Source organism: Prosopis cineraria, unplaced genomic scaffold (genome assembly GCF_029017545.1).
Source record: "Prosopis cineraria cultivar Desert tree isolate PC_DT_omini unplaced genomic scaffold, ASM2901754v1 PC4, whole genome shotgun sequence".
In the NCBI taxonomy this organism is placed as follows: domain Eukaryota; kingdom Viridiplantae; phylum Streptophyta; class Magnoliopsida; order Fabales; family Fabaceae; genus Prosopis; species Prosopis cineraria.
The window spans coordinates 38,664,412-38,789,665 of NW_026555335.1; the positions used below are offsets into that span (position 1 = coordinate 38,664,412).

The following is a 125,254-nucleotide window of genomic DNA, read 5'->3' on the forward strand; positions in this document are numbered from 1 at the left end:
AATATTTAAAATACTTTATATTTTTTTAATAGAATGATAAAGATGGCATTAAACTATTTTTAAAATAAAAAATACTATATTAAAAATAAGTTTAGAATCTTAAATATTTTTAGACATATATAATTAAAGGTGAAATTATCCTTTGACATTGATATAAAGAAAAAATTGAAAACTTGGAGCTTACGGCATTCGATGCCCCTGGCTACCCCTTCATGGCATTCTTTACCTTGACATTTTTAGTTGACCAGAATTTTGATATCGTAATTGCTTCCCTATTTTTATTTATAAAATTTTTTTAATATATTTCATTAAAATTAAAAAAATAAAACTCATTAATTCTATTTAAAAATTTAATAATTTCTCAACTTTAACCATATTAAATATATATAATTTAATTTTTTTTAAGTATTTAGTGGAGATTAAATGAAAAAAATTTTAATAAAAATTTAATGAGATAATTTACAGACAAGATAAAAAAATTTTCTCCCTTTATTATATAGATAGGAGCAGAGCAGTAATTTGTATTTTGACATTTTCCTTTTTCGAATGGCAAGTACGACTTGTCAGCATCTTGAATCCTCACAGCTACTGCTTTAATGTTTACGTAAATTCATGCTTTCAAACAGTAACACTAATTAAAGAAACTCATTGTCCTCGTTGTTCGTTTATGCTTGGCAGTAGCCCCTACTCCTATTGCTATGCCCTTTGCATAATGATTGAGCAGTGGTTGGATTTAATTTGTGGTCATTATTTCAAAAGTGATTTATTATAAGGGCAGGGTTTTGTATTTTATTTCAACAATAAAACTCGGATCTTAACTACTTCTCATTGATATGCGTCAGGGTGAGTGAAGATAAGGTAGTTTGATCTGTCAAATTCTGATAAGGACTTGACGTAGAATTGGACGGCCAGGTAATATATGCATGATTTGCGTAATGACTTGCCTTTCTGATTTTTAATCCTCTACGTGTGTGTAGGGAGAGGATGGTTATTAAAATAAAAAAGGCACGGTGATAGTGTAGCTGGAGAGGGTGGTCAAATTGCAGATGGTCCCGGTCGCAGTGGAGAAACATATGAGCATGGCATGCATTGAATCTGCCATTAATGTCCCTTTTTTCTCTCCTGCAAGATACAGACCCCTTACACATTCTTTTTTACGCGTTTTGGTTCTATTCATAAGATACATAATTTTTTTTTTGTTTTGTTTATAAGATATACTATATGCCATAGATACATAATATGAATTCCCTTCTTTGGATTGATCAAATAAAATATGTTATTAAATTATGTATATTTAATAAAAATAAAATTAAAAAATAATTAATTTTTAAAAATAAAGAAATTGTTGAAAATTTTTTTTATTATGATGAAATATATTAGAAGTAATTTATAAATAAAATTAAAAGAAGTATCTTGTTAACTTCTGGAGTCAATTTCAATGCTCATTATATAGATGAGCACTGAAAGTTCATCACCTCTGAACTGTTTAGATCTAATCTTAATTTATAGCTTTTTACATTCATTTTTTTAAATTATTTTAATGAATACAGAATTTAAAATAAAAACAATATCTTAACCATCAGTTTTTCAAAAGACTAATTTTTTATTTTAAAAACAGAATTTTAAAAAGTGTAAATCTAGATTATGAAAATTAAATCTAAATGATCTGAGATGACGAGCTTTGTAGATGAGCACTGAAACTAGTTTCATTAACTTTCACACTATTTTCTACTCTATTTTGGCACCTAAACTTGCCTTTTATTTGCCAAGTAAATTCGTAATGCGCTTTCTGAGATCTGTGAATTACTGAAGGTTTTATCTTAGTAAGTTGCCATTTTCATTGTGATTCCTTTGTTAGGAGATTTGAGTAGAAATAGTTGTTGGCTTTTTAAAGATCAAGATTCACTTTATTTAATTAAAATTTAGAATTGATTCAAATGTCATGCATAACTCCAATCTCTGTTTATAAATTATAAATTTAAAAAGAAGTAATTATCATTTAATTTTGAATGGACTTGCCATTTGCTTGAATTATGATGTAACATAAAAAGTGCCACGTTTTAAGGATAAACCAAAAGTTGCCCACGTATACACATTAACCAGACCAATTAAGATACAAAGTCGAAAAGGTTCTTCCTCCAAAAGCTAACTTTTTTTTTGTTTTGATTTAATTTTAATTCAAAATCAAATTGAACTAAGTTCATGATTGCTCTTTGCATTACTCTTTACGTCTATGAATTTTTGGACACATTTTTTGGTCTAGCAAAATATTGGACTCAAGTTATCATATAGAGCGACTCATTTTGGTCATGAAGTCTTCTTTTTATTCAAAATAAAATTCAACTTACAGACTAACAAGTGCTTATTTGAGTGGTTAGGAGTTTAGACCAATTTAACCTGAGGTCTCATGTTCAAGTCCTAGAATATGTAGATGCGCAGCTAAGCACACAAAGTATATCTCACCCATGGTATATGCAAAACCACCATGTTAAGGGCCCAACCTATGCGGGGATTTGAATTAGCTTGGAATGGGGTGGGTGGGCAATAAACTTATAATACCTACACTCTTTAAGATATCGAGTGAAAAAAAAAAAAAAAACCTTACAGTCACGCAGCTTTTTTGTCTTGTAAAAGAAAATCAACATAGTTCTTACCCAAAAAAAAAAAAAATACAGTTATGCGGGTTCATATGACGGGTGAATTGGGATATGGCCCAAGGCCTACAATGAAAGAGACAAGTGAGGTCTGCTGATGATTGCATCCTAAGCCCAAATAACAACCACCCACACTTGTGTTGGATCTTCATATTGTTTGATTATTCTTTTGGAGTTTTTGTTAACGATAAAACAACAAAGGTGTTCGACCAAAAAATAAAAACAACGGCAAAGTAGGTTCACATAATTTTTTTCTTGGGCCAAGGACTCGAGTCTTTTTTTTTTTTTTAAATGGCAGTCATGAATGTGGTCGTTTTTCAAAAGACTAATTTTATAATGTTTTTTCCCCTAACAATTCACCCCTAATGTCACACTTCCTTGTAGAAAATGAAAACATACACCTACACCCGTATATAAATACGTAAATGCCAAGTTTGAATCCAAGATCTATTCCAAAAGAAAAAAGTAATGTTACTATTGAAACAACTAGCCATTGATAGTTGGCTAGATTTTTTGGGAAAATGATGATGAATTTCATAACTACTAAAAAGAAAAGGCTCTATATTGTGCAAGAGAGATGGAAGGAGGAACAATTAAAAGCCACCTCACTGATAAGATGAATTAGTTTTTTATAAGATGGTAAATTAAAATTTTGATTTTCTATTATGAAAAGTGTTCATTTATAATACTTGATTTGTGTTCAGAATATGATTGTTTTTAATAAAACTAACGGTGAACAATTGAAAAAAAAAAGAAGAAGAAGTCATTTTTTAGGTAGGGTTTCTCCAATTTATCTTTCACACAAAAGCATACGAAAGTTGCAAGTCTATAACAATAAACTACTGTTAATAACACCAATTTCTTTGCAGAAAAGTTCTTTTCGTTAAGTCTTTGTTTTTGACATGCATATCTATAACATCTAACTCTTAAGCCTTCTTATTGCGGATCAAGTTCTTTCTAGACATGATAAATTACTCTACCAAGTTTTTTTCAATTCTTCAGGTTTATCTTAATTACTAGTTCTTTATATTTAATTTTATCAATTTAGTCATTCACATATTTTTAAATAATCACGATACTCCTTTAAATTTTTAAATACAAGTTGACCCCCAAAATTTTGTTAAAAGAAAAAAAAGTTGACTCCCAAATTATTTTGATAAATAAAATATGTTGATGGTTAAGCATGTATATATAATTAAATATCAGGCCAAAACGTATATATAATTAAATGAGAATAAATTGATTCTCAAATTAGTTTATTTTTTACCAATCTAGTTCCTAACACTGCATTTTATTATTTTGTTATCTAAATTTTATAATTTTTTATAAATAATTATATTTTTTTCATTAATACTTCCAATTTAATATTTCACTATCTTATTTTAATGATGTTGCTTTCTTTTTAAATAATAAAAATTAAATTAATAATTGAAATAAATTTTAACAGCTAAATTAATGAAATTTTAACTTGAGACTCTCAATGAGTGACATAAATTTAAGAGATTAAAAATTTCATTAACCTTTTATTTTCAAAGAAAATTTTCTAATAAAAATGTTACGCGGTCCAACAAGCTTAACTGGGATCTCCATTTTTTTAATCTAACTCAATTTTTTTTTTTTTAAATAAGCTTCATCAACTCGTTTTAATCCCTCTATCAAGTAAATCGAATCACTTCGACGTCAATCTTGTATATTTGAATAATGTTTGATTAATTGATTAATGATTAACATTTGATCTGCTTTCTGAATCCTTCTCTGCAGACAGAGTTAATCAAGCACTTCACTTCAGCAAAGGAGCAATACAACTATCCCCTCGATCGTCCTCTCTTCCCAGATTCAAAGTCTAAAGTTCTGGAAACACCTCTTACCTCACAGATATAAAGCAGCCTCGCTGGGTATCTCCATTCGTTGTTTCCGATTCTGATATTTACCATTCGATGAGGCTTCTGCAGTTGGGCTTGTTGCTTTCCTTGGCATCTGGATTTGCCGCCATTATCATTTACATTACTGGAGTCTCTAATCCCTCTGTATGTATGTATATCTTATTTGACTCACTTGGCACTTCCCTTACTCTTCAACATCCATATCTTATTTGAGTAACTTGGCGCTCCTGCATGCATTTGAATCAAATAGGGTTTTACTTTTGTTCTTGAACAAGAAGGAATTCAAGAACTGGCAAGTAAAGGGTTTAATTGCCTGAGATCTAATTATAGCGTAATAATGGGCAGATGAGAGCTATCAGCTAACAGACAATGAGATAGAAGCGTTGCTATCTTTGCAGAACCGTTTCCAGCAGTGCGTGGTGAGTTTTGCTGTTCTATTGTTGAAATAAAATCTTGATTTTTTACTCACTGCTCTTCTTGTGCTGGAGTGTATTTAAAAGACGCTGCTTTGTTAGGTCTCTATGGTTAGTTGTTTGCACATTTTTTCTTGATGAGTCGTTTGAGCATTTCAGCAGTGCTGTCTGCTGCGAACATGATAGGGCCGTTGAGTTTACGCAACCCTTAAGAAACTAGGCTGTCTAATGTGCATATAGGATTGTGATTGAGTTCACTACTGGTTTAAATCCTTAAAAAAATTGGATCATGTTTACATTTTGGCAAGTTACTCAGCAAATGCCAGGAAAATTCAACATAAAGGATATCCAACGATTACTATAAACTAAAATTGTTACTTTTGGGTGGACAAATTTTTTACACTTTATCTTCAGGTTTGGCTGAATTTATGATCTTTAATTGTGGAAAATCAATCTTACAGACATGATGAAAATTATTCTCAATCATCTTTTCACATTGGGTTGGTGGCTATTTTTGTGTTTGATGCAGAGTGCAAATGGTCTAGGCCTCAAAGCTGTTCGGGGCAGAGATTATTGCCAAACCACAATAAACTTCCCTAGTGATACTATCCCAAAATGGGTATATTTTCCAGATCATTAGTCACCAAATTATTTTTCATGAAAGTAACTTGTTTCTGAGTTTCCTATATGGTTCTGCAAATTTGTTAACTATGACGTCCTGCTACTTGAGAACTATGTTTTCCGCCCGCCGAAGGAACAAACTGTGATATTTTATATATCATACGGGTTACAAATAGATAAAAATTTATAATTCTGTCGTGCATTATGGTGTTTCTTTTTGTCAATTGCTTGTCCTTTTTTATTTTTGTTGATTTACGAAGGTTTCTGTATGAACAGAGAGATCCCAAAACTGGTGAACTGGAAGCTTTATCCTTTGATTTCAATCTATGTGAAGCTGTGGCAACATGGGAACAGGTGAGCACCTTCATCTTTGTGTCTCATCATTTTGATTTCCTTCATCTACTGGTCTCCAACTTAAGATGAGTTTTTTGAATTATTTTCTGATTTGGTTTTATGGTGTACCCTATAAAGCATAGACAAACCTATTTAAAGTGTGTCAACACAGCTATGGCATACTAGCAACATTTGTATGGCTTTTGTTTTTTTTTAAATCATTTTTGGGCTCAAATACATGCGAGTGCTTGACTTGGCTGACGCCAAGAGTATGTTTGGTTGGAGGGGGCTTCCCCTTGTTTGGATGTGAAAATGTAGGGGAGGGGCTCCCTTCCCCTTGTTTGGCTATATTATAATGGAGGGGATCCCTCCCCTCCATTAAAAATCCTTCCACTCCCTTCCCCTCCCCTCCAACCAAACTTTAGTGCAAGTGAAAGGATTGCTACCAAAAGGAAGACAGTGAGATAGCTGAAACACCATCTTGATGATATAATGAAGGCTCTTTCCTTCTTTTTTTCCCTTTGTAAGCGAATCATGTGAACAAAACAGTTTGACATCAATTTTTTTTTTTTATCTTGACATCTTTTTTTTCCTATTTAAAATTTTTTGCATCAATATATCCATAACCATTAGGAATAACTTTCATTCTTGCTATCCCCTTTGCGTTATTGTTAATTTCTTTCTCATAGTTGTCCTTTAGTTGAGTAGTAAGGGAATTTTGTGCGTTTTCTTCACATTTAGTTGTAGTGTATCCCTGAATCATGGATTGACTTCTCAGGTGAGGAATAGCACCACAATACTCACCAAGGAATTCATTGATTCTTTGCCAAATGGATGGGAGGAATATGCATGGCAGAGGATAAACAAAGGAGCACTTCTGTAAGTCTGACTCTAAACCATGAGGATAGCAGCTTTACGAAATCAATCAATAAGTATGTTTATTCGTTTTGAGAAATGGGTAGTGGTTGTGTGCTGTATAGAGCTGGTCACAAGTTTCCAGAAAGGTCATTTTTAAAACCCCAAATATTGTGAAGTATTTTCCAATTCAGCAATGCATTAGTCTTCACTTTATATCCTGGAAAGACGCGGAAGATATTATTCTTGTGCTCTGAATCTATGATATCAGGCACTTAATTAATTTCCAGACCTTTTTTCAATATGTTCTTTTTAGAGGCAAACACAATATGGATTTTATTTACACAGGAAGCTAATGTTACAAAAGGAATAAAAAGGAAGCTGAGGCTTGCATTCTTCAGTTTTTAAGTTAACAATTACATCCTACTGCAAAGGATTTAAAACTTTTATTCTTTTGATTCTTGTTCGTATGTATTTCTGGATACTACATTAGATTCTTAGGGGTTGGTTGGTCCAATTTACCTAATTTTTGGGAAATTTAACTTCGCAGAAAATATACTTCTTAAGAAGTTAACTTCTCGGTAGCTAATTATTTGTTTCATTGTTCTTAATTCCTGGAAACTCCAAATTATTTTTAAATAAATGTAGTATTTTTTTAATGTTAAAGACTAAAATATCCTTTTTACTGAATTTTATTTCATAATTTCAAGGGTAAATTTGGAAATTTATAATAAATATTGGTGAAGTAGAACTTATATTCTATTCAGTAAGTTACTTCCCTTAGTTGCAAGGGAAGTTGGAAGCGCAACTTTTCAAGAAGTTGAGCCTTCTAGCGAACCAAGCAACGGTAATTTATTCACTTCTCAAAACGTCTAACTTCCCTTTATCACTTACTTCAAACCAAGCGGCCCCCTAATATTTGATGAGCTATTTTCTATATTTCACATTTAAAAATTACCTATACTCCTATAGTGATCAATCTGGTGGATATTGCTCAAATAGAAAGTAAGGTTAGCCTTATACTGTCTTTGGTACAGCAACCACTGTGAGAACAAGACCTTATGCATGGAGAAACTTTCACTGGTTCTCCCGGAGACACCACCATATTTCCCAAGGCAGTTTGGACGCTGTGCTGTCATTGGTAATTCAGGAGATCTCTTGAAGACAAAGTTTGGGAAGGAGATAGATGGCTATGAGGCTGTAATCAGAGAAAATGGTGCTCCAACACAGGTTACTGGCGCAATAGAATGTTACTGCTGTTCCTTTTCTTCTAGGTTCTGACCACCTCCCTTCAAATTCATGTATAACTGCAGAACTACACTGAATATGTGGGTAAAAAGAACACATTTCGTCTTCTTAACCGGGGATCTGCCAAAGCACTTGACAAAGTTGCAGAGTTAGATGGTAAACTCTCGAATATGAAATCCACTTTTTATAATTCCTTTTCTGATTGACTAGAACTCACTTCAAAGTGCTGGTTTTGCAGAACAAAGGAAGGAGGTTTTGATAGTAAAAACTACAATTCATGACATTATGAGCAAAATGATTCGGGTTTGTTTCCTTAGTTACATACCCACAAACATCTCACACCATTGGAGTCAATTGTCTAATCAAGTCTGTTTTTTTTTTTTTTTTGGCTTCTGTCTTCTGCAGGAAGTGCCCATAACAAATCCGGTATATCTTATGCTAGGCGCATCCTTTGGTTCAGCAGCAAAAGGAACAGGTCTTAAGGCTCTTGAATTTGCTCTCTCTATATGTGAATCAGTTGATATGTACGGCTTCACTGTGGATCCTGGATATAAAGAATGGTATTGAATTTTCCATTTGCAATTAGGATTTCTGGTTAAATGGCATGTTTATTTGATTATAGTTATCTGACTAAAAGCCTCACATTTTTCTTGTAGGACTCGATATTTCTCTGAATCTCGTAAAGGTCATACCCCATTGTATGGAAGAGCTTATTACCAGATGATGGAGTGTTTAGGAGTAAGTCTACTGCTTTTTTTTGTTAATTTTAGCTTCATGGTAGAGTACGTGAACCAGATTTTTCCTCTTGCTAAATGATGAGAATCATGTTTGATCCAAAAAGGGGGGGAAAAGATGAGAATCATGCATAATTTTTGAAGCTTCATACATAGATTGTCCAAGTGATAAAACAAGAAGGATGTTTATTCTCCATTGAATTTGTAGTATGAGTATAATCTTGTTGGCTTCTCTTTTTTGGAGGCATTATCTGATCATTTGTGTTTATATTGTCAAGCTTATCAGAATTCATTCTCCCATGCGTGCTGATCCAAATCGTGTTGTAAAATGGGTTCCAGATCATCACACTATTAGAGCAGCCAGGACTGCGTCAGAGAAATTGTTGAGGTAAACAATTAGTTTTCATTATGGCCATATTGTTTCTAATTTGTTTTTGTTGTTGAAAGGATGTTACCAGGGAGCTTGATGGGCTAATTATATTAGTAAGTGCAATTTTATCTTGTGGCTGTTTTCTCCAGATTCACAACTGCTAAGACAGCTGAAATTGTGATAAGTGAAGCATTTGTTTGTGGTCAAATAACATGATAGATGACTTTTGGTCTCTTTCCTGTTCCTGGTGTGAAATTTTGGCAAATCCCAGAATACGAACTTATTTGACCATAGTCATTTAGCCCTGCTAGTTTACCATTCTGCATAACTCCAGATAATCTGGCTAACTGTAAGTGCGAGGTATTGCTTACATGTTTGGAAAATGCATATTATATGGATGGTTAACGCTAATGCAAGCCTAGACTTGCCGCCACATGCACCCCAAAAGGATGTTTTGTGTTACTGATTATGGCGCAAACATTAATTAAGCTCCTCATAGGAAGGGAAATTAATTTCTTGTTGAGACTTGTTGGAGATTCTCAAATTTATGATTACCACAGGAGAGTTGGAGCAGGATCAGAAGATCCACTGGGTGCGTGTTCCATCATAAAGAAGCAAGTTAAAAGAAATCCAAGCGCAGTTTTAAAGCTCAGAAAAGCGGCACTTGACCAACTTAAGTATGTGAAGGGCACAACAATGTATCCTCTGGAGCATAGTCCCGGACATGGGTTGCTTTGCACTGTCCCAGATGATTGAGCTGTAAAGAAATTTGATTATTTTGACTCGTGCTTGTAGGAAATCATCTAACCAGTGGTTTTCCTTACAAATCTTCTGTTTTATTCATCTTTCGCCAAAAATTTTGTCAGTCTACTTGATAAAGTGAAGCATCTCCTCTTCCGCCTACTGGCAGGGCCGCCAATTTTTTGTTTGCTCATTCTTTGTTCTGTTTTAGACTTCTTAAAGGATAACAGGTGATCAATGAAGTCATATCACAAAGGCTAGGAGAAAAGCTAGCGATATCTGTAATGTTGAGTTTGAGTTTTAATTATTTGAATTTTTTCCCTCGTGTATGATTAACATTTCATCATTAACATTTTTTTGACAATGGTCCGAAAGTCAAAATGGTCACTCTATTGATGGTATTATCAATTCGCAGTTGGTCTGATTGTGATTGACTCACATGCACATATGCTGTAATGGAGTGTTTGAATTAAAAAAGATTCTTTTGGCAAAAAATAAAAATAAAAAGGATTTGAATTTAAACCAAATCTTTCATTCTATTTTAAATTATATTTTTTTTATAATTTTAAATTTTTCCTACATTTTAATTTTTTAAAATTCTAATAACTTTAAATATCTTGTTCTCTTTATGTTTTTAATATTGAGATCTCTAACTTGTATTTTTTCTTATTTCTTGTTAAAAAAAAATTAAAATTTTCATTTTTCATTTTTTATTTTCATTTTGATTCTCAATCCATTTTTTTTTTCCATTAAAATTTTTTTAAACTATCAAAATAAAAGATTTTGAATACATGAATTTTAAATATAAGATTTAAAATGTAATATTTCAAATCTAAAATTTAAATTCATCAATCCAAGTGTTAATTTGTTTTATTTATTTCTAAGCATATTTATTCGTAACTAGTCACATGAGCATTTGGATCTTATGCACATTTTTTTTTTATTAACTTTAAAATAGTCAAAATGCGCTGAAGGTGTACTTCTACTGTGGATCATCCATTTGTGTGAGATTTGGATTTTTTTATTATTTATTTATATTTTAAAATATAGGTTATGCAGAATATAGATTAGTATTGATCTTATAACTATCAATTTATAAAAAGAATATTTTAAATTTAAAATAAAATAAAATATGGACTGTTTAAATTTCATTTATATAAAAATTTGATGCTATTTCTTACATGATATAAAGTGTTAAGTGTTACTTATTTCTTTGAGCAATAAATAGCGTGGTACTTTTATATTCTTCTGATTTTATTTTTAAATTACTTTTAATATATTTTATCAATATTAAAGAAAACTTTAAAACTTATTAATTTTATCTTTAAAATTTAATAAGTTTTTAATTTTTTTATTAAATATATATAACATTCTTTTTTTAACATTTAATGGAGGGTAAAAAAAATAAATTTATGATAAAAATTTAATAACATAATTTATAAATAGGATTAAAATTTTTTTTCTCTCTTTATCCTATGTATATGATTAGAGGGAGTAACAAAGAACGTGTTATTTTGGTGCTAGACAGTAAGCCTTCTGTGGAGTTTGAGTAGACCAAAATTTAATGATACACTCACGCCTTGTTATTGCCCAAAATAATAGAATGTGACGCACTCTTTTGCTTTTTAATATAGTCGTACTACTAATTTTTTTAATAAACAAGTTTTTTTTAGTTTAAAAAATATGTAGTTTGAGATTTTTAACTTGAGTTCGCAATACCAAAAATGACACTCAATGATCTATAATTCGTAATATTAAAAATAAAAATGTTTAAAAATATTAAAAAAGCAACTACTTTCTTTAATATTGCAAAAAGATTTATTTGATTAGTTAACATTCAATCTAGTAAGAGTTGTGTTTTGAATTTTTTATTTGTTAATATATTTTTTATTTTTTAAATAGTAATACATTCAAAATATATCGCCATCCTTAAAAAACTTATAACTACATATATAGTATACATCAACCTATCAACATTTTCAAATAATGCCCATTCTTCTTCTAAATTCATAACGAAAATAAAATCTTAATACTCTACAATTTCAATGAATATGTTATTATACTCCTTCTAGTTCTAAATGAGTAACTTCAATTTTTTACTACCCACATTTATTATTTTCCCCCCAACATTCTTAGGATTAATTGAAGAGAGTAGCGGGTTAATTTTTTGGTTAAACACAAATATACTCCACTGACAGCATAGACTAGTTTCTCTTGAGATATTGACATAGGCATGGCAGATCCTTTTTAACTGTGTCACTACATGCACATGTATTAATAACAAGAGTATCTACAACTTACACTAAATTTGTTTAGTGGGTTAAATTTATTAACATGTAGGAGTATTTTGCATGGCATGCCTTGATGTCAACAGTATATATCATAGTGATTGCACTTAAGATATTCTTCGGAATGCTAAATATTTGATCGCACATATATGATGAAGGACAAGATCAGATCATGTCATACTTAAGTCAGAATATGAGCTTAATATGATCGTGGCGGTTGATATGAATGCTTCACTGCACACGTGTCCATCAGTAAACGAGTCAATAAGATCATACAATATCATCAAATGCCTCCATTAGCTATATATATATATATATATATATATATATATTTGAGAATCTTTGAATTTTTCCGGGGATTTAATCATCATGCATGCATCTGGAAGCCGATTGTGTTGCCTTATGCATCTTTCTTCTCAATCTGTTACAGGTTCTACTTAATCGTGTGTTGGTTGTCGTAGCTAGACTCGTAGTTGGGTATAACTTGCTTGCATATGTCTTATATGTGGTAATTAATCAGAGTATTATATATGTATGTGACGGGGTCTATGTACTAACTTTCTTTATGTAATATTCATATATATATATATATATATATATCCATATCCAGATATCCCAGAAAGTTCTAAAATGCTCAATTGGAGTCTCATTAACACAGCAAATTGTTCATCTTTTTTGTTGGCCAAACGCATTAAATTATTCTTGACTACACGTAACGTTTTAAGTTTCTAACACAAGTCGCCTAAGAATGAATTAGTCGTAAAGTTGTTACAATTCTGTACGATAGATGACTTGATTGTCATCACCAGACTCTCACAAACTGCGTTAGAGAAAGTTGTTGCTCTTGAAAGCACCTTCACGTCATATCTGATCTCTTCTTCTATGGAAATAAAGGACTGTTTTTACATTGAAAACAATAATCAAAACTTTTACCAAACAAACGAAAAACCAACCAAATCTCCCAAGCCACGATTGCGTTAAAAAGGGAAGTATGTAGGAGACAATAATATAATATCATGAATAAAGGATTCAAGGATTAGTATAAGTTCACTCACTTAACGAGTATCTTATATGGCATGTTAATACAATCATTTAATTTAAGTGAATGGTCATTAGAGTTCTGTCATATAATGCTTAAAAGGCACAAATCTCAAGGTAAGGAGTATTTTGATTGTTTTGAACTTATCTTGATAATTTTTAAATATTGATAAAATTTAATAATTATAATTGAGACACTCATTGAATAAGAGAAAACAACTTATCAAAATATGACATATTCTGTTTCTATTGTAAGAAAAATAGAATCTATCTTGTCATCTACAGAAAAAGTGCGAAAGCTTGAAAAGAAAATTAGTATATGAAAAGTAAAACTGATTCCAAAATCGAAGTCTGTATGAAACATACCGTAATGAAGAAGTAAAGGAACATGAAGAGCGGACATGTGGTAGTAAGAAGTAACTAGCTAGGCTGCAAATTCTGTGAAAAATAATGAAGGAAGAGAGAAGGGTGTAGCATGTAAGACAAGAGACAGTCCAGTAGCCAAAGAAGCTTGCCATTGTATACAATCAATCCAATCCCAAGGGCTTCATTCTCAAATATAGAAACCCCATACGGATTGAAATTATATCATGTAAAAGGCAAGCCATCCTTGGCTATCCAGACATGACTCTTCATCTACATACAACACCCTCTCTCTCTGAAGTTTTCTGCTGATGTTGATGAATTGAAGTGAATTCCAATGCCATGCTACCACCTTATTTATACCCACCACATCAAGCTCATTTAAAATATTATTATTTATTATTATTATTATATATTCCTTATCTCGTTCATTCTCTAATCTCTCTGGATCGATGGAGCTATTGATGAAGCATATGTTCCATTAATAAGTTCAAGGGACCAGAAATCGCTCCATCAGTATGTTGATGTTTCTGGTCCAGCTGCTCATCTTTTGTCGATCTCCAACCGCTGAATTTTGCAGAAGAGTCAACTGAGGGACTCAGCTTTAATTTCTTGTAAGCCCAACAACTTGCCACTGAATCGGTTCGTTTTGACTTTTAAGTTATTTAATTTTCCCCTTGTCTACTGGCTTGCTTATCCGCGTATATATCATCACCAAACAAACCCTCTCTTTCTCATATATCGTTTGGTACTTGTAATCCTAAACCTAACCCTAGCACGGTTTGAAATGAGCACAAAGTTAAAGAAGAAAAGGATAATTATGTCCACAATATAAAGTTCTTTCTTTAGTTTTATTCCCCCTCTTTATCAGGAAATTAGGAAAAATAAGAGCAAGAAAAAAAAGTTCATTTTTCGCTAGTTTTCTTCCCTAATTTTCTCTCATCGCTATTCTAATTCCAATATTTCAAACAAATTGAAGTATGAGTTTTTGCGATCAAATGGTTATGGATTATTTAGGCACACACTAATCATGTCACGTTATTATTTTCATATATGTCAGCATTAGTATATATTAGCTATATATGTTACTTTAACTAGTCCTCTCAGATCAAGAAAATTAGTCATTAAATTAATCCATCTTTCAAAAAATACCCATAATTAAATAAATTCTATGATTATCTCGATCTCTTAATCTCCCTCTACCATAATTACGCAACATACAATATTCATACCAAGGGTAAAAATATTACTTGCTTCATATATTTCACAAATAACTTATAAATAAGAATAAAAAGAGTATGTGTAAATTATAAAACTCAAAGTAATTTATAAGCTAGCTATTAACAAACCATTAGCAATATGTGACTCATTTTTTTTAAAAAAATAGAAAATTTAAGTAATTTAAGTCTCAAAGCTTATTAAGGCTAGGATATATTTTTGGAATTAAAGAACAATTGGATATATTTACAGATCGCCTGCTAATAAAGTTTTTACATTAACAATGAGATTTAAACCTGTAATCTTATTATAGGTTAAATCATCACTAGTTGGACCAATCATTGTTAATAGGTGACTCATCTTTTAGTTTATGTGTGCATGTGGTAATACAAATATATTATGTTCACTTTGTTTTTTGTTTTTTGTTTTTGGCCTGATAACTTTGGCTCGATTAACAACATTTTGGGTTTTCATAGATGCGAATTAATATAAATATAATATTCCTTGAATATGAATAAATGCATAAAGCTCAATTAGATTTGGGTGTGGCTTTGAGTTCCTCTAGTTGGGGTTGACTTGGGGAGTTGTGGTCACGTAGGCATACAATTTTCGCACTACATGCATCGTTATTCCAAGCTTCCTCGTTAAGTTATATCGTATATTTCCTGACTTCGAAGAATTTCACGTGATTCTCAACTTTACATCTTTTTAAGTAATCTATCTTACACACACAAACACACAGTCCCCTCCCCCCTTCCTTTTCTTCTCAGGAAGAAGAGGAAGACATGCCTAGGAATGTCTAATTAGCTAGTAAGAATATTGGATATGCCTCTACAGGCTATAGCTAGCTTGTCAATTACCCACACCTATGTATACGATCAATGTTTCAGGGATGGTTCATTAAAATTCAAACATGATAATAAATTAATACGTACAGTATATAGTGCATATTATTAATGAAGATTTACAAAAATATAGAAAAAATAATATTGCAAATTGTATTTAATAAATTTTATTAGTTGAAAAAATTTAATAAATTTTATTATTATATATAATTTTACTAAATAAACACCTTATAAATTGAGATAGAAGGAGTGCATGTTTTTATTTAAGAAATAGTCATTTTTGGAGATTTCAATTCTTCATTGTCTTCGGTGTGAATGATTGCATGTGTTTTGCTCTTCTGGAGAAATCATATTCATGATCTTCAATATATGCTTGATCACACATGGCATCGTTTCAATTATGTTGATTTCCTTCACAAGTGTGTTGTGCTTGTGCTAGGCGTTAGAATTGTCCACAATTAGCTTTCAATAAATCCTTTAACATGATCTTCTTCAAAGCATTGTTCATGGCTCATGGATTGTCACATTATATAATATTTATATCTCTGCACTGCCACTAGATTCCCTGACCTGTGCTTCAGAAATTTGCCTCCTTCATTTATTTTCCTATTTGTCTATACTGTACGTGTAATGTATTGTTTTTAAGTTTTAACCCCAGTGTAGCCATAATCGTCCATCAATTTCTCCAACTCCAATGACCTTCCATTATTGGTCCTTGTCACTGCATCAATTTATTTTTTATATTCCTCTGATTAATATTTTATTGGAATTGAAGAAAAAAACTTTAAAATTTATTATTTTAATTATATATATATTAATAATATAATTTCTCTTATCAACATTTAATGAAGGATAAAATGAAAAACTTGTTATTAAAATTTAAAAATATAACATATAAATATGATCCAAAAATCTCTTCTTTTCGTTTTATAAATAAAATCAGAAGGCGTATCTGCATATTCAAAAAAACAAAGTTAATTTTTAAAGGCAATGTTCTTTTATTTCTATCTTTTCCTTTAAAAATTTAACTAGCATATCCCCATCTCAAATAAATAAGTCAATTTTAATAGAGTTCTCGTAATCCAAAGTACGCGCCATCACTTCTTAGAGTTTGTAGATCAGTAATTGTCTTTTTTACCTCAAAATTAATAGCCTCGGTTTCACATGTTAAAGAAAAAACTATGCATTAAGTAATTTCGAAAGAATAAATTGTAATTTGGGACACATTTATATTAAAATTAACTTTAGCAACTTTGTTTTGTACTCCGTTTAATCCTATCTATAAGTCACTTTTAGTATATTTTACTGAAATTAAAAAAAACTTTAAACTTTATTAACTTTGCCTTAAAATTTAACAAATTTTACCTTTATCTTTAATAAATATTTTTAAATCTCATTACTATTATTAATAAGGGAAAAAATATAATGCAATTAATAAGGGTAAAAATATAAAGAGAAGCATTGAAAATTAATAAGTTACTTATAAATAGAATAAAATTTTTTTCTCTCTCTCTACCTTATAAATAGGACCAAAGAACTAATGGTGACTTATATTTCATATAGGAGTTGTATTTTTTTTCAATTATACTTCTATTTTTCTAATTTTAAAAGTCCATGGATACATTTATGATGAAAATCATTTAAGAGTGTATATACTAGAAAATCTAAAAGAAGTAGTTTTGACTGGTTAACTAGCATCCCCCTTCCCACTAGACATGATACATTTGGACCACATATTAGATGTTATCTAAGAACTGTCCAATATTAGGCTCCAAATCTTGATAGTTCTTAATGATGGCTACATATTTCATAACCATCTAATATAAGCTAATATAACCTTTTAGGACAATTTTAAGGTAAATGGTATATTTTTGCCTTTGAAGTATCATCTAAGAAACACCTTACACCTTAAATTATTGGTTATAGTAATTTTGCTTTTAAAATAATTAAAATGAAACATTTTTGTCTTTGTTATCAAATTTTTAACGTTGACTGTTAGAAAATGTTAATTGAAACTCTAATGTTGATTGTTAAGGATCTTTAATGGCAAGAGCAAAAATTCTTTGTTTTAATTACTTTAATGGTAAAATTGCTTGGATTAATAGTTTAGGATGTTAGGTGCTCTTTAAAAAAATATTTCAGGAGCAAAAATATAAATTTAGCCCCACACATATAAAGAAACAAAGGAAATATGATTTTCTTTGATTAGAGAGTTTTTATAATTAATTGGAGATATTAGGTGAACAAAATATTGTTTTAGACAAAGCATGTTATATAAGAAACACGTGAGAAGTCCTTATAACATGGCCTATGGGTATATCAAAATTAACTTCTTAATTGAACTAACATCTACTAACTCTTAGACCTAGTATATGTCATTTGTAACTATTTCCCTGTTCTAAAAATTTTTTTTTGTGCTTAATTTTTTAAAAGATTTTATATTTTTCTAGTTATATCCTCCTTAAATACAATTGAAATTTTAATGCACCATTTTTTTTTTAAAAAATAGTAAATGAAGTAGGGATATAGTTACAAAAATAATTACAAAAATTACTTAATGTCATACATTTCAAATCAATTTGTAGGGCTTATAGAACATGCCACATATCTTCATCATGGACTGGAGGGTATATATTCACTTTAAAGTAGGAGGATATACTCCCTTTAATCCTATTTATTAAGCAAAGGATAATTATTTTTTGGTCATATTTATAAACCATGTCATTAATTTTTTATCATTTTTTTTACTTTTTATTAAGTGTTGATGAGAGAAAGTGCTCCATCTATACCATTTTATATGACATTTTTGGAGGTAATTTCATGTTTTAGAATATAAGATGCTTCCATAAAAAATAAAGCTTGATTAAATGATGGCTATCCAAACATTGTTTTTCATTATTTCTCTACTTAAATATATTTCTTTTTCCTCTTATTAATAAAGAGAGTTTTTTAAATTTTGTAGAAAAATTAAAATTATAAATTATATTTAATAAATTTCATTAATATGTGTAAATCTATAAAAATAAAAAGTACCATATACAATGAAACGAATAAAATATGTTATTAATTTAAATGTGTATTTAACATAGACAAAAATTAAAAACATACTTTCCCTATTAAAAAATATAAGGTATTTTTAACTGAGTCTCACCCTTGATAAAGTAATTATTTATCTTTAAACTAATCCTATATTTTTATATTTACACATATTTAATAGGATATTTTATTTTAAAATAAACATAAAATTATGTATTTAATAAGGGCACTTTTAAAAAAAATTATACTTTAAAAGATTACAAATATCTAATATTCCTTCCGTTTAAAAATGTAAGATATTTTTAATCTTTTGAGGTGTAATCATTACCTTTTTTAAAAGTGCCTCTATTAATAATGACTTTATATTTATTATAGAGTGTTGAATAGGGATAAATATAAAAATATAGGGTTAGTTTGAAAGAAGATAACTACTTTATTGGAGGTGAGATTTAATTAAAAATGTCTTATATTTTTAAATAAAAAAATATTTTTTAATATCTAACTCTTTAAAAATATATTTTTTAATGAAGGAATATTATATTATTAAATTTTTAAATAAAATTAATAAATTTTAAAAGTTTTAAATGCTCAAATCAGAAGTTAGTTAAATGCATGAAAGCAGTGATGACCGGAAGATCTCTGAAAAATTGACACGTGTTCGACATTTAACAGAACGGAAACGACCCTGCCTAGAGAATAGACCCATAGGATTACAGGCTTCAAGGTTTAAGCTGCAATACACCGTGCGGCGGTGTGAGTGAGGAAAGTACCCTTAAAAGCTGACTCTCGTAATTCAGTGAGTAGTATTTATTTATAAGTCATTCCTAATTTAATACGAGTACCATCGACTCTCCCCCTAAAAAAAAAAAAAATCATGTTTTTTAAAATACTTTTAACATATTTTATTATAATTAAAAAAATTAAAATTTATTTAACTCTAAAAATTTACATTCTATAATTTTATAAAAAAATATAACTTTAAATTCATGTACTTTATTTTTTTATTGTTTTAAGGCATTCCAAAATTATTATACTTTATTTATGAAGGAACTTAAAATAATTAAAAATAAAAATATAGGAATCAAAAATATTAAAAAAATATAAAAATTTAAAATTATATTTTTTTAATTTTAATTATAAGTTATTTTTAATATATTTTATTAGAACTTAAAAACCTTAAACTTATTAACTATTCTACCCATAAAAATATATAGGTATTTTTTCAATGTAAGATATTAAAAAATATAAAATATTTTAAATTTTTTAAGATATAATTAATAATTTTTTTAAAATACTCTTAATTAGGTGTGTAGTTGATAAGGTTTTGTAGTTAAGACATTATATTAAATAGAAATAAATATAAAAAATTTATATTTTAAATATAATTAACTAATTTTATTAGAGTGTGATTCGATTAAAAATATTTCATAATATTAAACAAATAAATTATATCTAAAAATTTATTTCCTCTATCACAATTTATAAAACATTTTTTTTCCAAAACCTTATGTACCAATGCAAAACACCAAAAAATTCCTTTTCGCCTTGCCTTATAAATATGATGAGATAAAGTGTTAATGTTTCAATTTTATTTGTATTAAATATACTCATTTTAATAATATATTTTTTTACTAATTATTAATAGAATAAAAAAATCAATAATATATCTTATAAATAAAATTTGGGGATAAGAAGTGGCGGGAGTAATTCATTGGGACATGGCAAAATTGGCAATTGGCGATTGGCAAGAGCATGCGGGAGATGAGGATAGAGCAGCGCGTGGGATTCAGGAGTTTCACTAAAAGACAAAACTAGAGCAGGGTAGACTTGGGAACTCTCGCTCTCATACCTGTCACCGCGCTTGTAAAGTTTCTCATTATTAAAATGGTACGGTGAACGTCTGACGACCTTTTGGCCCAATTCCCAATTTCCAGTTTTCCACCTACTCTCATTTATTCGTCGTGTGTTTCACGGTCTCTATATTTACGCGGATGGACCCACATTATGGCTAAGGGGGTAATTACCCCCACAAGCCAAGAGAAAATTATGTAAGATGATCCTGACAAATTTTAGTTACCGCTTTAAAAAATTTTAATTGCTCCCACCATTTCAAACAAAAACAAAAAGAAGCACTTGTCCTGTTAAAAAATTTACTTATTTCAATTAAAATTTGATAACTTAAAATCTTATCTATGTACCACATCTTAAGTAGGAATAGTTTTAAAATAGAAGAGTAATAATTTAATAAAATATTTTATTTATACAAAATTTTATCACAAATTAATTGTCTTCTATAAAAAAAGAGGTACACAGATTTAATTTAATAAAAATAAAAAACATGAAACTAATAGACATAAAATATTTTATATAAAGATAATTTTTATTATAATTTTATGTTTTATGTACTCTCTCCTTTAAAAAAATATAAAAGACATTTTTAATCGAATCTCACCTTCCAATAAAGTAGTTATTTACTTTCAAACTAACCCTATCTTTTCATATTTATCTCTATTAAACACCCTACAATTAATATAAAGTTATTATTAATATTGATACTTTTGAAAAAAGATAATAATTATACCTCAAAAGACTAAAAATACCTTACATTTTTTAACATCCAACTCCTTAAAAAATGCCTTACATTTTTAAATGGAGGTAGTATTATTTTTAATATTTAATTTTATTAAATTATACCTTTAATATAATTTAATAAAATATTAATATTTATTTTAAGAAAAATTATGCCCTTGTTAACTTATCTTTGTGGGTTTGTCATTGGATTGAGATATGGTATGTAGCAACATTGGTAATAGAACTTTCACTTGAAATGGTCTTGTCTTGATTCAATTTGGATTAATTTGGGCTTTATTAGAGTCTTATAGCTCAACATAAAGTAGGTAATGATGAAATCAAATTATGGGGAGGGTGTGCAAATGCATCCCCCCTTTTGAAAAAAATCACAAGTAGGGTATGTAAATTTTATAACTTTATACCCTTTTTTGTTGATATTTTGCACCTTTTGAATTAAATAAAAAATAGTTAAACAAGTTGTTTTTCAACTATTTTTAATTTTTCTTGCTCCTTTAAGGTATCTCATACTTCTGTAACGTAGACTCTTTTCAACTTATGAAAAGCTAGGATCCCTTGATTTGAAAACTAAAACTTGGTAATCTCTTAAATGGGCTAATCTTTTGATTACCATGAGTTTGATTAGTTAATTGTGATTAGTATAGGATTCACCCCTCAATTCTCAATATTTCAGGGCCTAACTCATCGGATCTAGATTGAAGAAATCATATTGAGGCGTAGAATTTTGGTGTAAATCCTATTTGTATGCCTCTCTATCTTGTTTATGTGTATTAATGTTGGAATTGCCAACTAGGACTTATGTATCAATTTTTGCACTACTTGCATTATGAATATGAACATTTATATATTTTGTGCCCTGTGTTAGTGAGTTTTTAATCGTAATTCCTTGTATAGGGCTAAAATATGAAAGTAGGGAAATTGTGCATTTTAATTGGTTTGGAATGAAAATGGATAAATTATGCAAAGATTTTCCTGCCTCTTATGTTTTACAAAATTTGGGGTTGAGTGATGAAAATTTGTTATGTGCACGTTTGTATGAGTGTGGTATATTGTACTAGTCCTTTAAGCTTCATTGAGTGTAGTTGAGTGGTCGATATAGGCTTTTGGCACTTGTGTGCGAGTTTGAACATCATTATTGTGAGTTTTAGTAAAACAATAGTGAAAATGGGTTTAGGTGTCCAACTCTTTGATAAAAATGAGTTTGAATGTGAAACTTATGCCATTAGTTAGAGTTAGGAGAAATCTCCATGTAGACACTGAAGAGTGTGTTTGGATTAAAAAATTCACAACTGAGGTTAGGATTTAACTAAAGTTAGAAAAAAATAACATGATTTATGTTTGGATATTTTTTTTAAAGTCAATTAGATAAACTGAAATTTATTTGGATAATTTAATTTAAAATTCAGTTGAAATATTTAATGATAAAAATTAACATAAATTTTTTGTCAATATTTTTATTATTAATTAATAAGTAAAAAATATTAAACTTAAAATTATAATTAATAAAAAATCTTAAAATTTAAAAAGTTAGAATTAAATAATAAAATTCACCATAAAACGTAGATGTTCTAAAAAAAAAATTTTTCTTAGGGCAATGGCCTCTCTTCCCATCGGCACATGCACATGAATTTGATGTGAGTAATATTAAAGGCAAGGAAGAAGATGAAGAAGAAGCTTATTCAGCAAGGAGAAGAATGGATGACAGCGACCATACTCTTGAGGCCAGGACAATATTAACTCAAGAAAAAGGGACGACGGCTAGCAAGAATTAACACGAGTAACAAACACAATTGAGATCAGAATACGATAGCGACAGTGGCAACGATCTCATATTAGATTCTAGTAGAGCAAAGAATAAGAAGATGAAGATAATACAATGAAGGACTGAAGGAGGTTTATCTCAATCATACTCCCAATGCAAGAAGAAGGGACGACAGCAAGCAATAATCAATGCAAGCAACAAACACGATCGAGATCAAGTGGTAGATCTTATGTCAGATTTAGTAGAGCAAAGGAGAAGGAGGTGAAGATAATACAATGAAGCAAAGTAAGGATTTGGGTAAGGGAGACAGTGAAGAGATAGAAGCTTATAAAGTATTTAAAAATCATTGAATGCTTCCCAACATTTATCACTCACCCAACGCAGTATTAAAAAGCTAGAGCTAGCAGCTTTATTAAAAATGCTTGTTCAAGTGCCAACCTCAGTTGCTATTTTTTTAATCCAAACATGAGTAAATGGGATTTTAACATTTCAATCAAGGTTTAAATCATCACAACCTAAGTTAAGATGTTATCTAAACACACACAAAATCACCTCAATCGAACGTCGAATGGAGATTTAGGACGAGTTTAAAGTTCGCTCCCTGTGTTGTCAATTTGACAGCTAAATATTATCATTTTTGTGCAATGCGTCGCAGCACAATGATGCTTAGCGGCGACACATGTCCTATTTACTGCATAAATGATAAATTTGAGTTTAAAATTCAATATTTTACATTTCATTTGAATTCCAAGTTTCTGCAAAAGTTTTAAAGCTTTGATTTTGTAACACCCCCAACTCACCAAAGGCCTCTCCCCCTAAACTTTCGCCATACTAGACACACCTTCCTTAGGCCCCATATGGGATGACCCCTCCTAAGAAAGCGTCAGGAGACAGGGCTTCCCATAGTAGTATGTGGGATTATTCTCCTACAATAAATACCATAGGGAGAGCCTGTTCAGTGGTATCAGGTTTAGCCTTAACTTCCTTAAGTAGGAGAGGTTGGAGGATCAAACTTGGGGAGGATCTCCCTGCAATATTTATTACAAGAGAATAATACCACATACTACTGTGGAGATGCCCTATCTCTTGATACTCTCTTAGGAGGGGTCATCCCGTGTAGAGCTTAAGGAGAGTGTGTTCAGCATGATGAAAGTCCAGGGGAAGAGGCCTTGGTGAGCTAGGGCTGTTACAAATTTAAACTTAATGAAAGTGTGTGGGAGATTTATAGGGTTTTGGGTTATGCATACACTCATTCACTCATTTTTCACATCACAATTCACACATATTCTCTCTCACTTTTCTGAAATTTTTAGCATCACTTCATCCAAATTTTCTCTCATTTTTCTCTACTTTTTGACACCTTCCTAACCACAATCCTTTATCTAAAGCAAGTATTGAAGCCATAAAAGTCATCTCAAGGAGGATTTAAGCTTGGATTTAAGGAGGATTCACCATGAGAGCCTAGACTCACAAAGGTTTCTAAAAAAGATGAAGTCATATCTTGAGTTCTCCTAAACCTTTTTTCTTGGATTTAATTTCTTTGAATTCTTCTCTTCTCCTTTTTTAATTCTATAATTCATGCTCTTGATGATTGATTTTAGGTCTTAGATCAATCATTATGGCTGAAATTCATGTTTTAAAGAGGAGAGAATGTATATTTGATTCTTGAACTAGTTGTACACTTTAAGTTTTTACATTTATGCCTTAAGGTTTTGATGAATGAATACATGATTTATTTTCAATCTCTTATTGTGTTACTGTGCAATTTGCCTTAGTTTAAGTCTTAAGTTTTGGTTAATATCATAATCTTAGTTAGTTTAAGGTCTTAAACATGATCAAAGCAAAGAGTTAGAACTAGTTTTAAGGATGAAATCACATATTGGTGTATCTATCTTAGGTGATTTGTGCATTAGATTCAAAGTGATTATTAGATTCTAATCACTATCACCTAATCTTGATGGTCATTAAGATAACTTTACACACCAATTAAAGAAGACAATTTAATATAAAACTAGATGAGGAAGAACAAGGATGGAAATAGTAGAATTTAACCTTGGGAAGCTATTTTGATACTTAGTTGATTTCTACACATTTTTTATATTTGTTTCACATTAAAATCAAATATAAAAATCTAAATTCTCTTTTAAACTCTTTAATTCAATTCTAAAATTTTAATTTGTCATAATCATCGACTTGATTTGGTTTCAAAATGCTTGCTCCTTGAGGATAAAATTACTTAAGGTGCTTACACTACTACACCTTAGTTTTTTTTTAGTGCGTGTGTGTGTGAGGATAAAATTACCTAGGGTGCTTACACTACTACACCTTAGTTTTGTGTGTGTGTGTGTGTGTGTGTGTGTGTTTCCAATTATTTTGCATACTAATAATATACTAGCTCAAAACAATAATGGAGTAGCTTTTGCAAATCTACACAAACCATCCAAACAAACAAACAGAAAGTTTTGATACTGTAGCCAAATATCGACTTCTCAAAAGTCCATTTGCTCAACGGGATTCAATCAATATTTAGTCTATAAGATTAAACACTAATTATCAATTATAACTTTAATTAAAATCCCTTTTTCACCTAATTTTGGGTATCTATTACACCCAAAATCTCACTTTAACTCCATTAGCACTTTAAATACACTTTGTAAATTTTATTTAACACCTAAACACTTAGATAAGCATAAATTTCCACCCATATTGCTCCCAAACTCCTAAAATTCACTTAGGATTTGTTCAGACCCTAACCAAAAATTCCAAATTACTATAAAATCATCAAACCTATGTTTAAAAACTTGACTTAACTCTCCAAGGCCCTAACTAAGCTAATGTGTTTCGTCAAAATGTAAGAAGAGATGAAAATCAACACCAACACTACCTAAATCTATAAAAAATTCACACAAGGAGAGGAGGGAGTGAAGAGGAACTTACCTAAGTGAGTAGCAACTCAAAATGCCTTTGAATCACTCCCAAAATGAAGCCTTAGTAGACATCAAGCCTTTCACCATCACCCTTTCATGTTTCCTCTTTCCCTCTCTTATGTTTCCTCGCATGAGTGCAATCTAATATGTTTAAATTGTTGCACATTTGCCACAATGGATGGTAAAATAGGCTTCAACTAAAATTTGAGCCTCGTGTGATGATCAATCTGTATGAACTCCAAGTTAGCCCCTTCCAAAGCTGTCTAATGACCCAAAAACCTTATTAGTCATCTGAAAGCAACATTAACTCATTAATCTTTCAATTTTACCAATTTATTCCTTTTTAAACACAAAAATTTAAAGTTAGAATTTGAGGATGTTATATTAAACATGGTGGCCTCTAGTTTAATATTATATTATTGTATTTTTCTTTATATTATCGTTGGTTTTACTGATCTTCTTTGCCTTTTTGTTTCTTCACCCTTCACCAACAGTTTGCCATTAACTGCCATTCTAGTGCCCTCTTTCTTAATCTTGAATCCTGAGATGTTGATCTTCTTACTACCAGTGAAAAACACTAAATAAAAAAACAACTCAACAAACTAAATAGAAGCCAACCTTGATAGAACCTATGAGTTGGGGTGATGCGATGCAGTCACCCTTGATGGAGGAATGGAGATCATTCATTCAACAGAGGAGACTAACTCTCTTAGGAATGTTGTACCATTTGCCTTCTTCCTCTTTTTGGATAGGCCATACTCTTGATAATCATTTTATTAGCTTTATTGATCCTTGATTGAATCAAATGAGAGAAACATGTAATTTCATTTCTTACTTCTCATGTATCTTGTCCCATTTTGTTCAAAAAAGGGATATCAGTTTGGCATTTAGATCGTTAAAAAAGATAGCCAAAAACTAAATGAAGTCAAGGCCTAAATGGATCAAATTAAGCATTGGATTTTGAACAAAATAATCCTATGGCCCATGCTGCATGGGGGATGTAAGGGACAATAGGGATGGATATATGCTACTGCATGTTACTTTATAGAGAGAGTGAGAGGGAGGGAGGGGATGGAGGAAGAAGAAGCTAAGAGAAGAGAGAGAATCAAGAGTGTCAAACTTAGCTTGTCATGTAGGTTTTTATTAGTCAAAGAAATTAATTTAACAGTTAATGTTGGTATAAGTTAACTATGGGGTAAAATTGCACTGTTTTTTTAAAGATGGAGGATAACATTACTCTAAAAAAAAGTTTAAAATACCAAACACACTTGAAAAAAAAGTTTTGGGGCAAATTTGCCCTTTAACCCATTCTTTTTTTTTAATCACTAGTCTTATCATTTTATTTTTCTCACTTAGGATAATTCTAAATGGGGTGGTGATATTTGGCTATACTAGTTTATTCTATTAAAAAAAAAATGAACATAAACTTAGTCTACCCTATTTTAATTCTGAGTCACTTTCATCATTTTTTGTTAAAACTAAGAAAAAGTTTAAAACTTATTAATTCTATCTAAAAATTTAAAAAATTATACTTTATCCATATTAAATACATCCTTACAAAATACTATACTTTACTACATCAACATTTAAAAGGAGTATAAATGAAAAAAATTATAATAAATAATGAACATGATGTCTTATAAAAATGACCACAAAAAACCATCATCCAAATAGAAATTTTTTAGATATATTGACCAGGTACACCATCTCATCTATAATTTATTCAATTAAAACATAACACTTCATTTAATTTTAATCCTAGCTATCATCTCACCTATCATTTTACTTTATTTATATTATTTTATTTTTTAAAAAGTAATGGTTCTACAATCCAATTTGAATAAATTATTGGGGCTTTAGCAAATTTAGCTAATATTATATAGCTAAATAAAACTAATAACCCACTTTTTTTAAAATTAAGATAATGGCCGTTTCCTAATTTACTTTTGATATAAAAAATAAAATTACCCTTAAACATCATAATACCTTGATTCTCCTTTTTTATATTGGTTTCGCTTTCATCCACTTGAAGACATGGAGATGACATTGCACTCTTAATCATGATGGTGAAGAAACTGATAGTAGACAATGGAACAGCTCATGTCAATGGATAAACAGAGTTAGACATTTAGCCAGGAAACCACAAGAATGCGAAGTGAGGCAAACTCAAAGCTATAGATTCAGGTTGAAAAATCACAAATACAAGGTGAGGAAGTCTGAAATTGCAGCTTTTACATAAAGCCACACTAAAGCTGTTGATTTAGGGTGAGCAAGTTCGGTCAAACTCTGTTATAAAAACTAGAGTTCAATCGAGGGTTTCTTGAGATTTTGTTTAATCTGTTTTGAAAAAATAATTATGTATTTTTCATATCATTGATCTGCGATACTACATCATTAATATATGACTGTATATCAATTATAAATAAATTTATATCTAATTATCTGGTTATGTTGATCTATAATAGTATATCAGTGATATACTATTATATATCACTAATATATAAACCATATCAGTGAAAACTTACTAATTTATTTATCATTAATATATAGTTGTACATCAAAGATATAGTATTGCAAATCAGTAATGGAGTTTCTTTTTCAATATCTAATGTCCTTTTTGTTATATCTAGGAAAAACAAAGAGGGAGAGAGAGGGAAAGATCTGTGATAAAGATGGTAATTCGAAAAAATTAGATCAAATATTATGATAAAGAAAAGCACTGTACAAGAAATAAATATGATGATCTACCAAGAAAATCAAATCGAAAAATTTGATGAAGAAAATATTTAGAGATAATAAATCAAAGAGAAAACACGTATAATACGATTTTTTAAGATAAAAATAAAAGATCCAATCAGCTAAAAAATTTTTAAATCAAATATATTATGTTTTAATAATACATTTATTTTGAGGAAAAAAAGGAAAACACATCTAATTAATTTTATAAATAGACCATATTCTAAAATATTTAAAACCTCATCCATAATTTATGAGAGTTGTATTTTTTAAAGCTATTGAGCTAATTTTCTCTAAATTATTTTGATCAATTTTGTTCATAGAAACTCTCATCCTTGTTTCTTGTTCCACTGAATCCTTTTTTCTTGCCCTGCTTTTAGTTTTATCAATGAAGCTTTGCCACTGAATGCACTCGCCGTCGATTAGTTTAGGAACTCATAGTTGGTGTCGCCTTCGACAGCGCACGTCACCTGTATAGTCAAACAATTTCGATCTCTTCCTCTCCTCTCTTCTTCCTTTAATCATGGGTTTTCTCTTATTAAACCTAAATTTTGCGTAACTTCCTTCGTGGATAATTCCCAACATGTTGTCACTAATTTATACTTCGATTTTTTTTTTGAAGAGTTAGTATTCTTCTAGAATTTGGAGGCGGTTGAAGAATTGAAGGAGGTTGGGATCATTTGTGGTTGTGGTAATATTGGATGAGGAATCATTGTCACTATAGAAATTATGAGGGTAAATCTGAAGATGTTGAAATTGCAAGGTGGAGAAGGATTCTGTGATTGCTGATAAGCTACTGATAAAGAGGAGAGGGTTGACGAAAAAAGATTAAAATAATTCATCCAAATTGAACTTCAATTTTTTCCAAATAAATAAAATAAATGCCAAGCAAGTGCAGGTAAAAATCTTATGAGATGTCATATTTTGATTAATTAGACTATAAATGAAATGATACAACTAGTCTATCTAAAAATTTCTTAATCCAAATATCTTATAAATAAACATGGAAGGAGTAGTTTTTTTTGTTTTTGTTTTCATGTTGTACTACTTGCATGGTTATTAACTCAAGGCTCAAGTTAGTGTTTTCGTCTACTTTTGAAACTTTGGAATCCCTTACCCTTGTCATTTTATAGGACATTTTTTTTTCAAAAAAATAGAATATAAAAAATATAAGATATTTTCAATTATTCAAGATATAATTAATAATTTTTTCAAATATGTCACTAATTAGAAAATGTAACTAATAAGATTTTTAATTGTGATACTCTATTAAATAAGGATAAACATAAAATATTATACATTCTAATTAAACATGTAAAGAATGTGTAATTAAACATAAAAAGTTTCTTATATTGTGGTTTGGATGAGGTACCCCAACCGTTAATAATTATGAGGCCTTTTTAATTCATTTACACCCTTATTTAATATGGTGTCTCAATTAAAAAATCTTATTAATTGCACCTCTTAATCAAGGATATTTTGAAAAAAATAATCTCATTAATTACATTTTAAAAGATCCAAAATACCTTATATTTTTAATATCTTATCTAAAAAAACCCTCCAACCCATAGTATATGACATTTTTTTAGAAGCTCCACTTAGTTCAAAATATAGAAATTGGATAATTTTTAGAATCATTTACTCTTGTTTCATTTATTACTCTTTTTGAAAATTGATGCATTGGACTTTCAATTATCATGATCAAAACACTTATATATGATATTTAATGAGGGTATAATGGAAAAGGTATGATTTTTTAAGAAATTAAGATTTAAACTAATATTTTTTTAGAATCATGAATTAGCCACTAGTATCTTATATTATACTCCCTCCATCCCAATTTACAAGACACTTTTAGACAAGACTACATGTATCAATAAATTTCATTAAATACATTTTACAACTTTATTTTTTCAATTTAGAGATATAAACATCCAAAAATATCTTCTAATTAATATTTCATTTACTCTCCTAATCCTATCTATAAGTTATTTTTAACATATTTTATCAAAATAAAAAAATTCTAAAACTTATTAACTCTATTTTAAAATTTAATAAATTCTCAAGTTTGCTTTTGTTAAATATACATACTTTAATAATATATTTTTTCTTTTCAATATTTAATGGAGGATAAAGGAGAAATTTGTGCTAAAAACTTAATGAGATTACTTAAAAATAAGACATAAAATCTTCTCTTTCTGCCTTATAAATAAAACTAAGGGAGTATGAAAGAATATTAAATATAAAAAATATAATATAAAAGATAATATTAAAGAAATATCATTAATAAAATTTATTTTTATTAAAATATTTTATATTTTAAGACATTAATGTTTTTTAAAAAAATCATATAAATTGAGATGGAGGGGATAATTCAAAGCAATTTCTTTATAAATTTTCGAACAAGAGGCGCAAGCCATGAGCGATTAAGTGGTACTCCGATATTCATTTTTTAAAAGAAAAAACAAGTTGTTGTACTTTTTTTAAAAGGAAATAAACTCAACTAGACCAAAAAAAAAAAAAAAAAGCATGAGTTTCGTGTGAGTTGGGTAACTGTCGGCGTCAATTGATTATTTTGATATCTCAGTTCTCAAGGCCAATTCTCATTCTCCAGTTGTTTCTAAACAAATTATGGCCACCACAAATTTATTTGAAAACATTGACTCCGTCAACGCAATTATACAGGAGGAGTATAAGTAATAATTTCAATTCTAAGAAGTTTATTTTATTGTTTGTCAACGAAGACATTGAATCAGTGAGCTTTTTTTACGTAAAATATCGTTAAGAGAGTGATGAGGACGTCATATTACTATAGTTTCTCATACTTGTAGCAGGTGACATTATTATAAATCTCACCTGTTTCTCTGAGTTTTTCTATTGATTCGCAAGTCAAGACGTTAGGTTTTGCCAGTACATGCCATGCCTGATCTTTGTCGATTTTTATTTTCAGCAATGAAAAGTCTACTTACCATTGGTTTGAAAATAAAAAAAATATAATTTTTTTATTTATTATATATCCCTTCATTTTAAATTATAAGTCACTTGCGAATAAAATTTTACATATCAATAAATTTCATTAAATAAACGTAATAATTTTATTTTTTAAAACAAAAGTAAAAATATTCAAAAACACCTTTCGTTTAATATAATAAAAGGAGAAACGGATGAAAATTATATAAAGAGAGAAAATATAATATTAAAATAAATTTATTCAATAAAATTTTAATTCTCTTAAAATTTTTTATATTTTGAGATATTAAATTTTTTCTAAAAGTGTTTTATAAATTGAGACGGAGATAGTATTTATTGTGTTACTCTTATCATTAGTTGATATTTTTTTCATTTTAAGCATAATGGTGATGAATATTAAGAATTTTTCATAACAAAAAATTTACATGAATCAGATATGATTATTGATTATTCACAATTTAGATATTACTAACTAACAAGATGATCATATTAACAGCATGATTCAAACTACTTTATATTATGATTAAACAAACTCATGTCCTTATAAATAATTAGACGCATGAACTAACCTACTTTGATAAATATTTAAGAGAAATAATACATGATAAATTAACGTTTGAATTTACATTAGAAGATGTGTTTATATTTAATATCTTTAATATTTTGAATTTATATTAGAAAATGTGTTTACATTTAATATCTTTAATAGGAGAATATTTGTGAGCAACTAAAAAATAATAATTATTTACGTTTGTATATCATTTTTTATGAATATGTCATTTTAAAATTTTGAAACAATATTAGTTATTAAAACTAATTAAAAATATTAAAATTAAAAATAAAAACATTGATAATATTTTTTAATCTAAAAGCAAAAACTTTAGGTAGCAAATAAAAAAATAGAAAGAATTATTTTAAAGTCCCACTCAATACAATTAATTACTCTAAATTTATTAACAACTTAGTTTAAGTATGAATGAAACTTATATGTAATTTTTTTTTTGGGTTAAGAATAAAAAATATTCTTGAATTATACACAATAATTCATAAATAACCTTAAACTCAACTAAAAATTAATTTTATCTCTTAACCTTAAAGTTTTACTTCTCTTATGTCCCTAAAGTTAATTTTCCTTTAATGTGGTCTGCTCCATTTGTTTTAATTTTTTACACCCCACCCATCCTTCTTTCATCCGCCTCTCTCCTCTCTCTCCCTCTCTCTCTTTGAAGCTCTCAACTATGGCTTCCATTGTAATAGGAGTGAGATTGACATTCCTCCCTCTATCCCTCCAATGCTACCCCTCTCACATTCGACCCATTCTAAAGCCTCCTTATCTTGTCCATCTCTTCGTCCACCACCTCCATCTCATCGTACTTGGTTGTTCTTGCACATTTCGTCTACTACCCTCACCTCATCATACTTGGCTTGATGATGCTATTGCAAAAGCTACTTCCTCCACCATGCACAGGCTCTCAACATCAACTACATAGTGCCAATGAGCATGGGAGTAGTGAAGGTGGTGTTGTTGGTGTTGCCAAAGTTGAAGGGGAAGTTGAACAGAATAGCACCAAGGGAGTCAACACTAAACATATTGATGTTGGAGCCAGCGGTGAACGTGGAGAAGAAGGAGGAGATGGAAGAAGACGTGAAAAGGGAGTCACTCACTCACCGTGTTGCTCGCAACAAAGTGAAGCATAGGACGTGGGAATGTTGGTGCATTGTGCTTGTGCCGGCCAGACATGTTCAAGGGGACAGAGCTTTTAGAGAAAGAATGACAGGTTCAAGAATGTATACTTAGAGATTAAAAATCGATCCAAGGATGTGATTATCAGTGGGGCTGAGAATGTGAGTAGCGTGGAGGCTAAATCAATGCTATCCTGCAACCTAGCAATAAAGGAGGGCGGAGGCAACGACGACGCCTTACGAGCTCTGAGGAGAGAGAGAGCGAAAATGTGAAGCTGCCAAAGGGAGAGAGATGGGAGAAAGGGAAAGAAAGTGGAGGAGAGAGAATTTTTTTTTTGTATTATAAAAATATTGGTGGGATTCATTATATAATATTTTATAATAAAAAATTTGAAAAAAATTAAATGTAAGTCCTATTAACGAAAAAATGAATGGAAAAACTAGGAGAGCAATGGAGTGAAGAATTGTTGAGATTGAGAAATATAAATGATATATAATTAATTTTAAAATTATTTGGGTATGCTCATGGACACTTTAATCTATAACCTTTCTTTCTTTCTTTTTTTTTAAGAAAAAAATGTTATACTTGTGAAGTTGCACCCCTAGAAACCTCATTGAGTCATCATACTTAAATTGCCAACTTGCCGCTGGCGCTAACCATAAATCGTGTGGCGGGAATCAAAACTGACAGACAAAGAAGTTGAGACCACGCTCCAAACAGGCGCGTGTCACTCCGAATCTAGACGTTCTCCGTCCGCTACTCTTTTTCTGTTTGTACCCAAAATCAGCACACAACACACCCACACCACGTCCCCTCTCTCTCCTTCTCTCTCTCTCATCTCTCATCGTCTGAGCTCTGAAGTCTGAACAACTACGGACGCTCTGAAAGACTAAACCCTAGTACGCTTCTCTTTCATACCTTCCCCCCCTTTCCCTACTGCAATTTCGCAGAGCTGCGAGCCTCCGCCATGAAAGAATCGGAGAACGATATTCTCAACGGGTCCATTCAGCTCCTTTCTTCTCTTCTGGATGAGATTCCCACTGTTGTTAACTTTAAGGGTAAATGGTCTCTAATTAGAGCCAAACTCTTCGATCTCCAGACTCAGCTGACGGATTTCTCCTCTGAGTTCCCTAATTACCCGTCCAATTCTCTATCGCTCGAGCTACTTCAGTTCATTGCGCACACCCTAAACGAGGCCGTTTCACTTGCCAAAGAATGCCAGTCCCCCAACTTATCCCAGGGAAAGCTCAAAACTCAGAGCGACATTGATTCGGTCCTCGCTAAGCTGGATCGCCATGTGAAAGACTGCGAGATTCTGTTCAGGAGTGGGGTTTTGCAAGACGGTGTCATTTCCAGCGCGTCTAAAAGAGAGGCCGTACGGTCTGAATCCAGGAACTTGATTACTCGTCTGCAAATCGGTTCTGCTGAGTCCAGGAATTCAGCGATGGACTCCTTGTTGGGTTTACTCGAAGAGGATGACAAGAATGTGATGATAGCTGTGGCGCAGGGTGTGGTTCCGGTGCTTGTCCGCTTACTGGATTCTGCCTCTCCCGAGATGAAGGAGAAGACTGTTGCTGCTATCTCCAGAGTCTCCATGGTGGATAGTAGCAAACATGTTTTGATTGCCGAGGGTTTGTTGCTTTTAAATCAATTGGTTCGAGTTCTCGATTCGGGGAGTGGATTTGCCAAACAGAAATCTTGCATAGCCCTCCAGGCTCTAAGTTTCTCCAAAGAGAATGCTAGGGCAATCGGGTCTAGAGGTGGAATCTCGTCACTATTGGAGATTTGTCAAGCCGGCACGCCTGGTTCCCAAGCTTCGGCGGCAGGGGTTTTGAGAAATCTTTCTGTCTTTCCTGAAATTAGAGACAATTTTATCGAAGAAAACACCATTGTTGTTCTATTGGGGCTTGCCTCATCCGGAACTGCCTTAGCGCAAGAAAATGCAATTGGTTGCTTGTCCAACTTAATTTCTGAAGACGAAAGTTTAAAACTTTTGTTTGCAAAGGAAGGAGGAATCGAGTGCTTGAAGAATTTTTGGGACTCAGCTCCGGCAGTTCGGAGTCTTGAAGTCGCAGCGGAGTTGTTGAGTCGCCTGGCCTCTAGTTCACCGATTGCTGAAGTTCTTGTATCTGATGGGTTTATACTCCGAGTTGTGGGTGTGTTGAATTGCGGAATTCTAGGGGTGAGAACTGCGGCTGCTCGAGCTGTTTATGCTTTGGGGATGTACAACACTAAATCGAGGAAAGATATGGGTGAATGTGGCTGTATGACCCCATTGATCAAGATGCTGGATGGCAAAGCTGTGGAAGAGAAAGAAGCAGCTGCAAAAGCGTTGTCAGTACTCATGTTGTATGCGGGCAATAGAAAAATTTTCCGAAAGGATGAGAGGGGTATAGCTAGTGCTGTTCAACTGTTGGATCCTTCAATACAGAATTTGGATAAAAAATATCCTGTTGCAGTGCTGACCTCGCTTGTACATTCAAAGAAATGTAGGAAACATATGGTGGCGGCCGGTGCTTGTGTATATATGCAAAAACTTGTTGAGATGGATGTTGAAGGTGCTAAGAAACTCTTGGATAGCCTTGGTAGTGGTAAGATATGGGGAGTTTTTGCAAGACCCTAAAGGTGAACAGATTCTTGAAATTCCTAACGATGGTATAGGAAAAAGAATTGATTCATTGATTATGTATGTATGATAGTTGTGTTCAGTTCTTTTTCCCCTTTCTTTGTGTTTAGAATTTGGGTTTATTTGTCTTGTAGAGGCAAGTTCCGTTTCGTTAGAATGATTTCTGAGGCCTCTGTTTGAAAATATGGTGTTCAATGTGAACTAACAGAACTCTAGTTCATTTTAAATGCACTCATAAGTGATAAATATTGCCGTCTATTTTACCTGTTCATATTACACTTCAATGTGGCGAGTCTGAGGAGTGAAGTTGTTTATTGGTAATTGAGATGCATTGATTTCAGGAGAGGGATAATTGATTGCCAGCCATTTCTTGCAATCTAGTTGAAAGTGCCTTTACCTCACATTATGCGATAGTAATTACATTCAGAGAAGACCCGGGGGAGATGGCATAGTTCTATGGTAATCAGTTGCCAGTGAGCACTTTGTGTTAATATTAATGCTTGGGGGCCAAAAAGAAAGGAAGAAACATTTGAGATAATGATTTGTTGAGACTTGCCTTATGATCAACTTACAAATCGTTGATCCATATGGCCAAATTGCTTGAAATTCTGCGCTACTTGTGCTTCCGAGTGTTATCTGTTTTCCTGGGGCTGTTAAGTGACAGCTTCGTTTCTGGATTTTACAATCTGAATCCTAGACATTTCCTCTCTTAGCACATGCACACCTGTAGAGCCTTGATACAATGACTTCTTTAGCGATTTGATTTCCTCTTTTAGCATTGACTTCCAATTCCGAGCTCAATTTCTTGACTAAAGGTAACTACGGCTTCGTTCCTGCTTGTGTTTTTTAGATTATTTATTTAGATTAGATTATTAGAACGGCACGGCAGTGAGGACATTTCCTGGATGCCTTTTGGTGGAGGTCCACGTAAGTTAGCTGTCAGTAACATGTGCAGTTGTTCTTGACCATGTGCACATGGTCCTAGTCCTGGTCCTGGGTTTCCCAAAATTACAATCCTGTTTGCTGTTGCCTTAACAAGTGAGGACCGACCCCTCTTCCCTTAAATACGTCAATACTTGTCTAGATCTATAGACTTCTGTGCTGGTGCTCTAGAGTTTAGCCTGTAAAGAAGTTTCCGTGGAAATCATCTTTATAATATGAATGCATGAGCAGAACTTGCTTTCTTTATTTGTAATGATCTTGATAGAATTTGGTATATGTGACAGCTGTTGCTGGTGAGTCTGTAAACTTCGTGGACCGTTTCTTGATATATCGTTATTTCTGAAATGAAGAATGAATTCTAGTTTTCGTATGGGCCAACTATGATGTTTGTGTTTGTTTGAGGTCGTCAAAGTTGCCTATGCAGCATTCACATTAGAGAGACATCAGATGTCAGAGGTTTTGCGGTGATCTTTTCTTAGATATTGCGTTCCATCATTACCACAAAAACAAAGCAAGAAAATCCGTAGTCTATAAATTGCGAAAGCATGCTGAATTCTCTTTACAGATGTTCACGAACTTTCCACGTTGCATGGACGGCTCGAGTTGTTATTGAACCCAAGTAAAGTTTTCCCATGGAGCCCCCCTCTATTTATTGGGTTAGTTCACGGGATTACAGTTGATTTTAGGCCCAATTATTTCCCTCACTAGAATGACGCTTTTCATTTTTTGGGGCCAACACAAGTTGCCATTTTTAAATGTTTTATATGTCAGGCACATGCCGGGAAAGAAAAAGAATAACCATGTTCTGAACAGTCAAGGCGGCGTCTCCACTTGAAAACACTCATTCCCATGCTTGACTGTGCTGAAAGTTAAGTGCTACGTTTTGGTCTGCGCATTGTGATACATCATCACGATTATGGAAATTTGGATTATGTGAGTAGTCTAAATTCACGCGCAACACTTGAAATTTATTAATGGATATCTCTCTTCAAAAATTTAAAACAATTCCCATCATTAGAAAATCCATCATGTACTTTGTCCTTTTAAAAAATTTGAGATTTAAAATTTTTTGAATATAATATGATAAAATTTCTAGCATTCATTTGATTAAATTGATAGTTATTATCATGCCGTGTGAATATTTATTGAGTGAGTGGTATGTGCCGTTCACTCTATCCATATCCCAACAGCAGTGTTAAATTACTAGACTTTTGACCATAACAGGAGCAAATAGCCCAAACTAAAACTAAACAAGAATCTGTCTTGGGCAGTTAAGGTCCATCTTGTCCCTATACAACAACTTGCTTAAACCCACAGGAAGGCCATTGCATACCCTTTAAATCCTTCCAAACGCATTCCCACAAATATTATCTCCTGAAAAGTTCAAATATGCCTGCTCAGAATTAATACAATTTTCCTAATTTTTCATAATATTAGACCATAATTTACATAAAGTTTACGAATTCAATTCATTTACAATCAAAGGGCATTTTTGTCTTCCAATTATTCTTAGAGAAGCTTCTCGTTTCATATGAAGGAATTTATTTGTCAACACCACTAATATTGTGAAATAGTTATAAATAATTATTAATATTAAAATTAGTAATATATAAATATATAACAATCTTTCACAAGTTAACTGTTGTTAAGTTTGAACAGCATAACACAATTATAAAATATATATAAAAATATGTTTAAATTTTAAATTTTTATAAACAGTGTCAAGAAGTAAGAAATTATATAAATAGCGATTGATATTTGATGCCTTATGCACCTTAGGCTCGTAAAACATTTTATCATTATGTTAAGCAAGCCAAGGATCACATGTGCAATTGTACTTTATGGGCTGAAGGGACCTCATGCATATTGGATAGCCATATTGTGTTATTCTGACTCAGAGATTGTTATGTGGCCCAAAGAAAAGTAAAAAAAAAAAATCTGGGATTAGTACTAGTTTTGCTTATTTTGTAATTTTTTTAAAATAAGCATTTACAAATAAGAATTAATATTTTTAATTCGTTAGATGAGAATAAGTTTATTTTGAAAATATTTTTATTTTTATTTTACATAAAAAAAGATAAGATTCAATTTTTTCTTATTCTGGTAACATAAAATTTCCACTACATTAGTATCCATCAATATATATATATATATATATATCTTAAATTAGACACTAGCAGTTCAAGTATAGGGTAAGGAAACGGGGTGCGTTGGGTGTTGACGAGTCATTGGAAAGCTGTTATAGTTGAACGACGATGTCGTTTAGGCTCTGTTGTCTTGTCTGACATAGGATGTATTGAATCCGCCAATGACTCTTGTTCTCTCTCTTTCTGTTTCTCTCTCTCTATCATCAAATTGGAGGTAACCCTTTCAGTTTCGACTTCGAGCCGCTTTGCCACTCCGTTACCTGTAAGTCTTCTGTCTCATTGTGTTTTAACTGTCCTTTCTTTTTTACCCTAAGCTTTAAATTCTTTGCGCTTCTAACTTTCTAGGTCTAATCTGCTTCTGACCGTAGCTCTACTATAAGTTTCGATCGATCATGCTTATTTACTTGGTTTAGTTACTTTTTGATTCTTTACTAGAACACTCAATCCCAAATCCACACTGCAAAGTTATAATTCCACTTTCCCGTGGCGTTTGGTTAGTGAATATTCCAAGTTTTTAATGTTCTAAAAATTTGGCATGAATGTATAAACATTGTTTTTCTTTTTCACTTTTTCCTACTCAAATACCATGTAATTGTTTTAAGTGGAATTTTGGAACCGGGAAAATTATTTGATGTGATCATGGGTGGAGGTTATAGAAGTACTGTCAACTAGAGGAAGGCTTGCTTTAGAGTTTGAATTCAAGATTTCCATTGGACCTTTCAATCAATGACAATCGTGTGATCTCGAGTTCGAGAAAAAAAAATCCTCATACTCCACAGTATATTTTCCTATAGGGGAAGTATATAATCATGCCTTTGCTTCGCTTATGCATGGTGCTGATGAGAGTTCAGGATCTAAAATTCTCTAGATATCTTTTTCTGACATAATGTGAAGATCAAACATGAAAAGTCTGATTTTTCAACTTTCAACCAAAAGCTTGTATAGTTATGTGTGAAATGCTCCACTTAGCCTGTGAATGTATTGATGTGTGTATATCAATACAAATTGCTAGAATCAAAACCCAAAAAGTTATGACATTTTTTCCAACTATGTTGTAGTGAAATGTTTTAACCTTTAGAAAACTCAACTCAAAACTAGAATCAGAACATTTAGAAAAATGTAGTGAAATGTTTTAACATCTCTGGTCTTTTAGCTGTGTCTTTCTTACGCGTGGAGAGTTATTTTACATGACATCTGGTTTCTTGTATAATAACATTATTTGGGGGGGGGGGGTTCTCTTGTCTACTTTTGAGTTTATATTTATACTGGTGTTGTCTGCTCTATTTGTTGGTTAGTTTGGAGTCATAATCAATGATGGCAGTCTTTAGATTGTCAAGGGACATTTACTCGGAACAGTATCCCCAGGACTAACTTTTGCACAGGAGTTCGCTTGAAAATTGGTACGGTGGTGTAGTATGATTCCCCTTTTTCATGGATAGCAGTGCTTAACATCATGAGGACTGAATGGCTGATAAGTCTCTTTCATTGTGGTGAATTGGTCTTACAGGGAACTGCTTGTTTTTTTCTCCATTGCCCTGGAGTTGGTTATTAGAGGAGTGATGTTTCTAACTTCTGCTAGTGTGTTTTCTATCAAAAGGAAAAAGGAAAACTATCAATGTTGTGTTAAATTCTTCCCTCTAATACAGTCTTTTTGGTCAAGGATGTGTATTACAAGTGGAAGGGAAATAAAATTCTTTAGTGCATTATGCATTAAAAGATGTTGTGTGTGTATTTATATCTGGTTGAAAAGGATTTGGAGGATATTAAGTTGGGGAAGGTGGCCTTTTTGGGAATAAGTCAGGCATGAATTTAATGAAATATGCTATATCAATGCGAGCTGAAACTTTGAGTTTCAAATATTCGGCAAAATAGATCTAGATTCGGTATGTCTTTCCAGTCATGTAGATAGTTAACTACTGCATTTATTCTTTCAGCTGTAACTTGTGGATTTAGAGAATTTTGAGACTTCTTGACATCAACTTTCACCATTTGCTGCTGAATCATCTGGATTGAGATGGATGACGGCTGTCAACATGAAAATGGTAGGCACAAGGTGGACTATTACAGAGGAGCACATTCCCCGGTAAATATAAGGCATAAATTTAGTTCTCCCCTCCTCAAAAGCATGCTCTACTTTTTTTTTTTTTAAATGTATTCTATTTGGATGCGCAGTGGAATTTGGCTCCTCAACATCAAGCAAAGGAACCAAATGCCTTAGTTATGAATAAGAAAATTATGTCCATCATAGCTGAAAGGGAAGCTGCTATTCGAGAACGAAATGCAGCGTTATCTGAAAAGAATGAAGCCTTGGCTGCTCGCGATGAAGCCCTTCGGCAGAGGGATGAAGCACTCGTTCAGAGGGATAGTGCCATAATGGAACGAGATAATGCCCTTGCTGCCCTTCAAATCCGGGATAATGCTGTCAACTTCCAATTGGGTGGTGGAATTCAACGTGGATCAAAGCGAATGCACCATTCCTCAAACCATCTTGTTGAAATGGCAGAAGCAGCATACAGCACAAAGGATACTACCATAACTGAGGCCTTCCCTGTGACTGTAATAAATTCTGAAGCTGTTAAATCTCATCAGGCCAAGAGAAAAAAGGAAGACAAGGAAATTTCTTCTAAGGTGTTGAAGAGCAAAGGAAAGAAAATGGGTGAGGATTTAAATAGGTCAGCTTCTTCTGAAGGAACTAAAATTAAATCCGAGTGGGACAGACAGGATGTTGGCTTGAATTTGGTTACATTTGATGAAACTACCATGCCACCCCCAGTTTGCACATGCACTGGAGTACCACGGCAGTGCTACAAATGGGGAAATGGCGGATGGCAGTCATCCTGTTGTACCACCTCCTTGTCAATGTATCCGTTGCCACAGCTTCCAAACAAGCGCCATTCTCGAATTGGTGGCCGAAAGATGAGTGGAAGTGTCTTTACAAGACTGCTCAGTAAGGTAGCTGCAGAAGGCCGAGATTTATCTATGCCATTGGATCTCAAGGACTACTGGGCAAGACATGGAACAAATCGCTACATCACGATCAAGTAGCATGCAGGCATGCATATGGCTTGGGCCACCCTCTGACTGGACATTATGTCAGCTTATGCCTGGGTGATGGTGAGCATGATATGCTTAAATTTTGTTAAAGGAAAGGGATTTTTTGCTGAAGGCTAGTCCGTTACTTATTTTAAGTAGTTGGTATTGGCTAGAGCCAACTTCTAATTTATGAATGGGATAGCTATGAAGTATCTTTGTACATGTGCAGTCTAGATGTCCAGACCAAGGATGGCTGCTTGTTTGCAGTCTTTACCTGTCCAGTATGAATATGAATCCCTTGTGAGACAATTCTTCACTCCCCCACCTTTTTTAGTTGTTGACAAATCTATATTCTCTTTTCTGAATACGATTAAGGGATCGAGTGTTAGTGGTAGGTTGGAAGAGAACATAATTTTGAAGTTTCCCTTGAAGCACCTGTCCTGTAACACTCTTTAATCTTTACAGTCATGAGGTGCTCATCACAATAGGAATGGATGTAGGCTGGATGTTATTAGTAAAGGGTACGGGAACAAAGAGAGACTCTGGGAGAAACGTTTTGATAAAGAAGGATGAGAACAAGGCATAGGTCATTCTGTATTGTACATGCTCAGTCTCTTCATTTCGTTCACGTGCTTCCGTTGTTACTCAGACATAACTTCATGTGCTGTTTGGTCCATTTATTTAGTTCTCGATGGTTTTGAAACTTAGTTGTGTTTGAATATAATAAATGCTACTTATATATCTTAAACAAAATAATAGTGATTTTTTTTAGAAATGTATACCTCAACTTTAAAATTAAATAAGCAAAATTTCTAGTACTAAAAAATTTACGTTGACATTAAAGTACGAAGAGTCGTTAACAACTTAAGAATAGAGTATTCCATTGGGTTTCTTGTAAGTGCATGGGGCGACACTATATCATGAAAATAATGAAAGGGATTCAGGGGGTGAAATCACTCTTAACCTTTCAGATTTAACAGCACATTTTGGCATGCTGTGAAAGTTCCTTGGGACGAATTTCATATCTATGACGAATGGCGTAGCCTTAATTTCAGACGAAGTAGATGAGGTATGAGGAAAACATAAAGGTCCCGTTGGTTATTGGAATGAAATGGATTAAATTGTTAAAATAAAAATAAAAAATAGTGAATTAGAGAGAGATGATTTAGTTTATGAAATTGAGAATAATGATTTATGAGATTTTTAAAAGGTATGATGATTTCTACATTTAAAGTATATATTAATGAGTTTTATCATATTTATTATGAGAAAAAAGGATAATTTAATTCATTTTTATATTTATTTTTTAATTCATTTCATTATATATTTTTTTGTAATCACACGGGACCAAAGTGCCTAATGGTACCATGATCGTTTTCCCTCCAACGGAACTCCGTCTAGCCTGAACCATTTTTATTTACATTGGCGCATGAAGAAAAAAGAGAATGAAAAGGGTATCCCCAGAACCAAAAAACAAAACAGAGAATAAAGCCCCGATCCATCCATTCAAGTTTCAAAATTCGAATACTTGAAGAATATGCACGAAGCCCACATGCTATTTTGGTTTGAAGAAGCTTTTGTTTATATATTGCATTTTGTAGCCTATCCCTCTGTTCCTATATTTCTAGTTTCAATGATTTTTTGTTTTATTTGGGGGATCTTCATTGAACTTGAAATTTCCCCAACTTAGTGGAGTTAATTACCGGAACATTTGTATTTCATATCTATATCATAGTGACTTTGTTTTCTCACCTGAGAAGAATTCTATTGGTCCTCAAATAGATATGCTTGCAAACTACCATTCTAATTTCTCTCTTCCTCAATTCCCCTGTAGGACTCCAGACGGGACTATCATACGTGACTTCATAAAAGATTGATAATGTGCAGTGCATATAAATGAAATACAATAGACCCTGCAGGCAATCTTCTTGTTTTTTCTTCCCCCCTTCTAACTTGGAGGCTGGAGCAACACTATCAAGTTTCAAGGTCATGGAGATTAAGTTACCAGAAACTGTACAGCAGTGGGATTCAATCCTTCTTAATATACAAATCTAGGGATCTCCATCGTACATTATACATAAAATACTTTGAGATAGAATAAAATACCAAAAATGAGAGCAAGAAAGAAAAATGAATGAAGAAAACTACCGCTTTGCCCAATGAGATTCATCAAAGCCTCAATCCTCATTCTAGAATGCCAAAAGCTATGGAAATTGATTATTTGCTACGAAATAATAAGTTCATTGACGGGCCTATTGATGATGGCTTGAAGGCTCGCACAAATTTCCATGATGACGCCACCTGGGAGTCTGCTTTATTAGTTTTCCTCCCTTTGTGAGGTCTTGTAGCACTAGGAGCGTGATTTCTAGATCCTGATAGTTTTGAATTGAAAATTGCTGAGCCAAAGGAAGCACCAGTCGCACCAAAGGAAACAGGTCCTTTATGAGATGAATCTAATGTATAACCAACAGCTCCATCCTGATGTGGAGGTGGAAATTTCTCACTCTTGCTTTTTGCATTTGCATGGGTCACGGCTCTCCACTTCTGAAAATAGAGAAACACGAAATGCTGCTTAATGGAGAAAATAGATTCAATGAGAAGAACCGTCCAGTTTAACAGTTTCTCTGAGCCAAGTTTTCATAAAATGTTCGCGTAGTCCAAGTAAATAAAGTAAATAGGAAAGCTGGACCTCAGCCATAAAAGAATACAAAAGCTTGAACCAAGTGTTGAAGAAAAAGGCAGTCAAAATTGTATTTCAACTTAAATAAGTAATTTGAGGTCAAATGAGAGGGAAATAGACAAACATAACAATGAAAAGAATAATTCACATACATCTATGTTTGTTTGCAGTTCCGCATTGGCATCTGGAGCTGGAATGGCCCGGCCTCGATCACGTGCTCTGACTCTTCGAGCACCATCAACAGCATTAGCTTTCCCACATTGAGCTTTTCGCCTGAGAAAAATATAAATCCATCACCCGTCATCTATGAGCACCAAATAATCATCAGCCCAGAAGTTATCAAATGCAAAAATGAGAGAACCTTCTTGCTTCTTCATCTCTCAGTTTTACATCCAATTCTTTGCTGGGAGGATACTTCGGTAAACTTGATGGTTCACAAGCATAAGGCTCAGTCGCAAAGAACTGCAGAGAGAAAATACAAGTGAATAATTTACATCTTATATGTTTAATGCCAAAGTGACAGCTTACTTCACTACGCAGAGCAGCTGAGGCAGTGCCACGATCATCTGGATCTATTGCAAGAAGAGTTTCAATTAGAGGCAAAGAAGAAGGCGGGAAATCCTTGAAGGTTTCTGAAAGGCAACGTTTGTAAGGCTGCTGTGGCTTAAAGAGTATGGCATTTGGCAATCTATGCTTCTTCCAATATTCTTCAGATGGAGAGCCACATAATTTAAATATTTTGTGCAGTTGTTCAACCTAGCCCACAAAAATTCGAAAGTCAGTCAAATGCCATCCTGGGATGTACATTTGGAGGAATCTAATATTGGATTGCAAATAAAATTATTTCAAAGGTGACAATCGACAAAGGAAACTGAACTGCAAATCTCAATTACTAAACTTTTTATTGGTAATGGCAACCATCTCATTATCAGAGGGTACAATTACCAAAGACAAAAGCGTACTTAATATATACAATGCAACTTCCAATGATTGAAATAAGTTCCGCTGTTGCTTCTTATTCTTTTCTTTCTGCCTTTAACCCTGTTTCTGTCTTGCAGTTAATGGATATTTCCAGTCCATCAAGATGAATGTTTAGTGACATGAAAAGTGAACTAATCAGGAAGGTGACACGGCCCAACAAAAGCAGCTTGCCCCACATATTTTGGCTAGCAACTAAGAGAACTTTGATGCTAGAATTGCAATGCAAACCATTGCCGGCAAAGAAGGCATTGATGAGTATTATATTGTTAGTAAAGAACAAAATGTCTAAAATTGCTGCAGCAAGACTGGGACTTGATCTTTAAGAATAAATGGAAAGTGTTTATAATTAGTAGCTTCGAAGTTTAAACCTCTGTCCGGCCTGGCATGATTGGCTTCCCTGCAAGCAGCTCTGCCAAGATGCAGCCAGCACTCCAAAGGTCAACACCAACACCATAGAGTGTAGCCCCAAGAAGAAGCTCAGGAGGCCGGTACCATAGAGTGACAACTCTACTTGTCATGGGCTGTTTTTTCTCAGGATCATAAAAAGTAGCCAAGCCAAAATCTGCTATTTTAAGGATTCCGTCATTATTAATGAGCAAATTGGAACCCTTGATATCGCGGTGCAGAACACCTTGACTGTGGCAATGCTCAAGGCCAGAGAGTAACTGCTTCATATAGCATTTGACCTGCCATAGAAATATACTGAGAAACAAATCAGCTTTCAGTAAGATATTTTCTGACATTATTTTTAAATGAATGACAATTCCTTCTAGTTTTATCAATTCTTAGAAGGCGTTGCTCTTTTAAGATAAGTCCTAAATGAATTATCAAGTGTAAAGACTTCATGAACCGAATAATGGGCTACCAATCTTAAGCATTTACATAAAAACCGCAGGCACGGTATAATCACCCTCCATATATAATGTACAATCTTTGTTTCCCCTTTGAATTAGGGGTAGATAAAACAAATTGATTCCCGCGTAGCAACCAAATAATCTATTGGGTATTCTCAGCATGAGCAAAATATTAAGTGCTCATTGCGTTGGAACAAGAGATGTATCGTGCATTACCCAAGCAAAGAACATTCTTTCCTTCTTTCTTTTTGGTGTGTGAGCACCCGGTATCCAGTAAAGAACGTTCTTTGGCTATGATTGTTCGCATCTTAATAGATGAAGCCAAACAACAACTACAAAAAAATAAATATATTTTATTTTTCATTAACAGGGAAAAATAGTGAAAATCTCAAAATATGGCTAGCTTGCACAGGGCAAGAGAAGTTGAGACAAAACGAAAGTTTTCGATCTCGTTTATATTGATCTCGCTACTTTAAAAATAATATACTTTGTTAAGTGCTGTTCGTTTTCATATCAGGAAACAATACCACCTAAAGGTATCTAAACTAGTTTTGAAAGGGAAAATGGAAGTTGTTTGTGTACATATTTAGCAACTAACAAAACAAAATCATAACATCAACCTTGTCTCAATCAAAACAAAGCTGGAGAGTGCATAGGGAATCATAGCTAATATATATAGTTGAACTTAGCGCCGCGGCCAGCTGTTAACAGAGAATACTCTCCAGTTTAAAAATTGCCGTACCTGAGGCTCGGTAAACTTAACACCTTGACGAGCTGCGAGTCCAGCAAGATCGTGTTCCATATACTCGAATACCAAGTATAGACTGCATGACATTCTTGAAGTAACCAAACCTTCAAGTTTTAAGACATTGGGGTGATCAAGCCGCCTCAACAGAATAATTTCTCTTGCCATGAACTTCACACTCTCTGGCTCCATATTATCAAACCTAACTTTCTTTAGTGCCACTATCCTTCCAGTAAGAAGGTCTCTAGCTTTATATACATTGCTATAAGTCCCTTGCCCAATCTGAACAACCAAGACAAACACACTAGCTCTGATTCAATAAATCCAATTGGTATAAAACGAATATGGAATTAAGCTTCGTAGCAGTAAGCACCTTAGCAAGCTTCTCGAACGAGTTGGCGCGACGAGGAGACCAATCTCGGATTGCGTCACCAGCCACATCCATCAACCACGACGGCCAACCATGTTCGGTTTTAGCGTACGGATCAAGCCTAGGCTTACGTCTCTCCGGAGCCGGAACAGTCGCTGGGAAATCGCCTGTATGCCGAGTCCCCCGTATCTCCTTCTCCCTCGCCGGCCCTTCCTTCCTAACCACAACGGCATTACCTCCGTCAGTGACAGAATGTCGTTGACTACCGCGACGACGGCGATTCTGAGGTCCGGAATCCGACCATCGGCCTCGGCGATCCGCCGGTGTTCCAAGCACGCAACCCATTCGTCAGCTGTGGGTGCTCTCAGAGTACCGAAAACACATCGGAGTCGAGAAATGAGCGGTGTTACGGTTACTGAAACACCAAAGAAGTGGCCGGCGATTTCCAGAGAGAGAGAGAAAATGACCGGAAATGAGGGAAGAGATAACCGTGTTGAGAAGGGAGAGTTGGTGTTGGAGATGCAGTAGAGGAGGGACTGGAGGAGGGGAAGAAGGAAGAAAAAGGGTCATAAGTTTGGGACAAATAACGGAAATGCCACTGCGAGAGCTTGGTGTCAGGGAAATGGGGGCTGGAGCGCCAAGTCCAAAACGACACAAGAAGATGAGGTCATCGCGTTGAGAAACCGTAAAGGGTTGAACTTGAAGCTGGCCGTACCCGTAATGATAAAAGTAAAGCGAAATGCCTTTCGTCCAAAAGAAGTTGTTCACTTTTTAATTCTCAGAATTGACTTTCTTAGTAGCCACAGACCACTCATCATCATGCCCTTATTTTGAATTCATGCCTCTTTCAATTTCTTTAGACTTTTTCTTCAAATTCCACCCGCATGGTTTGTACTCTGTGTGCTTTCTTACAATTTTTTTAAAATAAATATATTTCCCCCAACATTTTATCATATTTCAAATTTTGTTAAGCGAGAATGACGACGCAAAGAAATTAATGTCAAATGATCGTCTGAAAACCATTCAAACCCTTGTACTTGTCTCTCGGGCGTCCTTATTTTACATAAACCCCCTTACAAAGTCATTAATTATCATTCTCCTTTTATTAAAATTTTGAAATTAATACATATTTCTTCCGGTCTGTTACAGGTACTTTTTCAAAATATTTTTTAATTCTTAATATAACACATACTATTAAGTATTAATTACATTTTTTTTAATATTACTTCTATTTAAATTCATTAACTATAAAAAATGTAATGTAAATTAAAAAAATATTTAAAGTGGGATAAAATTGAAAGTTCATTATATTTTTAAATAAAATTAATAATTTACTCCCTCCGTTAAAAAATATAAGATATTTTTGAAAGAGTTAAATGTTAAAAAATGTAAGGCATTTTTAGTTTTTTAAAATATAATCATTGCTTTTTTAAAAAAAATGCTCCTATTGATATTGATTTTATATTTATTATAATATGTTTAATAAAGATAAATATGAAAAGATAAAATTATTTAAAAAGTAGGTAATTATTTTATTGAGGGTGAGATTCGACTAAAAATATTTTATATTTTTAAATAGAAGGAGTAACCACTTTTTTTTTATTCTGGTGAGAAGTTAAATGTGCCTTATGATAAAAATCAAAGTGAATGGACAATAGTAAAAATAATAATTGATCATAAGCCCTCCTAATGCCACTAATGAAGGAAGAAATGCTTTTTAAAAAACAGACATTCCTTCCAATCATATTTATAAGTTATAATTAATATGTTTCATCGAAATCAATAAAAATTTTAAAATTTATTAATTCTCGTTAATATTTGTATAAGTTTTCAACTTTTCTTTTATGAAATATACATATTTTTTCACACTAACATTTAATTAAGATAAAAAGGAAAAAATTATAATAAACAATTAATAATGCTATTTCTTGAAAATAGTATCAAATTACTTCCTTCGTTTTAAATTATAAAGTACTTTTAGATAAAATTTTACATATTAATAAACTTTATTAAATACACTTAACAACCTTATCTTTTCAAAAGAAAAATATATAAACTTTTCAGAATACCCATAATTTAATATATTAAAAAGAAAAGTGATAAAAATTAATTATTGAGAGAGAAAGAGTAATATTAGATTTGGTTCATTTAATAAAATTTTAATCTACTTAAAGTGCCTTATATTTTAGGATAAAAAAACTTCTTTAAAAATATTTTATAATTTAAGACTCATGTAGTATAAAACAACAAAAAGCTTATGTGCTCTCATTATTACTCTTTTTCCTATGAGAACAAGGGCATTATCTTTTCTAATTTTCTCGTGTGATTTGATACCAAATGGAGCCTAATTTAATAATGAATCTCAACAGCATAGTTTGCCAAGGAAGCACATCATGAATCCCAGAGAGTGGAAATCTTCTGAAACATGATGGGAAAAAACAGGGCTTTGCCACAGAAGACACGAGCCTGCATGATTCAAGTACTAAAAATAATCCAAGTGATGAAAGTCACTTAAATTTGTAAATTTATGAATGAGAAAATTAATTTTTAAGTCTTCAAGTAAAAAACAAACTAGTAAATGCCTCACCTACCATGCCCATCGTCATAATGAATTAAGGGCTTCCACTCATTGACTAACAAGAAGAGAGATGATGGGTGGCAACGGCGATTAGTTATTGACAATTGACGAAACATCTCACAATTTCTGAAGAACTAGTACTGCATTTTGTTATCAGCATTTCAATTTACTCAAGTTGAAGTACATGAACTAACTGTACACGCAGAATCAAAGTTATTTTAATTTAATGAGTTATAGGAAAAATATTTTATGTTGTGTTTAAATTTGGATTTAAATTAAATCTTTTTTCCGGACACATAAAAAGCTATACATTTGAATTTGATCAATCTAAATTTAAATCCATATTTTATTATTTTTTTATACCTTCAAATTCCTTTCGCATCATAATTATTTGAAATTTTAATTACTTCAATTCTTTATTCTTTTCGTTAATATTAGCACTTTTATCACTCAAACATCTTCTTTCTTCTCTCATTCTAACACCTCGCCAATTGAATGATAAATTTTAAATTCATCAATCCAAAACGTTACCATAAATTTTTTACTTCCCATGAATGCTCATTCCTCTCATTTTGTTGAAGGTGAATGGTGGATTTTATATCATAAAAAGCATGAAATAATTGATTTTTAATCTGTAAAACACATAAAAAGAGGATGTTGGTGGAGTCCATATGTCAGCCATTTGAGTAAAAAAGTCCATGTGCGAGTCTATTATTATATTTTCCATGGCCTACTTACTTTTAATTAGCAGAATGAGATTAGTTATCTTGAGAAGGAGTTTATGCATAAATCACTTTAATCACTATTTGGCATCTCAATCTAAAATATTCTTCTGGTAGAACGTCCCATTGCAATGATCCCTTTGGCAATTAATAATTGATCCATATTGATCATAAGATGACAAAAACAATGAGATTATGTTGCAAATTTGCTAAAATTCATCACAAATCCAATGACTTCAAATTTACTTAAGTTGCGTTTCAATTAATGTAATGAGATTTGAATTTTGGTCAGATTTTTTATCTGGATGCACAAAAACTTGTAAAATTAGATTTGATCTAAATTTAGATCCATGCTTCATTATAATTCTTTTATAATTTTAAATTTTTTCTATATTAATCTAATTATTTAAAATTTTGGTCACTTCAATTCTCTTTCTCTCCTTTCACTGCTCACGTCGTCTCTCATTCTTGTCTATGGTGTTAAAAATGAGAAGAAAGCTTATTACTCCTCCGATTTTAAATTATAAAATATTTTTAAATAAAATTTTGCATATTAATAATCCTCATTAAATACATTTAACAATCTTATTTTTTAAAAATAAAAATATAAATTTTTAAAAATACTCTTCATTTAATAACCTTAAATCCACACCTAATTAGTATTAAATAGAGAGAGAGTGTGCAATATTGGAATAAATATATTTAATAATATTTTAATTTTTTTAAGTGTCTTATATTTTAAGATGACAAATCTTTTTCAAATGTGTCTTATGATTTAGAATAGAGTAAGGATTTCTAAGCAATTAATCTAAACATGAAGTTAGATTTTGTCTCGTGCCTGCTGTTCCCCGCAAACGAGAGAATATTTGGAAGGCAAAAGAATTGTCAAACGTAACTGGCTAGACGTGGGCGAGAAATCTAAATTAATATCCCTACCAAGAGTGCGACTTATAATTATGTGGTCTAATAAAAGAAGAAGACTATTAAAGATTTGTAGAATTTTCTCCTGCATTTATTGCCATCATCACCATTTCTTCCTCAACAAACGCATAGATTGATCAATTGATGGTTGAGTTATTGATCAAAGAATAAGAAAAATGGGAAAAGACAAAGCGATCGAGTCTAATTAAAGTGGTCCACTCAGTTTTGAATTTTGATAATGTTGATCAATCAGGGGGTTTCTTCATTTTCAATCTAGCTACCTAGCTAACGCCAGAGCGTGACTTGGCATTAACAATGAATCAGTGTGGCTCTGAAAGTTCTATAGAAAAGCAAATTAAATCCAAGTGAGAAAAGGAAAATTGAATAAACTAGTATGAAAATGAAGAGCAGGGGATGAATATAATTAGATGAAATGCACAAAGTCGATGATGAGGAAAGGCTAATTAGATGGCGTGATTGGAAAGGAAATAGAAGGACTTAGCCTAAATGTCAAAGAGGTATTCAACGGTGGCATTGATTTTTCCAACATTTGCTTCACTCAAATTATTGCACAACGCAGTCTAGTCAATACGCCAGGGCTCAATCTCAATCCGGTTTTGTTTAATTGGTCCAAGAATTGTACCACTTGTATTGTTTTTTTTTTTTAATAAATAGACCAATCACATCTCCTTCGTTCATATTGGATAACTTCAGATTATAGTAGGTGATATAATTAATAATTTATGTTCACAAACTCAGATTCCCACATCCCAATGTAATAGAGGATTCAAATCTTAGACCTTACGTTCGTAGTCCCATCAGAAGAACTTGCCATTAGTAGTGGGTATGGGTATCTAGATATAGGCATTTATATCCACACATCTTTATATCATATAAAATATAAAATTTTCAGCTTGCGTCAAATGTCTACCCATAGAAGAATGAATCATACTGTTAATAGTTTATGAATACTATTTTATTTATTGAGAGAGAATGACACTTAAATTTTTAATAATTTTTTTTAAAATAAATTATAAATATTGATTCAGATAATTATAAATTTAAAATTTTTAAGTTTTTTATAAATAATTTAAAAGTTTTAATTACAGATAAGGAATTTAAATTTTTAATATAACTTGGAACCTATATTTAATATTTTTATTTATAATTGTTTAAATAAATATCTGACCTAACTATTATTAAATCAATCAATTTTTTGTACATCTAACTGTCATTCTTTTTATTATTAATTACTAATCAATTAGAATTGGTGAGGAATTAAAATTAATACACTTACTGGAAGGCTGCTTGCTTTCTGCCAATTATTAAATGCTTATCTCTTTCAGTCTGGGAACGTACATTTTTATATTGGCAAATTTTTTTCCTTGTGGCTTTTGTCCTGGATCTCAGAATTAAAATTGCACGGTCATGTTGGGTTTGTCCCGTGACCCACCTCCATTAAACCCAGGTTGGTGTCGTCCCAATTACGCCAAATAAGAACGTAAATGCCACAAAGATTTAGCTTTTCACCATTCTTGTGTAGGGTAGGTAATTAGTGCCAAGGTTGAATAGTTAGTAAAAAATAATAATTTATGATTAAATTTAAAAAATAATATTTTTTTGATATTTGGACTGATTTAAATAGGCCTAATATGGTTGAATTCGAGCTTGGTCTAAATATTTAAATAAAAAAATAACATTTTAAAAAATATATCAAATATTAATTATTTCTTTAAATTTGAGTTATTTTATACTAAGATATTATATATTTGAATATATTATTGTAGATTTTTTTAAAAAAATTAAAATATTCATATTGTCATATTTTTATTATTTTAATACATAAAATATCTCAAAATAATTTTTAAAATGTTTTTCAATTTTAATTTTTAAATTTTAAAACCCACATTTAAAAAGGGTCTGACTATTCTATATTATTTTAATATTTAAAAAATATATTTTATATTTTTTTAAATTAAAAATAATTAATTTTAAAGTAAAAATTAAATTAAAAATAAAAAAAATTGATAATTCAAATATTCGAGCTTACTTCAAATAAGCTTGAAGTTGATAGTGGTTTAATCTTAATTTGGCTATTTGGACATTTTCATAGCCCAAATAAGCCTAATTCAAAGATATCCAACTTATTTGAATCACTGACTATATTCTTATTTACTTAAAAAGCTTAGATTATTATCATTTATATCACACTTATTTGGTATGAAAAGTATCTCTTAAGAGAAGATAATCCTTTAAATAGAGTTCATATTTCTTAAAGGATTAGACTGACGATTGCTGACCGTGAAAGTACATTGAAGAAAAAAATGTAAAAGCATTGCAAGCAAGAAGGAGGAATCACGTGTTTTTAAAATTAATTTTTTTCAAATACAAGATCACCAAAAAAGCCATACATAAAAACAACAAATCAAGTCATGTTATGGTGCATAAAGGTTTTGTACTCTAGAAGTGGAGCATAAAAAATTCTTATTATAAATTATCATTTGAAGTTTGGTAAGAATCACCATTAAATCTACATAAACACAAAAGGAAAAAAAAAATGGATATAAGAACCAAAACCCTTAAATACTAAAAACATTCAACCCTCGAATACCGTATTTTCTCTCACATAAAAGTTGGTTCAATAAAATATGGATATCTATTTTAAAATGTATTGGAAATTGAAATGATCAATGTATTGATTCAAAAATTAATAATAAAAAAATATAGTCAGACCATGATTAAATTAATTACAAATAAAATATTTTATTAAATAAATTAAGATATTGATTTAATAGTTTACTAATTTAATTGAATAAGTTAACCCTAATTTTCATATTATGTTATTTTACTCCTTTGGTGCCTATTTGTGAACTCAAGATCAACAGGAATTGTTTTAGATCTATCTCACTTTGGGAGAATTATAATCAGATTTTAAATAATAAATTAATTATTTTTTCAGTTTATTTATAAGCCAAATTTTTATATTTACATATTAAACTTTATTATTTACAACTTGCCAACACTTATAAGTAATTAGTTTTTTTTTTATCTTGGACCTATATGTAATTCTCTTTTTATCTGTTATCTATAAAATTGGATACGTTTAACACCCAAATATACCATAGAAACTTAAATGGACGTCAAAGTTGCAGCTGGAGTTGTGGCATGAACAAAGGGTCAAACATTTGAGACAGACACAGGTCCCCGGAGGATATCAATGGGTGACACCAAATAATGGCGCCCTTACTCCACAGGCCACTGGTCCACTTTAAATGTTGTCATTTGACAGATTGCAGTTAAAAATATCATAAGATTTGACTACTTAATTTTATATATTTAGTATATTTTTATTTAATTAAATAAACACTTTAATTATATAAGATTAAATATATGATTTTTTTATTTAGTGATATTGTTATTAACCTTTTTGGGGCATACTAATTGCAATGAAGCTAATATCAATAGTCTTTAATTCACCTTTTCCTTGGGGTTTGAATAGTTTGAAGGGAAAAAAAAACTTATATGTTTAACTTTATATATTTAAAATATCTGTTTTCAACTAAATAAATAAATGTGTATCTTTTTTAGATCATTTAGTCTTTAACAGATTATTTTTATTAATATTACTAACATATTAAAATTCACATGTTTTGATTTAATTGTATGAAAATATATTAAGTATTAATGTTAGACAAATAATTATTGTTATTAACAAATTTAATTTGCATGTCATATGTAAATGAGAAGTTAAGTAATTTTTTTATAAAATTAAAGTTTAGGTGAATTTTAATTACTTAGATTCTATACATAATTTATAGTTATATATATGGGAGAAATTATTGTATAGACCTGATACACTGCACCATTCATTCTTTGTCCAATAAAAATATATCATGTTAGATCATTATAGATATAAATTAATTTTGCTATTGATGATGATAGGGAGAGAACAGATAATAAATTAAATAAGCATTATATTCAAAAAAAAAATTTATTAAAATTAATTAATTATAAGATTTTATTTGATTAAATTGGTATAATTTTATTGGACAAAGTATATGGTGTGATATATTTGGTCCATTCAAGAATTTCACACACGCACACACGCACGCACGGGATTTTTCAATTCAATGCAAAGATCAATTATGACGCACATAGATTAAAAAGACCATTGTCAAAAAGACATAAAAGGAAATGATTAATGTTTAAATATCAATTACTGGGAAAAATATGGAGAATTTTGGCTTTAAAATTTGGAAGTGTTAAAAGATCAAGATATGCTAGGCGACTTTGGAGACAAAGCAAGGAGATTGAAGATTGATTGACCACAAATTAAAAGGAAATAACAATCATGCAGCCCTTGCGAAAACTACTTCTAACTCGATAAACAAGTAATATTATTCATAAGCAACATAACTGACCTTTATTTGAACTGAACAAGGCAAGCAAAGCTTAAATACAATCAAAAGATATCAAGACCCAGGTGGTCTTGTCTCCTTGGCAAAATCACCCCCTAGTGCTACATGAGATATCTAAATGAAAAGTCCCATGAAATCATAAAGTTGTCTGAAATCTCATGTCATTTATTAAAGTTGTCAATTACTACTGAATCGTTATCAACTATTATTGCTTAGTTGTCAACTGAACAACTCCATGAATAACTATCTAGCATTGATTAACGAGTTCAATAAAGAATACAAGACTTGAGTGTAATTTTATGGAACTTTTTTGTATTTAAATTCCTTATGTGGGATGTAAAAGTGATTTTCCCAGTCTCCTTTCTTATGCAAGTTGAGCAGCACATTCATGAATAACAGACTCAAAACAAATACCCCCTCCGTTTCAAATTATAAAGCACTTTTGAATAAAATCTCACATACTAATGAACCTCATTAAATACACTTAACAAACTTATTTTTTCAAAACAAAAATATAAACTTTTAAAAATACCCATCATTTAATACATTAACAAGAGAAGGGATAAAAATTATTTATAGAGAGAAAAAGGTAAAATTGAAAATGATACATTTAATGAAATGTTAACTTATTCAAAATGTTTTATATTTTAAAATGAAAAAATTTTATTAAAAGTGTTTTATAATTTGGGGCGGAGAAAGTAATAAGAAAACATTTGTAAATAAGGAAATGATAAGATGCGAAGAGAGATTAAAGAAAAGGCAAGGGGTGGTGCATAATCCAGAGATGTTGGCTGAATTATGGGTGAGCCTCGCACTCAGTCTCATGTCCAAACCATCTCATACTGGCTGCTGCCTCTGCCGATAGAATCGCCCAGCCCACGAGGCCTCCCTCTTTATCATCTTCGTCCCCACATACAATGCTTCCTATGTATCACTCACCTCCAACATCTATTATTATTGTTGTCGTTCAATTCAAACTTAGATCATTATCATTGAACTATAAATTACCTCACCCTATATCTATTCCCTTTTCTTTGTTTTCCAAGCTCATGCTTGATGCTTCTTAACACCACCCTTGCGTACCTGGCAAAACCTCAATCCCCTTCACTTCATCATCACCAAAATTTCCGAAACTCATCATTTGCTTGAATTGAAATACCTTCTTTTATATAAAATAATAGTAGAGAGAATTTCAATATACGACCATTGTAATAATTTTATATAAAATCAGTTCCCAAAAATTTCTGAAATCACATTGTAGGACCAAAGGATTAAAATAAAATTATTTTTTGTGGGAAAAAGACTAAAATGCCTTTCAATTAATTTTTTTTAAAACCAAAATATTTATCCCCAGTCATTGGAACTCTAGCAGCCACACTACCGTTAGCAACCACCGGGGATAAATACCTAAAAGTAGTTAAGGGCAGATTTGAACCCAAAATCCCTTGATTAGTTAAACTTGATGTTTAAAAATTGCCAACACCACAGACAATGTCGGATGCATGGGAGCATGGGAAGATGTTTTGTTTGTACAAAAATTTTTCCATTTTTTTTTTACTTCTGAATAGTCCTATTTCTTTTAAAACAAATACAACACCATATCGAATTACCATGCATCCGTTGCATCTCCTCCTTAAATCCTGTGCTATTGCATTCCTCCCTTGGCCCATTTCTTCACTCGAGTTCATCCACAGCAAAGGCAGGGAATACGATATTGTTCCTTCTCAGTGAAATTTCCCATTCCTTTCTCCTGCTTAAATCAAGTAAAAACAGAAGGAAACAGGCGTCATGTATTGTACTCTTGTTACTATTGCTTCCAACTGACTATTACGTTGATATGATACTTCAACACATGTTCCACGATATTAGCCATGTGCTGCAAGAATTGAATCTATTACCCACCAGAAGGCCAGCAAAGAGGGGGCAAAAAGGGTATTATCTCAAATTTCTACTCATCTTTGGTCATTGCATGTTCCTCTTAAAACGGGCGAGACAATTACACTTGACTCATCAAGCGAAAGTTTGTCTATGATCCAAAACTACACTCTCAGACTCAGATAATGGCATTGGACCTCATTAATGCATTATCAACACAATTCTAAACGTGAAAAATATGTGAAGCAGAAACATTCCCCATGTGTATTTCATTTTCTACATGAAGCGACATGAATATGTCAGGTCCCAAGATCTCCAAGGAAATCAATTTTAGTCATAGGTTAGAACTATAAGATAAGCTCTACCAGATTAAATGACTATATTCCATTAATTCTTTGAATCTATATCGTGTTAGCCTCTTATGGCTAAATATCATCATAAACTTTGACACGACAAAAAAGCTTTAGGTAATATTTTACACATTAGCTAAGAGCAAAGCCTTTCAAGAGCCAAGTTTTCATCGCCACCAACAGCTTCCAAAGCACTCCTCGCCTGAGCTTCAGGGAATCCCATCTCTGCGAGCTTCTTTACCTGTACCAGTGAAAAATGGAAAATTCATTTATCTAAGCAACAAAAATGAACTTCGCTCACCCCAAAGAAAAAAGAAAACGATCTTCACAAGGGCAGAGTGAATCTCATGCATTGATGAGATCAATTGTTACAAGCTCAACAATGTACATCCACCCTCCAATGGCATGAGATCATATGCAAAAACTCAGTACCTTATCCTCAATCCCAAGAGATGATGCCTTGGCAAAAGCTTCAGTCCAGTACCGGGCGGTGCCAACAAATGTCTGGTACTCTTTCAGATACTGCATTGTCCATAGAAATAAATTGATTCAGAATGACATGTGAGCAGAAGAAAAAGAAGCAATCATAACAGAAGGAAATCTAGCCCTGAAAATTAAGTATGGAACGCTTAAGATGTTGAATTTAATAGTTCCAATCACAGACAGTACCATACAATAGATAAAAAGTAAAAGCCTTGTCATTAACAATACAGACACTGAGCCAAACCTGTTGTGCTACAACAGCATCTTGAGGATCATCAGGTTGAGGAGCAGAGAGAAGTGCTTGCACAGAAAGCAGTGCTGTTTTCAGTGTCAGTGCAGGGCTCCACTGGTCCTTCAAGATGTCCAGGCAAATAGCTCCACTCTGACTGCTGATGTTAGGATGCCTTCAACAGGTGACATAGCACAATATAGAATATAAGCATTATACGAATGACCATATGCTTTGCCAGTGGCAGGGCATTATCAGCCACTCTGTTTATAGATGCTATGAAATTGAAAAAATTTCTACAATAGATGGCCAGTCAATCATGAAAATAAGCCTCCCTCTTCAGAAACATCTAATGTACTATATGCCTAATTCTATGAGGCAAACACTAAAAGTTCTACGCCCAGTGCTAAAACTTTATTGCCATTCAAAACACACAGTATTTGATTTATCCGTTCTCAGTACAATCATTTCATCACAAAAGATTTATTTCAACCATACACTGTATCGTGAAAGTACCAAACTTGATGCGATGAACCATGCTAAATGACAGTGACCAGATTGGAATGAAGACCACGTAATATTGGAGAGGGGGGTGGGAGTGTGAGATTCACCAGTAACATTACTTAACTTTTCAAAAAGGTTCAGCATATGATTCTTCGCTGGCTGTTTTTGGTCAATTTTACAGTAAAATCAATAATCAATAACAGAAGAAGAGGGACGGATGGAATTCTAGCCTGACGCATGTTATTAAATAAGTTAACCACCACCAAATGACAAAACAATGGCCTCCGAAGATATCATAATTAGAAGGAAAAAAAAATCCATTTTATTTCACATATTTGCTTCCACAAGCCAAAATGAATGTGCGGTCAAAAATAGCATAACATTGGCACCTGAAGATATCATAATTGAATTTGAATCCAAACCTTCTTTCCTTTTTTCACATTCATTATCCAACATCAAAGCCAGGGTAAGTATCAATGTCCAAAACAACGATTTTACAGGACTCCATAAAACAACGCACACTTATTCCGCTACATATTTAGAAAGCCTAGCACACGTCTCAATAAATCGCACATCAAACTTTACCACTACGCATAACATGAATGAAACTCAAAAAAGACAGAGGCACATAAAAAAAATCCTACCAGACTTTCGTTGCAAACTGCATTTTAGGGGGCTCGAAGGGGTATCCATCTGCGATCAATGAATAGGGCAAGCAAGTTAACAAAATTTCCTTCACAGGTTACACAAAAGAGCGACAGACTAACCAATAAGGGGTAATCACGCCATGCACGATTGATAACCCTACCCTTTAATTACATATATAATTGGCAACATCGGGTCAAAATTCATAACATACCGGGTATGGTAATGTCAATCTGGAAAATGCCTCCCTCGTAAGGAGTTCCCAGAGGGCCAGGAATGGTTCCAATCAAGCAAGCAAGGTTGTCGGCTTTGACATTAACCCTGATGCCGGAACCTTCAACATCCTTGCCGCATTCCACGAGCTCCTTCTGAACGCGAGCAAAGTCGATCATCTTCAATCTGAGGGAGGAATCAGAAAAGAGAAACCCTAGAGAGTGAGACGAAGAAACAGGTTTGAGAGCGAGGATAGAAAAGAAGAGAACAATACACACACACACACACACACACACACACACACACCCCCGAACAAAACACACCACCGACTGGTTACTTCAATCGAGAGGAAGCAGAAAGAAAGAGGAATAAAGGTTGTTGCTTTTTCACTTTCCTTCGTCCTCTCTCACTCGCCCTCCGTCTGCAGTCACACCCCCACTAAGCAGTGGAAGCCAGTAAGGAGAGGAAAAAAAAAAAGAGAGAGAAAAATAATTTCTTTTCCTTTTTCTCGAGGTGTATCTTATGAATGAGGCGGACATTAAGTTTGGAATAATGATGGTTGACGCATCTTAATTATGAGACGTAGTCACATAGATTCATCAATTAAATTTTGAATAATGATACATCTTATGAGACCTAGATTCATGAATGAATTCGTCTATTAATATCTTGACATTTAAATCCTTCATTATTTATTTACTCGGAACATAATCTTTATTCTTTGAGTATAGATTTTTTTTAATAATTTAGATTTAGATAATCCTGAAACGGCAGGTTGGCAGCAATGGCAGCTTTTTGTCTTTTTCCCCTGCCAGAGAAAATGTGGCGGCTTATGATCGGCACCTTGTTATACGGCAGGTTTTGAAACGCTATTGTTATATTTTAAAAAATATCATTTTTTTTAAAAGGAAAATGTTTTTTTTGGACAAATTAAAACGAAAATGTTAAACCGATAAAAAAAAATGTTTTGATAAATGCACATTTATTTTTTAAAAATTAACTATGAAAATATTCACTATGAAGTTCATGAGTTAAAATGAGCTCATTAAAGTTTTGGTTAAAAAAGGGGGCTCTCATTAAAGCAGGGGCATGTGAACTTTCTGTATTTTATGACAATTAATTAAGTGCATGTTATATTCATTCAACTGGGGATAGATTATTTGTACTGGGATTAAAATTTTAATATATCAATTTAAAATGAATGTGCGGTCAAAAGTAGGGGTTAAAATGTATTGTATATGTATAGAGATAGAGATTCAGTCGACTTATATAGACAAAAATATGCTCCGTCGTCACATACAACTCATGTTTAATGTTCCTCACATGAACCAGTGAGACTCCAATGAGAATGATTAACAGGATGATAGTAAGAAAATACGGCCAATTATTTCATTCCTAATTAAAAAAAAACCGTATGCTTGAATTTCTTTCATGGTCATGAGGCGGAAAATAACAAAATTTGATGCACTGTACCCCTGTCCATCAGTTAATATACTTGTTTTAAAAAACTTGAAAAAATGATGAAAATAATTTCACCGTCGTCCCTTGTGCTAGCAGCACATTTCAAGTTTGAAAGTCTTATGGGTATGAAGCGCAAAACTGTTATGGCCCATAAAGCCCGTGACCCAAGGAAAAGGTATTATGATTCTGTTCCTTTATGGTAGACTGATAAAGATAGTGGGAGCTAGCGAGATGAAGAACACTGAACTGGTAGATTTGCCTTCAAAGATATTGCACACAGATGGGACATTAATATATATAAACGAAGAAAGGGAAGTGACTGGCACACTGATTTTCTCTTTAGAAACCTTTAAATCCACTTGTTTCTTCATGATCTGATACATAGTTTGAAGACAGCTCTGTACAGCCATTGGAGCTAGAACAAGACCGCGATGTTGAAGCATGAAGGTTCTGGTTTTGTAGCATCATGAAATCAAAGAATCTTGGTTGATCTGCCATGTCTTGTCTAGTATTACTATTATCCTGCACGTGACTCCTCGTCCTCCTTGTATCACCATTATTTGTTGTTTTCTTGAGGAAGATCCGACACAGAACCCAGTCTCCTACCTCCTCGGACTTGGAAGAAGAAGCAGTGACAAGACGGTATTCGTGCATGATCCAATCAGTTTTAGAGCCGCTTGGGGAATTGCCTTCGTAAAAAACTAGGGCTTTTCTGATCCCGACGATGTCGTTGTTTCTTGATGAAGACGTGATTTTCTTGTCGGATCCTGTTGCCTTCCAATATCCAGATATGGTTGTTCGGTTCATGCGATTCCCATTTCTATATTTGGCTCCCTTTGGGCTGAAAAAGTACCTCTCTTCTTCATCAGAGTTACCTAATCAAACCCACGTTTAATTGTACTCCATTAGCTTGCATTAATTACTTCCTCTTCTCAATTACTAGCAAATTAAAAGAATAATAATGCAACTTCAATGATAATGCTTATCAGCTGGAAATGACTATTATTTTAATGACGTCTCCACATATCAACTCAGTCACTTCGTTTATTTCATTTCTCATAAGCTAGTGGTGACTAAAACCTCCTAAACAGATGGGAAAATTTCAATGCGTTTCTCTTGATCCAACATAATTTTAGTAAACCTCCAAAACTCTAAAATTTCACTGCACATTTAAGATACTGAAATGAAATTAAAGATCTAGTTCAAATGACTTCATTGTTTTTGGTGAAGCTATACACATGAACTCATGCAAAGAAAATGAACAACTGTTATATGAAAAATAAAAAATTAGAGTAGGTAGAATTTGTAATCTTTATTAACAACATAACAATATTGTATGAATTTGCAACTTTCATTTCATCTATATTAATTTTTCATTTTCCGTACATCACGCATCTAGTTTTATCAAGGACAATAAAGTTATTTGAATTATTTCTTTAATTTTATTTTAATCCCCCAAATATGTAGTGAAATTTAAAAATTTTGAAAGGTTGTTTGAAATTATAAATGTTGGGTTAAGGGGGTGTTGACTGAAATTTTTCCTAAAAAGATTGACCTAGCAGGTTAGCTATATTTAATCATGCACATTCTCCTCTCAGTTCAGACACACATACACACACATCAGATTCACTAAACAAGAGATTGTATAAATGAGATGTTGATCGATTATCCTAAAAGCAAGAATGTAAAAAACTTCTTTTCATCCACCTCCACAGTTCCCACCCTTGAAATATAACTTAATTAACAATCTTGTCCATACTCATAATGATCAAAATATCAAGCAGTATTATAGCAACAACATTTTTCAGGTAAGGTATATATAGAATATTTATGGATCATAGCGGTAGAGAAGTCAGACAATAAGATAGCATTTATTGAGTATATATAGCATAGGGAGGGATTGAAGTGAAAGGAGTTCATTTGGTGAGAGGAAATGAAAGAAGTGGAGAAGAAATGAATAGAGACCTGGCAAATCCCAAGGATCGAAGTTGCAGAGATTGAGGTCAGGAATGATGGAAGCAGGCAAGGGAAGGGAAAAGATCTTGCATTTCAAGTACTGAAACACCAGCTCATGATCCGTAGGCTGGAAACGAAAACCAGGAGGCAATCTGCTCACTCCATTTCTAACAAAATTCATCTTTTCCATTATTATTTCTCGAAAAGAAGCAACAGTGATGGTCGCTTTAATCTGGACTCTCCACTACTCTTCACCACTATCTCACTACGCTGAGAAGATGTATTTATAGCCCATGCCCGAGAAAAAGATAGCTTTGCCCTTGAAGTAATGGTTAAAGGCTACTAAATTTTAATGTTGGCCAATTCAGTATACCCAACTGATGATCTTTCATTTGCTTCGCCTTTCTTATGCCTTCACTTTTTTATGTTGTATATATATGTGTATGTATGTATATGTATATATATAATCAATTCACAGTCAGAACTTATGTCTAGCTACATATTTATAGTTTTCTTTTTCTATTTTAATTAATTGTGTATTCATAATAATCTCATACTACCTCCGTTAAAAACTGTAAGGCATTTTTAATCGAATCTCACTCTCTAATAAAGTAATTACCTACTTTCAAACTAGCTCTATCTTTCTATATTTACCCCTATTAAATACCCTATAATAAATATAAAATTATTTATCAATAAGGACACTTTAAAAAAAAAAGTAATGATTACACCTCGAAAGAATAAAAATATTTTATATTTTTAAATATCTAATTCTTCAAAAAATACTTTATATTTTTAAACGGAGGAGTATATCATTTGCATTTTGTAGTATATCATCCAAGATCCTATTGGCCCACTGTCATTGATATGTACTCCCTTCGGCCTTATTTATAAGTTATTTCTATCAACATCATCAATACTAATATAATAAAAGTATAAATAATAAAATTTTATAAAATTACAAACTTAACCCTCAAAAAGTAAATAAATTATATAATATTATTTTTTTATTTTTCTCTCTCTTACTTTTTAAGGATAATTTAGATATTTCATTTGAAAGAAAACATTACTATCAATTCAATGACTTATAAAGTAAACCACTTCACTTTTTTTAGAAGGTAACCTCTAAAGTAGACCGGAGAGAGTATTCTATAAACCCTATTGGCTGCGTGCGCTAACTTACGGCATTCCGTGACAATATAAAGTATTGGTTATTAATTAATGATTCTAAAAGTTTGGTTGAAACTTAAATTTTTTTTTAAAAAATTATATCTTTTTAATTATATTTTTATTAAATATTCTATATACTCACCCGTCCATATATATAAAGTATTTTTAATTAAATTATACATATTAATAAAAGTTTGTTATTTTAGCTGAAACCCATTAAATCACAATAATTTTTTAATTTTTCCTTGATAATGTCAATTAATATCATGATGATGATGGGTAAAATATGTAATTAATACCTCTTCTCTTTTTTTTAAATATAAGGAAAAAATTGCTTAATTATTTAAAAATATTATGACACCTATTATATTTAAAAATAAAATAAATTTTTAAAAATATTTCACATATACGACGGAGAGAGTAAGTTCATTAATAACTACAATTAAAATTTCAACACGTTATTTTTTCAAAAAAAAATGATAAATGAAGTAACAGTATAATTAGAAAATTAATTATAAAAGTTATTCAATATTTTATATTTTAAATCAAGTAAAATTTTTAAAAAATATTTTATATTATGATTCAGAGGAAGTACTTATATGTCCCACAATATATCACCGTTATTCACGCATGGTAATTAACAAAAATTAAGAAAAGCATTCAAAGGTTTCTCGAACGTTGAATCGAAATTATAGTTTAAAAATATATGCCCATAGCCAGGTTTAGGAGCTTCCGACATTCTTTTCGACTTTGTTCAGTGTTCTGATTTCATATGGGATTCTAGTTTCCGACAAACCATTGTTTCATTAGCAGATGTCTACTCTCTACATTAGAAGGTTCACATTTAAATCTTCATGTCATTGTTTTACGAAAAGAAAGTAAGAAACATAGATTTTTTTTTTTTAAAACGAGGTTATTATATTGTAGTCTCTCGAAGCTTAATCAAGAGGGAAATATGACCAAGCATAAGATTATTAATTAAATCTTGCTTTTCTTTTCTTTACTTTCCCCCTTTTTTTTGGAGCATATATATAGGTTTTCAAGGGAAACAATTAATTCAAAGTAAGTCTAAAAATACTAAATTTCAAAAATTTATAAGTTTGATTCTCAATTTTACAATATCGTTGTGATATATATATATATAACTTACTTCCTCTATTTAAAAATATAAAGTATTTTTTGAGAAATTGAATGTTAAAAAATGTAAGACATTTTTAGCTTTTTGAAGTGTTATATTATTTTTTTTCAAAAGTGCCCCTATTGATATTGATTTTATATTTATTATAGGGTGTTTAATAGAAATAAATATGAAAATATAGGGTTAATTTAAAAGTTTTTATTGGAGATGAGATTTAATTAAAAATACCTTATATTTTTGAACGGACGGAGTATATTCTAAATTTTAATAGGAAAAATAAGTTTCTTTATTTTTCAATCATATTAAAATTTAAAAAATAAATTATAAATTTATCACAATGAAATTATAAAATTAAGAGCGAAATTTATAAATTCATAGAGTTTGGCACTTTGTGACTTAATTTAAATTAATTAATCCTTTGAGACCTATATGTCATTTTTCTTTTTGTTTTTTTTAAATTTCTGCCTAGCTAGTTGGTTGATGCAAATCTATATGAAATCATTTTTGAAAGTGTGCTTGAAACTTATTTTTGCAAAACAAATAAATTTATTGGTCCTAGTTAAGAAAGAGATATAATAAGTTTAACCTTGATTTTCCCCCAAAAAAAAACTTTATATAAATAACTTCCGATCCAGATAAAGTTACACACTATCACATGATAGGAAACTTTTTCTTAGATTGCCTAAAAAGGAATAAAAAAAAAACTTTTTCTCATCCTATATATGAAACGAAATAGTGTGTGCGTATTACTTGGTTGATTCTGATTAATTTCAATGCCAAAATATAATCATCAACTTTCTCGTTATTTTTTTGAGCTCTAAAATATGCATTCATACCTTAGTACCTTACACACAAATTCGTTGTATCATTCAATATTCACCCAACTGGTTGTGGAATCGAATCATCTATTTGTGCAATGTAGAAAACAATACATTGACATCATTCATAGTGCAAATAAGAGAAAGAGTTAACATTTCATATGGAATTCAAACTAATAAGTGATGTACGAATATTGTTGTTACTCAAACCACTTCAGACCGACCGCGATGTTTATCAAAAAAGAATTTCTTCGACAAAGAGGCACCTGTAATTAATGACAATTAATGAGAGAACCAATATACTCCTTCCGTCCAAATTATAAGATATTTTTAAACAAAATCTTGCATACTAATAAATCTCATTAAATATACTTAACAACTTTTTTTTTTCAAAACAAAAATATAAATTTTTAAAAATATCAATCATTTAATATATTGAAAAGAGAAGGAATGAAAATTAATTATAGAGAGAGAAAGGGTAATATTAAAATTGATACATTCAATAAAATTTTAATCTATTTAAAATATTTTATATCTTTGGATAGAGAAACTTTTTAAAAAGTACTATATAATTTGAGATGAAAGTAGTATATATATTATGTTTAATAATTTTTTTTTCTATAGGAGAAGAAGAGATTCCCTTGAGATAGAGTTAATTACGCTTAATTACGAAAATATTGCATGCAAAAGCTATGCAATACATTGTGACGTCCAGATGCATGAGAGATGAGTCAGCCTTTAGTATTTTCATGTGGGTTCACTAAAGTTTCCATCGGTACGTATAACTAACCCATTAGTCATGTCCTTTCATTTTCCTTTTGTAGTCTTATTCTAGATTTGCCGTTTTTAAAAGCTTCGATCTCAGTGGATTACCATTTTGATATGACTATATTGTAATCTCAAACTTTTTTCCTTTTTTTTTTTTTTTTTGCAAATCAGTTTCTTGAACTTATTAGTGGGTAGATGACTCATACGGCCGCAACTTTAGGTCTGTACATGTGTCTTTAAAGATACTAATGCTTTTTGTTATTAGTTTTCTTAATTAACCGTAGTTTGATGCGGGTTCATGGGCTAAGTTTTTTCTTTTATATCTGTCTTTAAAGCTTGGGATGAATTGAAGTGTATCGGGAAAAAAAAAAAATTTAAAGTCAAAGTGCTTCAGCTTTATTGGTCAATTGTAATATTAAAGATGAGTACAGAGAGCACTCAACTACATGATAGATATTTTCTTGAAAAATAATTCCTCTTAAACTTTAAAAATTCACTTTAAATCAAGAATACTGAAGTAAAATTAAAATAGAGAGTAAAATTATCTCATTATCCCTTATCTATTACTTTTATTCTCAGACCTCACTCCTTGCCACATTGCACTCTGAAGACGACACTCCAACTCTCACTAAAAAAAATTGACTTTCGGCGGTGACTCAAAAATCCAAAAGTCGCCGCTAAAAACTTTTAGCGATGACTTTCCGCCGTTAAAAGTTTTTAGCGGCAATAAATGTCACCGCCAAAACTTTTTTTTAAGAAATAATAATTTATTTTATGTCACATCACTCTGCCACGTATGCATTAAGTAATACCACGTCACCTACCATATGTGCAATAGATTATGCCACGTCACTTGCCATCTTGTGCCACGTTACATTCCATGTATTCAACAGATAATGCCATATCACCTAGCCATCTCATGCCACATGACACGTGCACTTCCTCAAGCCATCTCATGTGCCACATCACCATCTTGCGCCACATCACCTACCACGTGTATGCCCCATCAAGCTATCTCATGTGCCACGCCACCAGCTCATGCCACATCATCTGTCACGCGTGTGCCTTTTCAAACAACCTCACGTGCCACATCACCACCATGTGTCACATCACATATTTATTGTGAAATATAACAAAGCAAAGATTTGAACCCTTGACCTCTCCCTCCTCCAAGCCTTAAGTCTCTCTTCTTTGCCAGTTGAACTAAAATGTACCTACAGTTATTATATGCAAAATTAAATATATATTATGTAACTGCATACACATATATCAAATAATATATGATTAAAAAGATATCCATATATTATATTTTATTTTCAATTATTAATATGAAAAAATGATTTATATGAATATTTAAATTATAATTTTAATAAAATATTATTTTTTACCAATAAATATTATTTTTTTAGGAAAATGAACTTAAAATAAATAATTTTTAAATATTAAAATAATATTCTTATATACATTGTAATGAATTTTTAAATTATATTTTTATTTTTTAAATAAAAATTATTAAGTATATAATTTATTTATGTTAAATATCTTTTACTTTTTTCTTCTCCATATTTTTCTCAAAAATTGATAAACTAAATGATTAAATTTTTATCCTCTCTCAAAATGACTAAATATTTCCCCCTCTTTTAATAAAAATATATTTTATAGATAATTTTTCAATATCTTAAAAAATTATTTTAATAAAAAATTAATTTTAACCACATAAATTTTGTTAATAGTCATTTTGAATAATTTTGAAAATGAATACTAATAACTTTTGCAATATATAGTAATTACAAGAATCTCTGTGTAATCAATCTAGTTAATATCTAATCATCTTCAATTTTATAGAAAGGTAGATTTGAGTAGTTATTCATATTATTCTTAATAATAATTAGTTATAAAATATTATTATAACAATGAAAACCTAAATATACTATGAAGAATTACATGAAATCTTTGTCTAAAAGTCATTAGAGCTCGGTAGAAGAAGTAAATACCATATATATATATATATATATATATATCAAGCTAAGCATAAAGTGCACAATATGTTAAGTAATCTATAATATCATTAGCATCTCACGATGTTTGTACAACTTTAACTTCTTAATGCCATTTATGTATTTGATTATAAGTAATAATTTATGTATAATTTAACCTAATTATAATTGAAGTAATAACCTATTAAGATTTAAATTTATCATATTAAAATACTAGCTTAATAACATAATTGTTAAAAAAAAATATGAGTTATATATGTCTAAAAAATGATTATGAATAATATAAAATTAAAAAAATTTAATAATTAAACTTAACACACTTTAACTATTATTTTTTTATTTCACGTTCCTATATATAATTTATTTCTAATTCTATATATAAAATAAGAAATTTAATTTCATAAATATATTTTGTCGCTGTTAAAAATATAGTTTTGGTGACAACTTTTAATGGCGATAAATTATCGCAGCCAAAAGTTTTAGTCACCACTAAAAGTTTATCATTAAAAGTTATATTTTTTGTAGAGATCTCGAAGAAGAATGATCAAAGACGAGGGTCTCTTTTGCAAAACCTTGATCTTCACTCTCTTCGCCATCGCTCCCCCAACCTTCATCAACCTCCAATTCCTCCAAGCTCCATACGTCATGCACCACCTTTCAGGATGGGGTCCCAATCTTCCTCCTCCATTGACATGGTTTTGGAGACGCCCACGATTATCGGAACTCCTGGGTTGGATTTGATAACCAATGCAATTCATGGAAAATTTGCCACTGTTTTTGCCAAGGCTATTATTACCAATTTATGATTCGAAAGGTGTTTCTGATATGGGCATGTGTGCCTTTATCATCCCTTTAAGAGATATGGAGACCCACAAGACACTTATTGGGATTGAGATTAATGATTGTGGTCTTAAAATTGGATTGAACGGTGTGGATAATGGAGCATTTACCTGGGAATAATATTCTGAATAGGTTTGGAGATGTCTCTCGTGATGGGATTATACATGCTTTTGATTATTTATTTTTGCCACTGTCTTGCATTCTACTTAGGAACTGAAGTTTCAAGAAATTATCTTGGGGGGTCATGAGAAAAATCTCCTCAATGACCAGTTATAATTATGAATAACTGTATATATAAAAAAATGAATAACATTAATATGAATAATGAATGACTCGTTTCATCATGATTACAACACTTGAAATAAAATTAAAATTTATTAATGGCATAAAACAACTCCTATAGGTCAATAAATAATTTGATATCAGGAAATGAATAACTTATTTTAAGTATCATGATTACAACACGTAATAAAAATAAAATTCAGTGATGACACAAACAATTTCTGAAGGTCAATGAATAATTTTATATACAAAAATGAACAACTTTAGTATGGACAATAGATAACTCATTTTTCTATGATTACAATATTTTAAATAAAATCAAGATTTAATAATAGCACAAATAATTCTTGTAAGTTAATGAATAACTTCATATAGAGAAATAAAGAACTTTAATAGAGAGATTCAGAGGAGATGAGATATAATGAGATAATTTTATTTTGTATTCTAATTTCACTTCAGCACCCTTAGTTTGAAGCAAATTTTCAGAATTTAATGGGCCTTCTTTTTTAGTAAGTGTAGTCAAGGGATCTTAAATAAAAATTTTCTCATTTTCTTCTTTATAAAAGTCAAAATATATAAATTATTCGCTTCAGCCATTTCTTATGTTTGATAAAATCATTCATTTCTCGTTGTATTAATTTTTAAAATTTTGTTAAAATATAGTGTATAATTTAACTTTGGCTCTTGACCCATCAAAATTGTCAACTTATATTTTGTAGAGTAGATTGGAATAACTTTTCTCAGAGCTGGTTTAAATTACTTGTTACTTACTGTTGTTTCGGAAAGTGTCATGTAACTGTCAGAATTTGATGTACGTACGGAAAAAATCATTTGATTTATTTTCTGTATTATAAATTTATCTTTTCAACTACACATAAATAAGCCTTTTTCTAAATTGAATTAATCAAATTTATTTAGTGTAATATTAAGAATCAAACCAGATTGTAAGTTAAAATTTAATGTCAATTCAAAATATTTTTAGTCTTATATTAACTAAAATCACAATTCAAAAAGTAAATTGAAATATACTTTTTTGTAATATATTTCATATTAAATATCATTTTACCTTAATGATATATTTTAAGCAAAAGAGTAGTTATCAGCTGTAATTCAACAACCTAATTAGAAAACGTTATGTTAACATATGATTACCTAAAATATACAAATTTAGGAGAAAAAATAATCATGATGTTCAGGGAAAAAATAATCACAAAAAAGGATTTATAGATGAAATTCGTTACACTAAATCAAAGATACGTCCAACCATAGAAAAATTACTGAACTTAGTAATATATTTAATACTACCTCCATTCTAAATTATAGGGTACTTTTAAAGTAGTTTCTTCATCTTAAAATATAAGATACTTTAGATAAATTAAGGTTTCATTAAATACAATAATTTTAATATTACTCTTTCTCTCTCTGTAATTAATTTTCATCTTTTCTCTTTTCAATATATTTAATGATGTGTATTTTTAAAAGTTTATATTTTCTTTGAAAAGATAAGATTATTAAATGTATTTAATGAGGTTTATTGATATGTGAGATTTTATTTAAAAATATTTTATAAATTAAGATGGAAGGAGTATTACCAATGGTTAAAAAAATTATAGCATAAGTTCTGTTTCTGTTTCTTCAGATAAAAGGAACGACACTTTCCTTCACAAGGAAGAGTTGCTTTACACGGCTTCCTCTCACTTTTTCCCCTACAAAAAATAAAACAGATCAGATTTTGAAAGATGCACTAGTGCCTATATAAAAAACTGAAAAAGAAAAATAAAGCATATAACGTAGGTAAGGTATAAATATAATGCCTTAATCTGCATGGTTCAATCTTTTGCTTAAAATAAAAAACCAAGACTCCAAATAATTTTCTTAGTCGCAGCCCTTTAAACAAGAGGCTCTGTCCTGCAGTTTTATCCACATGCTTGAATCTCTCTTTTACGAAATAATAATTCCTCTAAAGAAAACATTGACAACAGTACGTATTGTTTTATCTTCTTTCTATAGTTGTCAGTGATTAAATATTATATTATTTCAAAGTTTGATGAATGCTTTGAGGCGAAGTGATCTTCGTGCTTTGTTTACCCTGGCCCTCCCAAAAGAGACACAATGGGGCTGCCGAGTTATGCTTAACGAATAAGAAACTTTCTCATTGACCAACAAATATCTTACTAAAAGGACTTGGCTTTAAATCATTTTTTTAATATGCATGTTAAAGCCAAACGATGAGGGATTTATATAAATGGTCTATTGTTTTTCGGCAAATAATGGTTGCTCAAAACAAGTGATCATACGTGCAATATAATTGATTTTGATATAATCACAATAACTATTGTCATTTCTAGTCATGTTATCTCGAGGCCAAGTACTTCATATATATTCAAGATCTTCTTTAATACGCACATGGGACCTAGATTGTTTCATCAACTGTTACTTTCTGGTGTGTTGAGTTTAGTACTGCAGGACATTATGCCAGAATAAAATTAACAACGTGATAGTATTTTATATTTCGCTTTCAATCCGTTAAACCGAAGTTGGTGTTTAATTTGTTTTTAATGAAGTCAGTTTCATTTGATTTCAATGTACTTAAGACCAAAGCAGTCATTGGATTGATCATTACACCGGTTCGACAGTTCACTCTCGCTGATTCATTTGATTTCAAGAGTTAATAGTTAAAATTATAATCAATTTGTAGATAGGTCAATCTTGAGTGGAAGCATTTTCATTAAACTAGTCAAAGGTTCAACGATTCATCTATTCAACGAGTCAAGGTGACTCAATTTTTGATACAATGTTCAATTTAAAATGATTTGTATTATCTTAAAATGAATTATTTGGATCATTGTTACGTTAATGACTTTTTTCCTTCGTTTAATTAACGTGCCTTTGACCAATTTATCCTATGTTATTTTATAATTTTCATAAAATTTTTCTTTTTTAGCTGTTAATTATTTTTGTAATTTCATACCTGTTGACTCAATTTTCGATCAAGGGGCCAGAGTGTTGCATCCCCTAGGGTGTGTGTCAAGTGTGTCAAAGGAACAAGTTCTCAAAAATGTAAGTTGTGATCAGATGGTTAAACAAGTTTCAAGGTCTTTTATCACAACTTTCTTGGAGAATCAAGTAACATATGAGAATAGTGAAGTGGTGTTTTGTAATGAGTGTGAAGCTCAATAGCATTACTAACAATGTTTTCAAAATCAGACCAAATTTTGAACTAGAAAGAGTATCAAATTATGATTTTTATGGTTCAACTAGTTAGATTGACTGTTAAACCAGTGACATCAAAGTTAAATAAAAAATAATATTTATATACACATGTATATATAAATAAAATATTAATTTATCAAAAAAAATACCATAATATATCAAGTAAGATCACAAATACACATTACATAGTACGTTCAAGTTGCCCAAATAATGACATCACAAATCAAAAATATATATATAAAAATATCAACAAACCAACATGTCACCACAAATTTCACAACATTATAAGCTTTAATTTTCATGGCTTCTCAAATATTGATGGGTCTTAGTTAATTCAAGCATGTGCAAGCTTAAAGGCGTCAACATTTTCACTAAAGCTATCAACATCTTCTTAAGAAAATGATTGTAAATCAAGTCCAAAAATGCCTTTACCCTCTACCACATTACCTCTTTGCTCCTTATCTTCAAAGTAAATGTATATAATCAAATTAATGAGAATTATAAGAGAAAAGTGATTAAAAAAATAAGTGATAACCTATAATAAAGTTTAAAACACCAAATCTTCCCCATCCTCTTGAGGAATGATAGCTTTTGGTAGTGCTATGTTATCATAAATTAAATGAGATTTTCTTCTATCTCATCAACATTAAGTAGAGAACAATCACATTCTTTCATTACCCGATAATCAATCTTATTAATATTTTTATAGTCAACAAGGTCTAATGCTTTCTTCTCATTGGCAATTCTAATAAAAACATATGACAGTAACTTATTTTTTTATAACTGTAAATTAAAGCATAGTTTTGAATAATTTACCCATTTCTTAGTCGGAAATTGTAATGAAAAGCATAGATAAGATCATTCAATATTTTATGCTTCAACCTATTTCTTTTCTTCGAGTGTATTTTTTTAAAAACACTCCAATTTCTTTTACAATATGAGGAAGATGCAGTTTGTCCTAATATTTACAAGTCTTTAACATTTGGATAACTACTCCCAAAATATCTCCACCATTCATCTATCATAATAAAGATCTATCATAATAAAGATTAAGTTATTATAAGATATTTTAAAGATGAAATTACAAAACAGTAAATATCAAAGATATATCAAAGATAAAAGTATAAAGTTTTATTGGGTTGCATTGTTTTTGCAGATTCAATGGACAATGGATGACTAAAGCTTCCACTCCTTTCTTAGTATCATCACTAATACAAAAAAAGACTTTTTACAGCAGTTATAAAGGCATTATTATTCTAAGGGATGTATAATGTCCCTAACTTTCTACATCAGTTATGTAACCAATGTAAAAACCTTCTTTTTTCTACATCGGTTCATATATCCAATGTAGAAAATGTAGTTAAAAAAAGAAGAATCAAGCTACTTTCTACATCAGGACTACCTTAGAACAAATGTAGAAAGTTACCTTTCAACATCAGTTGTTTAGCGTACCTAATGTAGATTTCTACATCGGTTATTACCATAACTAATGTAAAAAGTATGTAGGATTACACTTTCTCTATTGGTTATGGTAATAATCGATGTAGAAAATATACATTTTTTTTAAAATACTGCATTTATTTTTTTTGAATTAACCTATCTCTGTACATAAAAGTTGCCACAGCCAAACTAGATAGCACAATTTATTACAATTTCCATTTTCCAATATAAAATTAAATTAATAAATAATAATTATCTATCAACTATCTAAAAACTATCAAATTATTCAAAACTAACAATTGCTTAAATTGTATAAAGTTATCAAAGTTGTCAACAAAAGTTTTCAAAACTTATCTACAACTAACAAAATTATTAAATTTGTATGAAACTTCCTATAAAACTCACAAATTCTCCCTAAAATAAGTGCCCAACATATGCGGATGCCTTTAATTTCAATTTCAGGAAATGAATTTGAATTATGGAACATTTGAAACATAAGTTGTCAAAGAGGCTTATTAACTAATCTCAAATAACATAACAAAATAAAACTTTTATAAATATATTTACCTCTTTTGTAAATTCAATCATCCCTAATATGATAATGTTGAGCATATGTCTCATCATATATAGGCCGCACATGTTCATCTTCACCGGTTGTCTATAACTTTGTATAAGAACAAATAATAAGAAATTAGTAAGAAATTCTAATAATTGAACATATTCATAAAGTATAACATCATCTTTGGCTCGACCCACATGAGATCCTTAAGCTCATGTTTGTGCTTTTTATAATATCCTGATTTTCTAATCTTGTGATTAGTTGTTAATTAGGAATAAATTGGTAATTGTGAAGTGATTAAGGTTTTGAGTGATAATGTGATGATTTGACTTATTGAGATGTTAAATGAATAGATACTGGTGAAAGGATTTCATTTTGGGTCAAAACAAGTGCGCGTGGTGAGAATTCTTCTCACTATACCATGCGTCACGGATAGTGCTACATGCACCATAGCACATGGATCAGAAATGATCTCATAAGTCATGAAATTTGGGTGAGTTTTAGGGGAAAAAGTTAAAAAAATGCAAAAAGCAGAAGAGGAGAAAGGCACTTTTATCAGTAACTTATTAGGTAAGTTACGTATAACTCTTACCTTCCATTCTACCTAAATTTCTCTAAATATGAATTATAGAGAAATTAAATCAATGAAATTTAAGGGGTCTGATTCTTGCTCAATAGTAATAAAAAGGTTTTTGGGAGTTAAATTAGACTTTACAACTGGTTTAAAGCTAAACGATAGAGCTTTGAATTCATAGGCTCAGTTTGGCCCTAGTTTAGTGAGAATTTAGGATAAAAATTATGTTTAAGTGAAATAAGACTTGTTAAGGTAATATAAAATGATAATCGAGTAATAATAGACTTAGAACAGATGAAAGGAAAAGAATAGATGGTTAAATGTAGCTATAAATAGTAGTTATGTACTTTTGGTCAAATTAGACCAAATGACTAAATTGTGTCAATTGTGTGTAGATTGGTATATTACACGTGTGAGTCGAGAAAGAAAGTTTGTGACGTGCTATAGTAGTAATTAAAATCTACAGGTAACCTTTATAGTGACAAAAAGGTTGAGATAACCAAATAACTTTTCCCGTTTGACTATTTAGTGTAACTGTGTGTGAGTATGTTATCTATTGTATAAAATTATTTTAAGTTAAGCTTGTTTTATAATACCGTGTGAATGTTTCATGAAAATGGCTTTTGATCAAATAGATAAGTGAAAATATGTGATTTTCTATTTTACATATATGCGCGCTATGTGTTACGGACACGTATATAAATGGGAATTTGTCATTGATTTAAAAAGCATGATCATAGGGGTGGAAATTTACCCATATAGAGTGTAATGATAAGATCATATAGCATATTTTCTTTAATGCCTGACGAGGTATAGTGTTGGAGAATTATACCTCCTCAGTGCCTTTTGAGATGCGGTGTTAGAGATGATATCCTTAGTGCCTATTGAGGTACAGTGTTAGAGATTTGGACTCCTTAGTGTCTGTGTAATATGGTGTTGAGTCAACGACACCCCATTAAGGGAAACCATAATCTGAAAGTGAGATAAAACACCTTTGGTTAGGTGATTCTATTATTGAAGGTGAGCTCAAGACCAATGAAAGTGTATATTAGTCTAAGGCAAGCCTATGGATTTGAGTTGGGGTGATTTGGAGGTTCAGATGGTAGAAATCATGCTTATGTTAGAAAAGTGGTGAAAAATGGTGGAATATGCTATACTAATAAGATTTGAATTGAGATGTGTTATATACTATGTTAAAAGATATATTATGTTTTACTTTTATATAGTTGCATGTGATAGTCAATACTAGTGATTTATTCTATTACTAATATTTTTATCTCATCCTCATGGTTACTTTTTTACAGGACAAAGCAGTGATCTGGGCAAGGAAAAAGAGTTTGGATTGGAATAGCAGTGCCGTGGCTATGAAAGCTTTGAGTTTATGTAATGAACCGAATCTTTAGTGGACAATATGTAAATAAGTTGTTATAGTTTATTGCATGCATGTTTGAGTTATATTTTGTAGGAGAGGTAGTGATTTTGTAAAATCTTAGCTCATATGTATATATATGTGGTTAAACAATTAACTAGGCTAAGATTGTAGTAGTATATATGTGGTGAATAGGTGAAAGTGATGAAATTGTAGTGAAAATGGCCAAAGGGTCAGTTTATGTCAAGTTGTGCCAAATTTATAAGATATAAAAATTGGCCATTGAGGGGTCAAATTTCAGTATATGTAAATATATGTGATATATTATGATTAATCAGGTGTAATAGATTCTTTTAGACTTAGTTAAAGACCTTGTGTGGTCTAATGAGATAATATGACACATATGAGCGCTTGGGTACGTGAAATTTTTTAAAAAAGTGACTTTTTACACCTAAGTATCTAAATTTCAATTGGATTATTAGATCGGGTCCAAACCTATCTCATTATTTAGTTTATGAAAAAATCAATGTGTGGGCTTTTGAATCATTACGATCGGACGTCATATGTAAAAAAAGTGCTCACCAAAAGTTCATCATTTTTACTATAAAATAATAGTAAAAAATTCAAACATATGCGCCGTGGTGCGTGACATAAAGGAGATCAGGGTGTGTGGTTCTGTATTACATGCCACGATGCATGGCCTTTAATTTGACCTGATTTTGTAATTTTTAATGCATGTAATAGTTTATATGAATGCATGTGACTTACTTTCATTATGTAATTCTCTAATGTGTTGTGATTTTAATGATTTTGCAAAATGAGTCTTAGGCCTAAGCTTTTTAAACAAAGTGTTTGATTATTGTTTGGTGTAATTAGTGTGGTGATTTAGTTTCTTCTCTTATATCGAGCGGATATGAGGGAGGATTACACTTTTACAAGACCACATTTTGATATATTTTTATTGCTTTATGATCAAGATCACCAAGTTAGTAACTAATATATTTAAAGAAAATTAAATTGAATAATTTTGCACAAGTATACTTATAATCTATCATCTTGTTCATTTCCTTCCCAAGTTTGAAATGGAGGGAGCAAAGAAGACGACATTCTTACTTTTCATTGAAAGAACAAACAATTGCTAATGTCCCCTGTAAAATATGATATGAGTGAAAGTAAATCCACATTGAAAAAAAACTATTAATTGTAAAGTGATCGTTACGAGTAGACATATGGAACCATAAAAATGTCCTTCTTGACTTCACATATTTGTTTGTTGGAAGTATTCGGCTCTTAACTCTAGAGTATTTCCTTTTTCTATTATGTGATACGGGCAAAGGAATTAGAACTTATCACCTTTGCCCGATATGATACACAAATGATGAAGGTATCAATAACAATGCAATCATGTCAGTTTACTAAACTTGATGATTAAGTTAATTATATAAAGAAAAGCATACTCACATTATAAATAGTTTAATGTGTGGTGTGGTAAGCTGACTATCTGACAGAAGCCAAAGCAAATCTTTTCATTTAATTGCCTCTATCTTGTCTTTCTTAACCACAACATTTGAATCCATTTTTAAATCTTTGAATTTGAATAATGAATCATATGTTGTTAAGATCATTTGTTGGTGCGGAGCTTACGAGGGTTCTAGAAGTTTTGGAAGATTCGATGAGGGAAGCTACTATATAATAAAAAGGCAAGAAATAGTTAATTAAAAACAAATGTTAGAAAAGCTGCCACATAATGAAAATGCATGAAATTCCATACCTTTGTTTGAACCATATTCATAATTCTCTTTAGCCATCGTATAAAATTGCCAACAGCTTCAACCATAGTCTTTACCTCTTAGTGGGGAATGAGACTAATGCGTTTAGCACTTTTAGATCTTCAATTACCACTCTTACTTGATTATCTTGAATTTGTTTATGGTGGATGGGTGACCCCAAGTTGTAAACACTGCCACGAGTGACTAAGCATCTATCAAAATCTTCTAGAAACATCTCACAAGGTTCACCAATGTTGTCACCAGAAGGACCCTCTGACACACATTTAAGAACATTACTCCCTTTTGTGCTATAAAATCTAGGAAATGTATGAACTAGTTTAGTAGTTGTCTTCTATGGTGAGCTCATCATGCTCATCATCTCCTCCTTTATTTACACCTTTATTTCTAAAAGCTAAGGTGTTAATGAAGCTTCAAACTCATCCTTAGTCTGCTGCCTCATAATACATATCACCGTATCAAGCTCTTGTTTAGTCACTATACCTCTTGATAAGTCAGGGTGTACATGTGCTCTAAACTAGTCTCTTATATGCACACCATGTCCAATGCCCCTCACACGATTCAAATGCTTTGGTTTGCCTATTGCAACTGCCAAGATATTATTTCTACCCTTAGAATAAAGCTTCCCTGGGTTTATTGCTCCTTAAGAGCATCTTATAACATAAAAATAACAATCATAATGAATAATATAGACAGTTGTATATAAATTTAAAGGGATGAGAAATAATAATATTAGCCTTTTCTTTTCTTTTGTTGCTCTACCATCAATATATCATTAACCCTAAAAGGTGTAGGGGTATTGATTTTTTTGAAGCAATTTCTTGCCTTTTAGCTCATTTTTCTTGTTAACAAATTAAATTTTATATTTTATAGTTGAAGTAAATCTAAATAAAAGTTAAATCAATTAGAAATCAACAGACCAAAGCTTTTTCAAAAGCTTAAATCCTGATAAATTCTTTCCAAATATCTTCATTGAAGAACTGGTATGTATTGAGAGAATTGGGACGAGCCTCACCCTCTGGCACCTCGATATGGATATATTTCCTAGTAAGATCAGTCTTGAAATTTCTCCAACATGTTTCACAGTATGAAATCAACTTGCGTCGATAATCTTTACTAGAAGGAACATTATACATGAGCTACAATTAAAACATAAGATAATAATCAGTAATTTAACAATAATACATAACTACATAAATTTATGATTTAATTTACCTGAACACTTTCCTAAATTTGGTCCTTTACACGTTCTGGCATATCAGGCTAGTCCTCAAACACAATAGGGGGCTTGGTATGCAATAGGAGGCTAAGAAAACTAATAAACTTGGCCTTGTGTGGCCTTATCAGATTCCATCTCTGATTAAATTCGATTGGTAACCTACACTTAGCATTCCTACTTAATGTCAAATCTCTCAATCGTATACCACATCTACCCCTCCTCACAGACTGGCTTTGATTTGGCTCCTCACTAGGGTTACTCTGACTTAGCTCTTTATTAAGAGTAATATCACTAATGGGTTAGCCTGTAGTGGGCTAGCTTTGAGTGTTGTCACCATGTCTACTCTAATTCTTCATGTCCCTATTAATTCATATAAATGAAATTAATTAGAAAAAAATCAAAGATAAGATAATTAGAAAGAAGATCTCATAATATAAATTTAATTGAACTTACAAAACATATTTTTATTTAAAAATAAAATTCATATAAGGATATTCTCTCATATCCCTTCATGGTAATCACTTCTTGTGGCATATTCTTCATTTATTACATTCAAAATTGATAGCCTTGATATAAAGATAGGGGTTTCAAAATATCAAAGTTTGATTCATGATTATCATCCTATCAATCATTCTTTTTCGTTCGAGTACTATTGACTAATTTTTATTTGTCGAATCTGTGATATAGAAAACTAGTTTAGCTTGGTCTACTATAATAAATGGCTCATCCTCATAAGTTAGTTTTTTAAGATCAATCATTATCAATCCTAACTTATCATCACGAATACAATTGATGTTAACTCACTTGCATTTGAAAATAGAAACTCTAAAATTTGTATAATCAACCTTCTAAATCTCTTCAATAACCCTGAAATAAAACATGGCTGCTCGTTTAGGTTTATTATCTTTTGAGTTAGAGAAGTGAACATCTTTAGCCACTATCATAACCCCACTATTTTATATTGTACTCTTTTCTTCCAAGCACTTTGTATAAAAGGAATATCCATTAATATTATATGCATTTCAACATATAACATCAAAGTTAGGACCTTCTACCAACTATTTAACTGTATAAAAAATATTACTTTCATTCAAAACTTTTTATTTGAACTAAACTACAAAAGTCCTATTGTGATCTTTCAACAACATTTGTTCAATCATTCTCATTCGATAATTTTTTACCTTTAGAAGTTCTTTATGAGAAGATATATAATCTTTAACTTCATTAATATTATTTAAGATATATAAATATACTTCTTGCAATTCATTATGACTTATGCTCTTTACTGATACTCATTGTGTGCCTTAAACTAATCACTCTTCTCATGACAAAATTTAGAAAGTCCAATTGATTTTGTACTTGACAAGTAATCAGAACAAAACACCATAGCTTCTTCAGCAACATATTTTTCAACTATTGATACTTCAAGTTGATATGGATTTTTAACATACTCTTTTAATATTTTCATGTATTTTTCAACCAGGTACATCCATCCTAAATAAACAGGGACATATAATTTTATCTCCCTCATTAGATGCATTATTAAGTGAACCATAATGTCAAAAAATGTAAGAAGAAAGTGCATCTCAAGTTGGCATAATATAGTATAAGCTTCTTGTTCTAACTCTTTTAGTTTATGGGATCAACAACTTTATTGTATATAGCATTGAAAAAGAAATAAAGTTTAGTTATTGTAATTCTTAAATCTTTTTTCAATATGTCTCAAATAGCTAAAGATAATAGCTATTGCATTAAGACATAATAATCATGAAACTTTAAGCCTACCAATTTTAACTCTTTCACATATACAAGCTTTCTAATATTTGAAGAATGCATTAAAGGAAGTTTGATTCCATGTAAACACTTACAAAAAACTTATTTTCTCATACTTGCACAATGTATGAGAGGCTGAGAGACAATAAGTCCACTTATTTTCTGGTCTCGAGTGTAAGTCCTCTTGTATTCCTATTCTTTCAAATTTAATCTTACATTCACACCGTCCTTGGGCTTACTTGGTATGTTCAGAAATTTTTCAAAAATACTACCATATATGTTTTTCTCTACATACATAATATCAATATAGTGACGCATTTCATATATATTAACATTTTTTTTCATATGTTTTTTACACCAATATTCTTTTAAGTCTTATCGAAGACAATATTAATGTGTTTCACTCATTCATACACTTTGATTCCCAGTCAAAGCATCCAGAGCATGATTATGCTCTCAGTGACCATGAAAATTTTTCTTTAATTTATGATCAAGATGATCTTGTCTAAAAAACCTCTAATGGTTAAGGTAGATTGTCTTCCTTCCATGTTAAAGTTGATGGTAGTTTGTACTTTCTTCACAAATTAGACAAACTTTATGGCCTTTCATACTATAGCTAGATAAATTCTCATATGAAAAAAAATATTTATAGTACAAAAGATTATAACATATAACTTCAAATTCTCCTTCTAATTTGCATCAAACACTTCCACATCTTCCTCTCATAACACTTTCAAGTCTTCAATTAGAGGTCTTAGATAAATATCAATGCCATTTTTAGGTTGTTTTAGTCCTAAAATCAACATAAATAGCATATTGTACTTTTGTTTCATACATAGTCGACGTTATAAGTTGTAAATCACCAAAAGAATAAGCCATGTACTATGTATACTATTAAGACTACTATAAGGATTCATTCCATTATGATCTAGTTTGACTTGGTTCAATGTGTTCGATTTTGATTGTTTTGATCATAATTAACACAAGATCCTTCCTAAATTGACATTTTGTTGTAGACACAAGAGCTTTTAGAATTAAACAAATTCAAATTAACTTGGGTGACAAAATTTAACACCTTTAAGTATATTGTTGAAAATTCTATTCATAACTTTTATATATAAAGCAAATCTGACTATAAAAAATTTGTCATTGATACTTCTCAAAAAATTAGTTTTTACAACTTAAAAATATTAATAGAAGAGAAAAAACAATATACAATACTTATTATATCATTATTATTATTTGAAAGTATTTAAATATCTTTATTGTTTTTCTTTTTTGTGAACGTATGTATTATTATTTTAAAATAAAAACACTAATATCATTTGACATTTATATTATCATTATTATTTAAGTCGATACCAACCACCAAGGCTGGGTTGCCCGGTGAAATGTCACCATTTAGTGGGCCTTTCAGCCCAATAAAGAAAGAGGCTGTATTGGTTTGGGTCAGAGTTCTCTGTATCTCTAATGTGCTTAGGGTTTTGACTTAACTTCCCTTGTCTGAGTAGCGTTCGAGGGTTTTATCATTCAACTGGTGGAAGAGTGAACTCCAATCGACAATCTTCATGGATAATTCATCTCTTGGTTCTGCTGAATTGCAGCAATTTATCGCTGTAAGTCTTCGATTCCTTTTTCATCTTTCGTACCGTGCTATTTAATTTCTATGAAACTTGATGCAGCTGAATCAAAGAAAGAGCAGAGTGAATGTCGAGATTTTTTTTTTTTTATGGATTTGTTTCCTAGGGGAGTCGTAATTACTGTTATTTGTGGTAGATTTGATTCGGTGGACTTTTTCCATTCTTGCGAACCTCTCCTTTTATTTTGTTCTTTTTGGGTCTCTTGCTCCTTTGAGCGAATTACTTGTGTGGTGTCCCAGTATACTGGATTCATCGTATACAAATTCACACGCATACCACAAGAATGTTGTTGTAGTTCCACGAATTTTCTAGTTATTTGACCATGCCGAGCAGGGATGTCTAATGCGGGCAAAGTTATTTGGTTTTCGGGATCTATGTTATCTTATTTTTATGGATTGTTGATCGCCACAATAGCTCCTCGGTTGAGCGTGGAAGTCTTGAACTCAGTCGTTTGCATACTAAATGATAAATAGGAAAGTGGGGCTGCGCAGTAGGTATATCGGGGATAATTGTAATAACAAGGTGTGAAGTGAGAACTGTATAGAAAGGCAACATGGTGGCCCTGTAAATTTAGGCTCTCCTTTTGGGTCAAAACCTGTACTGTACCTTGCCTGCATGTTCAGTTATTTAACCTGTCGTGTTTATGCTAGTTTTATGGTTTTATACTTTCAACCATGAAAAGGAAAACTTTAAGTTAGTGAAAGTAAAATTACATGTAGTAATGTAATTTCTACTAGGATAAGGCTTGTTGTTGCTTTAAAAGAACCGAAAACTAGATGCAACAAAAATGAATTGTGGTAGGGAACATCTTTTGTAAATTAGATAGTGTAAGTTGTAGCCTGTACTGCTACTCTTTGAGCCATCTTCCTGAGTAACGTTTTGCAGTTTCAACTATCCTTCCTTTAACCGTTATTAATACAAACTAGAATGTAGTTTTCATGTCTTCTACAGGATCTGAGATAAGCTGCACTATTCATGACTTTTAAATAGTACTGTTTGATATATTGATGAATTGATATGATTTATTGTTCCACCTTATCATAGGCATTAGGCATTGCCTCCTTTTCTTGGCATTCCTTTCTTACTGTGAAAATGCGAGATGTTTCTCCGTAATCTTTCTGTATAAGAAATGAGAAAATTTATCCAGGCGTGATTGAAAAGTAATATGGTATATTCCATACGTTAACTTTGTTCTCCAATGCAGCAAGAGAAGGAAAGAGCGATGGTTAATGAAATGGTGGCTAAGCTGACTAGTGCTTGCTGGGATAAATGCATCACGGGCACCCCTGGAAGCAAGTTCAGTTCAAGTGAATCTTCTTGTCTCACAAATTGCGCACAGCGTTACATGGACTTGAGCATTCTTATCATGAAACGGTTTCAGAACATGCAATGAAGATCATTGGCCACTGATGTGCGTTCTCAATCTGATTCTCCAATTTTCGATGCCTATTATGTTTGATCATCAATGTTACTGTTTACCAAATTTTGGAATTAATTTCTGTTTTGTTGAGATTATTGCCTCAGGAATCAGGATATTCGTTTCTGGTATGTCTGAAGCTTTTGAAAACAGCCCTTCTTTAATATGATGGGTAACTAATAGGCTTGAAAGCAACTTAGCTGCATGTTCTTTAGTATATCTGAAAGTCTTAAAGATCATCAATGCTTCTATTTTGTTGGCCTGATTCATTCACAGAAGAGTCTATCTGTCATGTACTTGCAACTCATCATGGTTGTCAACTTGTCGCCACTCCTCGCGAGTCTTCCTAGGCTGGAGTGAGTTTCTCTGATTTGGTGCCCACTTGGGCCTTCATTTTGTTGTCTTCGATCTCGCCCAACCCACCTGCTGTCCGGCCAGGTTGGGCTGGGGCAGAGGGGTAGTGCCCAGTTGATTCTGAAATGGCAAATAAATATTACCTAAAAACTAATATATTTAATTACCTTCATTCTTATATTGTCCTTAAAAATATTATTATGATAAAATTCTTAAATAAAATTAAAGTATTTGAATCATGAAAAATCTTGATAATAATAATTATAAAATTATTTATTGTATGAGATATATAATAAAAAATAATCCCATAAAGCAGTTGATATTTTCTTAAGATAAGTTGGGCTGGCATTATGCCTGGGGTCTGGCCTGGCTTCTACAGGCCCAATTCAAGCTCAAATGGATCAAGTACAAAATTGAATTTTGTGTTTAGATTAATGGGTTAGGTGAATTTTGTTTGCATCTGGTTAGCTTGCTTGTGAATTGTGATTCTGCGGGAGTTCATGTTGACAACCGAGGAAGAAGAAGAACAAATTGATGGAGGGATATACTAGTTATTTTCATATTATTTTCATTTCAAATTATCATTCTTTTCCTTATATCATGCCAAACCAACTTCAACTTATTTCAATTTATTCTATTTCTCGTACTCGTATTGACAATCAAACGAGTTCTTAAATGTTAGCTTCTATCATTTTTTTTAATCTTAAAATTAAATAGATTGAACATGAAAATTATAAATTATTATAAAGGTGTGATTTGATATGTTTTAACATTTCATGAGGAAAAGCGGTGGGGCCTTTTTTGTGGAGCTATTTACGGCACAAAGTCAGTTTTCTTCCCCATTACCTGCATATATCCTCCTATTGGAGGTAATATACATCTCCCAATGAGAATTTAAATTTTAATTTATTACATTGTAAAGAAATGGCTTATTCTACTAAACGTACGACAGTAAATTCAGGTAAACATTGCTATTTATTCATATTGGTATTAATAAAAAATCAGTGCCAGCTATGAAAATTAATAATTTCTTAAAGAAGATATAGACAAAACTATTTCTACCACTATTTGCACGAGCCAACGTATGATCTTACTCCTAAAAATAAAAAAAGGGAAAAGAAACGAAAACGAAAAAAGAAAAAGAAAAGGAAAGGAAAAGGAAGAATGACGGTACCGTATCAATTTGGAACTATCACTTTCTGCAATTCCTTCTTTTCTTCCTTTATTGTACACACATTCTACTTTGAACGACTTAAGAGATCACCACTCATTAAATTCACAAAGCATCATATATTATCAACAAAGCATGATCCAATCACGTTTCAGATTTCACCAAAGGACAACTTTAATTTACCTTTATTCTTTATGGCATCACCTTATGCAGCCGCCTTTATTGAGATCCCACCTATGCTATTATAGATTCAAATTCACATGGTAATCGATGATATGCATGAGACCTTTTTCGAGATAATAAGAGGCATTAAGGCCTTCGCTTATGGCACCGTCTTTCATCATGAATTGCGGAGCCATTAATTATCTTATGGTTCTATAACCTTGCTAGATCAAGGACTGACCGAGCATCAGTGTGTTTCCGTGTTTGACAAATATATGTATGATATGTTTCATCAAGTCTAAAGGCAACCTTTTTATCGTGGAAATCTCCACTCTCCTTTCTGATTTCTGGCATTATGAAATTAATGTTTCACTTGACGACTACCTTGTCTCTATTTTCAGTTTTTCACTGCTTGTAATTTAATTTTTAGTGTGTGTGTGTGTGTGTATGTTAAGTTGTTTTTTCTAAAAAAAAAAACGACAAATAAATTAATAAAAAAGCAAAAACAAATATATTACTAGAAAAATAAAACTGACAAATAAATGTAGTTTTATATATATGAAGGGAAAATGTGTACTTTGATTTAATACGTAGAGTAGGGTGTGTAAGATCCATATATCTATCCATATTCCTTGGTATGATGTATTAATAATAATAAGGCACAATTTTGTCTATATAATGTATAATTAAGTTTGACATTTTATTTTATATAGATTTACATTGATTTTTTTATTTTTAAAAAAATATGAAGAGGATACAAAAGCAAAAATATTTCAATTAAAATTAACTTAATTATTGAATTTAAATAATAAACAAATAGATAAAATATAATGACTCATGTAACATTGGGTAAATTAGGTATAGTTTTATGTGGAAGGAAGGAGGCCTCTCAATCCTCTACAAGCACGCAAAGAAAGAGCCTTAGATATAGGCAAGAGAGGTTGGAAATTAAGAAATTGGGTAAGAAGAGAGGAACCTGGCCAAATCCTAAATCAAGGGAAGGAACCTTTTAATCAAAAAATGGCTAGGAGGGAGAAGAAATAAAAGAAATGTTAGTGCATAAAAGATATATCAAAGAAATCATAAGAGCACCATAAAAACAAAATCAAAGAGATTTGTAAGCACCCTTATCAACACTAATTCTTAGGGTGGACATCTAAAAATAATGAAGAAAAGGAGAAGAAGAAAAAAAATTTCAAAGAGAAAAGAGATATGTCACACACTCTCATTCCAGTTAGACTCACTCTTACACTTTTCTTTTGAGTTAACAAGCCTCATAACATATAAGAAATGTGGTATCAAAGCATTTTTCAACTCCAAGGCTTATCAAAATGGCATCAGAAGATCCCCTCATCCCTAATTGCTATGAATAGCTAAGATTTGGTGTTGAATATTTCGGTAGATGATATTGTTGTGTAAAGGCGTTATTTTATGTACCAAATAATCGAAATCTATTTCAAGACTTCATGCCTCTTTCATCATTGTTAAGGGGTTACTTATGTTCTGTTTATTTTTATTTATAAAATTTTATTTTAAAAAATAAATGATATCAGAGCATGGTCCAACAAATAAGAGAAAGTGACAGAGTTAGGTTAAACAAAAAAGATATAAATGGTATAACCCATCAACTCAAATTCCATTTATACACAAACTCTTGAAGTTTTAAATCTAATGAGATCTCTCTTTATATGATACTTTTTAAGGCTTCACAAGCTATAACATCCTAATTTTTAAATTATAAATTAATTATAAAAATTAAAGTTTTGATTGAGGATATAAAATTAGGATCGATATTATTTTGAGGTTTGTTTGGAAGAAATATGGATACTTAAGGATTTGTTTGGAAATTACCTGCCAAGTGGGATGAATTATGTATCTTTATATGTTATGTTCGAAATAAATCTTGTTCAAAAGTATGATGTTATTCGTTTGTGTTTTTGTTTAGTTTTGTTTGGAAATATGCATGATATGTTGAGATTTGTTTGGAAGATATTGTGTTGTTGGGAATTTTGTCTAGAATTATTTTTCTATAATATGGTAAGCCTTCATTAGATCTAATGAGTGGCTATTAGCTTGGACAAACCCATCTTTGGTTAGATGATTTGGTTCTAAGCATAGTGTTAAGAGGGATATAAGGTATTGTCATAATAAATACAATTTGTTTGGCTTTTGTTTGGATAATTGTTGTTTGAAATCATTATTGTATACCTCATTTAGCAATCGCATAGTTGGTTATATTATATGTTTTGTTGCATATTAGTTTTGATTATTGAAACCTTTATGTCTCATTTCCTATGGTTAATATTTTTATAAGAAAGAGTTCAACTAAAGAAGCACTGGAAGCATAGCTTGGTGTGAGTAGACACCATTAATCCTTGTTGGCCTCCTTTGTGTAATTGCCAACTTTAGAGCATTTGTTACATGAGTGGTATCAAAGTCTTATTTAACATATAAGAAAAAGTTGAAAACATGTTTATAGAATTAATAGTAGATATAGGTAGCATTTGTGAGTTTCATTTACAATGGAATGGAGGAGAGTAGGATGGTTAAAAGTTAGATACTATTATTTGGGAGAAATTTTTAAAAGAAGGTGGAATAGTTTAGGATAGCCTTCTAAGCCATTCTTAGCCATCCTAAACCTCTTTTTTTTTTTTTTTTAATCTCTCAATTTGAGGGGTTGAGGAAGGAACGGTCTAATATAAATAATATTATTACAAAATTATCCCTCATTTTTCTCACTCCTTCTCACTCTTCCACTTCCTTCTATCCTAAAATTGATAAAAATAATTATATCCAATTCAAATATATTAATTTTACAATTATTCTTAAATAATAATTAAATAAAATCATGTATTTCTCTATTAAAATTTCCAAATAATCAAATATTCCTTTTCGTTCCACCCTGTCCTTCTCCACTTGATTCCATTCCATTAATGATCATTTCTTTTTGTTCTATCATATGCTCTCAAATATATAACGCTCAATGAGTGGCACCAGGGTAGAATATAATATAACATACAGAGATAAATGAAAAGCTTGTTTGTATAATTAGTAATTGACTCACACATGATAATAAATTATTGGAAAACAAAAATATATCTATTTTGTGTTTTCTTTCAATGTCTTTTTATTATTTAGAAGTATAATTTTTAAGATCATATAACATTATTAACCATGAAGATAAATATAAAACAAAATAAAAAAATGACTTATCACTTTTGAATATATGGATGCAAATTGTTGGATATTGCTTTATACAATATAAAATCTAAAATATTTTAACTTGTATTTAAATAAGTTAATTTAAAATTTAGGATTACTTGAAGAATGTGGCTTAGCGCTGTTGATGCTCGGATTATTACAACATCTCTTTCGTTTGTAAGATAAAATTTAAAATTTATGCTCTTGCATTTCAGATAAATAATTAAAATATCTTGAATATTAATTATGACATGTGTGTTATATATAGTTATATAAGATATATTGATGTATTATTTATAATTATAGTATGTCTAATATTGGGGTATTGTTATTGATAATATCAAAAATCTATGGTTAAATATATCTTTAAAGATTTTAAAAACAAAATCAAAGAAATATAGATGAGATTTGGGTGATACCTCCAACATGTTACCATATATTCAGAATTAAGCTAAAGGATTGATAAATATCCTCATTGCCTACTTGATCATAGAATGTCTTAAACACAATATTGAGCTTAATTTTAAAATTACCATGTTGTGGATCTCTCCTAGGTTTAGTGGTATCTAGCTTGCTATAGTTTATTAGATTCCACAAAAAATATTTTTGAATTGTTGCCATTTGAATTTTGTTATGAATGCTAAAAATATAAATGAGGTGGAGGGATACGTGGCTAATGAGCTGGTAGATAATGAGATGGAGCAAGCTGACAAAAATGAATAGACAAATTTGATTATGGGATCACAAGTACCATTATCACAGGACCAAGGACATTCTATTGCAATAGTGGAGCAGAGTGTAATGGAGCAAGCCATAAGGCATATACAGTAACCGAATTCATAAACCTCTACTAAGATTTAGGGATGATTGAAGGTTATATGTATAAGGGAACACGTGGGTTTAGGCTAGAGAATTTTGTGGTCTTATCCTTCTTGTTGTAATATTCTTGCCTTCCTTGTGCTTGTAATTCTTCCCCTCTTTCTATTATAGTTCTTGATACAAGACCCCCCTTCAGCTATTATTCATAAAAATAAAAGTCCTTGTAACTTAAGTTCTTAGCATTTATCTATGATTCATTATCTTTGACTCCTGATATTTCAGCGACCATTTCAAATTTCAATATTAAAGATGACAAGGGAAGAATGAAAGGCCCGAAGTTCATGAGAATTTTGGAATCAATCCTCCAATATCATCTGTATGTAGTGGCCATTAGCATTGAACAACTACGTACTTTGTATTTCGTTCCCCTTACATTAGAATTCTCAATATGTGGATACAAATTTAAGATAGTTCCATTTATTTTGTATGAAAACCCCTTTGGCAAAGCAAAAGTCTCAAGTTGATGCTTTTTATACCTTTCAAATGTTGATGGAGATTGTTTAGCAATTTTTGCATATTCCTTGGACATTGTTTTTGTCAAAACCATTTGAATTCCAATGTTAGTGATAATATGTGTGGGGAAAAAAAAGAAAATAAAAGGAGTCCCTATTGAGAGTGCAAAAGGAGATTAATCATGAACAATAATAGTGGAAGAGAAGTTGCCAAGGAATTTTTGAATTAGGTTTGGAATTTTTAAGTTTATTTTTTTTTTCTTGCTACAAATAATTTTTGAATTTATTGATGGAAGTTTATTATATTCAAATTCTTGTTTAGTATAATGGATTGTGTTATTTCGTGTTTGTTAACATGACAAACACATAGATCTTCATATGGGTCAATCAAAGTCTTAACATAACTCATAATTTTTCAACCCATAAGCCTTAGAGTAAGAAGCTACGATTGTCTTGTAATCTCTTGTCTATGTTTTCTCGTCTTGACAGTGTTTTAATTATTCATTTACATTTGCAGACTAAATCAGTATCTTGATATTGTGGACCTAGTAACAGCAATAAGTAGAAAATGAAACTTAACCTTATCCACAAACTTATTAACCTTGATAAAAAAAATAGGATAAGCTGTAAAAATTAACAAAGTATTTTTTTCCTTGAAGAAAATATATACATAACTAATTCCACCATCACGGGCTCTAAAGCCTGACTTTGGATGTCATTCATTTAAGGAATACCATTGTGTGGATGAAGGAGTGACACGACAAAATGAAAGCCAACCTAATCTCATCTTACCCAAAAAAAATAAAAGCAAAAGTAAGAAAAGAAAACTAAGCATGATTGCAAATACGACAATGTAGGAGAAAGAAAAAGAGAAAACCATGGAAACGAGAAAAATGCAAAATGTACAAGTTCAAACTATCATTTTCCACAAATTCTACTTTTCTTCCTTTCATGTACACACATTCTACTTTGAACGACATAAGTGATCACCTCACATTAAATTCACAAAGTAACTATGATTAATAAAGCATGATTCAATCATGCTTCATATTTCACCAAAAGACAAAACATTCCTTCCCTATCAACCCCAACTTAATCTATCTTTCACATACCTTTTCTTTTTCTCTCGCCCGTTAACTCTTTATTCTTTTCGTTTTGTTAAAAAAAAAAACTCTTTATTCTTTTAATTTACATCAAGGAAATTGTATAGCTCTATAGAGCCACCTCTGTTGAGATCCTACCTTTAATTTACCACTAGTGATCCCATTTGATTCCCCAACTTAAGGACATATGTCTCACCTTCGCTTTGAGTGCCAAAGTTATGAACCATCTTATCCTTTTTCCTACCTAAATCCTGGGACTTATTAGACAATGCACTATCCACGACAAGTATCCCTTTATTACATGGGTTGTCTCGTCCATCATACTGGTATCTATAATTCTCGTATGTAGAATATAGATAAAACAAAAGGGATTGTCGTTCACATGCCAGTGAACCAAACATGGACATCTAAAAGTGATAGTTCCAATAACATCATATCACTATATACAACAAACTACATGAGATTTTACTTCAAATATAGAATATTGCACTCTAAGAATTACTCCTCCCCCCTCGTCCACTTTATTGATCACCTTTTAGAAGGGTGAAGCGGTCCACTTAATAAGTCATTAGATTGATAGTGATATTTTATTTCAAATGAAATATCTAAACTACCCTTAAAAAGTAAGAGAAATAGAGAAATAGAAAAAATAATACTATATAGTTAATTTACTTTTTGAGGGTTATATTTATAATTTTATTAAATTTTATTCTTTGCACTTTTGATGTATTGGTATTGATGAGATTGGTAGAAATGACTTATAAATAAGACTAAAGAGAGTGTTTAGTAAAAAGTCACATTTAAGATATCATGAAAAAGGATGGTGAGTTGAATGAGCATTTAAACTTAGTTTATGCTGACGAGATATGTATGGAAAACAGCGAGGCCACAAACATTCAAAAAGAAAGGTGAAGATTATTAGTGCAATAGAGGTAGGAGTTTTGATCACCGCTCTCCAAATAGATATCTCCTTTGAATCCATGATCCTTTTGATGTAGAACCATCAAAAGCCAGGCATATATAAGCAAAGAAGATTCTCATAGAAGACAAACATGTAGAAAAATCAGTAATTTTGCTGCAGTCAAGAGACAAAAGAAAACCAAGACTTATCACCATCATGACTATATCTATTATCACCACAACAATTTAATAATAGTGACATGCATGTCCTTGTGGTTGTACGACAATAATTAATACCATATAAAATAGACCACTCCTAACCTTAGTCCCACAGCAAACTCTATCATTTATGCACTCTCCGTCATAATACTTCAATAGTTTGCAAGCATTTTACCTTAACATCCCAATATATCATCAAGTAGAAACTCAAATTGCCTATGCATTTTGTCTTCAAAAGTAACTATACATTTGAACTTAATTTATATTAAAACTTTGAATGTCTTATTTGTTTAATGGTTCAGGGCAATATTCTTTTTTAGGGGGGCAAATAACTCAACTTTCTAAATGAAAATAACATCATATTATCATAGCAGCAATTTGAGGCAATATTCTTTTAATAATGTCACTTTTGAAATTGAGGGAACATTATATTTTGGAAAAATGGCTTACCAATCCAATATATTGACCCACCCAAGGGCAATGATGATCAAATCACTCCACACAGTTATTACAGACTAAATAATGAGAGCAATGGGGAGGTCTATATAACTGGCAAGTATCATAATATTTAGCCGTCACTGGTCTACCATTAACAATGACATCCTTTGTCCAGGGCAAACGTCATCTTGGAGATTGTCTGTTGTTGATCTTGTCATTAAAATTAGAATTATTTGGTTCGGGAGGATAAGCATCACGGGGTACTATGCCGTGATCCCTTCTTGAGGTCAACAATAGGACAGTCAAAACCTGGGAACAGATTTTAAGACACGAGAGAATGAGAATACGGTTGTAAATTACCTATAATGAAAAATTATGGTCAACTTTTAAAATCAATCTACCGAAGCATCATTTTCTTTTTACTTGGTATAAAAAATGAAGAAAAAAAGTTATAAACAATGAAAATCAATGGTGTTTAATGGATGAATTAGAGCTACACATTCGCAATGATGCCTTTTAAAAAAATAATCTTAATAGAAAATTCAAAGCCTAGGTTTAAATTACTTTGAGACTTTATATATATATATATATCCATATATCAAAACCCTCCAATTTTTTTGCACCTTAAAGTGAACCTTTCTTCTCCAATTCCTAAGTCAATTCTGGGTTTTGTTTCTTCGCCTAGTACTTGGTTGGCAGCATGATTTTTAAAAGAGCATTGACAAAGTTCATAGACATAGTTCAGAATCTTAGTAGTATCATGGTGCAATTTCTAACATTATTTAAATAAACCATTATACCTCTAAAATTTTTTGTTGATGAAAGTAACAGAAACATTACCGTATTCCCAATCTAAATATGGAATGCCTTTTAGCCATTCACTTGCATAATTGTTTTAAAACTTCACTTATGATCCCACCACTGAAGAAAGAAAGAAAAAAAACAATAATTGCAAAAGTGGCCATACTCCAATATCATGTGTATGTATCTAACAACATAGTTGTTGACATGATCATGGGAATACTTCTCCTTCCTACTTTTAACATAGCTAACCCAACTCATGCAACTATATACACGAAGGATAACAACAGTCAATTATATGTAAGAAGTCATGGAATGCCTCTAATAGAATATAATATTGTAGGATGATAGCATTTATTGAGCATGTTAAAAGAAGTTAGGTGTTATTGTTGGATAGGGAGGCGCGGCAAAAGATTAAAATTTTTAAAGTCCTTATCTTGATATAGACCGAACAAACTCATTTAAATCAAGGTAAATAGAAGAGTTACTTTTTAATTTTTCAAATTTAGTGCACGTTCTCTTCAATAGTTTAGATCTCAGGAGCTAACAACGTAGATCTGCTCCCTCCACTGGTATCCACATGAATAGCTCTCTAACTCAAATAGCGTGCTAGTGCTCCCAGCATTCATTCTTCTTTGAACGTTATTTTTTCTTTCTATAGAGTGTTTCGTGGCTCTCAAAGTATTTTTGTCGTTAGAACTTTTCTAACTCTCTCCTTTTCCATAAAGGACATCCCTATTTATATATATAGTATATGGATCGGGGTTTTTATCTTCCATTATAGAGCCCACAAAAATTTAATTAAATTTATCTCATAAATTTAGTTCATGATATCATATCTAATTTAAATTTATCTTATAAATTTAAATTATAAAACTGACATCATATTTTTTCATATCATGTTAGTTATTAAATTTAATCTATCATATAAAATTAAATTTAAAACTAATGTAATATAATATAATATAATATAATATTATATATATACAAATATATATACACACACACATATATTTCAAATATATATATAATTATATTTTAAATTTTATATAAATATATATAAATATTTATCAAATAAATATTCAAATATATATATATATATAATTCATTTATCTTATATTACATTCATTGAATTTAGACATATTTCAAATTCAATGAACTTAGACACTATAGCTCGAGTTGGGCTATTCTTATGTGTGACCATATAGGCTCATATGAAATTAGTAGTAGACCAATTACGCTATTAGCTCATAAGTTACAAGTGACATCTAGCAAAACATTACAACTACCCAATTCACATGGGGATCAATGATCCGATATAACCTATTATGCAACCGTATCACATCCCTTTTATCATGCGATATTTCAGTCAAGTGTGAGACATGGAATTATCATTCTCCTTTACCTAACCGTTACTTTCTCAATCGCTAAGTGGACTAACTATAGCAATGAAAAAACCCTTTTTATTATAGTATAGCCATACATTTTCTCAGTTTTACTTATCGAGGGGCTCAGTAATGTCTCTTACTTAATGTGAGGATAAATTCTATCTTGATCACTCATGTTCCTTTGCATGAATATCACTAAACTCAATCATAACCTTTATAATCACCCAGTCAAAGGTGACTTTTGACTAAGTCAAAGTTCAGTGGTCATCATATAGGAAGCCATGATGATCTCGAGTCAAAGGGCTTAGTGATATAGTTGCATATGAAATAAGCTTATGATTTGTATCATACAACTTTCTCATAGTAGGTCAGTCTAGCACCCTATATTCTTTCAAGTGCTTATGACTTTGATTTGTATCTCTATAATTAATCAACATCATACTAGTTTTGTTTCATCCATAATCCCTCATAGATAATCGACTAGGGACATTTAGGACAATTACTATAGTTTGTTTAAAGATACAGTTATCTAGTGAACATGCAATTGATATAATAACAAAAGAGAAATTCATTAAATAACAACATACATAGTACAATGATTAGCCCTAAAACACAATTTTCAACAGTTATCATAACTAAATCAGGTTAGGTCACAGGTAACTTACAAATATTATGAGAACAATAACTATGACCATTACAACACTCTCGTTTGGTGAGAAAAATCATCTAACAATTTTCTAACTATGAAAGCGTAGAATACATCAACAAGAGCAACAATAAGAAATATAGTTAGGAATATAGATTTAGCATTGGTTCCAAATATTAACCTTCCATGAAGTAAAAAAACCTGAAAATAGAAAAAACAACATGGATTCAAAATGGAAACTAGGAAGATCACAAGTGTAATAGACTAGTTCTTAAAAATGCACAACAATTTGATACAAGTATAAAATAAATTAGAATGAATAAAGGCAAACTGAAACAACACTTATCTTATAACGATACTATTTGTAAATAGTGTCCATTAGTCAATATATCTTGCATAAATGGAATGAATGACAAAATTATCTTGTAGATTTGTAAGCAAATTGATGAAATTTAACTACATTGGTTGATAACAAGTATTAAAATAATATCAAATAAATAATATTATGTGGTATGGGTAAATAATATATCATCCACCTATATTTCTTTCCTATATCAAATGGCTATATTTGGTCTAACTATAATGATCTTACCATCTCTATACCTACATTTTTAAATCCACATGTACTAAATCCATATAGTACACTTTTGCACTAATTTACTTTCAAAGTTCAAACATCAGAATGCTTGATTTTCAATAGTAAAATATAAGGTTAATATACATTTTTACCTTTATACTTTCTTTTCAGGACTGCTAGGCACCCTACACTAATAAGTAAAGCATTTTTTTCCCTTAAACCATTTTCCAAAGGAGAAAAAATATCCTTTTGTTAGTGATCTATTAATGGAAGGGATTTTTGCTTGTCTGGAAAATGGTTCAAGGAGAAAAATATCCCACTTATTAGTACAAGGTGCCTAGCATGTAAGGTCCCCTTTACAAATTCATGATTAACTTTAAAACTAAGGTAATCATAGAATTAACCCAATTAGATTACAAGTTTATAAAATTTCAACAAAAGGGATCCCAAAAGTTTTCAAACTTAAAGAACACTTAAATATCATTTGATAAAATAAGATAGGAGTAAAATATGAATATAGAAGTATGTGATATAGATTTGTAACAAAACATTTGTACAATAGTTGAAAACAATATAATAGGGTGAAGGACAGGGAGGTGCATTGTGTCTTGTTCCGTGGCACACCTCTCTCTATGCCATGTACCGAAGTGCATTGCATAGTTATGACAATATTGATGTTGTCAAATAACAGTATCTTGGAGTGAACTTTTGACGCACTCTATTTCTCTATTCGACATCCAGTTAAAGAGGTTTAGGTGTCTAAAAAAGATTTTTTCAAGCTCTAGCTAATGGCACTAGTTTCACATTCAAATCATTCTTCAAACAAAAATTGAACACCCATTTTCTAACTAATTTCTTTTACAATCAAAATGCAATTTAGGTGTCTAATTTTCAATCCAAATTCTAAAACCATAAACTTAACCCTATACCGCACTCAATAAACTATAGGACACCTATGCAATACACCACCACACATACATATGCATAATTATAATACTTTCAATGCTCAATCCTTTAATAACAAAAAACAAGCAGGGGTGAGTCTTAATCACATTAGACAATATATAGTTCATGTAACACCCTCAAATTTACAAACCGATTTTTCGTAAATTATTAATTCAACAAATATTTTTTTTTACTTTCTTTTTTTTTCATTGAACTCTTATCATGATAGAAAAATTTCTACCATGGTACATCTAAGACGACATACCACAGCAAATTATTAAAACCATTATCATGGTAAAAAAGTTTCTTACCATGATACGTCCAAGACATAACACAAGTCTTAAAATATCCAAAAAGGCAATTAGAACCATGAGGGACAGACAGGATCCTCATGGCATGATATTTAAATCAGGTCATGAATCAAGAGGGACAAACATAATCCTCTTGGTCAAATAAATACTTTTAATAAAAAGGATTAAAGTTTACATGCTTCACAAAGAAGATATGTCCTAAGTTGGCACAAGATACATTGTATAATCCGAATTAAGAGGCAACGTAAAAGATGGTGTCTCATACACCATAATTACACCTCTGGTGCTTTCTCGGCCGGACTCGTTCCTGTAAAAATATTAACCACGGGGAATGAGACTTAAAAGTCCCAGTAACCAAAAATTAATATGTAATGATGCATGCGGATGTAACTAATCATGCGATTGCTAAGTGGGCACACAAAACATTTAACCAAACAATATTTTCAAACAAACCGAACAAGTATTTAATTACATGACTGCACCTTATATCCTCCTTTCACCATGCTCGGACGCCAAATCACCCGGCCAAAGGTGAGTTGGACCAAGCGACACGCCACTCATTGGGTCCAATGAGGGCTTACCACGTGGTAATAATTAACCGAACAGAAATTCCCATTAACACTATACATTAAAATACCCTAACAAGTCATGCATCATTCATATATCCAAACAGGAATATATCCGAACAATAATATCTCATCATGATAAATAAAAATAAATTTTTGACCCACTTGGCAATAATTTCAAACAAGTATATAACAGTATTTATTTTTAATAATTCATAGTTTTTCCAAACAACAAGTCAACACATAACCATTCACAAACACATTCATCACAACACATTAATAATGGTTACCTTGTGTCTTTAATAACAAGTTCCCCTTCACAACTCCTTTTTCACCACTATCTTTGTCAATATAATCTACATAATTATTTCACAATACTATATATTAATTTTATATTAAAATAAATAACTTTAATTTAAAGAATTAGAAAGTCTTAGATCTATAATCCATATTAATACTAATTTAAGATTTATGCCTCATTTAACTTCCCAAATTCTTTTTCTAAAATTCTCGTACCCTAATAAACTATTTTTTTATCCTCAAATCACTTCTAGTATCACAATTTCATCCTTCTATATTCTAAAAATTCGTCCAAAAATAAATTAAAAATTTTAAAATTATCCTGAAACCTCAAATCACCTTTCTATAACCTCAAAAATACCTATTCATACTTAAATAAATATTTAATAATCAGAGGTTTATCCCTACATCTCAGATTCCACATAAATTCAACCATATAGATCTAGATTTTAACTCAAAAATTCTTAAACATGAGTTTTAACCTCAAGAAAATATTCTATAATATTTATTATATCCCTAAGAGTTTTAACCTATATTTTTAATCCATCATATCATCAGATTAACTATCCTATAAAAAAAATCCTAATCAGAATATTTACTCTATCCTACAAAATAATCATATCATTAAAATGCTAATATTATTTAGAAAATAACTATAAAATTAATTCTGTAATTAAATAAATTTTTTAAATGCTAATCTAAACAGGAAAGTTAGAACATACCTGAAGAAAAAGAAAATAATCCCCCTTTGCAAGAAGACGCCGAGCAACGTGAGAGGAAGAGAGAAAAATAATATAAAAATGGGATTGTGGGTCCCAAAATTATATTAAAAAAAATTATAGGTTTGAATTTAATTATTCAAACCTTTGGGCCATTACTTGCAATTTTCACAAATTGCATCTTGGGCCCTTAGTTGCAATTTTTACAAATTATAATAAATAATTCTTTATGCTTCCTCCACAATGCACCTCCTCTTTTTATACATGAGGAGGTGTCTTTCATTCCCACATCTAACCGATGTGGGACTAAACCCCCTCCCTCCCTTTTTTTTTTACTTTCTTTTCTTTTTTTTTTTAAACTCTCACACACACATAATTTTTTTTAAATCTTAAAATTATATCTTAACAAAATATTTCTTATATAATTTTAAACTTAAGTTTTTAAATTCATAATTAAATGCCTACCCATATTATTAAAATAACCTCAAATAATATAAATTCCTATTATTATCATCATTTAAAAAAAAAACTTAAATTTCATAATTTTTTTTAATCTAAAATTTAGGATGTTACAGTTCATCATCAATTACAAATATACTCCTTACTCACTTGCACTAGTATTTTACCCCTTCCTAATATTTCATTTAATGCTCATACAACTTAAGTTCCCAAATACATAATTTAGCTCAAGATTTACATAGTGCAAGTAAATGAAAATATGAAACTCCTAGTTGGCAATATCATAATAAGTTATACACAATTTTTAAAATAAATGAGGCTGACAAATTGAAATGGATATCCTAAGCTTTGGGTTATTTTTCTTGATGAGCTAGTTCTTGTAATATGTAAGAGAGAAAGGTAAGTACAATTACTCAATAACTAAGATACATTTGTCTATACCAATGCATATCAACTAATTTCAAAATACATGTGGTATAGCAATTCCATAATCATGTTAAATTTTCCATTTGCAAGTTCATTTTCATAATTACAACAGTGATCACTGATGAATCATAGATTTTATATATTTTATCCTACCTTTTCCATGCATTTTAATGATGATTTTGGGCTAATTTGGATTTATTAGATATTATTTAGATTATTAGACAATTTTGGAGAATAATATATTTTTGAATTAATTATAGGAATTTTGGGCTTAAATTGTGAAAATTTTATTTTTCAATTTTTAACATGATTTAATTTTTTTGATCTTTAATTGAGCTTAATTTGAAGTATCATATATTAGTTGAGTTTTTGACCATTTTGTAAAAAAATTATAATTGCCATAAAAAATTAATTTAGAAATATTTTATAAGACAAGGGATTTATTTAGGACATAATATAAACTAATGATGCATTTGATTTTTTTTAGAATTTAGAGATAAAATTAATGAAATTCAATGGCAAAGATTGAATCTTAATAATTAAAAGAGCATCCAAGGGTAAGGAAAGAGTTATCGAGTCCATTAAAGGTACGATGGGTATTTCTAACTAAGGATAATTAGAGAACTTTTATACTTTTTTTTATCTTTTTTTTATTGGTTCTTTTTTAATTTAATGATTGGAATTTTTCTTAAACTATCTTTCCTCTCTTCTAGCCATTAGATCTTTTGTCCTAAAACCCTCTCTTCCTCTCACTAATTTTATACAGCCACTGGAATTGAGAAAAGAAGAAGCTCTCTATTATTTTTTCTTTTGTGTCGCTGCGGCGTCTCCCATCTCCAACGTCTCTTTTCCTCCACTTCCAATCATCTACTCTTCCACTCCATTCATGCCACCTCATCTCTTCTTCCACTCTTCCACCAATTAATCACTCCATTATTTCCATTCTTTATTTTCAATCCACGACCACACACCTCATCTTCATCCAAATTTAATCATTTTCCATTCACACCACCTTATCTCTCCTACTCCCAAACTATTCACTTATTTATTAAACTCCAATTATCCATTAATCATCTCATGGTCGTGATTTGTGGCTTAAAGTTTGGAAGGAGAGCTTCATCCATGGGAGTTTGAGCTAGCTTGGAAGACAACTTAGGATGAACATGGAGGAAGCTAGAGCCTAAGATTTACACTTCAAGACCATTAGGGAGTGATTTTTTATTTATCTTTTTAATTCAAGAGCTTAGGATTATTTAGTTTTAAATGATTTTAAGTTATAATACTTGAGTACAATCTAGTTTTAGGCTATAAATATTTTTGAATCTTGGATTATATTGATATTTGGATTGATTTGTATTGAATAATTTTTTTGAAATTTATGTTTATTACCCTTTATTTGCCAATTAAATTAATGAATGAGTTTTAATTATTGGTTTAATTGTTAATGTGGTGTTTGTTGCAAATTTAGGTTGTTCCTTTTACCTCTTGATTGTTCAAATAAGTTGATAATTTGTCTAATTGTTCAATTAGATAATTAAACATATTTTCTAGATTTATTGTTGAATTAAACATCATTGGTTTTAATGGATTTAATTTATCTAATTCATAGTTATAGCATTTCATTCACTATGAGTGCTTTAGTAGATTAAGTGTTAGACTTTATGCTTATAGATTTCCTTTGCTTTAATTAGGTAATTGAATTTATTAATTCCACTCCCCTATCATTTCCCTTTGGTTTAACTAAACTGGGCTAGGAAAGTTAACTCCATCTGAAATCCTAAGTCATTCCCTTTTCCACATTTGAATTAAACTTTTCTTAATTTTTAGTTAATTAGTGCTTTTTGTCTTTTAATTAATTCCTTTAGTTTACATTTCACTTTTCTTGAAACAAAACCCCTCAATCATAATTTAGAACTCATGCATTGCATAATAGAATTTAGGTGTTAGATATTAACATTAGCATTCATTTAGGTAGTTTAAGTTGCATAAATTACATTTTCTCATTTGCTTTTTAGTATAAAAATCTAGCATTTAGTTTTAGATCTTTTTTGCATTAGTTCTAAATACCTAAAAAACTTAAGATAACCCCTAAATTGCTCCTTGAAAAGAATGACCTAGGGTTAGCCTATACTATATTAAGTCAATTTTAGTTTAGTTGAGTACCGACACAACTAAAGCTAATCATCAATCATATAATATCATAAGATTTTATCACAAGGGTCACAATATAAACAATCATGTGCCCTTTGTCACATCCTTAATTTTAAATTTTAAATCTTTAAGTGTTAAAAATGGTAAATTGATAAATTTGGGTGATTGTTAGATAAATGATGTGTTCAGACCTACTAATAGATTTATTAGACCTTTAGATAGCCCCTAAGGGAGAATAGAATAGTATTCAGGCCAAATGGGTTAGTCTTATTGAGGGAGGATAACATTTTGATTCTAGTCTCACTGTGATATCTGTTGCAAAAGATGTACAAAAATCTAATTAAATCATATGCTTATATGTGTGAAAATCAGAGATGGAAAGAAGAGGGAACGTAATGGGAGACGGTGATAGGATATCTCTTTGTTAAGGCATCACTTTTGAACCGTATTGGAAGAAATGTAAACTAGTTTAAAACTTGGGTAAGCTTTCTAATTGTCCTCCCTCTCCCTTATGTAAAATTTTAGTGAGTTTGGTTATTTATGGGTGTTGATTTTACCCTTTCTTGAGATATAACCGAACCCACTAGCTTAGATGGAGCCTTGAAGAGTTAAATTAAGTTATAAACCTAAGTTTAAGGGTTTTACAGTGATTTAGAGTTTTGAGCTAGGGTTTAGACAAACCCTAAGTGAAAATTTAGCTAATGTGGGTAATCCAAAATTAGCCTAAAAGGTTACTAATTAGAGTTATAAATTAATTATTAGTGTTTAATCATGTAGATTAAATATTAATTGGGCTTTATTGAGCTAGCAAAATCTAAAGAAGTTGATAAATTACTATAATAACCCTATTTGTGATAAAAGGGTTAAGGTAACCGAATAATCTAGGTTTTTTACTTGTGTATTTGAATGATTATGAGTTTTGTGAAAGTATATATGTATATAATATATTATGAAAGACTAGTAATTTATGTATGAATATTTGGCATTTTGAAACATATTTATACTTACTTGTAGATCATTGTGAAATCAGATGTAAGTTTGAAATGTTAGAAGTTATTATATGATTATTCCTAATAAGTTCAATATAAATAAGTGGTATTGTATGAGTATGATCATCATAAGAGGGGGGAGTTCACCCCAGTGTTGTAGGGATATATTTTTTGAAATTTATGTGGTATATTAGCATCATTGAGGTCTCGGTATTCAATCTTTCTTATTTAAAAGTCTTAGTATTATCTTAGTGATAGATTGGGCATACAAGACCCCGAATATTCAAGAAAAAGGAGAATTTATGGTCTGAAAATAGGCAAAGGCATCTTTGGCCGAGGATACCTCCCATGATTGGTAAGCTTAACCAGTCCAGGCACATGGACTTGGTACTATTATGTTGCTAGTCTATAGATTCAATCGAAGGAAATAAGGAGGATATAAGGCGAAGAGTATTGATCATGCATTATATGAATGAGATTTGATCATATGTATATTATGTATCCAGTAAACTATTTTATGCTGCCACTTCACACACTTATATGCTAATCTAGTACACTTGTGAATATATTAGACTATTTGGTTACTAATACATCGTATCACCCTTATGGTTATATATTTACAAGTGAAGGCTTTAAAAGGGACAAAGAGAAGAAAGACATTATCGAGAATTGAAAATCTTGTAATAGTATAGCTCTATATTCTTTTAGTAAATTGTGTAACTTAAAAAATATATATATATATATATATGTATGCCAACTTTAGGAAATATATTATTTTGGTACACTTGCAAGTTGAGATGATGTTATTTAATGTATTTTGGCCTAAGATATTGTAATTATATTGAAAATTATTGTGAGAGGCTAAAATACTAGTGCAAATGTTGTTATTGAGGTAAATAAATGTGTATGGATAGTTGTTGGTGTTGGAAATTGTGCCCTAAGGCCAATCATTGTGCTATGAATATTATTATTTAATGAATTTCTCTCTTGTTATCATATTACTTGCATGTTCATTCACTATAATAATTGTATCCTTAGATAAACTATAGTAATTATCTTAAATGTCCTTAGTCCATCATCTATGAGGGATCATAGATGAAACAAGACTAGTATAACTTTAATTAATTATAGACATATGAATCAAAGTTATAAGCACTTGAAAGGATATAAGGTGCTGAATCAACCTACTATGAAAAAGCTGCATGGTACAAACCATAAACTTATCTCATATATAACCATGTCACTAAGCTCTTTGACCTGAGATTATCATAAATTCTTATATGTTGATCATTAAACTTTGACCTAGTAGAAAGTCACCTTTAATTCAGTGATCATAAAAGCTATTATTGAGTTTAATGATATTCATGTAGAGGAATATGAGTAGTCAAGATGCAATTTGTCCCTTAATTAATTGAGAGATATTACTAGGCCCTTCGATAGGTAAGACTAAGAAAATATATAGCCATAATATAATTGAAAGGGTTTTTCTATGGCTATAGTCAATTCACTTAGAGATCAAAAAAGTAATTGTCAAGTAAAAAAGAATGACAATTTTATGTCTTACACTTAACCAAAATATCACATGACAAAAAGGATGTGATATGATTATATGATAGGTTACATCGAATCATTAATCTCTATATGAATTGGGTAGTCTCAATGTCTTGTTAGAAACTACTTGTGACTTGTGAGCTAGTAGCATTATTGGCCTACTGCCAACTTCATATGGGCCTACAGGGTTGCGTACAAGAATAGCCTAACTTGAGCTCTAATGTCTAAGTTCGTTAAATTTGAAATATGTTTGATTTTAATGAATGTAATGCTTTATCTAGGGTGAACAAATTATATATACATGTATATGTATATGTATTTGAATATTTATCTGATAAATATATATATATATATATATACACATTTATATACATGAAATATAAAATTTAAGATATAATATATTATATATATATATATATATTTCAATATATATATATATATATTTGTGTGTGTATGTACCTATATTTGATATATATTATATTATATTATATTGTGTTAGTTTTAAATAAATTTAATAACTAATATGATATGAGAGGATATCATATCAGTTCTATAATTTAAATTTATGAGATAAATTTAAATAAGATATAATATGATAAATTTAATTTATGAGATAAATTAAATTTTATTCTGTTGGCTTAAGATTTGATTTTTGAAACAATTGTGATTTTTTTTTGAAAATTCACAAGGAAAGATAAAAATCCTAATCTATATAGCATATAAAAGGACAAGCTTCCTAAGTAAGAGAGTCTCTTGATGGCAAAACTTTTTTTTGGAGTCATGAACATACCCTAGAGAAAAGAAAATAAAACTAAGGCCACAATATTAGATCTTCCAAGGCTTATACACAGACAAATGGATGTTAGTTACTAAGAGTGCTAGTACATTGTTCATGTTGAAAAGCTATTCGAGTGGATACCGATAAAGGGGGTCGATTTGTGTTGTCAGCTCCTGAGGTCCAAATTCTTGAGGAAAGCTTGAGAAGTTTGATGTTTAAAAGGTATTTATTTTGTCCACCTTAACTTAAATGAATTCGATCGGTTCACAATTGCGATTGAGTTTTCTAGATTTTGATTTTAATCTTTCTACCATGTGCCCCAATTTAACAGTTGGATAGTTGTGTTGAATTATGTCTCAGCCCTTTTGATTTATGTGTAAATGGGATTATTATGGCTAAAATGTGCTTGAGATATATGTATATGTAATTGCTTGTTTAGTTATGTATATTGTAGTCTATTTAAGTTAGTTCAACTAGTCTCAGGTCTATTGCTTTTGGTTTGAGAGTTTGGACTCCCTTAGGTGTGTTTTAAAAGGAAAAAGGGTCATTTTGCATAAGGGTATCCCACTTTTAAATTGTAAAAATTTTTATTGTGAAACTAGTGCGAATAGATAGGTAACTTAAAAGGCTTCATGTGGACAGTTAAATAACTCAAGTTGGACGTCGAATGGTGAAATGACACTCTCCAGAAGTTGGTCTCGGAGTGCTGTCTTGATAATAGTTTGCTAGTAATAGGTTATCATAATAGTAGTAGTGTGTTGTGTTTTAATAATATCAAGATAGATACTACAATTTGTTATCCGTTTCATGTGTTCCGAGACTAGTATTCCTTAAGTTATGTGTTTGTATTGTGTTTGTTGCATTTATATGTAAAAGTTGACATCATATGTATTCATTACACTTTAGCTTACCTTTATATAGTTATATAAACTGTATGCTTACTCTCTTTATGGTTACTTCCTTTCTTAGGAAGGGAGAATATGGCAAGAAGATAATCCACTAAGATTGCTACCGGTGGTATTTCATCCAACACAAATGTAGTGCCTAAGATTAATAAGCTGCCACTAGAAAACCACATTCTAGTTGGACAGAACCTATAGTAACCTAAGAATGACCTAAAGGGTAATGATGCTCTATTGCTTAAGATGAGGGATTTAATGAGAGAAATCTGCAACATTGTGAGGGAATAGGGTGCACTGAGGAATGAGAGAGCAAGAGGTGACAGTAAGACTATTAAGAATGAAGAAGAAATGATTGAAGAAGAGGAAGCCTAAGAAGAAAGTACACCTAAGCAATCGAGGGCTTTAGGTTGTAGTGGCTCTCAAAATTTCATAGACTGAGCTTGGAAGAGTTTTTCCTAATTCAATTTGCCTACCTTTGATAGGAGTATAAAGGAAGGTGAAGCAGAGGAATGGATTGAATGTATTGAGACCATATTTGAGATAGTTCTTTGTTTATAGAATAGAAGGTCACATTGGTTCCAATAATTCATCTAATAATGATTAATGGCTATTAAACACTCCCAACAACCTCTACAAATACTTATTGGTATTTATTACCTACAATTACCAAAACTCATAAAGTTATAAATGCTAGGTTCAAATAACCTAAATAACTCCCATTAATTCTATTCAAATCAATGGGTTTGGACCTATATCCCTATAAGTCCAAAAATTCACTTTTCTAGCAAACCCTAACTCTCAACTTCTAAAAAAATGGAAGAGGAAGGGAGTAGAGGAATTAGGAGACTTACCTTGAATTTTTACACATTTCAAATTGCTCATAATCCTTTAAATTTGCAATGCCTTAGGAAAGCTTTCATGTTCCTCTTCATTCTTCTTTATTCCTCTTCTGTTTTTCAAACTGTAAAACGATCTTATGTTAGAAGATGATCATGCATCGTGGTACCTACTACACGCGCCGTGACGTGCAATACAAAGAGCTCCACTTCTTGTTATGGCAACTTATACACCATAGCATATGATACAAAGGTACTTACCCTTGTTTTCCTCTCTTATTGAGGTTCGAGAGTCCCAATCCTACGGTTGAAATCACAACTCAAATCATTCATTGGGACCCTTTGACCACATATCATATTAATTACTTTATTAACTTTGTTTAACTTAACTAATCAGGGTTAATTTTTCAAGATGTTACACAGTACTCCTTGAAGGAAAGTACAAGTAGAAAAATGTACTTTAGCCTCCTAAAATATAGAAATGACAATGAGATCTCACAAAATGTTATAATTCTTCACAAGTCCCTAGGGACCTTTTAGACATTAATATTTTTTTGTAAAATAACTAAAATACCCTAAGTTTAAAAATTAAAAATAAATATCCATGGCTGCTTTAGTTTAAGAAATGGCTACTAGCTACTTTTCTTTTAGTAATGATTAAAATAGAATAAGAAGTTACAACTTTTCTAGTGAAATTTTTTGATTAACTGAAATTCAATTCTCATTGAAGGAAAATATAAGGGTAAAAATGCACTTTAACCTTAATATATATATATATATATATATGTAAAGATAGCAATAATTAAATATAGCACATCACAGAGAAAGGGATCAATCATGGTTTCGAGATTAAGGTGCCTAGAAAGTAAAGTACAAGCTACTCATTAGTTAGCTAACAAAACAGCACCTTTTTGTCAAATAATGCTAAATTCAAAACAGCCAATAGTTTATAGAAATGGAAAACCTTAAAATATTTTAGCCATGAACAAAACTAACGAAACAAAGAAGAAAAACCAATCCCCCTGTGCCAATAGAGAAACAAATAGTATCACATAATTAATGAGAAATAGGAGGATAGAGATCCTAAAGTAATCATGAATGTAGCATAAACATTGCAACAAATTAAAGACCAACCTTTCTTCTCTAGTATCGCATTCAAATACTCCATCTGCTTATCTAAGGAAGCCAACCATACCACTCAGTACCTAAGATAATCCTAGATTGATCTCAAGAAGCATAAATTCTAGGTCAATATCTAAAAATTGACTAGAAGAGAGAGAGAGAGAGAGAGAGGCATAAATAACAAAAAACTTGGTCATAAGGCATGAAATGCATATCTTACATTATTGCCCTTCCAGATGTGAGTTCTGGTAAGTGAAGAAGCATGCGTATCTCTAATATCGATAGAGTTGGAAATCAGCGATGGCGGAGACTGTACTGAGTGCATTGTTTGTGGGTAAAGAATGCAAGAAGAATATAAAATGGAAAAGACAAGACAAAATGAAAAAGAGAATAAAAAAATCAAAAAAGGGGAAAGTCAAGAAAAAGGTGGCTTTTCTATCTATTCTTTTTGAGAAAAAAATAATTTGTTAAATTTTTAATCGCATAAGGGAGTTTGACCTTTTTCAACTTGGGTTGGAGTTAGGACTTTTGTTGCAAGTATAACCAAACCAGTGATATTTGGTTGTAACTTGGGAAGTTGTTAAAGGGAGGCCCCACCATTGATGTGGCAACTCCTACTATTCTAGTTAATTTGGATTTTGAGCTTCCCCATAAACATATAATTTCAAATTCAGTCGTATTATATTGAATAAATTAAAAAGGTCCTTTCTGTGAACTATTGAATTGTGAAATACTATTTGATTAATAGTTTGAATTTTCATTGGTCTCTTATGTACTTTGACATTTGAGGCAGGCATTTAGATAATTTAATATTTTTTAAAAATGTGTAAATACATAGTTTACATATTAAGGATCATCTTTGACTTGATTTTAGATATTCTAACTAAACATATTCAAGAAGAAATCCTTAATTGCATAATTCTTACATATAATATAGTTCTTATTACAAAGTGAAGAGAAGATATTAACTCTAAACTTAAATTTGGATAAAGACTTTAGAGTTAAGAGTGATTCGCCTCTGAGCAGGAGTGAGATGGAATATATATACATTGCAATTTTTATAAAAAGAGAGTATAACAGATAATCTTAAGCCTTATAAAGAGGGGCAAAGAAAGACCAAAAAATAGTTATGGAAGTTAGCGAGCAAGATTTCTTAGTTAATAATACTCCTAAAAGCTTGGTTGATGATAGAGCATAATGGCATCATGCAATCCATGTAACCGACCCCACTTAATAGGATAAAAATTTTCATTGTTGTTGTTGTTTGTTAGCTAGTAGTGATTTAGAAGTGAGATAGAGAGGTTATAGCATACCATAAGTAAAAAGTTTTAAATATTTAGAAGCAATATTATTCAAAACGATGGTGAAATTGATAGGGATGTTGCATATTAAACACAGGTTGACTGGTTCAAATAGATAAATGCTACAAGAGCTATTTGTAATTAGAAGATATTTAACAAGTTTAAAAGGAAGTTTTATCAAACTATTATAATACCCATTGGTAATGAATGTTGGGTTTTAAAGGGAAAACAAAAGCATGAAGTTGGAATGACAAAGAGGAGGGCATTGTGATGAACATGTGGACGCACACAAAAATATAAAATTTATAATGAGCATATATAGAAAAAAGTTAGTGTAATATCTATCCAGGAAAAGGTGATAGAAAACTATTAGTTATAGTTTGAATATGTATAAAGAAGGTTTTTAGAGACACTAGTATGGAGAGTAGAATAAATCATTTAAAAAGGGGCAGAGGTATACCAAAGGAAATATTTAGGAAAGTTGTTAAACAAGACATTTAAATTTTAAACAATATATTTTGATGTCTCTGTTGAGTTATCTAACATATTTTTGTGAAATTTATTTTTAACCCTTAATAATATAACAAAAAACATAGTTGTTGAAACCTAAATTGAAGTGTTAATAACAAATTAAGAGTTGTTAATATAGGAAACTAAGTTGTTAGTTTTAGCTATTCAATAACGAGTGTGCTCTCTATCCTAATAATTTTAGCTTGGTAATTAACAACTTTAATTAAATATTAACAACGTTAATCAGTACAACTTCCATTTAGTCATGCAATACTTCCTCTTGTCTAAATTTTAAGACACTGTTCAACTATATTTCAAATATAAATAAAAGTAGTTATTTCATTACTTTCATTCAAAAAAAAATACTTATAACCTTTTATATCAGTAACATGTCACATCCCCTAAAAAGAGCTTGTGGACTCTATCCCTAACTGACCTAGGGAAAAAATATTATTAGGTGCGTGTGTGCTTGTGACATGCTTGTGTAGTTATGTGTGGCATGGGTGTGTGGTTGTATGTATGTGGACCCCCTTCCCTATGAGGAAGGGTGGGTTAGGATAGTTTAAAAAAACAAGGTTAGAAATATATTTTTTTCTTTTTTGCCCTTACAACTTCACACATGAAAATACTAGTGCATAAATTGTTATTTACAAGGAATTTTTAATAGCAATTTAAAGGCAAATGCTATAGAAAATAGAGGTGATGGTGGCATTTTTATAATATTGTACGTGTCTGCAGGGCTTTTAACAATGGGTAAATAATTGACCGCTATTAAAAAGACTTACATAATCGGTGTATGTTTAACCAATGTTAAAAGTTTTTTTTAAATTAAAAAAAAATATCATCACTTTCCACATTGGATGTCAAGTCACCTGATGTTGTAAGTTTTTTAAACTAAAAAATAAAAATAATATGGCACCCAATGTTGAAAGTGTATTAATTAAAAAATAAAAATTCTTGGTTTTAAAATCAAGTGCCAAGGCACTCAATGTTGGAAAGCATTTAAATTAAAAAAAAAAAACCCTGTGTGCCTCTTTGTATCCTCCTACACTTTCTTTATCTTCTTTGTCTTCTCACTCCCAACTCCCCTCCCCCGCAGTTACATGCTATCTACCATTCCTCACCTCTCAACCTATCGCCTTCCTAACTCCTTACCTATAGTCCCCCACCACTAGGGCCCTTCCCAAGCTGCTCCTCACCTTCCATCCCCTACCCCTTGGTCCCCTTCCCACTTCGCCACCCCTCCCCTCCCCTTCTGCCCCTCACTCGATCAGCCCTTCCCACCCCCTCGCCCCCTAACTCCTCTCTCTTGATCCTCCTTCTTCCTCATCATTTCTTGGCCACTATAGGTACCTACTGTTTCATTTTTTTAATTTTTAATTTATATTTATTAATTATTGTTGGGAAAATTGGTGAAAAGGACCTTGTTAGAAAGGAAATTAGTCCCAAGGATCAAATGCAATTGAAAGACCAAAGCTAATATTTTATTCATTAAATAATTTAAACAAATAACTAAAATACCCCTCTCTTTAAACTAATGAAATTGAAGAAAAAAAGGCTGCTTGTTCAACATATATACCCATGCCATAATCCTTGCACCACAAGTCATAAGCCTTGCACCCAGTTACATACTGGTTGTTTGAAAGTTAAATAAGTCTTAATAAATTTGATAAAAATTAGAATTTTCTAATGTGATAAAAATTAACAAATTTTATAATGTAATAAAATTTTGAAAGTGTATTTATTATATTTTTTTTAGTTGCATACAAAAAAAATATTTTTTGTAAAATAATTTATATGAGTGTGTGTGTATTATATTTTTGTAGCAAATATTATTTTTTTAGGAAAATAAACTTAAAATGAAATAATTTTTACATATTAAATAATTTTCTTATAAACATTTTAACCAATTTTTAAATTTTATTTTTATTTTTAAATAAAAATGATTAAGTATATAATTTATTTATAAGTATGTATTATATTAGTTTAAGTTAATTATATAAATTTTGTTAATAGTCATTTTAAATAATTATTCTTTATTATCTTTGAGATGGAAAATGAGTGGATATGTAATAAACTAAAAGTAGACATTAAACAAAAAAAATATAAATTAAAAATCTAAGTGGATATGTGGATATTTCATAATTAAAATAGAAAGAATATTATATTAACTCAATCTAAATTAGTTTAAACTTTTATTAAAATCTCTTTAATAGAGTCAATCTCAAGATAATAGGGAATACTTTTTAATAACTTTACAACTTAAAATAAATAAAATTTAATAAGTTTATACATAATTTCATCCATAATTCAAATATTAATATAAATTAAACAATCAATTTTATAATTCTTATCCGATAATAATCCCAACAAATTTAACATTAACAAAGTAAACAATTTGAGTAATTTGAAGAACAAGAACTAGATGAGGAAACACCACTATAAAATACCCTCACTCCTGACACTTATTTTTGTTAATACTTGACAGTTTTTAATGATTAAGTAATAGTGCAACATATATTACAGCCAACTTTACTTGACGGTTAAAAACGTCAAGCATTCTTCACCTATCTTATTTGTTTCTTATTTTAAATAATTTTTAAATATGGAGCGTCTTATTTAAATAATTCTATAGTAGTGAAAAGTAAAATTCAGCAGACGGAGTAGACACCATTTATATACCAAGCCAAGTATCAAGTGTGTAATATGTTAAGTAGTTTACAATGCCATTTGCATTTTATAACATTAATACAACTTTAACATTTCAATGCTATTTGTGTGTGTGTGTGTGTGTGTGTGTGTAAGTATGTATGTATGTATAACTTAATCTGATTATAATTTAAAATTTTTTTGAAATAATTCATAAAAAAATTATAAAAAAATTTATTTATAATTTATATGTAACTTAGCTTGATTATGTATACTAGCTTAATAAGATAATTATTAAAATACTAGCTTAACAAGATTATTATTTTTAAAAGTAATTATTATTGATCTTATATATAATTTATTTCTCATTTTATATATAAATACCTTTAGTGGCAACAAATTTTGCCACTACAAGTAATTATGTAAATTAATTTTTTAAAAATATTTTTAAATTTTTTATGAAAATACTTTTGGGGGTGACAACCTTTTGAGTGTTACATAAATTATTTTAAATTTTTTAATTAATTTTTTATGAAAATACTTTTAGTGGCAACAAACTGTTGCTGCCAAAAAAGTAATTGCATAAATTTTTAATTATTTTTATAAAAATAATTTTGACAGTGACAAACATAGTTACATCAATTATTTTTAATTTTTTAATTAATTTTTATGAAAATAATTTTGGCGACAATAGTTTGTCACTCTAAAAGTAATTTTATAAATTATTTTTAATTTTTAATTATTTTTTTAGAAAATACTTTTGATAGCAACAAACTATCACTATTAAAAGTAATTACATAAATTATTTTTTAAATTGTTTTTTTATGACTACTTTTGGTGGCAATGAACTGTTGCCACTAAAAGTAATTGCATGAATTTTTTAATTATTTTTCATGAAAATGGCAGTGACAATGTGATTTGTAACAACAATAATTAAAAGTTATCGCTAAAAGGAGGCCTTAAAAGTCGTCACTAAAAATTTACTTTTGGTGGCAACTTTTGTCAACTTTTAACAGTGACTTCTAATTATCGCATCCAAAAATATACCTTTGGCAGCGACTTTTTTTATCACCGTTAAAAGTCTTTTTTTTTTTCTATAGTACTAGTATTAGTTACAAATCTCGTGATGTTGATCATAAGTTAATGAAAACATATCAAGTAATGGTTATAAAAAAGAACGCATATGAACTCAAGAATCCTGAGTGAATCGAGCCAAAGTTAAGTAAAACTAACACTTTATTAATTTATTCAATTATTAAGATTTATTACTAATTGCTTTTATATGTACGTTTTTATACAGAGTCGTAGGCAACCATAAAAGACTAGTTTGTGCAGCGTATATGTGATAAGTCACATGCTCAACATCATCACATTGGGAATGACTAAATTTACTAATAAGGTAAATATATTTTTGAAAAGCTAATTTTATTATTATTTGAATTAGTTAGTTAATGTTTTAATTGTAATTTTATACTTTAATTTAGATGCTTGACATTGTAAATCCATTCTCTAAGGAAGAGGTTGACAACGTCCTCACACATTGGGTACAATATTTTGTGGATGGTATATATGTGAGGTTTAGGTAGTTTTTTAGGAGATTGTATAGACCATGTGAATTTTATGTAATTTTTATAAAATTTTGTATTGAAATTTAGATTATTTATATATACTGAAACTAGTTGGCTGGCGATAAATTGTATGAAATATTTTTATTTGTAGGAATTGAGAAAATAAGTAGAAACAGAATTAATTTTTTCTTAAAAAAACCACTTTTAATAGCCATTATGATTATAATTGCTGTGAAAAGTACTTTTAACAATGGTTATCATCATAACCTTTGTCAAGAGTCCCCCTTCTTTCCAAAAATTAATCAAAGGGCAACTTTCAACAGCAGACAATTGCTATTGAAAGTTTATTTTCAACAACGGTCGAACAACTGCTATTGAAAGTCACAAACTTTTAATATCTCCTGAAACAATAATAGTTCTATAACTGTTATTAAAAGTATTTTTTACCTACTATTAAAAGCCTATTCTATAATAGTGAGAGTAAGAAGAAGTATTTTTTTTTTGGGCCTAAAGAAGAAGTGTTTTGTTGGAGTATATCTTTCATGCCCTCATTAATTAATACAATAATGATAATTTTGAAAGCTTTCAAGTGTCTTATATTTTGGATTAAATTTAATTAAAAATAAGTATTAGGTGGGACCAAAGAGAGTAACAACTATCCTTCTTATATTAACTGCATTATTTTTGTCAACTATTCTTTCTATAAGTATTTTATAAACAGTTAGAAATATAATTTTATACAAAAAAATTTTTGATAAATTTCTAAAGACTTTAAAATAATTATTCCATCTCATGATACTCTCATATCATTCACTTGTTTAGATGGGGATTTATTTATCATTTTCTTGATATATAATTGTTTATAACCGACCGAGCGATTGAGTCTTTTTATGTTTTTTTTATTGCTTTATCCACAAAAGTATATTGTCAGAATTTGTGGAGTGCCGTGTTTCATAAATTACGACCACAGAAGGAAAAAAAAAACACTTGTTCTACAAAATTTAAGAACATTTTACGACCCTGAAAATATATATATTATTGTCTTTAATTGATTATAAAATAACAGGCCCTCCTGGATTCAGGAATAAATATTTGAAGTGTCAGAAACTCAGAATGACTGAATCCAGATAATATGGCGGCCAATACTGGCACATTAATTACTGATTAACTTGAAAACGACGCACCGTTAATTACAATCCCATATTTCAGAGGGATCATACAATATGATACAAATTAGTTAGCTGTGCGATCATATTTATTTTCTATTACTAATTTCCTTTTCTGCTCTCATGGCCATTCCTTCCTTCTCACCCAATAACAACTGAACAGAGAAATCTGAAGGCTTTACCTCCATACATTTTTAATTGTTGGTGGTTGATGTCTTAATGACGACAGATTAGACTGGTCAGCTTGCAAGATTTGTTTCTCAACTAGATGTGGAGATTTCAAAGAAGTTGATAAGAATTGAATCAAAGAATGATAGTGAGCGAGTTAATTGAAATCTTCCGCCTGAAGAATAAAATAGAAGAGGAGGAGACCGGATAAGTACTCTTGGATTGATAAACAGAATACGACATGCTATTTATCAATTTATAAATTATCGTATAATATTATTCATATAAAATCGTATTAATTGGTTAATAGCCTTAGCGTTTGACTCTTTGTTTGCTAAAACAGAATAAATAAGATGCTTATTGTACACTAGAAAGTTGAGTACAAGTGGATTTAACTTGACCTGGAAAAGAAAAGTAAAAAAGTCTTATATTATATTAAATGAAATTAGATTTAATAATTGATATATAAATAAAAGGATATAGATTCATCACCCAATTTGATCTCCCCGGGATGATTGTAAGTAGGGAAGGGGGTGCTTTGCCCCCAAAATTTCATTGATCCTTTGAATTTTTTTTTAAATTTTAATTATAAAAATGTAAAAATTAGTTTAATCAGCCCCCTCATATTTTGTGTGGTTCTCATTTTTGCTCCCATGTGCATGTGTTTTTTGATTTGTCACTGTGATTTTCCCTTTCTAGGATTGTCTGGTCAGGTTCTATGCTTTTTCGAGATGCTTCTGACGATCCTTATAGCTTAATTATTAATTATCAGATCACTAACTTACTTTTCAAATTTCACATAATACACATGTAATCAAATTTTATTCTGACATTCTATGTCTGTCATTACAAATATTTTTCCGGGAGCTCGGCATTACATAGATATATATTGCAACTTGGAATTGTGCATTGTGTTTGTTTATGATCTAGTCCACTTACAAGATGTTAAATCACAAAAAGGGAAGACCTATATTATTTGGTAGTTTTTGCTCTCCCTTATAATATAATGCAGATTCCTTATCAATAAATGGCTTCTAATAGATGGTGAAAGAATACGTTAGAGAAAAATTTGCCATGTGGATCCCATTTCATGCGACTTCCCTCTTTTGTCAGATAAAGAAATGGAAGAAAGGTCGAAATTTTCCTTGACTTGGTTTGTCAGAATTCACCTGTCTGAAATTTTTTAATCTGATCATTCTGGATATAGTCTTCCATTCCATATATAATTCACGATCCGCTACAGTCTACAGATTACTCTTTTTTGTTTGTTTCCTTCTCATTATAATATTATTAGGCTGCTAGGGAAATCTAGAATGAAAAAGTTGGCTTGGGCCTGAGCAATAAAAATGACCAAAAAAACAGGCAGACAGACATTGAGATGCTTGGGGCTTACATAACCAGACAGATCAATCGAGTCATCAATCTTGTCCTATATATTTTTCACATGAAACGGACCAACTACAACTTTCAATTGAACTCTTCCACAAGCAACCCCGCGAGACTCAGATCAATTTCAAAAAGGAACCCAGAGACCAGAGTTTTGGAACCATGTTCCCAAAGTCGTAGCCCTAACCTCAACCCATTCACATTTGCATGCACCAAAAGCCATCACGTCACCTAGCCCTCGGATTCTTGTACTCTTCCACCACCACTGACCATTTCTGTCGTTGAAAAGCACGTCCTTTTTGAATCATATTAAATATACCATTGCATATAGATCAGAAGAGTACATGATTGGAATGTACAGGTTACATTATTTGGCCATTTTCATGAAATATTGGGAATTAATAACAAAGGCGATGGAAGTTTAATTCAACGTATTTTGGAGGTATGTGTTTGTCATCAATAATGGAGTTGTTGTGGACTTGTTCGGGCGTGGCTGGTAGATCAGATCCAAGTTCGTTTGCATGTGAAAAGACATCATGTGGCGAGGCAAGTGAAAGGGACTTGGTTATCAGAACCAAACGTACGTACATTCTAATGAAATGAAAGTGTCTGGTAATGTTAAGGCATTAATGGCTTTAAATTCCAATGGATTGCTGAGAGGGGAAGAGTTTGAGGTGAGAGTTAGTTGCCTTGACCTGCTTCCAAAGTAATCTCATATTCATCCATGCCTTACCATGTTGTGACTCAGCAGCAACAACCGCCATTAATATGCATTTCACTTGCTAACAGCAGGCAATACACGCGATAAAATTTGTCACTAGTTTACATTTTAGCTGCATAGACTCATCACGAAGATCCAGTGAGTGGGACGAACTCAACCACATTCAATGAGTATCCCCCGTTGTGATTTTATCATATGATACTGATAAAGCACAAAATATCCAATTTTTGGTGAGGATTGTGAATGTGTTTTGAATATTTTTTGAGAAACGTATCTTCATAATTTTTAAATATTAATAAAATTTAATGGTTGTTATTAAGATATTCATTGAGTATGTAAATTTAGGTCACTCAGTGGATTTGAATCTTGAAATTAAGATGATGAGTTACCAAAAAAATGTAAAGGTTAATTAGAAATTTGGCTTTTTATTTAAACTATAATTAGAACTTTTTTTTTCCCAATGTTGTGCAGATATTCCATGAAATAAGATGCAGATATTCACAAGTGATTAATAGTGCATCAAATTATCTATCCCTAGTATATACAAGAAAAATAGTGTCTTAACTATTGTAGATACATATACAAATATGTATGTATGTATGTATGTATTGATGATTTAATGATAAATTTGTTGACGACATTGAATTTATCAAATAGAACTGTGTCAAGTTGAGCGCCTTCAAAAGGCTGACATAGGTGGTGTATGTTATCGTTGCCTCGCGTTGATAGTATGCATTGATCTAATAAATAATTACGATATTTAAGAATTAAGTTGCACAGTTGATAATGATATTGAAATATAATGGATTTAGATTTGATAAATGACTTAAAGCCACTCACTCAATGAGTATATCAATTATAATCATTAGATTCTATCAACACTTAAAAATTATCAAAATATATTTCTTTTTAAAAATTCAAAACAACTCTCACAATCAAAATACTTTTAATGCACGTTGCCCTCATAAAAATTTAAGATTTTATACTTTTTTAGATATCACATGACAAAAGTTTTTATATTTGTTCAATTAAATTAAACAATTGTTACTATGTAATGTAGGACATTTATTGAGTAGCTATTGGATTTGAGCCACCCGCTGATTCAAATCCAAATAGAACTAGCATAATAAAAAGCCATACTATAGACAACTTCTAAACATGATGTCTAGTTATGTATGTATGTATTTATGTATTAATGTAACATGAGAGTAACATATATACATATATATGGCTGGATATATATTACTCTCTCCGCCCTCATATATAAGAAGTCTAATAAAACTTTTTTTAATCCCTAAATATAAGGAGTTGTAAGCATATTTTTTAATAAATGGATCATTATACCTTTATTAAATTGAAAAGATAAAAGAATAAATACTTTCACTGAGTTACTTTGAAAAAATAGATTCATTTTTTATCTACAATAATTAGAAAAAAAAATAAAATATTGATGTGCTTTTAATCAAATAACCAAATTTTATTAATTTACGTAATTAGATTAAAACATCTTATATATAGGATGAGGGAGTATTTAATATTGTAATAGCATTTTTATAAAATATTAAATCTCAACCATCTGAAATTGATCTAATAATAAATATAGGAAGTCTAGAGTAATTAAAAGAAGTGGAGGGAATCCTCTCCTATTGAAATTCACTCTGCTTACCCATTATTAAAAGAAATAAAATAATCAATAAAGATTAAATCTAGTAGAATGGGCTAGTATCTCATAATACAGTAAATTAAAGTTTGAATTCTCATTAAAAAAAAAAAGTACACACAGTTTGTGTCTCATCAAGTTGCAAACATGATTGACTCCAATAAAAAAAATACCTGTGGGCAACTTGAAAAAGAAATAAAATAAAAAAATGCTTTATATGAAAATACTTTCACATTTTTAATAGAAAAACGTAACATAAGATGAAAATGTTTGATATTAGATATTTTATTTTATATACATGAAAAACAAGTTTTTCCGGAGAGAAATGTCAAGTGGGATTTAATTTTCATCCCTGCCCATTCCGAATATAAGTGTATATATCCACATTATTCATAATTAATGAAAATATAATGTAGATATAATGATATATATATATAGAGTTTTATTCATTTTTTATATTTATGATGTTTCTTTACACGTTTCAGTAAACTCGACCAGGACAATTTTTTTTATTTCTTCAATCTTTTTCTTCCCAGTCAAACAACGATTAAATGTTTTAAAAAAATACGAGTACAGTAATGTTGCAAAAATTTCTTAAATTGTTTTATATTTTGTGCAGTAGAGAAAAATATTGAATATTTGTTGAATAGCCATGGATAGTTTGGCGGCAGGGTGGTGTTATGTTTTTATAAAGGAGTAAAAATATTGCGTCAAAGCATTTTACACGAAAAGGGAGTGGATGGAAGTTGGTGTAAGTAATCAATGAGAACCGAGTCGCAATATTAGAGAGAAATTAAAATGACCAAACCTTATGTACAACACCTTATTACTTTCAGCAGAGTGACTCGCCACCTTTGTTGGTAAATTTATTATTCTCATAATGAGACTTCACCTTCCCTGGTAATTCTGGTGATGTGACGAATCGACCCACAATTTTGTTGCCTTCCAAATCTTGCCATCCATGTTGGATACCTTAATTACCATGCATGCTTGTGAATTAAGTTATTAAAAATTGTTATTAAAATATTTACATTTAATAAAGACAAAAGTTAAGAATTTATTAAAATTTTAGGCAAAGTTATTAAATTGTTTTCATTATGATAAAACATATTAAAAGTAATTTGCACTGCCTCCCATCTTTATTACAAAACCATTTTAAAATAATTCTCATAATATATATATAGAGAATTATTTATTATTATTTTTAATTTTATCTCTATTATAAATTTAATTTTATATCTCATCGTATGCTATGTATTTTTTTTTTAGTAAGGATAAATTTGAAAACAACTATTTTAGAACATATTTAATGAGTTACGTGTAATTCTTTGATTTCAATTAAATAATTAAAGTTTTTTATAATAATTAAGGAGGGGGAGTAAATATTTGATTAACCTCAACAACAATAGAGACCATGTTATTGAGTTAAGGTGAGGATCAACCTCATTTATCACTAATTTTGGTGATAGTACAAGTTTGTTTTCACATGATTATTAAAGTTTCTAGAATTATCCATTAGTTATGGTGAACAGGATATTTATGATGTGGCATTAGCTGGGCTCTTAGTTTAGCTTTAGCTGGCAGACAACTTCATTTGACAAGGGATTTTTACCCGGAAATGATTTATAATGTGTGGCGGCGTCTCAATGGTCCAAGTGGCTTCAAATAATTTAGAAGGTCACAAGTCATAAAATGATATATTTCCATCATTCCGTGGCTGTCACTAGGACGACCTTAGCTTCGGCTTCATGTTGATTTTGGCCACCAGGGTCCCTCCCTCTTCCCCATCCTTGAAAAAAACACATAGCAAGTACTGATATTTTATGTTAATAATTAATGATGCTGTTACATTTACATATACCTGCAATAGTCACTGCTCTTCATAAAAAGCTCTGTTTTTACCTTGCTTGATGGTGAAAATTTCAGCATGCGTCCATCCTAGTACTTTATTGTCATTTTTGACCCTCAGCCTCATGTCATCACACAACAAATTAATTTATTTATAATTAAAATTAAATTATTTCAAACTCTCTAATTATGCAGGAAACAACAGAAAATACTATCATTATAGAACCAGAAGTTACATTTTTATATATTTTTTCATTATTTTTGGCTAATTACTTCTTTTCAAATATATTATCTAAACTCATAATAAGAGACTATTCAGATGTTAATAGTGCTAATCATGGTAAATATAAAAAAATAATTAATGCTGATAAAATGTCTCTGTGTCGGGCAGCCTCTGAATTATTTGATTGCTTGTTAAATTTGTTGACGGTGAAAGTACCCTAAGATTTTGCTCCCCCGCCCCCAAAAAAAAAAAGGCACCGTAGGATCTTTCATACGACAGTCGATCTGACCCGTACTATGACAAATTTCAAGAATCAAAAAGGTGAAAAGAACTTATCTTCAATTTTTTAAAAGGGTGAATGGAGATTATAAATCTATAATATTCTAAACTTTTAAGGAGTGTAAATTTTTTTTAATTTTTAAATTTTAAGTGTTTGCTCAAAAAAATTTTCAAATTTTAAGTGTATGAGTCTTTATCATTTAGTTAAAAAAATAATCATTACTTTTATAATTATAAGACATAGTCACCCTTAAAAATAACAGTTGTTTTCTTGAACTTAATGATAAAGTTTCAAACATTCAGAATATAAAAATTAAAAAAAAAATTTACACATCTCAAGTGTTTAAAGTTTATAATATTATTCATACAACAATTTAGAATCTAGTTATTAATCCTTTAACAAATGATGTTTTGCAATTTGGGGTAAAAGGGGACTTTCAGTCTCAGTTAGTTCCCAAGCGGGTGGCTGCCACCCGCTGTAGAAAATTGTTTCTACAGCGGGTGGGTTGCACCCACTGTAGAAAATCAATATTTCTATAGTGGGTGACTCTCACACGTTATAGATGCATAGATACCCACTATAAAAAGTATTTTTAACAGCGGTTGTCTTTTTACTTGATGTAAAAATTATAATATGCGTTATTAAAATTATAAAAATGTCATCGTTTTAACTTTCTACATCGTTTGTCTTTCAACCAATGTAGAAAGTACTCTTTAAATTTTATATTTTGTACTAATGCTTGTGCACATGCTTTATAATAATTTTGAAATTCCCTGACAAATTTCCATCATCCAATTATCGTTCAAAAGGTTCAATTTATTAACATTAAATAAATCATAATTATATATATATATATATATATATTGAATTACATTCTCTCTTTTTTTGGCTATTTAAAAAAATTGAGAAGTTCATTCTTTTGATGATTTTCATCTAAACTTCATGATTTATTGTTAACCATACGAATTCACGACTTTATAAACCTGCCTTTCTTTCTTTCTTTCTTCCTTTTTTATTTTGGGCTAAACATAAACCTACCCATCAGATGTTGTTGGCATTAACATAATAAAGTTATAATTAAAATTTAAATAAAAATATAGATAATATTTTTAAAATGAAGTATTTAAATTAAAACATTTAATTTTTTTAACAATTAAATCAACAGTCTACGAATCCGTTTTATGAATTATTACAATATTATACAATTTTTAGTGATGATTATATTTATTAACTTACATAGCTGCGACGATTAACCTAGGCATATTCCCTAATAAACATTTATCCAAATTCCACGTCACCAAATAATTATTGATGAAAAGCTGGATTCATGTATGGACGTGGCATTCAAATACAGGCAAAGAAGGTGGGCGTAAAGACAAATTA

The 125,254-nt window shown here is 30.8% G+C and overlaps 7 protein-coding genes and 1 pseudogene across 13 annotated transcripts; 4 read left to right on the forward strand and 4 right to left on the reverse strand.

Annotated features, from left to right (window-relative positions):
* The first annotated feature begins 4,296 nt into the window (after nt 1-4,296).
* LOC129307770 (sialyltransferase-like protein 2) lies at nt 4,297-10,216 on the forward strand. Of its 5 annotated transcripts, none has more exons than XM_054948669.1 (12): nt 4,297-4,313; nt 4,416-4,685; nt 4,883-4,956; nt 5,480-5,569; nt 5,848-5,925; nt 6,683-6,783; nt 7,797-7,989; nt 8,073-8,163; nt 8,246-8,567; nt 8,664-8,745; nt 9,020-9,129; nt 9,672-10,216. In XM_054948669.1, exons 2-12 carry the CDS (start codon nt 4,592-4,594, stop codon nt 9,865-9,867), a joined length of 1,431 nt encoding a protein of 476 aa, XP_054804644.1. In that variant the 5' UTR covers nt 4,297-4,313; nt 4,416-4,591; the 3' UTR covers nt 9,868-10,216. The 5 variants fall into 5 exon arrangements, 3 of the variants coding, with proteins under 3 accessions (XP_054804644.1, XP_054804645.1, XP_054804647.1); XR_008592478.1 differs by lacking the exon at nt 4,297-4,313 and having other exon boundaries at nt 4,329-4,685; nt 8,246-8,310; nt 8,413-8,567; nt 9,020-9,224; nt 9,672-9,808; XR_008592479.1 differs by lacking the exon at nt 4,297-4,313 and having other exon boundaries at nt 4,329-4,685; nt 8,246-8,310; nt 8,413-8,567; nt 9,081-9,224; nt 9,672-9,808.
* A 23,812-nt stretch (nt 10,217-34,028) lies between these two features.
* LOC129310065 (uncharacterized) lies at nt 34,029-36,192 on the forward strand. The gene has a single exon (XM_054951902.1). It carries the CDS (start codon nt 34,276-34,278, stop codon nt 35,929-35,931), a length of 1,656 nt encoding a protein of 551 aa, XP_054807877.1. The 5' UTR covers nt 34,029-34,275; the 3' UTR covers nt 35,932-36,192.
* Nucleotides 36,193-39,128: 2,936 nt separating this feature from the next.
* Nucleotides 39,129-42,372, forward strand: LOC129310067 (protein BASIC PENTACYSTEINE4-like). 2 transcript variants are annotated; one of them, XM_054951905.1, is made up of 4 exons: nt 39,165-39,285; nt 40,319-40,423; nt 40,958-41,106; nt 41,196-42,372. In XM_054951905.1, the coding sequence occupies exons 3-4, from the start codon at nt 41,038-41,040 to the stop codon at nt 42,066-42,068; spliced, it is 942 nt and encodes a 313-aa protein (XP_054807880.1). In that variant the 5' UTR covers nt 39,165-39,285; nt 40,319-40,423; nt 40,958-41,037; the 3' UTR covers nt 42,069-42,372. The 2 variants fall into 2 exon arrangements, with proteins under 2 accessions (XP_054807879.1, XP_054807880.1); XM_054951904.1 differs by lacking the exon at nt 40,319-40,423 and having other exon boundaries at nt 39,129-39,285.
* Nucleotides 42,373-44,028: 1,656 nt separating this feature from the next.
* Nucleotides 44,029-48,356, reverse strand: LOC129310066 (probable serine/threonine-protein kinase At1g54610). Its single transcript, XM_054951903.1, has 7 exons — nt 47,690-48,356; nt 47,314-47,598; nt 46,086-46,403; nt 45,265-45,492; nt 45,098-45,198; nt 44,889-45,009; nt 44,029-44,600 (listed from the first exon to the last, which is right to left on the reverse strand). Exons 1-7 carry the CDS (start codon nt 48,029-48,031, stop codon nt 44,274-44,276), a joined length of 1,722 nt encoding a protein of 573 aa, XP_054807878.1. The 5' UTR covers nt 48,032-48,356; the 3' UTR covers nt 44,029-44,273.
* Nucleotides 48,357-58,514: 10,158 nt separating this feature from the next.
* Nucleotides 58,515-61,106, reverse strand: LOC129309246 (ubiquitin-conjugating enzyme E2 27). 2 transcript variants are annotated; one of them, XM_054950727.1, is made up of 6 exons: nt 60,948-61,106; nt 60,626-60,810; nt 60,411-60,459; nt 59,278-59,437; nt 58,983-59,072; nt 58,515-58,791 (listed from the first exon to the last, which is right to left on the reverse strand). In XM_054950727.1, the coding sequence occupies exons 2-6, from the start codon at nt 60,801-60,803 to the stop codon at nt 58,687-58,689; spliced, it is 582 nt and encodes a 193-aa protein (XP_054806702.1). In that variant the 5' UTR covers nt 60,804-60,810; nt 60,948-61,106; the 3' UTR covers nt 58,515-58,686. The 2 variants fall into 2 exon arrangements, with proteins under 2 accessions (XP_054806702.1, XP_054806703.1); XM_054950728.1 differs by having other exon boundaries at nt 60,931-61,094.
* Nucleotides 61,107-62,317: 1,211 nt separating this feature from the next.
* On the reverse strand, nt 62,318-64,303 carry LOC129309774 (NAC domain-containing protein 83-like). The gene is made up of 2 exons (XM_054951486.1): nt 64,051-64,303; nt 62,318-62,960 (listed from the first exon to the last, which is right to left on the reverse strand). The coding sequence occupies exons 1-2, from the start codon at nt 64,229-64,231 to the stop codon at nt 62,425-62,427; spliced, it is 717 nt and encodes a 238-aa protein (XP_054807461.1). The 5' UTR covers nt 64,232-64,303; the 3' UTR covers nt 62,318-62,424.
* A 20,141-nt stretch (nt 64,304-84,444) lies between these two features.
* LOC129309755 (mitochondrial import inner membrane translocase subunit TIM8) lies at nt 84,445-86,314 on the forward strand. The gene is made up of 2 exons (XM_054951458.1): nt 84,445-84,604; nt 85,833-86,314. Exons 1-2 carry the CDS (start codon nt 84,557-84,559, stop codon nt 86,019-86,021), a joined length of 237 nt encoding a protein of 78 aa, XP_054807433.1. The 5' UTR covers nt 84,445-84,556; the 3' UTR covers nt 86,022-86,314.
* Nucleotides 86,315-86,391: 77 nt separating this feature from the next.
* On the reverse strand, nt 86,392-119,903 carry LOC129309014 (probable protein S-acyltransferase 5; annotated as a pseudogene).
* Between the last annotated feature and the right edge of the window lie 5,351 nt (nt 119,904-125,254).

Bases quoted from the DNA above. Each gene is read 5' to 3' on its own strand.
- LOC129307770 (XM_054948669.1), top strand. From the start codon at position 4,592: ATGAGGCTTCTGCAGTTGGGCTTGTTGCTTTCCTTGGCATCTGGATTT. The intron at 4,957-5,479 runs GTGAGTTTTGCT...TGTTTGATGCAG, and splicing joins ACCGTTTCCAGCAGTGCGTG to AGTGCAAATGGTCTAGGCCT. The intron at 5,926-6,682 runs GTGAGCACCTTC...TTGACTTCTCAG, and splicing joins CTGTGGCAACATGGGAACAG to GTGAGGAATAGCACCACAAT.
- LOC129310065 (XM_054951902.1), top strand. From the start codon at position 34,276: ATGAAAGAATCGGAGAACGATATTCTCAACGGGTCCATTCAGCTCCTT.
- LOC129310067 (XM_054951904.1), top strand. From the start codon at position 41,038: ATGGATGACGGCTGTCAACATGAAAATGGTAGGCACAAGGTGGACTAT. The intron at 41,107-41,195 runs GTAAATATAAGG...TTGGATGCGCAG, and splicing joins ACAGAGGAGCACATTCCCCG to TGGAATTTGGCTCCTCAACA.
- LOC129310066 (XM_054951903.1), bottom strand. From the start codon at position 48,031: ATGGGTTGCGTGCTTGGAACACCGGCGGATCGCCGAGGCCGATGGTCG. The intron at 45,493-46,085 runs GTTTAAACTTCG...TTTGTGGGCTAG, and splicing joins TCATGCCAGGCCGGACAGAG to GTTGAACAACTGCACAAAAT. The intron at 45,010-45,097 runs GTTCTCTCATTT...TATTTTTCTCAG, and splicing joins AGAGATGAAGAAGCAAGAAG to GCGAAAAGCTCAATGTGGGA.
- LOC129309246 (XM_054950727.1), bottom strand. From the start codon at position 60,803: ATGATCGACTTTGCTCGCGTTCAGAAGGAGCTCGTGGAATGCGGCAAG. The intron at 59,073-59,277 runs GTTTGGCTCAGT...TGGACAATGCAG, and splicing joins ATGCTGTTGTAGCACAACAG to TATCTGAAAGAGTACCAGAC. The intron at 58,792-58,982 runs GTACTGAGTTTT...TCACTGGTACAG, and splicing joins CTCTTGGGATTGAGGATAAG to GTAAAGAAGCTCGCAGAGAT.
- LOC129309774 (XM_054951486.1), bottom strand. From the start codon at position 64,231: ATGGAAAAGATGAATTTTGTTAGAAATGGAGTGAGCAGATTGCCTCCT. The intron at 62,961-64,050 runs GTCTCTATTCAT...GGGTTTGATTAG, and splicing joins CGATCCTTGGGATTTGCCAG to GTAACTCTGATGAAGAAGAG.
- LOC129309755 (XM_054951458.1), top strand. From the start codon at position 84,557: ATGGATAATTCATCTCTTGGTTCTGCTGAATTGCAGCAATTTATCGCT. The intron at 84,605-85,832 runs GTAAGTCTTCGA...TCTCCAATGCAG, and splicing joins AATTGCAGCAATTTATCGCT to CAAGAGAAGGAAAGAGCGAT.